The sequence below is a fragment of the Camellia sinensis genome, chromosome 3, assembly GCF_055761805.1.
Source record: "Camellia sinensis isolate YWXY chromosome 3, ASM5576180v1, whole genome shotgun sequence".
NCBI classification, from domain to species: Eukaryota; Viridiplantae; Streptophyta; class Magnoliopsida; order Ericales; family Theaceae; genus Camellia; species Camellia sinensis.
Genome location: NC_138963.1, coordinates 80318931 through 80431853, shown reverse-complemented (window position 1 = coordinate 80431853; position 112923 = coordinate 80318931). Strand labels below are relative to the sequence as shown.

General features: G+C 38.9%; 2 protein-coding genes, 1 long non-coding RNA gene and 1 pseudogene across 3 annotated transcripts; 1 reads left to right on the top strand and 3 right to left on the bottom strand.

The window, feature by feature from the left end:
• The first annotated feature begins 13093 nt into the window (after positions 1–13093).
• Positions 13094–95569, top strand: LOC145822631 (uncharacterized). The gene is made up of 2 exons (XR_014364212.1): positions 13094–13253; positions 95388–95569. It is a non-coding gene; the product is annotated as an uncharacterized LOC145822631 (long non-coding RNA).
• LOC145821048 (uncharacterized) lies at positions 14543–17281 on the bottom strand. The gene is made up of 6 exons (XM_082917657.1): positions 17203–17281; positions 16243–16445; positions 15812–15896; positions 15625–15723; positions 15475–15543; positions 14543–14852 (listed from the first exon to the last, which is right to left on the bottom strand). Exons 1-6 carry the CDS (start codon positions 17254–17256, stop codon positions 14682–14684), a joined length of 681 nt encoding a protein of 226 aa, XP_082773783.1. The 5' UTR covers positions 17257–17281; the 3' UTR covers positions 14543–14681.
• Positions 39677–40845, bottom strand: LOC114276703 (LOB domain-containing protein 36-like; annotated as a pseudogene).
• Positions 88837–90314, bottom strand: LOC145820817 (small COPII coat GTPase SAR1A-like). Its single transcript, XM_082917361.1, has 7 exons — positions 90229–90314; positions 89892–90119; positions 89713–89784; positions 89520–89591; positions 89344–89419; positions 89008–89114; positions 88837–88915 (listed from the first exon to the last, which is right to left on the bottom strand). Exons 2-7 carry the CDS (start codon positions 90023–90025, stop codon positions 88837–88839), a joined length of 540 nt encoding a protein of 179 aa, XP_082773487.1. The 5' UTR covers positions 90026–90119; positions 90229–90314.
• Positions 95570–112923: the final 17354 nt, after the last annotated feature.

Genomic DNA, 112923 nt, shown 5'->3' with positions numbered 1-112923 from the left:
TAAACAAAAAATGCGACGTTTATAAAAACGCCGTTAAATGTTAAAAATAGAGGCATTTTTTTAAACGTCGTTAAATAAACACCGTTAAATCCCAGTATTCTAGAGATAGTGATCTATCAATGTGTAAAAATGGAGCGACAAAGAAAAGGAGGATGGATTCCGGTAGTAAATCAGTGGAAAGGTGGTAGAGGGAAAGGCATGGAAGTATCGCATGGTCTTTTTCTGTTTTTGTGGATCATATACCATCAAAAATGGATGCTAAATCATTGTTCAAGTTCTTCTCAAAATTTGGCATAGTTACGGATGTTTTCATTCCTTCCAAAAGAAGAGTAGTGTCACATTCTAGGTTCGGATTTGTGAGGTTCGATTGTAATGCAGCAGCTGATATAGCCATTCAAAAAGCCAACGGTCTTCTGGTGGATGACAAAGTTCTAGAAGTCAAAGCTGCAACTCTTGATAAACGAAAGAGGGAGGAGCATAACAGGCGAAAATCAGAAGTCGTGAAACCGCAGTTCAACCGGAGATCTTTTGAAGCTACCAGATTCAGAGGTCATGCTCCACTTGCTGGTCAAAGATCCTTTGCTGATGTTCTGCAAAGGGTGAATATGAACACCTCCATCAAAGTCACTGAAGAGGGCAACGGTTGGCTCTATGAAAGTGCCGTTATCCGTCTCAATACAGAACACTCCATTCACAGCGTTCGTGAAGCACTGAAGGAGAAAGGCCTGGAGCATATTTTGGTCAGAAAAGGGGGTGGAAGGGATGTAATATTAACTTTTAACACCCAAGAGGAGTTGACATCAAACATGGACAACCTCAAGGCTTGGTTTAAGGATCTGAGTCAGTTTGTAGCAGAGTTCAATTCTGGAAATAATTTTGTCCAAGAAAGATGTGTGTGGCTCAAATGCTGTGGGATACCCTTACATGTTTGGAACAGAAGCACTCTCACAAAGATTGGTCATTTATGGGGCTCGGTACTCAGCATTGAGGGAGATTTGTGTGAACCAAAATCCTTCTCCCATGCCAGGATCAGAATAGCCACTTCAAATATGGAATTTATTGCTAAATCTTTAACTTTGGACTGCAATGGTGAAGATCATAAGATTTTTGTGTGTGAAGACCTCCAACCAGATTTTTGTGTGTACGAGTCTAATACTCTTGCAACCTGTAGCAGTGTTGAGGAAGTGAATTTTCCAGCGTTAGATGGTAAGAAAAGGGAAGAAGATGATGAGGTGGCAGTAGCTAAGGCCATGTTTGGTGCTGAACTTGCTTGTCCGATGGACACAATGGTTGAGGAGACACCCTGTGATGGAGGCGTACATAGAGGAGGAGTGTGTGCTGAGAGGCCTATGATAGATTTGATAGAAAAGGCTGACCATTTTTCAAATAACAATGATGAGAGGCAAATGTGTATTGGACAAGTTTTTACACCTGGATATATACGTTGTATGAATAACGATAGTGCTGGTGGCGGACCCGACATCAATTTAGAAGTGGACTTGGCCCACTTTGAAAAGCAGCCCGTCACTTCTGGATTTCCTAGCAGGCCCATTCATTCCAATGGTTCTTCTAGTAGGCCCAATGTACCTGCATCAAATAATGGGTTGCTTCCTGGCCCTTTGTCCAACTTAAACCCGTTAATGAGCAGTAATTCTGCTCATACACAGTCAGTCTGAGACTCAATTTCAGCCTCCATCACAGATCACCAGCGTAACCTGAGGAAAAAAGGGAAGATGAAGTCACAGATGGAGGGGTTCACTAGCTTTGCTAGGATTCATGCGTACACAAACAATGCAGCCAAGAAACACTATGCTAAATCTGTTGTTTACAGGCCTGCTGCTACAGCTCTAGCCCAGTCTAATTCCTTTGCAGGTGATTCTTCTCTGAGAAACCAGATTCTTTCTGAAGCTGCAGCTACAATTCAATTGGGGAAGTCTCTTGGAATAAACTACCTTGGGAAGGAAGGCATTGTGCTCAACAAAATTGCTGAATTAGAATTTAAAGACAAAGAGAAAATTGCCAATGAGGGGAAGGCCCAGCAGTAAAGGGAAGAAGTAGGGCCTTTTGAGTGAATTAATGGGTTATCATGAAATTAATATCGTGGAATATCAGGGGTATGAGTAAGGTGGAGAAACAGGGCAGAATCAAAAGGCTCCTAAAAGACAGAAATGTTGATATTGTTTTTTTTAAAGAAACCAAAAGGGCAGTTATATCAGATGGTGATGCTAGAAGGCTATGGGGAAGTAAAAATATGGAGTTTATGTCTGTTGATCCTGAAGGAACATCCGGAGGCCTGCTATGTATCTGGGATCCTGCTGTCTTCACACTTTCTGGCTGCTGCTGTAATAGGAGGTACATCTTACTCTCAGGTTCCTTATACAACACCTTTGACTGTGTCCTGCTCAATATTTATGCACCCAATGATGTTGGTTCCAGATCTTCTTTTTGGGCTAATGCCTTAAAGCTTAAATCCTTCTTCCCTCTTTCTTGGTGCATGGGTGGTGATTTTAATGAAATTAGCCATATTAGTGAAAGAGTTGGTTGCTCTAGGAGAGACAGGGGAATGAAACATCTTAATGACTTTATCGGCAATAGTGAGCTTCATGATTTACCACTTCATAGGAGGAAATACACATGGTGCAATGCCCAGGAATCAGAGAAATGGAGCAGAATTGATAGAATTTTACTAAGTCCTGAATGGATGATTAATTTCTCAATGAAATTGTGGGGTTTGCCCAGTCTAATCTCAGACCATTGCCCTTTATTAATGATGGAGGATACCAGAGATTGGGGGCCAAAGCCTTTCAGGTTCCTAAATGCGTGGACTCTACATCCCAGCTTTGCTCAGTTATTTGTCTCATCATGGTCAGATACCTCTTTTGCTGGCTGGTCTGGGTATATACTCTCCCAAAAGTTAAAGCATCTGAAGCTAGTCTTAAAATCTTGGAACATTCAGGTGTTTGGCAAAATCTTCAGAAGAAGAGATACATGCTCTGGATATCACTGTAGAGGAAAGAGCACTGATTGCTTCAGAAAAGGCCAGAAGAAGGGAGGTTAAAGGTGAGTTGTGGAAGCTATACAGAATGGTAGAATGGATTTGGCATCAAAAATCCAAATTGAATTGGGCTATCAATGGGGACAAAAACAGTAGGTTTTTTCATGTGGTAGCAAGTTCTCGGCAAAATAGAAATCTCATCAACTCTATTTTAGTAAATGGAGTGTCCATTGAGGATCCTACTGGAGTTAGGCAACAAGTTCTCCTTCACTTTAAGGCCCAATTCTCTAAATCATGGGTTAAGAGGCCTTCATTGTCAGGGGTATTTAACAACATTAACTCGGAATATGTCTCCCAACATCTGGTAGCTGAGTTCAGTGCAACTGAGGTACTTGCAGCAATCAAAGACTGCAACAATAACAAAGCTCCAGGCCCTGATGGGTTCAACCTACTGTGTTATCAGAAATTCTGGAAGGTTATGAAGCTGGACATAATGCAATTTTTCAAAAAGTTTCATGCTAATAGCAGGCTTGCATATGGCATCAATAGCTCATTTATCACCCTTATTCCCAAGGTGGACAACCCTATTGGTCTATCTGATTACAGACCTATTAGTTTGGTGGGATCTATTTACAAAATCTTGGCCAAGGTCCTAGCATTCAGATTAAAGTCAGTGCTCCCCTCAATCATTGGCGAAACACAGACAGCATTCTTGAGAGGGAGAAATATTCTGGATGTGGTGTTTATCGCTAATGAAGTAGTAGATGGTTGGAAGAAGGCAAAAAAAAAAAGGGTTGATTCTCAAATTGGATTTCGAGAAAGCTTTTGACTCTGTCAACTGGGAATTCTTATTTTCTTTGATGGCCAGTTTTGGTTTAGGGGATAAATGGATCACTTGGATGAAGACATGTGTCTCTACAGCTAAAATCTCCATTCTAGTGAATGACCAACTGAGGAATTTTCACCCCATAGGGGCCTTAGACAGGGTGACCCGCTCTCTCCTTTTCTATTCAACATTGTGGCGGAAGGTCTTAACATTCTTCTAGTCAGAGCGCTCAATCTTGGTATTCTCAAAGGGGTAGTTGTTGGATCTAACCATGTTCTAATCTCACATTTGCAATTTGCCGATGATTCAATCCTTTTTTGTGAAGCCGATAGTGATCAATTGGTATCCATTAAAAGGGTTCTCAGATGCTTTGAAGTACTATCCGGTCTCAAAATTAACTACCATAAGAGTGTTGTGTGTGGTGTTGGCATAGATGAAGGCTGTTTAAACACTTTTGCTTCCCTTCTCAATTGCAAAGTGCAGAGTCTTCTATTAAAATTTCTGGGGCTACCTCTAGGAGCAAATCCGGGAAGGAAATCTACTTGGAAGCCTGTAATTGAAAAAATCAAGGCTAGACTGTCAGGTTGGAAAAGAAAACTGTTGTCCTTTGCTGGTAGATTAACTTTAATCAAGTCTACTCTATCTAGTTTACCTATTTACTTTCTTTCCATGTTTAAAATGCCTGAAGGAGTGGCTAAGGAAATAGAAAGGATAGAGGCTGCTTTCTTATGGGGTAGTAGTGATCTTAAAAGGAAAGTTCATTTAGTGAAATGGGAGGAGGTTACAAAGAGAATTGATCAAGGGGGACTAGGCATTAGAAGGGTCAGAGATGTTAATGTTTGTCTCCTTCTCAAATGGTGGTGGAAATTTGGAAACCAAACCAATGCTCTCTGGAGGTCAATTGTGTGCAGCAAATATAAAATTAACAACTCTTGTTGGCTTCCTCCTTTGAGTCCCTCATACAAGCATTCTAGAGTCTGGAGGGACATTCTCTCTCTTGGGGCTCTCAATAGGCCTATCTTCAATTTCTTTGTGGGCAAATGTGGCTTCAAGGTTGGGAATGGTATTAGAATCAGATTTTGGTTTGATAGATGGTGTGGTGGCCTTTGTTTGAAATCTTCTTTTCCTCTCCTTTTTAATTTGTCAACTGATAAGGAAGGTTCCCTTAATCATTATTTCACAAGGAGGTCAGGTCCATTTGTTTGGAATCTCCCCCATATAAGAGAGCTTTATTCATGGGAATTGGCTGAAGAGTTGAGATTGAATGCTCTCTTATTCTCTGCTCCATCTCTGTGTTTGGATTGTGAAGACTGCTTACTCTGGTGCACTGATTCTGGTCATAACTTCTCTGTTTCTGCTCTTTATTCTCACCACTCATCTCTCTTTGGCCCTCACCTCAAGGTTACCAAATTTGTTTGGAACTCATTATTGCCCCCCCAGAGTATCTTTTTTTACCTAGCTAGCCTGGAAATCTAGAATCAAATGTTTTGACTTTCTGCTCAAGATTGGTTCTCTTGACAGTAATGCTCTACCCCTCTGCCACTTTTGCAACTCTAAGGTCGAAACTGCTCCCCATGTACTGCTGCATTGCTCTTTCTCTTGGTCAATCTGGTCAGTAGTTATTGAGGAATGGGGCCTACATTGGTGTATTCCTAAGTCTGTAGATGGTCTGCTTCATTGGTGGATGAGTTGGAAATTCTATAATTTTGACAGACTAATCTGGAGAGCAACCCCCTTAATTGTACCATGGTCTATTTGGAACCTCAGAAACGATTGTGTATTTTCTAATGCACAACCCTCCTCTTCAGGACTGCTAGACCTTATAAAATTCAGATCTGCCATTTGGCTCAAAGCTTCCATTAAGGAATTCCCATACTCAGTTGATGATCTTGTCTACAATTGGAGACAGATCAGGGGTGGAGTTTAGTGCTCCGGATTCTGTTTAGAGCTATTTGGGTTGATGTTGTCTGTTGCAATGGTGTTCTGTTCATGTCTGCTGGATTCTGTTTTGTTCATGTGTGCTTATTCTGTTCTGTTCTGGTTTGTTCTGTCGGCTGTGTTCCATCTGCCTTTGCCTGATGTTGGTGTGTGCTGTTCAACCGGGTATGGTGTACCACAAGTCTACTATTTCTGCAGTGTCTTGTTCATGTCTGCTGGTTTGTTCTATCCGTGTACTGGCAGTTCTGTGTTGGGAGCTGGTTTGATCTATCTGTGTACTGGCAGCTTTATTTTGGTCAAAACACATGCCCTGCCTGCTGCTATGTTTTGGTCAATGGGTGCCTCCGAATAGTTCTGTTTTGTGATGTTGGGTGCTGGTTCTACTGGCAGTTCTGTTGGGCCAAAGAACAAGCCCTGTCTGCTGTTTTGTTTTGGTCTGTGGGTGCCTCTGCAGTATTACTGTTCTATTTTTGGAGGTTTGGGAAGGCTACTGATCTGTTGCAATGGTGGAGGTTTACTATTTCTGCAGTGTTGCTGTTCTATTAGTCTGTCTACTTCCAGTTACTTTGTTTGATGCTTTCATTTATTCTTCTGCTTTCTTTTGTTGGTGCCTCACCAAATGGGTGCTTGGAGCTTCTTCTTAGCTCTAAGCTCCTCTCTATTGATATAATATTTCATACTTTGTTTGTTTCATCAATATAGATTTTGTTTAGCCGATCAAAAAAAAAAAAAATCCCAATATTCTTGTAGTGGCAACACAACTCAGACACACATGCACACACGGCAGACCCATGCACACGGGCACACACACAGCATAACCACCACACAGCACCATGCCCACACCACACACACTGTCACTCTCTCCCACACACACACGGCACATACAGCACAAGCAACACAAACCCAGTAAACACGCACACACAGCCCATACACTCAATAATCAACACAGCACACACACCCACTGTGATCTCTCTCTCTCCGATCCCATGCACACACGCACACAGCACACACACTAAAGACACAAGACACCCAGCACACACACACACACACACACACACATAGCAAACACACAAGATACACACACACAGTCACACACACACGGATACACTCTGGACACACACACACAGGGGCTGAGATTTTGGAGTGTTTCAAACAACCAAAAAAAAAGGAAAGGGCTGAGAAGAGGGGAGGGAGAGATTCTCTTTGAAGCAAAACAAAAAGACATGCACGACAGCCAGACGTGGATCTGCCCCATGCGCTCGATCAGCCCCATGCGCTCGATCAGCCAGCTCGCGTGGCCTGTGCGCCTCATGTCTGTCACCTGTTCCAACCGTGACTGATCACTACCAAGCCACCACCGCTGCAACTCCACTCTGGTGAATTATGTATTGAATACCCAACACGGGAAAGCAACAGGGATGAAATATGAGGCTGCTGCAGAAGCTAGGGAAAGGGAAAATTCAGAAGCAATGGAGAATGAAAGGAAAAGGGAAAGGGCCAGACAAGCACCATTCTTGTACTTTGGTCATGGGTTGAAGGAAGTCAAGTGTCAAAAAGTGAAATGGGTTATTTGTTGTCATGTGGTAATATTGATGATTATGGTGCATTTGGCTCAAAGTAGGGCCCTCCATTGAAGTTGCTTAACATGAGTGCATGGGTTGGACGGTAATTTGCTGATGTGGGCCGAGGCCTGCTAGATTGAAGATACATGGATCTTTACTAGTTGTTGAATGACCGAGGTTTAAAGCTTTTATTTTGATTTTGAGCGTTTTATGAGATTTTATTTTATTTTATTATTATTCTCTCCTCTCTCTCTCTCTCATTTGGATTTGTAATATTGAAGTGTTAAAATAATCTCCCATCCCGCTTCTTTCTATCCCATTCTTTAGCGCTTTCTCTAACTGTACATATGTATATATCTGATGCATATTCATGCTTTGCATCCATGTTTCATGTATTAAGATTCGACTACATTTACATGTGTGGATTTAATCAATTCTTTTGTGATTCTATGCACTACCTCATGTTATTGAGATGATTCACATGTCATATTTTAGAAGCCGAATCTTTAGTGCATCTCATAAGTGAATTGCATTAGGATTCTGTATATAAGATCATGCATATTTTATTAACTTTGTTTTGTAGTTGTTCGAGGGACGTTGGTCAATTTATGAGTTTTTATGCTTTAGCATCCCATTTGTGTATGTTTTTCTTACTATGTGTTAGTATTCTACCATGAGGTTACTTGCTTACTTGATATAACTGTATGAATGCCTGTGGATGAAGGCTTGTTGTTTGAATTGAAATAATTCAATAAATATACGTTTTAAGCCCACTTTGCAGTGGCAAATTCATAAACTTTAAGCCCACTTTGTCAAGTGGCAAATTCAAACCCTTTTCGAAAAATAAACATGAAGTTAAATTGTTCCAATTTGAGCAAACATGGATGCTTGGCTCGGAATCTTAGGTATGAGAGGGGAAGTGGGCTTCATTTCCATGGCTCGCAAAGCATGGAAAAATTCACTCATGAGATGAGCTTCATTTCCATGCTTTGCAAAGCATGGAAAAATATATACACCAATTCACTCATGCCTTAAACTGAGTATATATATACACCAATGAAGTGCTCATAACATTGCGTATGCTTTGCAAAGTATGCTTTGCAAATCATGGAAAAATTAACTCATAACATTGCGTATGCTTTGATTCTAGCACTTTTTGGCCATGCCTTAAACTGATTTTTTGCATGTTTTGGACTGTCATAGCTCTATTTTTGGGCCTCATGGTCGAATGATATTTGTTATGCATGGTTGTAGTTCAATACACTTGCCTAGCTTTGAGTTTTGAAGCCTATTGCATGCGTATTTTGAGGTGTTTCTATGTTTTAGCATCATTGTGAGTCATATTTCAGAGCTTATATGTATGTCATATTCCCATGTTTTTCACTCTTTAAATGTGTTTGAGAGTTATGCATGAATACCTCATTTTTGGACCATTGCATGAGCTTCATTTCCATGCTTTGCAAGCCATCATTTTAGTCCATATTTGTTACTGTTTTGGCCTGCATAGGGACTGTTTGGGGCTGGTTTGGCCATTTGAGTATTGCTTTGCATGCCTATAATGTAATCCACTTCACTAGTTTCGGTATTTGGGCCATCTAGCATGCATTGTGTGAGGTGTTTGCATGATTCGGGACTATCTTGCATGTCATTTCAGAGCTGAAAAATATGTGATTGTATGCCATATTTCATGCTTACCATGCTTTGGTGGAGTTGCACTTTGTGCCTTAGGTTTGGTCCCTTGCATTTGTGCATGTGTGTTGTTGCTTCGTTTTCGTCATGTTTGGCCACTGATTTGGGTGTGGCCGAGGCCCATCCATCTTGGTTTAAGTCCATCATGCATTGTGTATGCCATATAATCCATGTTGTTGCATGTTCGATCATTGCATTGAGTACGCCTCGTTCATAACATTGCGTATGTTAGTGCATTGTGTATGCATGCCATATAATCCATGTGCATTGAGTATGCCATTGATTAGTTCATAGTATTGTGTATACCATTTTCATTCTTGCATGTCATCCTTTGTATGTTTACATCACTTAGTCGCATTACATTTAGGATTGCATACTAGAGTTGCATTTCGTACATGCCATGCCATTCTATTTGTTGCATTGTGTTTGGAGTAGGGTTTAGTCCAAACACGGGAAACGAGGAATGTTTCATACTCCAAGTGATCAAACGTGCCTCGATTCCCGACCACCGACACTCTTGACCATCCATGATGGAGTTGTTGGTTTTAGTTGTTTATATGTGCATTTATGTCCCATTGAGTCGTGCAATCCGACTCCTCGGCCATCATGCATCGAGATGCGTGATTGGTGACACGAGGATCGAGGACTCCACTCCCTGGAGCTTGTGCAATGATGGGGAGAGTGGTCATGCACACATATGTTGAAAATACTTTGCCATGCCCCTTTCTCGCTCTCTGTTGCAGCAAACCGGAAACCAGCAGCAAAAACTGGTCAGCAACCTTCTGGAGCTTTGTACAGTGTTCTGGGACCAGTTGCAAACAGAGGCAAATCGGGGCATCGCGATAGATTTCCCGACAAGGCGGCTTGAGCATGCATGCATCCCTATCATTCGGAACAGAGCTGAGACAGTCCATTTTGTTTTATTTGGATGTTAGTTTCCTTACTTAGTTAATTCGTTAATTAATTAATGTTGTGTAATAATTTGTTTAATTAGCTTAGATTAGCTAGTTTATTCTGTACTATTCATTCGGACCCTTCGAGGAGGGCAATGTTGTAATAAGTGTGCGTGCGTGTGTGATGCATGCCTTCCAACCCCACGTCTTTCTCCTTTTTTATTTACCAGCTTATGATGGTTAGTTTAGGGCACGTTTCAATTAGCATACTTATGCTCGCATGTTTGCATCCATTTATCTGTCTTGCATGCACCGGGCTCGGCGCATCATACTAACTGTATTGTATTTCAATTCTGAGTTGAATACGTGTATCAGTTGTTGCATTTCATATGCCATTTTAGAATAGCTGAGCCTATCTTAGTTGCATTTTTGCATGTGTTGCATTAAGCATTTCAGCATAATTAGGATTCATGCATGATTTCTAATTAGTTTCTTTCTTTGGCTTGGAGTACTTGGTAAGTATTTATGCTTTAGCATCCTTGCATGCGTGTGAGTGACTGCCATGATAGCATGCTTACCATGAGGCTATTTGCTTATGTGATATAACGGCCTGAATGCTTGTGGGTGAAGGTTGGGTTATTTGAATTGGAACAATTCACCAATGGCGAGTTTTAAGCCCACTTGAGAGTGGCAAAATCATGTTTTCTTAAGCCCACTTGAGGGTGGCAAATCCACGTCTTAGCCTGTAGCACCATCAAACCATCTTTCAAATAAACAAACATGAAATGTTTTGTTCCAACTCAAACGATCCAGTCTATACTTGTATGTTGTGTGCATCATATAGTAATTCTAGGCTAATAACCGGAATAAGAGCACATAATGTTTTCAAACCTCAATATCATGGTTAGTAGAAGTCGATCTTTGATCGGGCGAGAGGGGGTGCTCACGAAGTGACATTCCCCAATCATACCCAAATTCTCGAGCCGAGGCAACTTTGGTGATGACGGACACGTGGCCTTAGGCACGAGTCAGGGTTTTCTAAATTCTCCCAAAATAAAATATTTAGGTGGCGACTCTGTATCTAGCAAATCAATCCATGTTTGGCACTTCTTTCTAAAAATCAATTTTGCAAAACGATTTTCCGGATTTGGACTCTTTGATGATTCATCGGTCTTGCATTGCACTTCACAAGATTAGATACAGAACTGTGATATTGAGTCCAAACAGTAGTAAGCCCCAATGAACAAAACGGGATTCCCTCCCGGGACGTTCGGGGACGTCTACACTCATCCCCGATTTCGTTTCGATAATCCAAACTGTTTAATGTATAGAGCTCGTCGAATACTTCATGCTTGTAAAAATCACATTAATCATATATCGGTAGCCCCTTGATCAGCGCACATATGTGATCATAATTTATTTTTAAAATCATATTTACCGTTGACAAAAATGTGTTTCCATCAAAAGGCTACCGATATTAGATCAACATGATTTTTTGCAAGTATAAAATACTCGACGAGCTCTACACGTTGCACGGTTTGAATCATTTAAATGGGACCCATAGTGGGTCTCATGAATCGAAAAGCGCCCTCCAGTCCATTGTGTGGAGTGGAGAGAAGCCTTTCCCTTATACAAATTATAAAGGCTCAAAGTTAATAAAACTATATCACTTTATTTGTTAATACACTAATTAGGGTACCAATTAGTGCGTATAATTTTATTAAACAAAATAGAGTCTTATTTAAGGAGCATTCAATAATTTCTCCTTTCTCATAGGTTTAATTTAATGCTTTCAGTCGTCAAATTAAACATGCCTCAATAGTGATTTAGAAAAAAAATATAAAAAGCTTACAGTGTTGGTATAATTATATTATTATATTTTTAGATTTTAATTTGAATAATATTTTCTTTTCTTTTCATTAATAATTTGTTAGTTATGTGAATTGAAAAATGTTATTGTCATATTTTTCACGAAAATATATCATTTATGTTGTTTATTTCTATATTTTCACACCATCTAAATTAGTTTCAATTCATTTAATTTTATTAAAAAGGAAATCATTGTAATTATGTTAACATTGTGAGACCCTATTTGTTGGAGCGAAAAACATTTTCTAATTAAAAACATTTTCTACGAATTTTTTTTTTTTTTTGTAGAAAATATTTTATGGAGAAAATATTTTTCTATGTTTTGTATTGGTGGTAGTGGAACGAAGGTGAAGGTAAAGTTGAAGATGGTGGCATGGTGGTGGGGTGGTAGCAACGGTGATAGCGACTGTGATAGTGGCAGTGGTTGTGGTGATAGTGGTGTGGTGGTGGTAGTGTGGTGACATTGGTAATAATCCATAAAACTTTTTTTGCCTTTTAAAAGTGAAAAATATTTTTCTGCCTATATAAACTTATTTTCTGTTGATTGTGAAAAATGTTTTTCGTTAGACTTTCGTTTTCTATTATACTAAATACTAGAAAATACAAGAAATATTTTTTAGAAAACATTTTCCGCCCAACCAAGAGCGTTATTGTATTTTTTTGTAAAACCTAAGAGGAAGTTAATTTGAATGTATTAATGAATGTGTTACTATATTTATTTTTTTACAATAATATTACAAACACAAACTTAACTATCCAGAAATTACTCAAAATTATCATTTTGTAATTCAGATTTATTCTATATATGAATTTCACAGTACATAAATTTAATCTCCACCACACAATACTCATTCGGGGTAAATTTGAAGTATTAGGGTAGGGTTCATAGCATTTTTCTTTTTCTTTATTTAAAAAAATAAGAAATTACATTATAAGTAAATTGTTTTTTATCTCTCAATTATTAAAAAAAAAACTGACTTACCACATCTCACTTGTAAAAATTTCAACAATGTTACAAGCTCGTAATTTTACTCAAACACACGTAGGGATGACAATTTGAACCCTGGCCAACAGGGACCCGGACCACCCCGCCCCGATAAGTTGGGTTTTTTCCCAAAATTATCCTCCATAGGACCGGGGTTGGTACTAAATAATAGATCCCTGATGATTTTCAAGCCGGGAATAGAGATAGATTCCCCCGCCCCGACCCAACCCAAATTATCCCCGATATCCCTCTATATATATATATTTACACTCACTTCACTTCACAAATTTCAAGACTCAAATCTCTCTCTCTTTCTCTCTCTTCTATATGCCTTCTCTCTCTTCTCTTTGTGATGACGATGACGGCCGTGAGGGCCATAGTGGCTCAAACGAGCTTTTTGACACAGGTATGGAACTTTCTCAGCCCATCACTGCTTCTCTCTTGGAGTTCCACCTCCTCTATTTCCTCCAACACTAATCTAAGGTCTCCAACACAGGTATAGAACTCCCCTCTCTCTCTCTCTCTCTCTCTCTCTCTCTCTTTCCTCCTCTCACAGCTCTTAATTTTTGGTGAGTCTTCCTTACATTTGAGATCTGATAGATGATTGTAGAAATTGTTCTTGAATGTGGGTATGATTTGAGGCTATTTTGATGAAATTCATGTTTGTTTCTGTTGATTTTGGAGGTGAAATAATCGGTTTCGATGATCATGACAAAACTGTTTTTGTTGTTTTTTTTTTTTTGGGGGCGAGTAATTTTCGAGGTCGGGGAAACCCGATCCCCGTTAGGGGGCGGGGGCAGGGGCAGGGATTGTGATAGGTTCCCCGTCGAGAATCGGGGTCAGGGACAGAAGGTGTGATCTTGGCCCCGGCCCCGGCCCGTTGCCATCCCTAAACACACATGTGTAACTCAAATTCTTTTGACTTTATAATATACCAATTAAATCTCAATCACTTATTTAATCTCTAGGTAAATTTCTTGACCCAAATTCTAAATTTGTAGAATTTTTGTACCAACAAATGAAAAATTATATAATTAGTTTCAAACACCGCGTAAACAAAGTGGTGAGTATTAATCATTGTCCTAATTGCTTTTATTTTGCACTTAGTAATATTAAGGATTCAGATATAAAAATGTATAAATTATTCAAAATTTCACATTAATGACTTAAATTTATTTTATAAGTGGATCCATACTCACTACAAGAATTAACACTTTTAGCAACAAAAAAATTGGTCGCTAAAAGTCTATTTTTGGTCGGCAAAAGTTATCCGCGACCAAAATTTTTGGTCGCTAGTTTGGTCGCCAATTGAGGGTCGGCAAAAGTAATTCGCGACCAAAATTTTCGTTGGTCGGCAAAAGTTGGATTTGCTGACTAAATTTTTGGTCGCTAAATATTTAATTACCGCGACTAATTTATTTTGTCGCTAAAACACTTTGGTCGCGAAAAGTGATATTTTCCCGACCAAATTTCTTAGTCGCCAATTGTCACATTTCGCGAACAAAAAGTTTGGTCGCCAATTATCACATTTCACGACCAAAAAATTTAGTCGCCATTTGTTACTTTTCGCGACCAAAACTTTTGGTCGGCAAAAGTGAGTTTCCACGACCAAGAGCTGTTTTGGTCGACAATAGATGTATTTTTTGCGACCAAAACTCTTGGTCGGCAATTATCATTTTTTGCGAAAAAAATTTATTTTGGATGCCGCGACTAATAAATTGGTCGCCAAAGCAGGAAAATAATACACCTGTATATTTAGCGAATTCATAATCAAAACAGGACGAATTCATAATCAAAACAGGTCTTATTATAAAATTTTCTATATCCAAGTTTCAACACATAACTCAGCAGCAGCAACATTGATTCCAAAAACAAGGAACGATTCACAAAACCCTATTCTAAACCCCAAAAACCAAAAAACAATTCATTCCAACAAAAATTTAACATAATCAGCATCAATTTCAAAAAAAATAACATCTGGTGTTAACAAGGTTGAGTATTGTTGTTCTTTTTCATGTAGGGCATTCAGCTCCTTTTTGGCCTCTGCAAATCTCTCTTTGTCGTACGCGTCAACAAGGTAAACTACAGAATCCACCTGCATGATGATCAAAAATTATATACTATTTGTGAACAAAATTCAAGACTCTTTGTCATATAAATGAGCTGTGATTTGTCCTTTTCGTGCCTTGACAGAGAAAAAAACTAACAGCAATAACAATAACAGGATGGAAAAACATTTATTCGGGCAGTAGTTCATTTAGCCAAGATTCAGCCCTCAAAACTAGAAATGCATAGATAACAACTGTATGAATGTGAAAAATAAAATGAAAACTGAATAAGTACATCATATAATAATTGAAACACTCAAAACTACATATGCACAGTAGACAGAAATAGTATAAAAGTAAGTGTTTGACTAAATTAGAATGCCGCTATTAGCATGAAGTTGCTTGGTGGATTTGATCACTTACGTAGCACTTTTTCAATTTAGCATCAGAAGCACGTAGAAATTTACTCATGAATCAGGACACCTAGATACAGAGTTTGGGATGGAGGTCCAGCTCAAGTCAGTAGGCATGACTAGCATTCTCATCGGTAAGTTTTATTTTATGATCTGGTCTAATAATATAACTTTATGCTCAGAAGTAAGTTTTATTTTATGTTCTGGTCCAATAATATAACTTCATGCTCAGAGAGAGAGAGAGAGAGAGACTTACTGTTCCAGCAACAGATTTTGACGATATGAAAGTGTTTACTTTGAATCTGGACAACCCAAAATCACATACCTGAGCATAATGTATAAGACAAAGCTCAAGTTCGTTGTTTGACTAGCAACAAGGAAAAGATTATAACATTCATAGATGTACCTTCACCGTCCAATTTTTATCAACCAACAGATTTGGAGATTTAAGATCCCAGTGAACTACCGGAGGGCTAAGACAATGAAGATAGTTAATACCCTTGGCCTGCATCGAGTGCAATATCATAAATTAATAATACAACAGCAAGTGTTAACAATAGAAAAGGTTCATAACAGTAAAGCCCACTACAAACCACATCCAGAGCCATGCGTAAGCGCCTCCTTTGGTCCAAAACTTCACCAGCATGTGCCCTATGGATGAAGCGGTATAGACTACCCCTGTTCCACAAAATCAGGATTTGTGCAAAGTTAGCCTTCCATTACTTGCTTTAGATAGAAGTAGTTCAAATAATAAAATAATTCAGGAAGCAAATTGCTAAATTCACAACAATTTTGACTGCGTCCAGCAACCCCTCTCTCGTTACAGTATCAACCCATGTGAGAAGGATGGCAGTGGCACAGCCATCAAGACTGTGGGACAATGCATTAGGAACTAAAAAATGTCTTTACGTTCGTAGATATTCTGTCACGATTGACTAATGTGGCCGTTGTGTAACCGCACCCATGAAGAGCACAACATTAGGATATACACAAAAACAAACTCTGGTTATGCTCAGATACATACCCAGAGAATTGAGCAACTTTTGCTTCCTTCCCAAAGTTACGCTTGAAAGAACAGAAAATGATCTTCCTTTGACCTGGTTTTAGGCCATCAACCATTGAAGGAATTGACCATTGAAGATCTGCCATAGAAAACAATATAAGCTCTTTGTTGACAAAATCACTGTACTTGATGAGCTTCTCCTTCTGATCAAGGTAAGTGCCAGGCTGCAAATCACATAGACAAAGAAAGTGTTATTAGAAAAAGAACAATTACAGAACACCTTAGATTTTATGGAAGAAAGAAATTTAACTTCCAACCTCAAACTGTCGGAGCCAATTCTTCCTTGCTTCAATTTTCTTCTTACTGAAGGCAAGCTCAATTGCTTCCCCATCTTGCTCATCTACCCACATGTCTACTGCTCTGCTGAATGAACACAAATATATGTTTGAAAATATAGGCAGAGGGAAGGATTTTGAGTTGCCAGTTCTTTGGAAAAGATACTTTTATAAGATATATATGTTAGTGGTCATTACCAATCATAAAAGATTTATTGCAATATATTTAACAAAGAATGAAGGAACTCACTGCAATCTGCTAATTTTCCATCCCGCCCAAATCGACCAGCTTCTTGGTAATATGCTTCCAAACTCTATAAACAGACTAAATAGTTATGAGAAGCTTGCAACATCAAACAAACGAAAATGAAAAGGAAGGAAATAGATAACGTGGGCACAGTCAACAGGCAAAGTTAAAAGTGGAAAAAACTTGAAACATGAAGTAACACAATTTAAGAGACTTAAAATATGAAGGCAATTTAAAAGTTTTGAAATATATGTATATGCTGCGGAATCAACGAATGACTAAAAAGTATACAAATAATCAGCATGGATGCAAACAGCAATGATAAAATAATTATAAATGGATTCAGATAAGTCCAAAGCACTCAACACATTGCCAAGACATCAAATCTAAGGAATATACCTGTGGCCAACCATAATGAATGATTCTTCGTACATTTAACTTGTCAATCCCCATTCCAAAAGCAATTGTTGCAACAACCACCTAAAGATTTGACATAGGGATCTATATTAATTCTTAAATTATTTCTTTTAATAAGTATATTAACTCTTAAAATATAAATAAAAACACAATGAGTGAAGAAATTGCCTTGCATGCAGTGAAAAACTACGAGCAAAAATGTTTTTTTTTTCCATGAAACAATGTAAAAAGCATAACTTATAAAACTAATGACATCAAGTGCTTGATGAGTTCTTAATAACATCTTACACCTAATCTGGTGGCTCACCTTCTCCAAGTAATTGGTAATAGATTATAGGACCAAAACATGACACTAATAGTGCGTAGTAAGACAATGATAGGCTGTCAAAAACATAGAAGAGATGGGAGAGGAAGTTGACATAGAGTTGACATAGAGGAAGTTGACTTTTCTAGTAGTGCTCCTTTTCTAATTAAGGAACAAAGTCAAGCAATGAAGGTAACCAGAATAAGTGTTCTTGGCATGCCTTCCTAAAAGACAAAATGGGGCCAAAAGTCCCACAAAACTCTATCAATAAATGCCCTCAATAGATAAAGCAGCATTAGCCACAAAAGAAATTGAAGTCCTTGGTTCAGAAAGATTTACGTAGCAACACCTAGTGTTATAACAAGAGCTCAACAATCTACTCGATTATAGTGGATCCCTACAAGGAACTACTTATGTTGTTCACAAAAATCCATATCATTGGACAAATTCCCAGCACCACCCTTCTCATTTGGGGATAGTGGATCCATATAACCTTATGAAGAGGTTTAGTATAGTTGTATAAATGTAGCATGACAACTATTTGACATATCTCCAATTCTTTAATTTAGCAGGACTATTTGAAGTTTTTAAAATACATCCTATGGTATTTTGCTGTATCAACGCAATTTGTTATTGTTTTCCTGTCAGATCATTGCATTTTAACTCAAACATAAGGATATATAGTTTTAAAATTTCCACTGCAGTCTTTTTCTTATTAGCCACCTTGGATCTCACATGAGTCATTCAAAATTGCCTGGCCAGCTCAAAGAAAATTATTGTTTTGATTATATAAACCCTTAGATTTTTTCAGCAAAACAAACAATTTAACTCTATGAATGGCCTACTATAACTCAATTGCCCATAAAAATCAAAAAATTTAAACAACCCAGCTAGAAATTATAACTTTGCCTAATCATATAAACAACAATACATTTCATATTCGGAAAGACTAACACAACCCTATGCATATTGTTGAAATAGTCTCAAGTTTCATGTCAAATAGGTTGAAACAATTTGGCGTAATCAAAAGCTAGAACTACTAAAACAAGCATACATCTATGTGACTAAATCTCACAGAATCTGGAAGAAATTGAGTGTATACAAAAATTAAACGAATCAAATTCGTGCCATAAGTGTCCAATGGCTATTATTTGATCCCTAAGGGAAAAGAAGATGCAACTAATCTGTTTATTAATTCATTTGCCTCAGTGCATGACTGCAGTGATGCACTAAGTCTTTCATTAAGGTCCACCATACCGTGCTTTTGCTCAGCTGACACTCTCTGAGCCTCTACCAACTCCTTCTGTGTGATCTCCAATGGATTTTGCAACTCTTCAAGTTGATTCAGATAAGATTTCGAAACTGATTCTTTCAAATCTTTCATTTCCTGAAGAACAAAGTTGGCAATTCATTAAGGACAATAGTTGGGTTAAGGCCTGTCCAGCAGAGTTAAGACAAAAAATAAACAACTTAAAATCATTATCATTATGATGTAAATAACCCAAATAATTAAAACATGTTGATATATGGTGCAAATCTCTGTTACATAAACACTTCATAGTGTGAAATTCTGTGTCAGATAAAAAAAAACAAAGATGGGTAAGGATATGTTTTATACTAAAATATTATTAGTGATGTTCAAAGTAGAAGTTCCTTATCATACCCTTTCAACATGTTTCTGTGCTACATGGATACATCCAAATGATTAAAAGAAAGCCATATCTAACAAATTATGTTACATATGAAGTTCCTTATATAGTATGGTGGAACCAAACTAGGATTCATGTTCATTAAGAGATCTTACGTGAATTTTTACGTGTTGTCAAGCTTAGATAGTATGGTAGAGTTGAAGAAAAACTGGACAATAAAGCAAATCACTGAATTCACCAATAGACAAAGAATAATTTGTATTGCACTCTTTTTTTTTAATCAGCAACAAAAATTATCATTGCACATATTTGCACAAACTATTCTTTGAATTTTTAGGAAGAATTTTAACTTAAAAAAATATATTTTCCATACATAAATAGATAATAAATCCACTCTCAATTTTTCTTCTTGCGACAGAGCTTTCGCGCTCCTACATACCCAAAGTTTATTCATTACTTAACGTAATAAATTCATAGTATTCAATAATCTATCTATGGTAATAAAATTTGATATCTTTTTCCATCTTTTTTTTACCTTAAAACAAAATGGGATTTCTTATGTTATGTCTATCTGAACCCACACCATCAATAAAACAGGCAACCCTTTAAGAAGTCTTCTTCTTTATGCTATTTTCCTCTAGTAACAACTTCAATTCTTTATGAGAGAGAGAGAGAGAGAGAGAGAGAGAGAGAGAGAGAGCAACTATGTGTATTTGGATGAAGTTGAACTCATCATAAAAGAGAGAAAATATATGCAATCAACAAAGGAAGTTGAAAGATTCGTTCACAATTAACAAAGGCAAACTATATCACGATGATGTTTTCTGCGAAAATATATTCCCTATTATTAAAGCAAGAAACAAAAAAAGATTGCATAGATCAAGGATAGGCAACAAAAAAAGGTATCTCAAATGACTTAAAAATGCAACCAAAGTTCAGCCCGTACAAAATTTCTACTTTATCTGTACATACCAAAAAATGGGGATGATGTTTTACTATGCTTTACCTATACATATCAAAAAATGAATAGGAAAGATTACTGCAGGAATGAATAGATGGATGCACACATGCCCACACATGAGTCACCTTAGTTTCAGAAAATTTATAGATATTTATAAAAGAAAAATGCATATTGGTATTTGGAATCATCTCTGTAGCACACCACCACTTTATTGAAATAGAAAACTAAGATAAAGCATGATAGATCATAGAAAAATGCGATTAAAGGCTTCCCTTTGACAAGTAAATCCTCTTCCCAACAATCCAACAGGCTATTCAAGGCACATAACAAGAAATGGGTCTCTTTCAAAACAATTAACAAACACATGGAGTGCATGAACAAGTCCACATGGTTCTGCCAAAATATCCCTCGAGAAACCCAGTTGGGTAGGCCAAAAATGAAGTTCATATGCTAACAGAAGCGCATGATGACACCCCCATTTGGTACATACCCAAATCCCCTCCATTGTATTGTCAATTACCCATTTCACACCATACCCAAAACATAAAAAAAAACTCATTCAAACTGGGAACAATGGACACAATTGCTTTTTTGTCAATTGAATTCAATAATTGAAACTCCAACAACATAACACAATTAAGAATCTGGGTAAAGATGTGAATGTTACCAGATATATATATAGGGAGAGAGACAGAGAGAGACCGAGGGCAAAGGCTAGAGAGGGAGAGCGAGAAACACAGAGAGAGAGAGAGACAAACAGACCGAGAGTGAGAGAGAACCTGTGAGGATGCGGCGGCGGCGGCGGTGGCGGTGGCGCTAGCAGTGGCGTGCGACGCTGGTCAGCGATGAGATGAGATTGGGTGAGGATCCCCCAGAAATGAGGAGTCCATTAGACAGAGGGCGATGGCGATGGCGATGGTGATGTGCGACGGACGTGAGCAATGGTGGTAAGGCACTTCGGTGAGCTAGAGAGAGTGGGCACTAATTGAGAGAGAGAACACAGAGAGAGGGAGAGGACGGATCAACATACTACACAGAGCGAGTTGGAGACAGAGAGGAGATCAGAGCCTTCTTTTAATATTTTTTTTTCTGTTTTCTAGGTACAAAACGACGTCGTTTTTTGATTGGCAACCAAATTTTTTTTGTCGCCAAAAAATTTCATTTTCCCCCCTCCATGTTTCAAATTTCCCTCCCAAACTTTTGGCGACCAAAACACCATATTAGTCGTAGAAAATGTACCTTCGCCAACAAACTTTTTTAGTCGCCAAATCTCAATCAACGGCGACTAAAATATTAGTCGCTAAAAGTACTAATTTTGCGACTAATTTTTTTTGGTCGCCAATATGTAACCTTCCACAACCAAATTTGTAGTTGGTCGCCAAAAGCATACCGATTTCTGCGACTAACTTATTTTTGGTCGCCAAAATATGACCTTCTGCGACCAACTCATATTTAGTCGCCAAAAATATTGATCATTCGCGACTAATTAATATTTGGTCGCCAAATATCATTTTTTTGCGACCAAAATTTTTTTGGTCGGCAAAAGTGGTCACCAAATGTGTAAATTCTTGTAGTGACTTCATCAATTTAATATCCATCACACTTATTTATTTCTGAATAAATTATGGGTCCCAAATCTTGGAACCCTAAATTTTTTGTTTTACACGAGTGCTCTCTTATTTTGTATTTTTTTTGTTTTGTTTCGTTTTTTTGTTTTTCATTTAAACAGTTAACAGTAATGTCATTGCCCAAAACAAACCACTCTGTTTCAAAACTAATGAATAAATGGGTGCAACATGTACAATTGTGGCACTTTTTTTCTAAATGCAGTAAATCGATGTTTTGTAACAATTTTAATGTTTTAAATTATTGTTAACCTTTTATTATCTTGATAATCTTTTTAACAAAAAAATCTCATTTTTAGTTAACGATTTTGCCAAAGTTTCAACGTTAATCACTTGACTATTTATCTACAAATAATGAGGTTGAAAATTGAACTAATTAATTTAAATGAAACTAATGGTGGGACAAATGTAACTACAAAAATCATCTTATTTTTGTTTCACCTTTTGACCACTCTAAGGAGCTCTTTTACCCGATGTGATACTCGGATTCAAGTTTTATCATTGCTTTATAGTTTTTTAAAAAATAAATCTTATCAATCAATAATCAATATAAATAATAGAAATAAAGGCGTAAAGGTTAGTTTTCAATATAAAGGGACACTTTGAAAAGATGGTCAAAAGTTAACTTTTAATTCATTTTGAATTATACCACTTCTCACATATTTTATTCAAAAAAAGTTAAAAATTAATTTTTAACCAATTTCTCGAAACACCAGAAAAACAATTATTCCTATGTTTAATATGGGGATATAATGAGCCCATGATAGATATCATATTTTCGATGTTATGATAAGCAGAACAAATTAATTAATCATATAGTTTTATAATATGGGATAATATTCAATCCAATGATATCATTTTTCAATTTTATCTACTCTTTTACTTGTTATAGCAACTTTAATCATATTTTACATTTTTTACTAGCTAATATATATAAAAAGAGGTAATTACTTGTTTTGCCTATTTTCTTTTTTATTTATGAATTTCAACGCTAATCTTTATTTCACTTATCTATATATACAAACTATTTAAAGAGTCTTTCAAAACTCTTCAAATATAGCTAGCCTTGAAATTTTTTGTTAAAATAGCTATTATAGTAACTAGTCTATTGGAGTGACTAAAATATGATAATACTTTCATGATATTGTTTTTTCATGATCCTTAGCATTACTTGTACATCAAATGCTCTTTTTGTAAAGCAAGATAGACAAAACAATAAGGAACCATTTGTTTGTTCCAAAAATATGAATTTGACAATTTAAAATTTATTCCCAAATTAGATAAATCAGATTTTTTTGATTCTACAATTAAAATAACTAAAAAAAATTGTACAAAATTTGTTTGCTCGTGATAATTTTAATTTATTAATTTCTTTTAACACATAATTTAAAATTGAGAGACACCAAAAAATATTCATTTATCACTTAGGAAAACTTGAATTAAGTTAGTTTAGGAATTGATAAGTTCTAAATTAGTTAATTAAACCGAAATCATTTCATTTATGCAATCAAAAGGGCACTCTATAGTTAAATTTTTATAAAATTTCATGATATTTTTTTCAAGATCCCTAATATTATTCTTGATGTACATATTGACAGTTAGATAACAAAAACTCAAATCATTAAATAAGCCAAAAGTTTGTCCCCTCCGTTTTAATGTACTAATATTACTATTATTAGGCCACAAGACTTTAATTTAATTTATTAACAACAAAGTAAAGTTAAAAATATGTCAGATAATTAACTAGTTATATGTAATAAGTAAAAGAGTAAATAAATAGCTATGTTTTCCAACCATTTTGAATATTGAAACAATAGTGTATACAAGATTACTTTGGAAACATAGGGCTCATTCGGGAAGTTAATTAAAAGTCAGTTTTTGGCTTTTAATCTATTTTGGGTCATATCATTTCTTATATTTTTTACTCGCTAAAAAATAAAAAAGTCAAAAAGTCAATTTTAACCAACTTTCCAAAACACCTCAAATTCATTGTCAAAGTTTGAAATTATGAAATTGTAATTTAGGCCAAGTTTGGGAAGACTAAATAAGTACACTTTTTGACTTTTTATGAAATATGGGTTGGGTTTGGGTCGGGTTTAAAGTGATGTGTTAGAGAGGTGATGTGACTTAAATAAGATGATGTGATTTAAATAGGATAGTGACTTTTTGACTTTTTGAATTTTTTAAGAGTTGTCAAACTTGGCCTTAGTCAACTATCTTTATGATCTTCCAAATTTGTATTGACATTTGATGAGTTTTATTGTTGTTAAATTCTCTTTTCAGTGTGCATTCATGAGAAGAAAAAAAAAAAAGAAAATTTAGTCAAAATTCCTTCAATCGACTCTTATTTGGTAAAAAAGACTTCTCAATCTATATTGTTTCATAAATCCCATAAGGAGGAGGCGTATAATTGAGTAAAGACAAAATAAAATATTATTTTTATTTTCTTGTACAATGTTGTCAAACTAATGTATTACTGTGAATTAAAATAATATGTTACTGTCAAAGAAAATAATATTACTATTTACGTTAATTTCGAAAGTAATAATTTTTTTTTTAAATTTCATGATCAATATGAATATTATTTGATACAGCTTGATGAGAGAATTATAAGAATACTAATTTTATTAAAAATCGATACATAGATCAAAAGTTATATTATTGTAAAGTTTAATATTTTAGTAATAGTGGTATGTATTGAATTATTCAACAAAAACTTTTTATACTTATTCTTAATTGTTGGCCTTTTGGCTTTCGAAGGTTACTTTTGTAATTATGAGCGTGCCAGCAAGGATCAATCAGTCCTTACAGAATTGTAATTGCCAACCAATTATTCAAACGATTGTGTTATGGTTCTTTTAACCTCAATAAAAAGGACTTTTACTGGTGGCTTACTGGTAATTTGACTTCAGAGAATTTGAGCATAAGAACAGTTAAATAAACTGAAATATTTCATTAGTATGAGAAACTTACAATGATCTTAGTTCCGTAGAGAATTACAGCGGCAATATACTCGAAAACTACTCCTACAAATGAAGTGCAGCGCAGGAACTTAAAGTATAGAAATATAAAGGACAGGAAATAAAACTGGAATATGTAAAGTAATTCTTCAGAGCTTTTCTTCGTCCCTTTCTCTGAAGTCCTTCCTGCTATTTATACTTTCCGAAGATAACCGTCGAATTGCATTTCAAACCGTCGAACTGCTCCTCCATAATCGCTAATCATGCTACCTTATAAGTAGTTCCACTACGCCTTTACTTGCAGTTAGGCTTCCCCCCTATATTTGAATTTGAATGTGAGCAACCGTTGAAGCCACGTCACCGTATGTCTCTTTGTTGATCCGCTACTACTCAGATCTTATAACAACCAATAGTGACTGCCACGTGTATGATCAGGATCGAAGACATACCTGGTCTCCCCATATTACACTTACTTTGCCACGCGTCGAATTGTCATTGGCTAGCACAAAATGTGTAGCCAACATTACCCCCCACACTAATATACCCAAGACTTGGTGATATTAGTGGATCAGAGTTCCTTTTCCCACGTCTTAGAACGTGCATGGGTTTTGCATCTTCCCAGAAATGCAACTGTCACACACCATCTGTATTAATACTCTCGTCTTGATCCTTTAAGTACTGTCTTATTATTCGAACAGACGGATACATTTCATGGCCAAATTAATTCTTTCCTCCAGTGATAAAACATACGAAGAGTCATATGTCGATGCTATTTTTTATCGAACGCATGCATTTACTAGCCACCTTTACCCACCTTTCTATATTCAGGTCCTGGACGCCTTTGCAAATTACCGACCTTTGGATTACGAACACATTGCTCTTAATCCTTCGATTCAGAAGGCTATAGACATAAGAATTTTCCCCTCTAACCTGCCTTTATCGTTCGAACAATCTGCCCTCAAATCTTTGATTTGGAAAATTGCAAATATGGATTTGAGCAACTCTTTTTCGCAAATTTCTGTATGGGATAAAGCTGCAACCTCTTCCTCTTCTGGGGGTTCTGGCTGGACAAACTGGTCAGTACCTGAGACTTATGATTTGAAGGAGCGAATCAACCACCATTTTGTTGAGTTCACTGACCCTTTAGAGTTTCCTTCCTATGCTCGAAGTTCAGTTGTTTATCCCTATGTGCCCATTGACCTTCGGCGTAGTCTGGAGGAGAATCTTCTTGTAGCATGGTATACATCTTCCATGCCTACAAAGATAGTGCACGCTGCCCCACGCCCAGAAGAAGCACAAGGGTATAACCCGTTATTCTTAGCCCAGAAGGCGAAGATCTGTTCTTCTGACTGGCTTGATAATATTAATGCCTTTGTTCCTTCTGCTCCCGTATCATCCTCGGAAACAGAAGCATCCACACCTTCTTCTTCGTCTCCCGAAATTGAAGTATGCATACCTTCTCCCTCGCCAATTCTTTCCTGGACAAAGAAACTGAAGATTGCCCAGCCTTCTCTCACTTGCCTTTTAATGTACTCGAGGACGAAATCCCTCTCACAAACCTTCGATGGGCTTGTGATATTCTGACTAGGGGTCATGTCCTTAATCCCCTTGCTCAGGCAGAACTTCATATGTTTCTGGACCAACTTCCATTGCTCCTTTGCTGGCATCGAAACTCTGTGGCCACTACACAGTCTTTAGACCAACTCTCGTCCCTTCAAATTCAAGCTCAGTATGAAGCAGAGAACTTTATTGAAGAATTCAATGATTTCAAGAATAAAGATTCTGCGTATTGGGATGACTTAGACATTGATGAATTGGAACAAAGATTAAGAGAGGTGGCTTTCGAAATAAAGGCTGAAGAGCTCTACTATGAAGTGAGAGCACATCAACTTATGCAGCCAATGCTAGAAGATTTAGAAGATAGAATAAGGAAAGAACAAAAGTTCATTGATCATTGTTGGACTAAATTTCATGATCTTGTTATTTATTCCATTCCTTATTTTTATGAGCTCGAGTTCATACCGAGATAGGGTCAGCTGATGTAATCATTCTCGATCTTAATATAAACAAAATTCTTCTTCATTTGTCTTTGTTTGACCCTGTCTTCACTTGTATTTTTACTTGTGTTTTAAAAGTCAACTCAGAGCTTCGAACTTCGAACAATTTCATCCTTTGAATCTGGACTTAATTGTTTTAAATAAAACACTAGATGAGCCAATTGTAAACCTTTCCAATTTGTGGAATAAAGTTTTGGCTGATTTTCAATTGAAAACAGTGCTTCGAATCTAGCAATTTTACACTTAAAGCCTATTTCGACCATAGTCAACATCCAGTCATTGTCATTACTGCTTTTGATGTTTCGAACACCAAATCCCATCCTTAAAGAATCTCAAGTTTTGCTTCGAAGGACATTACCTTTGTTAAAAACTCTAAAAACAGGTCTTTAAGCTCTTTTGAGTGAAATAAATACTCGAGTATTTTTATATTTTGGGTATGGCAACCCACTTCGAAGCTGGCTTTTCTGTTTCGAAGCCGTTTGACTTGGCTTCGAGGCAAAATTTCTTATTTCGAAGCTAGCCTTAACAACTGGGCATTGTTTTTCCCTCCAAAAGCATCAATGTTGAAGGAAGCTTTTGTATCCGTACTTTTAATACTTAACAGCTCATGTAATATACTTTCAAATATGAGAGCTTTAAAAACCCTTTTGTTTTGTGTTCTAAAATCACTTGCGCTTCTAATCGCACAAACCCCTCTTATTACCGATCGTCGGCTTCTCTCTACTTCCTTTCCCGAAGAAAAGCACACCGTCAATGGCTTCTCCTTCAGTATCAGTCGTAGAGCGCATGAGCCCATCTGTGGCCCTAAAGAGGATTATTGATGCAGAATGCGAAAAGTACAAAGCTGGGGAGAAGAATGCTATTGATGGACGCATCTTTGTCCCTCGACGCCATGCGCAATCAGACTATGTGCTTGGGCCCATATTCAAAGAGGTCCTCACTGAACTCCCAGCCCTATATCCCCGACTAGAAAACCAATGTCTTCTCTATGAATGTGGTCTTGACTGGAGGAACTGGAGGATAAATTGCCCCCACCGATGCTGGCCCACGGTGAGACCAGAGTGGCAAGAATGGTATGATCAGGTTATTCCTGCTAGGACCCTGGACTTTCAAGAACTCTGCCTTCTCGATGCTCTCAGACTGTCTAGGGTAACTATTTCAGAGGACCCTTTCCTTGTTCCTGCTGCCCTATGTTTTTGGAATCCTGTTTTTAACTTTTTCCAATTTAGATATGGGATGATGGCCCCTACTGTTCTTGATATTTGCCATTTACTGGGACTATCTCCCATTGGCACCCCTTTTGGACCAGATTATCCTGACTTAGCAGTCCCTTTCTCTCTCCCCTCCCTTAACTCATCTTATAGTGATTTCACTAGGGCTGAGAATAAAAGACAGGGCCCTGTGACTGATAGGGAATTTTTTTCTTTCTTATTGTATTAGCTTTGTAAATTCCTTTTTTGCACTTCTTCTCAAAGAATTATGCCTGAATTTGCCCCTCTTGCCAAAGCCTTTGTTTTACAGAAAAATGTGGCCTTAGCCCCACATGTTCTAGGGCACGTATATAGAGTCTGCTCCCTTTTTTGTGAGAAACCCTTGGATGCTAATCAAGGGGGCCCATTCTGGATCCTTCAGTTTTGGCTTTTCGCCTATTTTACTGAATTACAATCCAAATGCCTTAAATTTTCCGAGCCAAACCCTATTACTCATGGCATAAGGATAGCCAATGCTTCACTTTACCCTTCTACCTTTGCCTTTTACTTCTCTTTCTTTCACCAGCTTCCAGCCTCCCTGCCTACTTACCGCTTTCGTCCCTTCGAACCTTCCATTGGTCCATCTTGGTTAAGGAATTTTCTAAGTGACCAGTCCTGTACTTCACTTATTCACAAGGATATATGGGCTTCCATTCTGATTCCCAGAGAGTTATTTATCGGGACTTTGAACCCGAAGGCCTACAAATGCATTGCCGAACCTTACTGTCCAGCTCAGTTTGCTAGACAATTTGGCCTCACACAAGGAGTCCCAATACCTCTCTGTAGCAATACAAATCTCAGCCTTACCAGAAGGGATTTGAAAGTTAGGAAATCCAGGCTAGAAGAGGCAACTTTGAAATTTGTAGATGACTTAGCCACCTTTGAATACACCCCTTTCATTCCTCAAGGTACCGTGTTGAAGAGGTACCAAAACTGGTGGGTGACTAACATGGAGATTTATTTGGCCATTCCACCTTTAAGCCTACTAACAGTGTTAGATGTGACCAAGCCCAAAGAAACTGGGGAGGTCATTTCTTCCACTGTTTCAGAATTAGCACATGCTGCTCCTGCTGCTTCAATTCCTCCCAAAGTCACTCGGGCTGCCTCGAAGAAAGGTATACCCTTATCTCTTCTCCTTTTGTCTTTCATAATGCATTTTGCCTTATCTTCAATTCTTCTTTTGTGGAGGTGGTCAATCACAAAAGAAAAGGAGCCTCTTTGAACTCGAGAAGGGAAAATCCAATATTCAAGGAAAAGAAAAGGAAGAATCAGATGAAGAGGAAGAGTTACTTTTGAAAAGGAAGAAGAAGGCGATCGTCTTTTCATCCGACTTGGTAACTGCCAGAGAGTCAGAAGATGAATTCATCTCTTTGGAATCTAGATTGCAACTTGAAGAACTTGAGGGAAAAGTTGAGAAAGAAATTGAGAAAGAGCAGACCCTGCCAATACAGAGGAAAAGGAAAAGAAAGGTGACTGTCTCTCCTTCCGATATGGTCGAAGACTCTGATTCTGACAATTGCCAAAGCCATAGAGAGGAGAAAAAAGATGTCTGCTTCCGCTCCTATCTCAGTCGAAGATACCATCTATGAAACAGCCGTCAAGACAATAGAGCAAGAACATCCTAAAGCCATGATTGTCTTTGAGAGAGCTGAGAAGAGACGGCAGCAACAGTTTCTGAGAGATGAACCTGCTGCTGCTGACATACTACAAAGGGAACCTGTAAGAAGGCAACAGATTGCCAGAGATTACACCCTTCGTAGTTCCCCCATTATCGCCGATACTTTTGGAGCAGGTAATTTTTATGCTTCTGCGATTTTTCCTCTGTTAACCTTTGGTATCGAGGTTTAACATTGCCTTACATTTCTTCCTCTTGGAGCGGCCACTTCTGAGTGCATCTTTCCGATGAGACCTCTCTCAGTTTCATTCGAGGTAGATCAGATGCAGGATGTAGGGACTACTCAGACCATACTTCCATTTTTAGGGTCTACATTTTCTACACTTTTCCTGAGGCCAAGCATTCCTGCACCTTTTCCTCTTAGTTTGGCTCCCTATCTTTCTTACTTGACTCTTGACTTCCTCAATTTACTTCTTTACCGAGTCTTGCTCCTCTCTCTCCTTCCAAGGAGACTCCAAGTGCTACCTTGTCTTTGATGGGTGCTGACAGCTTTCCAATTCGTGACTTACTACCTTTACCTAGCTCCAGCCCTCCTTCTCTTGATTCATTGGTGACTAGGACCATGGAGACCATCAAAGATGCTCCACCCATTTCTCCTATTGCTATGCAATCTTCTGTGTCTCCTATGGCAACTCTCTCTGCTTCCCTCATGTCTACTGATGAGATTGATATTTTTAAGGCAAGATTAGCTGGTCTTTTTGACATCACTTCTACTTCTCCGACATTTGATGAGGAGGCTGAGCCATTAGTTTTAGCTGATTCTTTGCTGGAAATTTTCGAGAGCTCTCCTTCCTCCAGCAGCCAACCTTCTGTGCCTTCGATAGACTTGGACACCTGTCTAGACCTGCTAATTTCTTTTTCGAGGATTCCCTTCGAGGCCCTACAAAGGCCTATAATTAAAAACGGGTTTCTTCAATGCTGCAAACTTGCTGAGCAGTCTGGTATGGATGTCTCTAACCACCTATCCCAGGCAGCAGCTACCATCGATTTTTACATCAGCATCTGTTATGCTGCCAAGGCCGCAGATGAGAAATTGGTCAGAGATCAAAGTTTTGTTTCTCAAGTGCATACTGAAGTATCGATGCTTAAGGAATAACACTCCTCTGCCTCTCACTTCCGAACTCAACTGCTGGAGAGGAAAGCTCAACTTGAAGAGGAGCTTTCTGCAGTGAATCAAGCCTTACTCCGAACTGACCTCAAACTGCAAATCACCAATCAAGGACTGGCTGATCAAAAGAAAGATATGGCTGCAGCTATTCAACTGTTTTCGTCGTTTACCAATAGGAAATCTGTTGTACAAAAATAGCTAAAACATTGTAATGATTTTTGGGCCAACTTGTGGCACAATGTACTTGACTATTTATAAAACATTTCCTTTGTTTACTATTTTATGTTCTTGTACTCAGTGTTTATTTTATTCCCTGTGTTTCCCAAATAGTTGGAAAATAAGGTTTTAAATATCTGCCATTAATCTTTTTGGAATGCACATAACCACTTAAATCTTTCAAATGGTATGCCCCAAAAGGCAAAACTCTATGAATTTGATATGGTCCTTCCCAGTTAGGTGACCATTTGCCAAATCTATGGCTTCTAATCCCTATTGGGAGTATTGTCTTCCACACCAAATCACCTTCATCGAAGCCAATGTGTTTGACTTTCTTGTTATAATTTTTGGCTGCTTTCTTCTTCTGAAAGAGAATGCTGTTTAATGCCAAGATTCTAGCTTCATCTATATCTTCTAATTCTAAGCACATACTTTGATAGTACTGCTCAGGATCCAACTGGTTCTGGCATTTTACCCTTAAGGATTTAACATTGATCTCCACTGGTAACACTGCATCATGCCCATAAACTAAGGCATAAGGAGTGACTCCTGTGCTTGACCTTGGGGAAGTTCTATAAGCCCACAATACATCTAACAATAAGTTGTGCCAATCTCTCGGATTATCTTCCACAACCTTTTGTATTCCCTTTTTTAAGGACTTGTTAGATGACTCAGTTTGACCATTGGCTTGTGCGTAATATGGAGTGGAATTCACAAGGCTAATCCCGAACTCAGCCACAAAAGACTTTACCATTTTCCCATCAAAAACAGTCCCATTATCGACTGTTATCGTTTGTGGGATGCCAAATCTATGGATCAAATCTTTAATGAACCCAATAACCTCCGTCTGATCTACAGCTTTATATGGTTTGGCTTCGACCCATTTGGTGAAATAATCAGTAGCCACCAAAATAAAACAATGATGCTTCGAAGAGGGAGGGTGTATTTTCCCCATCATATCCATGGCCCATCCTCTAAATGGCCAAGGCTTTACTACTGCATGTAGATCAGTTATGGGCACATGCCTTATTGTACCATGCTTTTGACATGCCTGGCAGCCCTTTGCATATTCTATGCAATCTTTAAGGATAGTTGGCCAATAATAGGAATGTCTTCGAAGCAGCCATCTCATTTTTACACCAGGCTGATGTGCACCACAGATACCTTCGTGAACTTCAGCCATAGCTATTAATGCTTCTTTTGGCCCTAAACATTCTAACAATAGACCATCTCCCCCTCTTTTGTAGAGATCATTGTTGTATATGATATATTGCACAGATTGCAATTTAACTCTTCTGCTGGCTTTCGAGGATGGGCCAACCAAGTATTGCATTATTGGATGTCTCCAATCCTGTTCCTGCAGATCATTATAATTGATTTCCAGGACCATGTTCCTTTTACTTAAAGGAGGTATAGGTTTTTGGTACGTCGTTTGGCTTACATCCCAATGGCTACCATCTTTACTCTTCAAATTCGAAGCTTTCTGCGCCACATCGTTAGCTCTACTATTCAAGAATCTCGGGACATAAATTACATTTACTATTTCAAATTGAGAGAGCAAATGTAATGCGACGACATAATATGGCAGCATACTTATACTTTGACACTTGAAAATCCCTTTTACTTGGTTAACGACCAATTGGGAATCTCCAAATATGTCAACTGCATGTACTTGTAATCCAATAAGAATTTCCAATCCTACTATCAAAGCTTCATATTCAGCTTGATTATTAGAACAAGCAGTTTCATCTATTCTGAAACCATGTGTGGTTTCAATTCCTTGTGGTGACTTGATTACTATACCAATTCCAATTAGGCCATTGGCTTTCGATCCATCGAACCACATTTGCCATGGCTCGACACTAGCCATACTGAGTTCCATTATTTCTTGACTCTCTGTTTGAGATGGATGGTCTGCCAAAAAATTGGCTAAAACTTGTCCTTTCACTGCCCTTTGGGGCACATATTCTAAGTGAAATTCTGACAGGGCTAATACCCATTTGCCAATTCTTTCCTTCAACATAGGTCTAGATAACATGTATTTAACCAAATCTGTGGTTGAAATTACCAAGACAGTTGTAGGCAAAAGGTAATATCTTAATTTCATTACAGCAAAATACAATGCAAGGCAGAGCTTTTCTACAGCTGAATATTTACATTCGCAAGAATTTAAAAACCTACTAAGGTAATAAATAGCTTGCTCCTTGCCTTCCTCATCGTCTTGGGCCAAGAAAGCTCCCAATGAATCTTCTGCTGCGGCTATATACAACTTCAAAGGCTTAACGCCATTTGGTGGCATCAGTACTAGAGGGTTGGCCAAGTAGGCTTTAATTCCATCGAAAGCACTTTGATGCTCCGTTGTCCACACAAATTCCTCTTCATCTTTCAGCCTTAATAATGAAGAAAAAATTTTAGTTTTCCCTGCAGTGTTAGAAATGAATCTTCGAAGAAAATTAACCTAACCAAGGAACTTTTGTAATTATTTCTTACTTGATGGAGGTCTGGCTTCAATGATGGCTTTGGCTTTATTCTGGTCGATCTGTATTCCTTTCTTGTGTACTACATAGCCCAAGAAGTTTCCTGATGATACGCCAAAAGCACACTTAAGAGGATTAAGCTTCAATTTGAACCTTCTCATTCTTTCAAAGGCTGCCTCTAGGTGAAACAAATGTTCCTCCATGGATTGGGATTTAACCACAATGTCGTCAATATAACATTCTAGATACCCACCAATAAGGTCATGAAAGATAGTGTTCATAGCCCTCTGATATGTGGCCCCAGCATTCTTCAGGCCAAATGGCATTTTAACCCATTCGAAGGTCCCAATATTTCCAGGGCATCTAAATGCTGTCTTGTGAACATCTTCCTCCGCAATGCAGATTTGGTTATAGCCTGAGTGTCCATCCATCATTGATAAAATGTGATGTCCTGCTGAGCTATCTACCAACAAATCTACTATAGGCATAGGATATTCATCTTTTGGAGTTGCCAGATTTAAGTTTCTAAAATCAATGCATACTCTCATTTTGCCATTTTTCTTGACTACAGGTAAAATATTAGATAGCCACTCAACATACCTGGCAGTTCTGATAAAGCCTGCCTTGAGTAGTCTAAGAATTTCTTCCTTGACTTTCTGGATCACTTCTGAACCCATTCTTCTTGGTTTTTGTTTGTATGGCTTGAAATTAGGCTTCATGGGAAGCCTATGTTCCACTAATGACCTATCCAATCCTGGTAGTTCATTGTATGACCATGCAAAACAATCTTTATATCTTCTCAGAATAACTAATAACTGGTCCCTATCAAGAGAACTCAACCAAGCACTCATATAAATGGGTTGTTGTACAGATTCTTCCCCTAAATTTATTTCTTCTAAGGGGTCTTGTATCTGAGTACTTACTGGTACTCCTTCTTTGATCTTCTCTGTCTTCGCAGAAATCTCCTTACTGTGTTCTGCTTCCAGGCTCTTTGATTCCTTCTCTTTATTCTCCTCCTCACAGACAAAATCTGTCCACAAGGTTTCTTCTTCCTGTATTTCTTGGACTTTTGTTTCTATGTCCAATGCACAGTATTTATCAAGGGTCAAAACTCTGGCTTGTTGCTGCTCCCACTGATAGCCAATTGTCATGACTTCTTTCTCTTGCTCTTGAACTTTCTGGACTATTGACTTTATATCCAATATTGAAAACTTGATTAAAGCCAAAGACCTGGCTTCTGGTGCTCCATCTTGCTGCCTATAACCAGGCATCATTTTCATCCTTAACCACTAGCTTTTCACCAGCACTCTCCTAGACTAAATGCTTCAGGTGTGCTACTTCCTCATCAGCCGTTACTTCGACTGAGGCATCGAATTCCATCAGTATACTGAGCGGTGCCACGCCATCAATATACAACTTGGCTTCTGCGAAATCTGCACAGGCTATGAAAGGTTGAGGATCTGCATTAATTTCCTCCGTCTTCCCATTGCCTAAAGCCATTATCATCTTCTGATGCAAAGAGGAAGGCACACATTTATTAGTGTGGATCCAATCTCTACCAAGTAAAGCATTGTACTTTGCATTGCTATCGATGACGAAGAACGCCGTCATGCAGTCCTTGGTTCCCACACTCAGGTTGATGGGTAGAATTCCCTGGGCCATCTGCTTGTCTCCAGCAAAACCAACGATGGTTGTACTGGTTGGGATCAACCTGGGATTCCTCTTCCCTAATTTCTTCAAGGAGGATTTCGGTAATAAGTTCACCGCCGCTCCGTTATCCACCAAGACTCGGTTTAACTGAACCCTATCGAAGAAGGCCTTAATGTACAAAGGCTTAACATGCTGCGTCATGGAATTCGAGGGATACTCGAATGGATACGAGAGGTTAATGCTTACCACTTCCTCGCTCTCATATTCAACTTCCATTGGGGTGACCATCTCGAAATTATCTTGTATCATACTCGCTTGTGAATCTTCACTAGAGATCGGAATTGGATCAGCTTCCTGCCCTTCTTGATTCTCATCTCCAGCTTGGAATTCTTGTGGTAGTATGTGTACCATGTTCACTTACTGGGGGAAACGAGCCAAACTAGATGGCTGGCTGTACCTGTTTCCCCTTTTGGTCACCTTGGTCAATTACCTCAGAAACATCCTGCATGATGCATTCTGGTATTTCATTGGTAACGGGTCCCTTCGAATGATTTTCCTCAGTTGGTTTTCCAACCAGAAATGTTTGCTCAGCCATGAAAGTTTCGAACATTTCTTCTTCCACCATTTCTTTCTTCTGGCTTACGCCAATATCTTCTTCTGTTTCGCTACCACTCTCCATCAGAGCTTTCTCCAACCCTGCTAGACTTTCCTTCTCTCTGACCTTCAGTTCAGAATGAACCTTGGCCAACTGTTCTCTGCTGCAGTCCACCTCATTTTGTGAAACTAGCTTTGAATTATGGTCTGACTTTCGATTCTTCTTTTCTCCAGTCTGAATCATCGAAGAACTCTCTCCACTTTCCTTCAGGTCTCTCTGGTATTGGGTATACCTACGCTGAATTTTCCTCCTTTGTGATCTGGAAATAACGGGGACCATATCTGGTTCCCTCGTTCTTGGGTGTTTCAGCAATACCCAGTTGTTGGGGGCCACCAAAGGAGGCTTAACCATCTTACTTTGATTTCCAAAATTCCTTTGGGTAGGCATTTCCCTAGGTTTGTTTTGCATCACAAACCAATCTGGGACTCCAGGTACCCACGAACTTACTGACCCAGACGTTGAACTGCCTCTTTCTTCTTTCGAGGTCACCTTCGAGGCTGGCTGTGAAGACAACTGTTTGGCCCTGTCTCCAAGCTTTGAGCTTGATTCAGGTTCTCGATGATGGTGATCATTTTCTGTCCTTCGTGAAGCTGGCCCAAGGGGCCAATTCCTGGTTTTGATCCCAAAACCTGAACTCTTCTCCAACCTTCTTTCAGAATGACTACTCTCCAACCTGTAATAGTTAGGTGATCTGGACTCATATAAGGGCCTCTTGCCTTTAGCATGCATTCTCTCACCTGCAGGCTCAACCACTAATGGCTGCCGCCTAACACTAGCCGGATACGGCCTTTTATTATAAGCATTGGTTGGTTTGGGACGCCTCTGCACATCCCTGTAATACTGCTTCCCATCGACTGGAAGGCCTTTCAACCACTTATAACTCAGTCTGCACCTGGGACACATTCGTTACATTACGGCTGCCTCCAGGGAATCATCATCCAGTGCTTCTTCATCAGAGTCTTCCCTCTGATGTGAGAAATCTCGTCCCATAGCTGGTGGACTTCTAAGGTCTTTTTTGGTCGCTGTCTGGTTGGCCACATGCATCTGTACATTGACTTCCTCCATTTCTTTCAAAGACAGGTTCTGAAAGTCTGACATAATGACATTGGCTGCCACCTCCCCAATTTCTGGAAATGGATTGCTATCGATCCTCATGGCTTTTTCAGCTTTGGCTGGGAACTTCAAACTCCCTTTCCGAATTTGTTCTTGGATCCTGTCTCGAAAAACAACACAGTTTTTAGTTGAGTGAGACCAAGAATTATGCCATTTACAATATATTTTTCCTTTAAGTTCATCAAGAGATGGAATTTTAACACCTTTTGGTAACTTAAGGAAGTTGGCCGCAAGCAAATGATCAAAAATGTCATCTGCCTTAGTTAAATCGAAAGAATATTTCCTGTGGAGATCTTTCTTTTTAAACTGCTGGTCAATTGTCGTATCTTTATGAATTAACGCTTCACAGATCATAGGCTCTTTTCCCACAATCTCTGCTGCATCAATCTCATAATTAGGATCTTTGTAGTATGTTTTATATGATGCATTATTTCGATCCTGTTCCTCTTCTAGTAATGCTTCATATCTAGATACTTTATAAGTCAGTTCCACTAAATCTCTAAACTCTGTTGAATCAAACTTCTTTCGAAGCCTGAACTCTAGGCCATTTTGGGCCAATCTTACAAATTCAGTTTCTGGCAAGATTACTCTGCATTTATTTTGAGCCCTCTTAAATCTGGAAATAAACTGAGTAGCCTTCTCTTCAGGCCTTTGACTCAATCTGGCCAAGTCTGCCATGGAAACTTCTGGCTCTGATTGGAAGAATTGGGCATGAAATGCCTCTTCCATTTGCTGCCAAGTCTGGATGGAGCCAGGTGGAAGGTTAATATACCATACAAATGCTCCTCCAGTTAGAGAATTTGGGAATAGTCTCAACTTTATATAGTCATGATTGGTAAATTCACCACATTGGGCGGCAAACCTAGCAATATGTTCTACTGTTGATTGGTTTCTGTTCCCATGAAAAAGGACAAAATCTGGTATCCTGAAACCTCTTGGATATTCATGTACCCTATCGACCCATTCTGGGTATGGTTTTCTATACACAGGGGTCTGGACCCCCCGAGCCATTGGTCCACACAATTCCCTAACTATCTCAGTGATCTGGTTCCTAAGGACCATATTTTGCGCCTGCTGAACCACCATTGGGGGACCAAACACAGGATTTGGTGGACAAACTTGTGCTTGTGGTCCTTTTGGTCCATAAGGTGGTACATTTGGGACTGGTTGTCCCTGTGGTAGAGGGTGCGGTTGGGGGTGTAGATAACCTCTTTGAGCTTGTCCTGCGAAAGGACCCACGAAAGGTGCTGGAACAGGTATTGTATCCCTTCCACTTGTAAGAAAACCTTCTAACCCCCCGGGTATAAATTCGAATAAGGGATTATTGTACCCCCTAGCGCCAGGTATGGCTTCGAATATGGGATTTGGAACCATTCTTATGCCATTTTCTTCTATCGGGCCAGATCCACCAATTTGCATGGCTTCACTGTTGATCATTGAGGCATTCTGGCCTGCTACAGGCCTCGAAATGGGTTCGTACCAAGACTGAGGTGGTAATCTTTCATGAATCTGATTACTGGTTTGACCATTAGAATGTCCATTAGCTTGCATAGGCTGTTTGTCTCTAACCAATCTTTGCTGAGGGACATTCACCTCCTCTATGTGTCTTACATTCGTTGGTTGGTGGTTATTCATTCGATCCAAAAAGGATACTGCCCACATTTCCATTGTGTTTATTAATTGCTGTCCCATGGCATCTATCAAGCCGTCCCACGGATTGACTGGCTGAGTAGATGGGACACTGGATGGTCCAATTCCTTGATCTCGTCCACTATTACGAACAAATGGTACTTGCTCTGAAGTATTGGTCTGTTCGACCATGGGTTCCGATAGGATAAGAGTCTCCACAGGATGTGTTATCACATTATCCTCTGGATTGGATGTTTCCACCTCTCCTTCTACGCCTTCTTCCAAACGTTCATTTTCTCCTTGTCTCCTACGTCTAGCCATTTTTTAAAGTGCTCCCACTGGGCGTGCCAAAAATATATGTTGGCCTTTTGGCTTTCGAATGTTACTTTTGTAATTATGAGCGTGCCAGCAAGGATCAATCAGTCCTTACAGAATTGTAATTGCCAACCAATTATTCAAACGATTGTGTTATGGTTCTTTTAACCTCAATAAAGAGGACTTTTACTGGTGGCTTACTGGTAATTTGACTTCAGAGAACTTGAGCATAAGAACAGTTAAATAAACTGAAGTATTTCATTAGTATGAGAAACTTACAATGATCTTAGTTCCGTAGAGAATTACAGCGGCAATATACTCGAAAACTACTCCTACAAATGAAGTGCAGCGCAGGAACTTAAAGTACAGAAATATAAAGGACAGGAAATAAAACTGGAATATGTAAAGTAATTCTTCAGAGCTTTTCTTCGTCCCTTTCTCTGAAGTCCTTCCTGCTATTTATACTTTCCGAAGATAACCGTCGAATTGCATTTCAAACCATCGAACTGCTCCTCCATAATCGCTGATCATGCTACCTTATAAGTAGTTCCACTACGCCTTTACTTGCAGTTAGGCTTCCCCCCTATATTTGAATTTGAATGTGAGCAACCGTTGAAGCCACGTCACCGTATGTCTCTTTGTTGATCCGCTACTACTCAGATCTTATAACAACCAATAGTGACTGCCACGTGTATGATCAGGATCGAAGACCTACCTGGTCTCCCCATATTACCCTTACTTTGCCACGCGTCGAATTGTTATTGGCTAGCACAAAATGTGTAGCCAACATTAATGTATTAAAATTTTATTGCGAGAAAATTTTGAGCAAATCCTAAAAAAATAAAAAAAATTCAAATCTCATTGTCGATCGCTACCAACTGGAGCAGCATGACTTTACCTGGAACGAAAAATTGTAGAAAGAATAAGCTAAAGATGGAAAGTGAGCTTGAAAATACTTGAGCAAGACGGGCCAACGCTTCGACGTTCCTCGCTTCCCGACCTCTATTGTTGCTGCGATGTCTACGGTTGTTGTGAGTGTTGTTGATGAAGCAAAAGCTGTGGCTGAAGCTGAAGCTGGCGGTGGTGATGGTGATGAGTGTGATCTTGTGGGTGTTGTTGAATCTGATAATTAAGGATTATCAAAAGAAACCAAAGCCAAAGACGGTGACATAACACCAGTACTAGTCATCTGATTAAACCCACTTGCTCCGCCACCGCCACCGCCACCACCAACCGGTCCTGGGTCAAACCCACTGTTAAACCTCACCATCTCCCGTTGTTGTTGTTGTTCGTAATTCCTCAACATCTCTTGTTGTTCTCTGGCAGCCACCGCGGCTGCCAATTCCTGAGGCACAGTCATTTGCTGGTGGTGTTGGTGGTGGGGTTGCATCGCGAATCACCAATTGAGCTTTGTGCGATGCCTGCCAGCAGGTAAATTAACCCAACATTGACATAGAATTCATATTGTAAGGTATCATTGAAGATGAGGCCGGATTGTTTTGCATAAAACCAGGGTGTTGGATAATCGGCAACACCGCCGAGGGTCCAATGTATGTGGCTAATTCTTTTTTAGCGGGGTAGATATCGATTTGGACTTGTTTGAGTCTGTGTTGGAGGATTGATATGAGGCCTACGCAACCGTAAACCGGGTCGCGGAGCCTCGCACATCTGCTTCGTACTCGAGGGAATTGACGGCTTCTTCGCGCTGGCCCGCTTTGAGGATTTTTGCGATGTTGCTTGCGCCCAAGACTGCGTCGACATTGGCGAATTTTTTAGGCTGGTCTGGTGGTAAATAGGGCGCGAAAACGCACTCTTGCGTGTATTTTTGACGGCGAAGCTTGCACGCCGCACATGGAGACTTCGTTGATGACATCGCTTAGAAAACTATAAATATAAACCAAACTATAAACAGCTCAACTCTTCAAAATTAACGTCACATTCTATATATGAATATGAGACTGATGATGGTACGCCCACCTTATAATAATAAATAAATAAAAAAAAACGTAACTTTATACTTTTTTTGAATTATAATTCAATTTTTTTTTTCATAACTAAACATAATATGGGATATAATTAAACATTTCATAACTCATAACTAAAATAATATAATAACTGAAAAAGAAAAATTGTTGATAATTAAAAAAATTACATAATTAGAAATACATATAATATATCATTTTTCAAGATGTGTATATTAAAATTTCCCATGAAATATATATCATTTAATGAAATTTTATTTACCGATTTTAGAGAAGGCAATAAATATAATCAAAAGGAAATTGTTTGAGGCTTTAAAAAACGAGTAATGGTCGGAATACTAAATTTTTTATCAAATTAATGATCAAATGTCACATATGGATGTGGGGTTCGCAATTTTGTGGAACCCACACCTATGTGAGACATTCGGTCATTTATTTCGTAGAAAATTTGAGACTATAACATTTTGCTTTAAAAAATCTCATACAATTCAACCCACAATGATGTGATTTGACAAGTATTAGTTTTTTATTGGTCATACACTCAATTATATGGGACTTACCACCTTTGTCATATCATTGTGGATGCATTTGTATGTACAAAATGTAAATCTCTAACATTGTTGTAATCAAAATATCAAATTATATGAAGAATAAATATATACATTTTCCATCTAAATTAACGAAGAGTATAATACACTAGCTAATTTTGTGAGCGGGTCTTCTTTTTCAAAAAATTAATGTGAAATTAAAATTGAAAAAAGTCATTTATACACTCTTCTTCATTACTCTCCCTCTCAAAACTTGAAAACCCAAATTAATTCTTGGAAAAATTAGTCAAAATTCTTCCATTGAATCTTTGTTTGGTAAAAAAAAATAACTAAATTTATTTTGTTTCATAAACACCCTAAAGAGGAGGTGCATAGTTAAGTAAGGACAAAGTAAAATATTCTTTTTTTTCTTTTTTTTTTTTTTTTTATCAGCAAAACAAAAACTTTATTGATGAAGAAAGCGTAATACATGCAAAATTACATCAACAAAGCAGGGAAGTGCAGAAAATATCATAGCTAACCTTAACAATCCCAATTTGGTTGACACTGCAAAAGAAGTACAATCATATGCTAGCACTTAACCCAAGATTTGTGAGAAACCAATCAAAAACACCCAAATAAGAGCAGACCAACTATACAAAGCACCACACCAAAAAGGTTCATCAATCAATAGTAATAAGAGATGAGTGAGTATTGGGCCTGTGCAGACACCAACAGTGCAAACAAATACATCAGAAACCACTCATTAAACCAATAAGCTCAATGTCAACACTTCAACTTGAAAACATACATGAAAAACAAGCATTGAACCTCTGATGCCCTGAACTTCACCTAACAAGCACTGCCAATCAACAAACAACAAACCAACAAGTAAAGAGCCAACTGGTGATGACAAATAATACCTCTAACCAAATATTTGATGCAGACCACCAGATTTGATCTAGATCAATCAACCATCATTACTGATACAATACTTTACATCGCAGACCACTAGATCAGTTTTAGCACAGCAAGCACAAAGCAGATCAGTTTTTGCAACACAAAACCACCACAACATCCATTCCTTAAGAAGCGTAACAACATAACACAAGGTAGCAACGAACCCTCCGCATTAGGATACTACTTGAACTCCTTCCATCCCAGTTGTATCGTTGCCAAAAACTCTTCTTCTTTACCCCTCCCCTAGCCCACCACTGACCTAATACTACTGTAGCTACTACTCCCTAGTCCATAACAGAATACTATTGTTGTTTTTCCTCCTTTACTGAGATAAACAGACTAGAACTAGTTGACCACGGAGTAAACAGTCCACCATAGAGTAATTACTCATTTTATCAAAACTACCACTATATAGCAGCAGCAGCAGCTACGATAGAGTAATTAATCCTTTTAACAGTAGCCCATACCAGTTCATCACTCCACACTATATCAGTGCAGGCCAACATAATAGCCTTCATCCACCCAAACAACATCTGATTAATCTAAGATTAGAAATGGAGTCCTAGGGAAACAGAGCAGAAGCAGGGTCAAGCAGCAGTAGAATAGATCCAATCCACCAGCAAGACCTTAGTAATACCTCAGTAGCAGAATTAGCATAGATAGGAAAGCAATTCAATCAGCAATACCACAGCATTACACATAGCATACACTGCCAGCACACCCAGATCAGTCATTAACCTCAGCAACCAGAGGAGTCCACCCAGATTAGACTCCAACCTCAGCAACCTGATGTTAATGCACAAATCAGTCATTCCATCAATATCATTTGCCACATCACATACTTCTTCCTGAAATGCACCTTCTCACTTGCCTAAGGTTTATCACAAAATCCTGAACTGTAAAACTATGTTCTAACGGTCTCAACCATAGTGCAACTCTGACTTTCATCACTTCACATAACTCAGCCACCTTAGGAAGTGAGACATTGAACACCACATGGAAGCTTAGAGAGGTATGCCCCTCCAAATCTTGCGCTCCTTACTGCTGAGCCTCTCCTCATTCCACCATAAAAGTAACCCTTTAACAGTTCTAGGTAAGGCCCCTTGAACATCCCACCAATTCAGCATTTTAGACCACACAGATGACGCAAATAGGCAGGACACCATGACATGGTTCACAGTTTCAATCTCATCTTTGCAAAATACACATAAACTTGATGCATTGTTTTGAAGCACACCAATTCTTTAGAGAAAAGCTGAGGTCTTTAATCTACTCTGCCATGCAAGCCACCCCAGAATTTGGATTTTGGAAGGCAAGTATTTAACCCACACTAGTTTACAAATACTCAATTGAGGACTTGCAGTAGCAGAAACCCCATTATACATAGATGACACTAAGAATACCTCTGTTGCTCCTGCTAACCACATTGGTCTATCAACCTGGTTAACCTCCAAAGCAGGTGCAGCACCCAGGAAATTTTTAAGCTTTGTGACCTCACAATCTTCCCAACCATAGAGCCTTCTTCTAAAGTTAAACACACAGTCCTCTACATTTCCCTTCATCTCATACATTGTTCTAGCGAAACCTCATTTTCCAAGGTTAAAGAGAATAAGCCAGGGTATTTATCTCTGAAACAGGTGGCATGACCCCATTTATCCAACCAAAACCTTACTCTGCTCCCATTCCCAACCTTTAATTCCCAATTATTTAGGTAAAACTATATGAGTGGGCTATTAGACATAGCAATATTGATTATACCATTCCATACACTAGAGACACTAGGCCTTGTGCAGGAAGTGGGCACCCAATCTCTAAAGTCCACCTTATACTTGCTACGAATAACCTTCCTCTACAGTGCATCTTTTTCATACCCAAACCTGCACCACCATTTCATTAGTAGACAGTCATTCATCACTTTTACTCTTCTCAGCCCCAGTCCCCCTTGATCCACACTTTTTGACAAATCAGCCCATTTGACCAAGTGTATCCTTCTCCTTACCTCAGACCCCCCCAAAGGAATGAAACCTGCAGTCTATCAATCACTTTAGCTACCCTTTGAGGTAATCTAAACAAGGATAGATAATATACCGGCAACAATACAATTACAGATTTGATTAAAGTTAACCTCCCAGCATAAGATAAAAGCTTTCTTTTCCAGCTAGCTAGCCTGCTACAAATCTTGTCCAACACTGGTTTCCAAGTTTGCTTTCTATTGGGATTAGCCCCAAGGGGTAGACCTAAATATTGTTTGGGCAGCTTCTTGATCTTGCAATTCAAAATAGATGCAAATCTAGCTAAAGATTCATCTAAAACACCCACTCCATAGACCTGACTCTTATGATAATTAATCCTCAGGCCCGACATCACTTCAAAACACCTCAAGATCCTCTTCAAACTTCTGACCTCCTCTTCTTCAGCCTCACAAAAAAGAATAAAATCATTCGCAAATTGCAGGTGAGACAGCATCACATCATCTACACCAATTTGCACACCTTTAATAATTCTCATCTGGTATGCTCTTGTTAGTAACATATTGAAACCTTCAGCAACCAAGTTGAATAGAAAGGGGGACAGTGGGTCACCTTGTCGAAGACCCTTTTGAGGACTAAACTCTTCAGTTGGAGACCCATTTACAAGTACTGAAATTCTAGCCATACTAAGGCACTCCATAATCCATTTAACCCATCTTAACCCAAACCCAAACTTCAGGAGCATAGACTATAAAAACCCCCAGTTGTCTGAATCATACGCCTTCTCAAAATCAAGTTTAATGATCACACCCTTCTTCTTGAATTTCTTGTGAGGCCCCTAAAAATTTTAATTTCTTAAAAGTCCCTTACTTTTAAATTATTTCCTTGAAGTTCTTCAGTTTCTTAATTGCAACCCTAGGATCAAAATACATGCGCCAACAAAAAACCGCAAACCCTAATCGATTTCAGAAACTTAGAAATAATTTCTAATACTCTAATTGACTCCCTAAATATGAAATTACCACTTGGAAATCCTAGGCTTTTCCGGTCTTTATCACGTTCGTCGATTGATCGCGTTTTTGTTCGAAACAAGAAATCCAAACCGAATTAGACTCCCTAACCCTAATTTAATTTAATTCTACACTAAAATAAATGTTCCAATTCATAAATTAAACCCAGTGCCCTCATATTTTTCTTAAATCACATTTTGACCCCAAACTTGTACCATTACACACATATATACATATATATATTTGTACCTTTCTTAAATAAATAATTTTATACACAAATATCTTCATATATATATATATACATAAAATCAACAAAATCTCCTCAAATCTTGAGCACATGGCCAACCGTCATACTTCCTAGGCTATAATCATTGTACTTTAGAGACAAATCCCTTGAATCATGGAAATAATTATGACCTTAGTACCAATTCTACATATATATATATATATATATATATGTATATATCTAATGTACTTGTAACTAGAATGGATTAAATTAGGCTTAAGCTTAACTAGATCTTAATTAAATACATAATTAAGGTCCTAATTATCCACTATTCCATTTCATTTGAACTAAATACAACTCAATTCCATTACATTTCAACCAAAGGAAATTTTAGACAATTCACACCATTTTTCCTATAAATACGCCACCATCTTCCATCTATATGAACATCAAACACCACACCCACACACCCACATGTCATAGAGAAAGGGAGAGGAGTGTAGAGTGAGCTTGTGGGAGGGACAAAGAAGAGAAAGAAAGCAAGTCTTGCAAAACTAGTTCCATAAGCATTTAAGTAAGCTACAACACAACTCTCTCTTTTATTTTTCTTTTTCAAATACATACTCTTAGAAGTTTTAAACATTCATTTCAGATGTTTTTTTGATAGCATTCTCATGTTAAAAATGAAAGGAGTTGAGCCTTGATTTTACCCTTATTCTATTTCTCTTAATCGGTATAAGACTACCTTTTTCCATATAAAACTCTCAAAATTTCCAAAGGCACACCTTCACCTTAAATTTTTGAGTTTAATACGTATTATTTAGAAAGTTTTCATCACAAGATAAGTGGAAAATTTCCCCTAGTTGACCTCTTTTCTCACCAACTTTCTTGTTTCAAGAACTGTGCCAGAAAAATCTGTTTTACAGCCAACTTTCAAAAATTCTATAAAAATGTTTTAAAATCTTCTGGACCTTAGTTTTATGTCAACATCTTCCTTAAAGAGTTAGCTTTCAAGGAAAATTAGTTTCATTTAAAAACAGTGAGCGGTTTGAAAGAAAATTCGATTTTTGTAACGGTCGACGAATTTAGACAGTGCTGGAGTGTTTCTTAAATAACTAAAAATCTAGAAAATCTATTCCATTTCCGAAACATGTTCTGAAAACTAGATTAAATTCTATATGAACCATAGGAAGGCTAGGTTCGGGAAAGATCTGAAATAGCCCTTTTGATTTTATTCTTTAAATAGTACTGAATCTGGAAATTTAGTTTTGCATGGGTGCCTTTATGCTCTTGTGTTCATGAATATGCTTAATAGTTTATGATCATGTCTTGGTATGATATTGCATGTGTTATGGTTATGTTCCTTATCTTCTGCATTTTAATGATGCTCATGCTTATGTGGATATTACTATCCTGTTGAGTTTGTTCTAACTTGACTTAAAACATTGATCCAAACGGAAAACTTAATTGGCATGGTATTAGGTTTTCGATCACTTGAATATTGAAGAGATGATAATGTGTTATATATGGATTGATGGGATGTGCTCCCTAATAGAAGGTTAAGTCTTATGCAAACGGTTGTCGCGTAAACCCTAAAATGGAACGGACGTATTCAGACTCTTTGCGATGGTTTGATTGGTGAGATAAGGTTGGGTCCGGATGGGACATTCAGGAGGATAAAACTTTTTTTTAGAAGGATAAGGTTGGATTCAGGAGATAAAACCTTTTTCTTTTCGCCGTCCCTTTTGAGGCCCTGCGGTTGGCGCTACACGGTATATAACCGTTGGTAGGCATCCGAGGTTAGTTCTGCAACAAAGCAACAAAAGGAGGAGTTCCGAATAGTCTGATGTCCAATTCTTGTGGTTGGGAGGATGAACCTCTTTGGGGGATTTCTAGAATACTAACCACTAACATTATAACCTTTGTTATCTATTTGAATGACATGTTCCTTTCCTCTATTATTGAAATTGCTATTATTGACTTGAATATTATGCTTCACTACTTGCTTGCTATAAATATGATGGTGTATTGGATTGGGAAAAAAGGACAGGGTGTGTGTGCGTTTACTGGGCATTTAAAGCTCACGGCGTTTCATTCCAGGTATTGAAGACCATTACACCGATCGAAGGTAAAGCTAAAGTATTTGAGGACGTATGGCTATCCTATGAGAGTTAGGAACTAGTTATGTTAAACGTGTTTTGAGATTGTAAGTGATAGATCCCATGTTGTATTTAAGACATGGTTTTGTAATTTATATATATATATATATATAACATTTATAACCTAGCCTTAGACTCCGTCAACTTATGTGGGCCTTGTGTTAATACCTTATCAAGATCTGTCAAAAAGGTAGCTTTGCTATCTAAGGTGGTTGGACTTAGAAGAGAGGCTATTTTGACTCCTCTGACCTTCTTGGGATCTTGCTTGGTTATTAGCCAAAGGACTCATTAGTGACGTTTCCTACTCTTGTAACCTTAGATAAACCCTGTATTTAATGGTTAATATATTATCTGATGTTCCCGATTTTTTTGGGGCGTCACATTTCTTCCACCCATCCACCACTTCATTGGCAATCAAAACCCCATCTAGTATGTTCCTCCCTCCAATAAAGGTTGATTAGGTCTCAATAATGATGTAGGGTAGCACTTCTTTGAGTCTTCTTGACAAGACCTTAGATGGGACCTTGTATACTGATCCTACTAAGCTTATTGGAATATAGTCTGTTAAGCCCACAGGGTTTTTCTTTTTAGAGACAAGAGTAATAAAGGAGCTAATCAAACCCTTCACTAATCTGCCATTCCTATAGAATTCCTTCATAAAATTGAGAACTTTCCCTTTTATCACCTTCCAGAATTTTTAGAAGTATAACATGTTGAAACCATCTGGGCCAAGTGCCTTGTTTCCTTCACAATCCTTCACTGCTGCCAAAATTTCTGACTTTGAGAACTCAGTTTCTAACACATCAAAATATGGACTGCTACTCATTGATTTAAATATGCCTCCTAACTTAGGTCTTGACACCCACTCCTCAAAATACTGCTTCTTGAAGTGCTCGAACACTGCAGACTTCACTTGACTAGGTTCCTTAAGCACTGAACTACCAAAGGCAATGGATATTATTTCATTTCTACAATGTTTACCCTTGGCCACCACATGGAAAAACCTAGTATTTCAATCCCCTTTCAAATTCCAATTCAGTCTTGATTTTTGTAACCACGTCCATTCCATCATTCTATGAAGTTTCCATACCTCTTCACTAGCTGCTCTTCTTCTAGCTTTCTCATACTGGTCCAGCTCTCTATTCTCTGCTTGCAGGTCAAGGTTATGAACTTCCTTCTCTACTGCTTTCAATTTGTTAGGCACAGACCCATACACCTCCTTATTCCATTGCTGAAGTGCTAGTTTCAAATCTTTCAATTTCTTCTGTAATATGAATCCAGCCCAACCATTAGTCTCCTACTCCTTCCAAACTTTAACCACAAAGGAGAAGAAATTTGTATGTAGACACCAAGCATTTAGAAATCGGAACGGCTTTGGTCCCCAATCCCTTTCATCTTCCATCAAGAGTAGTGGACTGTGATCTGAAATAAGCTTAGGTAATCCCCATAATTTTAGTTGAAAAGCCTCCAACCATCTTGGGTCCACCAACACCTTATCTATCCTACTCCATTTCTCACCTTCCCTGGAATTACACCATGTGAACTTTCTTCTTAATAAAGGTAGGTCTTGTACTTCACTATTCACAATGAACTCATTGAGCTTAGTCATACCCCTCTCTCTTCTGGAGTAGCTTTTCCTCTTACCAATATGTCTAATTTCATTAAAATCCCTACACAGACACCATGGTTTAGGAAACCCTTGTTTCAGATTAAGCAAACTATCCCAAAGCTTTCTTCTTTCACCCACATCATTCGGTGCATAGATATTCAGTAAAACACACTCAAAAGAGTTAAATATTGTACCTGGTAAGAGTATGAACCTTTTATTAATGCAACAAGCACCAAGTTGAAATACCTCGGGTCTCATATGCATAACAATCCTCCAGTTGTACCTTTAGAATCCACTGACATGAACTCCATTCTAGTCTTCACCTATATTTCTCTGACTTCTCTGTCTGTAATAACAACATTTTTTGTTTCTTGAATCAACACTATATCAACATTTTTATCCTTCACCAACTTCCGTATCTTTCCCCTCTTCTCTTGCCTTCTAATTCTTCTAATATTCCAAATCAGTATCTTCATAAGGAAACATTATAAGGCTCTAATGAAATCCCACCTCCATAAACACCCTATGCAGCTGCCCCATTTCCCTCCCCCCCAAGCTTCTCCTTATCTTTCTTTTCCAACTCCACTATTTTGCTACTAACTTCCTCTTCTATTCCGTTATACACCAAACCCAATATTTTGGCCAACTGTATTGTTACTTCAGCTTCATTAAGGATTCTTGTTTCTGCATCATTCCCATTCTCAATAGATGTCAATAATGAGGCTTCTACAGCTACTACTCTCAGCAGGGCATATTTTGGAGTTGGTTTACTTGTTGAAGCACCCTTATGTCCATATCTCCTCACAAGATTAAAAAAAAAAAAAAAACCCCTTTCTCTGAGGTTGTTGCCGACAGTGGGTCTTTTTACTCTATATCTTCTTCCATTTCAGCCTTATATTTACATCACTCTTGCTATTATTTGTTTGGGCTTTTAACCCACTTAGCTCACTAAGCCCATTCTATGAAGAATGAGGCCCACCCAAAGCATTAGGCCCCTGATTCAGATCCAGCTGCACTTCTAGATTCACCCCAGGCTGAAGCAAAGTAGACCCACTTAAGCTTTTCATAAAACCAGGCATGAACACCTGGTCATTACCATTCTGACACTATTCTGCACAACCGTAATTTGGCTCACCCACTGTTGTTTCGAGCTCCTGTCCCACTATTCCACTAGACGTTGCAACTACTGTTTCACTCCTCTCGTGCACATCTTATTCCACCTCAATTCTGTTTAGTGGTCCATTTGTCATGTCCCATGTTGCCATTCTATCATTTCTTTCAACCACCTTAGCTGACTCAGCTGCCCAGTCATCATCATCTTCGCCTTCTCTGTTTCTTTCCTCCATAGACTTACCTACCTGTTCATTTGCACTGTAAACATCATCCAAGTGCATATGCTTCTTATAGACACAGGTCTCTTTAATTGTTTGCACAACTACTCTCTATTCTTCACAAACTCAAACTGGGTAGAGCACTCCTTTACACTCAATATTTATCATCTTATTTATTGGCTCCATGCATTTAGTAGAGATCTTCATCTTTCCACTGTTGAACAATTGTGCCTGGCTTAACTCTTCTTCAATGCAGATAATCTCTCTCCATAAATTCCCAATCCTATGTAGGTTGGTTCTATTCCACAAGTTTAAAGGGATTCCATAGCAACTTATCCACACACACGGTTCTTGTTCTAGCACTTTCCCTACATCTCCTGTGATTACCTCTTTACACCAGTCCCCAAACATCTCCTTTACATCTTTCATTTTTAATTTCATCTCCTCGTTTGAATTGAAAAACAATATCAGGTCCCGTCCTCCACCCTTCCTCACCACAACATCCTTCATTCCTCTAGCTTCAAGCTCCATCTTCATGTTTATAGTTGCATACATCGCCTTCAAACATAGAATCAAACTCTCATATAGCCATCCATTGCCTATTTTCTCAGCCTTTACTATAACAGTCCCCATTTCATTAGTATTCCACCTTTTTACTACTTGCGCATACCATCTCTGACCCACATGCTGATTCATTCCTTTACTTGAGTCATGCGATTGTGGATTTTGTACTCCTTATCTCTTTACCTGGGGCTACGTATAGCCTTTCTCTTACCTCTCCCTACCAAAGTCAGCACTTTTTACCACTAGTATCTTGTCATTCACCCACAAACCATTAGCTTTTTGCACTGTGACATTTGCTGCTACTTGACAACTAAATCTCACAAAACCAAATCTGGAGGCAATTATTCTTCTTCTCTTGTGTGGAATGAATACATCATTCACCACTTCAAACTTCTTAAACAGGGTGAACAGGCCCTTAGGATCCATACTTTGTGGCAGGTTATCCACAAACAGTGTGTACATACCAAAATGATTATCTACTCTTTTTTATCCTTACCCCCCTCTTCGCTTCACAATACGAATCCAACCTCCTCAATCTAGTGGCAGGTTATCCACAAACAGTGTGTACATACCAAAATGATTATCTACTCTTCTTGATCCTTGCCCTCTCTTCACTTCACAATGGGAATCCAACCTCCTCGATCCTTGCCCCTTCCCCCCTTTTTTTTTCTCTTAGATAATATTACTAGAGTAACAAGTTACTGTTTATATCAATTTCGATAATAATAATTTTTTTTTTAAGAATTTCATAGTCAACATTGATCTTATTTGATAGATCTTGATGGGAAGTTGATTGACTTTTTGACTTTTTGGATTTTTTCCTATTTTAGCTTGGGCTAAAAAGTCTCATTTGAGATGAGTTTTTTTTGGCTTTTTTGACTTTTGTAAAAGAAAAAATAAAATAATTATAGTTTAGATGTGACATTTTATCTTATTAACTCTTTAACCTAATTTATCTTTTTGTGGCTAAAATAGCCCTAACCTCACATGCCAAACATAACCTTAATTTTATTAAAAACCAATATCTGAATCAAAAGTGATATTATTTTAAAATTTAATATTTTGGTAATAGTGATATGTATTAAATTTTTCAAGAAAAACTTTTTATAGTTATCCTTAATATATTAAAGTTTTATTATGAAAGAATTTTAATCAAATCCCCCTTAATTCTAACCAGTACCAGTATCCCCTCTTCCCTTTGGATCTTGAACCATTGCAACCATCTTTTTTATCTCTTAAACCATCGTCGTCCTCTGCCCAATCATTTTTTATTCCATTATATTATACACATATATATAAGACGAGCCCTAAAACCCAAATTTTGTCTCTGTGTCCCAATCACCATGACTCAATTGATACTATTTTTTGTGTTTGGACAAAACCCAGATGAACAAACGCAAATCACTTAACAATTGTTAGTAATTTTAAGATTTTCCTACTTAGAAAAGTAGAAATATTCTTACAATAATAAGTTCTAGAATTCTTCAAAGAGGTTGAAAAATTAATATAAGATAATTAGATGTATATGTTTTTGTGTAAAACATAATTAACTGAAATTTAGTTTTCTCCCGTACATAAATGAAAGTTAGAATTTAATGTAAATAATTAGAGAATTAAAGTTAATTTTTTTAATGGGCAATTAATATGTGATTTAATTGAAATTTTGTTATTTTTTATGTTAAATTATTATTGTTAGAAATTATTTGTAGGAGAGGAGACAGAAATGAAATAAGAGCAACAGAAAGATGAAGTAGTACAACATAGGGATAATAAGCTAATTTCATGCCATTATGTCAATAGTGTTAGGGTTGCAATTTAATTCAAAACCGCAATCGAATTCTCTCCCTATTTATAAACCATAGGAGATAAAGTGCTCCGATGTTAAACCAAAGCTAAAATGAATTTTGCTCAAAATTAAAAAAAAATAAAAAATTCAAAGCGAGATACTCAAAAATGAAGAAAAAAACCAAGAAATTACGTTTTGATTAGTACTAATATTTTCTTCTCTCTCTAAATCTCAAAAGGAACTATACAATCTGCTAGAGATAACAACGATGAAATCGATGAGAAACAAATCGTCGTGAATTTAGTGTCGAAAATGGTGTGGGATTCGATGGAACAAAGAGAGCCAAGGGTCTTGGGTTTGAGTGTGAGAGAGAGAGCTCGATCAGATCTTTTGTTTCACAATCCCAAAAAGAAGACGGAGACTTAGGAATACAATATACTATTATATTAAGTGAGTTTCTATCTTGATTTCTTGAAACTTTTGTCATATGATATTTACATAATTATATATATATATATATATTCTACAATAACTTCTTACTCAACCACATTTTCCAAATAAATACTCCATAGTAATAACTTCTTCTCTTCTCCAATAACTTACTTTTATCATTTTTTTTTTTTTTTTTGCCTTCTTTCTCTATTTTTACAATGTTTTTCTCTTTTGAAATAAAGTACAAAAGTGTTTGATGTAATTATGGCAAAGGAAGTATAAACCAATAGAAGACTATCTGTAACAGCGCCGCGGGGGACCTCGCTACAGCTCGGACTCGACTTTTCGTCAGTCACGGTTCTAAGTCTGAACCAAAGAGTCCAAATCCGGCAAATCGTTTTTGAGAAAAAACAGATTTTTGAAAGAAGTGCCAAACATGGACTGCTTTGCCAGATACAGAGTCGCCACCTAAATATTTTGTTTTGGGAAATTTAGGAAACCCTGACTCGGTGCCGAAAGGCCACGTGTCCGTCATCACCAAAGTTGCCTCGGCTCGGGAACTTGGGTACGATTGGGGAAGGTCACTTCGTGAGCACCCCCGCTCGCCCGGTCGTAGACCGGCCTCTACTAACCATGATATCAATTTTTGAAAACATTGTGAGTTCTTGTATCGGTTATTAGCCTAGGTTACTATGTGATGCGCACAGCATATAAATATAGACCAGGTCGCCTGGATTGGAACAAAACACTTCTTGTTTGTTTTTGAAAACGGTTTGCTACCCGCAGGTAGGCTTAAAACATTTGATGATTTATTCCAATTCAGATAACCCGACCTTCACCCACAGGCATTCAGGCAGTTAAATCATATAAGCACATAGCCTCATGGTAAGCATGCTATTCATGGCAACATTCACACACATGCAAGGATGCTAAAGCATAAAACTTACCGGGTACTCCAAGCCAAAACAAAGAATTACATTAGAAATCATGCATGGATCCTAAGTATACAGAAATGCCTAATGCAACACATGCAAAAATGCAACTATGGCAGGCTCGGCTATTCTAAGATAGTATATGAAATGCTACAACTACCATGTATTCAATTTGGAATTGAAAGTACGATGCAGTTAGTATGGTGCGCCGAGCCCGATGCATGCAATACAGATGAATGAATGAAAACATGCTGTCATACTGTATGCTAATTTAAACATGCCCTAATCTAACCATCAAAAGCGGATAAATAAAAGGGAGAAAGACGTGGGGTTGGAAGACATACATCACACTCACCCACACTTATTACAGTTATGCCCTCACTCGGAGGGTCCAAATAAATATACAGTCCGAATGTTACAGTCCCGAATAAAGGAATATTACAGTCCGAAATATTACAAAGTTCTAATTAATTAGTGAATTAACTAAGAAAGCAAATAAAACTGGCGTGCATGCCAGGGACTGCCTTGCTTCTGATGGATGATGCATGTCCGGATTGTCTTGCGCGGAAATCCACCGGAATGCCCCAATTAGCCTCTGTTTACACTTGTTCTTGAAATGCGTGCCAATTCCCAAGAAGTTGCTGATTCCTGATTTTGCTGCAACAGAGAGCAGGAAAGGGACATAGCAATGTATTTGCACAGATGTATGCATGTCTCGATCCTCGTGCCACCAATCACGCAAACCGAGGCATGATGGCCGAGAAATCGAAATGCACAACTCAATATAGGATGAATGCACATGAAACTACAGCTAAAACCTAACTCCATCATGGATAATCCGGAGTGTCGGTGACTGGGGAATTGAGACATATTCCGTCACTCGGAGTACGAAATGTACCTCGTTTCCCGTGCCCGGGCTAACTCCTATTCCGGACATGATGCAATATGCATGATATGCATGAAATGCAACTAAGATATAATCCCAACATACAGAATGCTATGGAAATGAGATGCCTCGAAATGCGTGCACACAGGCACGCAAACCGAGAAAGTGACGGGATGTTGAAAATGAGATGCCTCGAAGTGCGTGCACACGGGCACGCAAACCGAGGCGATGATAAATACAATGAAAATGAGATGCCTCGAAGTGCGTGCACACGGGCACGCAAACCGAGGCGATGACAGATACAATGGAAATGAGATGCCTCGAAGTGCGTGCACACGGGCACGCAAACCGAGGCGATGATAACGCAAACCGAGGCGATGAAAAATACAATGAAAATGAGATGCCTCGAAGTGCGTGCACACGGGCACGCGAACCGAGGCGATGATAAAATGACAATGAGAATGAGATGCCTCGAAGTACGTGCACACGGGCACGCAAACCGAGGCGATGCTAAAATGACATGGAAATGACAAATGGGCTTATACCAACATGAGTGAGCCTCAGCCACACTCACATCGGATGCCGTCGGATAAAAATGGAGTGCCTCGAAATGCGTGCACACGGGCACGCAAACCGAGGCGATGCTAAAATGACATGGAAATGACAAATGGGCTTATACCAACATGAGTGAGCCTCAGCCACACTCACATCGGATGCCGTCGGATAAAAATGGAGTGCCTCGAAATGCGTGCACACGGGCACGCAAACCAAGGCGATGCTAAAATGACATGGAAATGACAAATGGGCTTATACCAACATGAGTGAGCCTCAGCCACACTCACATCGGATGCCGTCGGATAAAAATGGAGTGCCTCGAAATGCGTGCACACGGACACGCAAACCGAGGCGATGCTAAAATGACATGGAAATGACAAATGGGCTTATACCAACATGAGTGAGCCTCAGCCACACTCACATCGGATGCCGTCGGATAAAAATGGAGTGCCTCAAAATACGTGCACACGGGCACGCAAATCGAGGCGATGCTAAAATGACATGGAAATGACAAATGGGCTTATACCAACATGAGTGAGCCTCAGCCACACTCACATCGGATGCCGTCGGATAAAAATGGAGTGCCTCGAAATGCGTGCACACGGGCACGCAAACCGAGGCGATGCTAAAATGACATGGAAATGACAAATAGGCTTATACCAACATGAGTGAGCCTCAGCCACACTCACATCGGATGCCGTCGGATAAAAATGGAGTGCCTCGAAATGCGTGCACACGGGCACGCAAACCGAGGCGATGCTAAAATGCGATGCAACATGGCAAAAATGATACGCAAGCATACTAACAGAATTTCAGCACTAAAATATGGGGGAAAACAGTCCCGAAATGAAGCGAAATGACATGAAATGCAAGGAAATGCCCCGAAATGCAACATTAGGCACCCGAAATGGCCTATAGCTATACCAAACATGCACAATATGGACATGCAATGCAAAGACAGAAGCTAGACAGTCCCAAAATATGCACTTTCATAGTTATAAACATGGCCAAACAGCAAGTATAGGTATGGCAAAAATAGCATGCAAGAATAAGGGCCAAAAGAAAGGTAATGAAGCAAGTGGTATAAGAAAAACTCAAACTGAAAAATTTCCTTCTATAACATTGAAGATGAACCAAAAATATGAATATTTACAGTATATGTCAGACCTCAAATCGGTATACAAACATGCTAAAAATGTGATGCAAAACAAGGCTCAAAAGGTGCTATAACATGAAGTATATAAAATAATCACCAAACAGGAAAAAAGTGTGAATGAAACTTGAAGTATAGGCCAAAATAAGACCACTCTCAGTTCGGACCAAGGTCCAAAAACAGAAGCAAAGAGGGCTAATAATTTATGCAAAAATTGGGCCAAATAGGAGATATAACTACAAGTGACATGTGGGAACACCAAACAATGTTGAGCCCTTCTCCAATGTTGAAGAGGGGCTCAAAATATGCCTCATATCAGTTTACAACATGCTCGAAAATAAATTTCTCATGGGTCAAAAATAGCATGCAAAACTATGACATACAAGATGATCAATGAAGCAAGTGTATTATGGGGGGCTCAAACAGGGTTGAGCCCTTAATGAGAAGTGAAGATGAGCTCAAAATATGGCCCTTTTCAGTTAGGGCCGAAGCTTGAAACCAAAAAGAGATGAGGCTTAGAAATAGATCAAAGGAAAGGGTCAAAAGGATCAAAGTGTAACTTACCCTTGAAGATCCAAGCTTTTGTTGCTTCTTGGGTTGATTTGCAGCTCCTTTAGCCTTCAAGAATCCCTCCTAGCTGCTGGAAATGAGATGGTGGTGGTAGAGCTTGGTGGTGTAGAAGGAATGAAGGTTATGGACTTAGGGTTTTTTGAAGAATTGAAGAAGAAGACAATGGAGTTTAGGGTTTGTGCTTGGAGAGGAAATTTTTCTAACCCTAAAGAAGAAGACCCTCAGCTGGTTATAAGGTCAAGAAAGGGGTGTAAAAGGGGGGTGAAATGGAGAGGAATTCTCTCTCCCAAAATATCCCCCGGATACAGAAAATATCTGGGGGATATTGCCCCACAGCTGGAAGGGGCACAGTGAGGAGAGCACGGCCGGCCGCTCACTTTTGCTGGAGGTGGCCGGCCGGCCACACCCCCTAGCCGGCCGGCTAGGGGTCAAAAGGGTCAACAAGCTTTTCTGGCCGGCCAGGTATTAGGGAGGTAGCCCTATGTGTGTACAACACAACCATGTAATTGAAATTCCAAGAAAGTGGGCCCAAGGGGTTCAACAATGGCTCGGAAAGAGGGGGTCAAAAGGGTCAAGTTGACTTACTGGCCGGCCATGAACTTTTAGGGGCCTCTCAGGTGTGTACATCACAGATATGTGGTTCAAAGTTCAAGAAAAAAGGTCTAAGGGGTTCAACATTAGCCCGGAAGAAAGGGGTCAAAAGGGTCAGGTGACCTTAATGGCCGGCCACCAACTTTTAGGGGCCTCTCAGGTGTGTAGATCACAGATATGTGGTTGAAAGTTGGCAACGCTAGCTCTAAGGTATTCAACATTAGCCCGGAAGTGCGAAAAACGGGCGCCGGGAGGCTCCGGAAGAGAAATAACTGGTTGCTGCAACAATTACTGGCCTCCCACCCTTCAGTGACCTTCCCTGTGATAAAACAGAGGTACCTGCCAAAAATGAGCGAAAACCGTTGCAAAACGAAATGTTCCGGAGCCAAAACACGCAATTCGGGGTCCCGGAAATGGGCTGTTAAGCACCGAAAATTGTATTTGACCTCGAAGTGGGTTTCTGAGCCCCCAGTGTCCCTCAAAATGGATGAAATAGGATGTATGCCAAAAATCAGAGCAATAGGAGATGGTTAAGCGGTCCCGAACCGAGGCACACGGCCTGACGGCTCCGAAAACCGGGAACCGGACTCCGAGATGGGCAAAATGTCCTACAGCCACTAAATGTAGCCTACGGACATTGAGAGATGGTCTACGAGACCTCTCCCTCCCTTCAGGAAAAGAAACAGGGAAAACCGAGTCTGGTTCGCAAACCGAGACAAGGCACAGAAAAGGGTTCGGGAGTCCGGAGGCAGGGCTCACGGCCGCGACTCTGAAACTTCTGAACAAGCACATTATGCAACATCACCAAGCGCTCAATCGGTGACGTCTGAGTCTTAAGGTCGGTCAAAAATGGGGTGTCTACAGTTGCCCCTCTTTGACAGAACTCGGAAGTCACAAGTGACGGGAGTGAATGTCAAAGCCCAGAGACGACCCATTTTTGACAAGGCCGAAGACTTAGACAAACATACAGGATAAACAGAGATGTGCCCGCAGGCATGCCCGCAGGCAGGGGGCAAAATGCAAATGATATGCAAGAAGCCGAAGGTAACCCAATGATTACGCAAATGCAGCAAGCTGTGATGAAGCAAGTATTCGCAAATAGATGCAACAGTTTTAAGCAAGAATGCAAAGCAACAACTACATTTCATGCAGTTAAGAATGTGGAGGATTATTCAATCCCCGCCACGTCTCACACGGAGAAGATACGATACCTGCGCGATTCGTCTGGTCGCACCAGCCTCAATTGAACCGTACATACAATATCGTGCCTGCAAAAGAGAGAAATTGCAACAAGTACAATATGCTAACAACACATATTTGATGTGATTCCGAAAATTCGACACATGCAGTGTTGGTGAGTGAATGCATCGCAATGCAAGAATGGAATATGTGTGACAACGCATGCTCAAACACGGAGGTACGCCAATATCAAGAAATGTACATGACAAGACAAGTATGCTCATGAGAATGCAAGTTATGTGCATGAAAGTACAAAAATGAGCATGAATCAGAGTGTTATTCGTCGTGAAACAACATGTATGGAAACGCGTGTTTCGGCGAGGGTAACTCGATCACGGCCTCCGATCTGCTTCTTTGAAAGGTTACAGCTCATTCAAAAAGGATACACTTTGATTTCGATGAATGATGATGAGACACATGTCAGCACTTGAAACCGAAGTCCCGACGGAGCAATTTTGCGATCGGAAGTGTACGTTTCTTGAACTTTTTCAGGTCCCGGGAACTCCGATCTTCCTCAAAATTTGCAGAGAGCTAGGTGAGCATGTGGGGATGATGGCCGGCCGTTTATCTTCCCAAGGGGAGGTGGCCAACCGTTTTCCACAAAAGCTAATGGCTGGCCGGCCATTTCTGCAAAAAGCAGATGGCTGGCCAGCTAGAAACAGGGGCCGGCCGGCCATGCCCTTTTTCCGAGGGCATTTCGGTCTTTTTGCCTCCTTTTTGCATGCCTTTTCACCCAAGGCTTGAGGCCTATAAATGGCAGCCGAACCTCACTTCATTTCTTGCCTCTTTCAACACTTTTCTCTCCAGTTTTGAGTTTTACGCGCGTTTTCCAACGCCCCGCGCAAATTGTTTTCGTAAAAACACTTAGTTTTAAACACTTTGGAGCGATTAAATTCCGGCTTCGGAGCTTCTTTTTGCATTTTCACCACTTGAGGTAAGCTCATCTTAATATTTAGAATATTTTCTCGGGAGTTGACTTTTGTTGACTTTTTATTTCCCGAGAGTTGACTTTTGTTGACTTTTGCCAATTTTTGCTCATTTTGCTCATTTTTGCTCCCCTTTTGCAGATTCTCGAAAATGGCGGGTACTTCTTCCCATGGTGGAGGTTTTCCGGGTGCTGGAGATGACTTTGATCCCATGACTCTACCTCCGAGGACTCGACCTTTCATGCCCGAGAGGTACCGTCCAGCAGTGCACGTCCTCCCTCGTGCCGTTTTTCGTCATTTTACCAGTTTTGACGAGAGAGCACCCGCGGATCTGCTTCTCAGAGAGCCGGAGCAGCATCTCTCTCACGAGGCGCGAGAGGTATTTACCTCATCTTCTGTATTTTACATTTTGCACCCTTGCCATGCTTAAACATTTAGCTTGTGACATAGTACTTTCCTTACATCTTTGAACATGTAGTTTCAACATTCAAATTTCTGAACACTCGGTTCATTAATTAATTGCGAACACACAGCCCACATTAAAACACATGGCTCAAACACTGATTTGTCGAACACACAGCCCGAATTCGAAAGTGAACACACAGCCCACACTTTAAATGGAGTTTGAACACGCAGCCCAAAATTCAAATTTTCTGAACACACAGCCCAGATAGATAGTGAACACGCAGCCCAAAATTCAAATTTTCTGAACACACAGCCCAGATAGATAGTGAACACGCAGCCCACAATTTAACTGAAAGTTGAACACGCAGCCCAAAAATTCAAATTTTCTGAACACGCAGCCCAGGTAGATAGTGAACACGCAGCCCACAATTAAACTGAAAGTTGAACACGCAGCCCAAAATTCAAATTTTCTAAACACGAAGCCCAGGTAGATAGTGAACACGCAGCCCACAATTAAACTGAAAGTTGAACACGCAGCCCAAAATTCAAATTCTCTGAACACACAGCCTAGGTAGATAGTGAACACGCAGCCCACAAATTAACTGAAAGTTGAACACGCAGCCCAAAATTCAAATTCTCTGAACACGCAGCCCAGGTAGATAGTGAACACGCAGCCCACAAATTAACTGAAAGTTGAACACGCAGCCCAAAATTCAAATTCTCTGAACACGCAGCCCAGGTAGATAGTGAACACGCAGCCCACAATTTAACTGAAAGTTGAACACGAAGCCCAAAATTCAAATTTTCTGAACACGCAGCCCAGGTAGATAGTGAACACGCAGCCCACAATTAAACTGAAAGTTGAACACGCAGCCCAAAATTCAAATTTTCTGAACACGCAGCCCAGGTAGATAGTGAACACGCAGCCCACAATTAAACTGAAAGTTGAACACGCAGCCCAAAATTCAAATTCTCTGAACACGCAGCCCAGGTAGATAGTGAACACGCAGCCCACAAATTAACTGAAAGTTGAACACGCAGCCCAAAATTCAAATTCTCTGAACACGCAGCCCAGGTAGATAGTGAACACGCAGCCCACAAATTAACTGAAAGTTGAACACGCAGCCCAAAATTCAAATTCTCTGAACACGCAGCCCAGGTAGATAGTGAACACGCAGCCCACAAATTAACTGAAAGTTGAACACGCAGCCCAAAATTCAAATTTTCTGAACACGCAGCCCAGGTAGATAGTGAACACGCAGCCCACAATTAACTGAAAGTTGAACACGCAGCCCAAAATTCAAATTCTCTGAACACGCAGCCCAGGTAGATAGTGAACACGCAGCCCACAATTAAACTGAAAGTTGAACACGCAGCCCAAAATTCAAATTTTCTGAACACGCAGCCCAGGTAGATAGTGAACACGCAGCCCACAATTAAACTGAAAGTTGAACACGCAGCCCAAAATTCAAATTCTCTGAACACGCAGCCCAGGTAGATAGTGAACACGCAGCCCACAAATTAACTGAAAGTTGAACACGCAGCCCAAAATTCAAATTCTCTGAACACGCAGCCCAGGTAGATAGTGAACACGCAGCCCACAAATTAACTGAAAGTTGAACACGCAGCCCAAAATTCAAATTCTCTGAACACGCAGCCCAGGTAGATAGTGAACACGCAGCCCACAAATTAACTGAAAGTTGAACACGCAGCCCAAAATTCAAATTTTCTGAACACGCAGCCCAGTTCATTTCATCGGCACACAGCCCATTTCATTTCATCGGCACACAGCCCATTTCATTTCTTCGGCACACAGCCCATTTCATTATCATTGGCATACAGCCCATTTCATCTTATTATTGATACATATATTCATTCTGAATGCAGGGTGGTTCCCGCAGTGTGCGGGGATATGGCTCCACCATGGCGCGGGATTGGTATGCTGAGCTCCCGGAGGGCGTCAGAGACTTAGTAGACTTGGCGGGGTTTGGCCCCTTCTGTGTCGGGTTGTCACGCTGTCCTGCCAGGAGGACCTTGATGGCAGCTCTGGTAGAGAGATGGTGGGACACCACCAATTCCTTTCATTTCTCTGCTACCGGGGACATGACCATGACCCCTTTTGACTTTGCTGTATTGACCGGCCTTGATGTCGGAGGTTGGGCCATCCCCTACGATGAGGATATGGGCGAGTGGGAGGCCGCCTGGATGTATTTGTTGGGGGCTCGCCCACCTGTTGATAGGGTTTCAGGGAGAGTCAGATACACTTGGTTCTCCTCCCATTTCCGGCGGGCGGAGATGGTGCCCGAGACTCCCGAGGAGACGGAGCAGTACGCCCGTGGTTTCCTGATGTTCCTCTTCGGGACTACCCTGTTTGCCGACAGAGGGAACACCATTGGGCTATACCTGCTGAGTGCTCTAGTCGACCTATCACAGGTCCAGAGATATGATTGGGGTGGCGCCGGCTTGGCTACCCTTTATTTTTACATGAGCGCGACCTCCCGCGGGCGGGGCGATTTGCTTGGCGGCTACTGGAGAGCTTGGGAGGTACTTTCTGTCTCCTTGATTTACATTTCTGCTCTTCATTACTTGTACATTGCACATACAGCGCACTTTTACAGTCTGTATTTTGCTCTCAGCATTTCGTACTTACATTCTGCACTGCTTTTCCCAGCTATGGGTGTATGTATACTTCCCATCGTTAGCCCCAGAGCTGGAGGTGGTGGGGATTCCCGTGACCCCATATTCATTGATATTTGAGGGCCCGCACCGGGCGAGGCCTCGAGAGACCCTGGTTCGCCTGCGACAGTACTTCGACACTGTGCGACACTCAGAGGTACTTCAGAACTTACAGTTCTTTTCATTTTCATCTTTGATTTGCTCTGTATATTCTCGACTTCTGATTGGTTTATGCATTCATCATCCGCAGATTACTTGGCAGCCTTGGGCACCCCTGGGTGATGATCTCCTACTCCAGTATACCGGAGCGTCAGGCATCTCCCGGTATAGGGTCCTGCTCGAAGGGCCAGTTGGCAGAGTCTGGTTCCTGGGGGAGCGCTTTCTGCGCCAGGTACGGGGGTATCTTTCTCAGGATGTTCCCGCAGTACCTCCAGCTAGTATGCGGACCGCTGACAGGCTCTCTTACTCAGAGGTAGTCGACGCCATGCTGGGCAGCGATGCTTTGCTATATGTTGCAGAGGGGGACTACGCCACCTATCGTCACATATATTTGATGCCTCCATTGACAGAAGCTCGTATTCCGATGATGAGACCTGCCGGTATGTCATCCTCGGACCAGGCTCGGGCTCGAGCTACAGACATCCCTTCTTCTAGCCGGGCTGGCACATCTAGAGGTGGGAGTAGACCAGCTCCCCCGGCTCCGTCGATTCATCCTCATGTCGGATGGCCAGATATGCCCACTGAGTTGATGGCGTGGCAGTACGGGGCTAGCTCTCCGATTCCGATTCCACTAGAGCCTCTGATGCCCAGTGATCGATACGCCATTGATCCGGACTCACCGCCGGTATGCTCCACTTTTATTCATCATTCAGATGTTTAGACACTCTTCTGTTCACTGATGATTATGAGCTCATTTTTGCAGCCATCGCGAGGGTACATGGAGGAAGTGGTTGGGCTGGTGGCCACGCTCGAGGGCATGGTCCTACGCAGGGAGGCACAGTTGTCTGTTGCAGGCATTCAGGTATCTTTCAGTTTTCCTGGCATTTATCATACTTCTGATGACATGCTGATTTCTACTGCATTGATAGACTATTTGTGTAGAGCACATCTGACACACACCTCACTTGTACACTGTATTTACATGCACCCACTTCATGTAGCCTTTGCTTATATCTGTATCCGATGTACATGTTTGGACTGATGTATTTGATTTGAACTCCTTGTTTCCAGATGCCTACATGGTCCGGTCAGCCGCAGGCCAGGCCACCTGGGCCTCATTGGGGAGCTGGGCCATCTGGTCCTTATCAGGGAGCTGGGCCATCCGGGCCTTATCAGGGGGCTGGGCCATCCGGGCCTTCCCGAGGAGCCGGGCCATCTAGGCCTTATCGAGGAGCTCAAGGAGGGCCTGTCCGCAGACGCAGAGCTCATGTTGTGGAGGTGGAGCCTGATGAGGAGGAGGAGGAGGAGGAGGAGGCTACCGACCGTCAGTTCGAGACATCTGTTGAGGAAGGAGGCTCCGGTTTTGGCTCGGGGAACAGAGGCGAGGCTGAGGAGGATCCTGAGGATGACAGCTCCGACTCTGATGATGGTGTGGAGGTTGTCCCGCAAAAGAGGACTAGGCGTGCTTCTCGTTCCCGCTCCCGAGGATTTTGATGCTGCTATTTCCATGCTTTATTTTTCTTTTACTAGTAGTTTGTAGCACTTTGCATATTGTTAGGCAGTTTTATTTTTGTAAAACTTGTACCTTTATTTGTTGTAAAGCATGATGAAATGAAATAGCTTTTGGAAAGGTGTTTGTATTTTGAACTTTTAGCATCATATCGCATCAATTTGTTTCGCATAAGAATGAATTTGAGTGGTAATGCGTATTGCGTAATCACCAAGTCAGGTAGTGAACCGACGCAACAAACTAAACAACTCAACTTACTAAGATATAACAGAATCTTTAGCAAGTTTACAACTCGATAAGCAAAAAGCAACAACTCGATAAACAAAAACTCAACAACAACAAAGCGTACTCCTGACGATCTGGGCATCGGAACGCATCCGGAATGAAGGCCTTTGACTCCCCCCGTTGCATGGAAATGCTTAGAGTTCTCCTTTGAAGAGCAAAACAGGGCCGAGGAGACACACTGCAGCATTGCCAACCATCCCTGGGTGCTGGCCGGCCATTTTTGCAAAAAGTGAATGGCTGGCCAGCCAGAGATATGCCACGGTATGGAGGACTAGAGAGCTTCTGGCCCCTGCTTCAACCTTCAGTTGCACTTTGTCAGATGAATGCGTGGATTGGCTCAAAGAGGAGGTACAAGTTGGGCCCAGCTTGGCATCAGATGCTCCGTCCAGCTCTGGAAGGGGACACAGAGATACTTGATTCAACTATGTCCCTAATTTATTGCTTATTAGTATTTTCAAGTTTTCTTTATGACTGTACTAAAATAAGCAACCTCGATTGTAATGCAAAAGCAGGAGAACTCTATTTTGAAATCAATGAAATTGAAAGTTATGGTACTGAAAATTTTCCACTTTTGGTCCAAAAATGGTCTAAGTCGTAAAAAGATTGATTTGAACAAAGTCAACTTTTATTAAAACTTTTCAAAACTATTTTCGATGTGGATCAGAACTGGACACGCCGAAAATCTGTCACTGAAATGCACAACCCCAGATCCCTGCAACTGGAAAGTTGCCCCTAGTCTGAAGAACAATGCGGCACTTCATAGCAACGGAAAGTTGCCCCTAGTCTGAGTAACTTTGCACCGTCGCGGCAACGGAAAGTTGCCCCTAGTCTGAACAGCACTGTACCGGAGATCACGGTAAATGCTGATAGATAAAGATGACTGAGATGATCGAAATGGACAAAGTTGATCGGGGAAAAGTTTATGACTGAACTTCAAGACGAAGCTGCCTACGTATCCCAAAGATGGGAATCAAGTCTTACGTAGTTCATGCTCAGGTTCGCTCGAGTATTTTCACTCTCCTTTTGCGCTCTAACTTTTGCCAAGGCCGCCCTTTGCGGGTTTTCAACCTTGCGAGCTCATTTTTTTATATTTTCTAATTTTTTGTGCTCTGAATCTTGCCTAGGTCGCCCTTTCGGGTTTTCGGCCTAGCGAGCCTCTCAAGGATAGTATTTCTTCAACTTGTCCATATTGATCGGTTGTGAAAACTCCAAGCCATCTAGATCCATCAGAACCACAGCCCCACCTGACCAGATAGCTTTGATAATGTAAGGACCAGTCCAATTAGGTTTGAACTTGCCCCTTGGGTCATGGATGGGAGCTCGGTTGTCTTTGAGCACCAAATCTCCCTCTTTCAGATTCCTGGACTTAACCTTCTTGTTGAAAGCCCGGGCGATTCTGCGTTGATAGCCTTGGATGTGGTACAGTGCTTTCAGTCTTCTTTCATCAAAGAGCATGAGTTCTTCGAATCTGCTTTGCTGCCAATCTGCTTCGGCTATCTGGCATTCAGCCAATACTCGTAACGATGGAACCTCAATCTCAATGGGTAGAACAGCCTCCATTCCATAGACCAATGAATATGGAGTTGCTCCAGTAGAAGTTCTGATTGAAGTCCTGTAACCCCACAAAGCAAATGGCAGCTTGTCTGGCCAATCTCGATAGGTTTCCACCATCTTCTGTAGTATATGCTTGATATTCTTGTTGGCGGCCTCAACCGCTCCGTTGGTCTGTGGCCTGTATGTAGATGACTTATGAAAAGCCACATTGTATTTCTCCAATAAGTCTATTACTTCTTTCTTGAAGTGGGAACCATTATCCGAAATTATCTCGTTTGGCACCCCGTAGCGACAGATGATGTTGTTCCTGATGAACTTTGCGACGTGCGACGCCTTCAACACCGCGTATGATTGGGCCTCGACCCACTTTGTAAAATAATCTATCGCTACCAGGATAAACTCATGCCCGTTTGACCCCTTCGGGGTAACAGCTCCGATCACATCAATTCCCCAGACTGAAAAAGGCCACGGCGAAGTCATGTTATATAGTTTTTACGGCGGGATGTTCATGCGATTTGCATGAATTTGACATTTGTGGCATCGCCGAACAAAATTAATGCAATCCTCTTCCATGGTTGACCAATAGTAGCCCTGTCTGAGGATCTTTCTGGCCAGCATCACCCCATTCATATGTGCACCGCACTCTCCCCCATGGATGGCTTCCATCAGGCGTTTTGACTCTTTAGCTTCTACACAGAGCTTATGCATTCCCAGATGGCCCCTTTTGTACAAATTTCCCCCGCAGATAATGAACTGAGCAGCCATTCTTCGGACAGCCCTCTTATCCTTGGCATTTGCCCCTAGTGGGTATGTCTCCTTTTCCAAGAAGTTCCAGATGTCGTAATACCAGGGGTTGCCGTCTTGAATCTCATCTATGGCGGAAATTGACTCGTATGCCGGCACGAACTTCTGATCAATAATAACTGGACGCATCCTGACTCCGGACGAGATGTCTATCATAGAAGATAGAGTTGCTAATGAATCTGCAAACCTGTTGTTCTCTCTTACGAGGTGGGTGAAATTTAGCTTCTCAAACCGAGGAATTAACAAATCCAAGGTTTGGTGGTAGATTATCATCCTTTCCTCTTTGACCTTCCAATCTCCTTTTGCTTGAGACACAACAAGGTTCGAGTCCCCAACGACGTCCACTCGTCTCGCCCCTAGTTCCAGGGCTGCTTCCAGGCCAGCAATACATGCCTCATACTCTGCTTCATTGTTAGAAACTTTGAATCGGAGCTTGAATGCTAAAGGGATACGGGAATCATCAGGCGCTATTAGCAACACCCCTATCCCATACCTATGCTGGTTTGACGCTCCGTCAAAGTACATTGTCCAGGTTTCATTTTCGACGTGCAGAATAGCTTCATCTGGGAATAGATACTCAACCGCTTCATCCCCCTCAACCGGGTGGTTGGCAAGGAACTCCGCTACCGCTCTGCCTTTTACTGACTTGCGCGTTACATACTTCAAATCAAATTCGGAGAGCAACAGTAACCAACGAGCTAGTCTACCCGTAAGTGCTGGTTTCTCAAAAAGATATTTGATAGGATCCAAACGCGAAACCAACATTACTGAGTGGGCTAACAGGTAGTGCCGCAGCTTCCTGGTTGCCCATACCAAGGCCAGACAAGCCTTCTCCAGCGGTGTATAGCGGGTCTCGTAATCCAGCATCTTTTTGCTCAGATAGTATATGGCCCTTTCTACTTTGTTTTCTGATTCCTGCGCAAGCATGCAACCCATGGTGGTCTCAGTTACTGAAAGGTATAGTATCAACGGTCTCCCCGGCTCTGGCGGTGACAACACGGGTGGGTTCTGTAGGTACTCTTTGATCTGCTCAAAAGCTGCTTGACATCGGCCGTCCCATTGGAATTTCTTTCCTTTCTTCAGGAGACCAAAAAGTGGTTCACAAGTTAAGGTTAATTTAGAAATAAACCGTCTTATGAATTGCACTTTACCCAGAAAGCCTCGCACCTCCTTTTCAGTCTTTGGTGGTGGCATTTCTAAGATGGCCTTGATTTTGGAAGGGTCGACCTCGATGCCCCTTTGTGTGATCAGAAACCCTAACATCTTCCCTGCTGTAACACCAAACGTGCATTTCTGGGGGTTCAGTCGCAGCCGAAACTCTTTGATCCTCTGAAAGAATTTTTGTAAGGCGGTGTAGTGGCCCTCTCTATCTTTGGACTTGACAATCATGTCGTCCACGTACACTTCGACCTCCTTATGGATCATATCATGCAATATTGTAGTTGCTGCCCGTTGATACGTAGCTCCAGCATTCTTCAGCCCGAATGGCATCACTCTATAACAATATGTACCCCACGGGGTAGTGAACGTAGTCTTCTCCCGGTCTTCGGGTGCCATTACTATCTGATTATAGCCTGAGAAACCATCCATAAACGAAAGCAAGGCGTGCCCTGCCGTGAAATCTACCAATTCGTCGATGTGCGGCAAGGGGAAGTCGTCCTTCGGACTGGCCTTGTTCAAATCTCTGAAGTCTACACAGACCCGAATTCTGCCGTCTTTCTTCGGCACCGGCACTATGTTAGCCAACCAAGTTGGATATTCAGATACCAGCAGGAACCCTGCGTCAATTTGCTTGGTGACCTCTTCCTTAATCTTGAGGGCCCAGTCCGGGCGAATCCTTCTGAGTTTCTGTTTGACAGGGCGGGCCTCTGGATCAAGAGGGATCCGGTGCTGTACAATCTCAGGATCGATTCCAGGCATGTCTTCATAGGACCACGCGAAAACATCTTTAAAATCTTTTAATAAAGCGACTAAGCGCTCGCGCTCCTTTGAAGACAACGTGGACCCGATCTGGACCAGCCGCGGGTCCTTCTCAGTACCAACATTCACAGTAGTGATTTCATCCATTAAAGGTTTAACAAATCTTTCCTGCTCTTGATCAATTAATCGTTGCAAAACTGGAGGAATTTCTTCCTCACTATTTTCATCAAAATTTTGAAAATCCTGATTTAAGCAATAAATCAAAGGCACAGAAAAATACTCGGAAACCACATCCACATCATTCTCATTAAATACTTCCAAGCCGTCAGATTCCTCTGTTACAACAGACTCAAAAGAAAATGAAAAAGACGACCTAGACAGGACTGTGGTATCCGGGTTATCACCCCCAGGAATACCGGACTCAGACTCAGTCGAGCTGGAATCTGATTCCGACGCAGAAGATTCGGCAGAATCAGATTCCGGCTCACTACCTGACCCGGAACTGCTAGATAAAAAGCCTTCTTCATATTGCCAGATGAGAGAAGGTGCGATAGATGCATCCAAGATCGGCGCTGGAAAGCCCGCAGCTATTTCATCTCCAATCATAGAAACCGAAGAGTTATCCCCCAAGCACTCTTGGCCGATCGGAGGATCTGATAGTAGACTCGCCAGTGCTACCCCCATTTCAAGCTCTGTACTCTCAGGATCCACTGCTCTACACTGCTCAACCTCAGTTGGTGGGTCTGTCTGCGCTTCGGCAACGTCATCCCCAGATAATTGTATGTCGAAGAAGATTTCAAAACCAGGCACGCGCTCCCCCTTTGCGTTTAGCCATGGCTCCGGGAAGCCGCAGAACGGAAAATCTTCCCCCTCCCGGACGAAACGTCCGTTTAGGGTACCCCAGATGGGCCTGTGCATTAAATCAAATGGCTTCCCGGTCTTCTTTGCTCTGGCCCTTCCGGCCATTTCTTTCCCTTTCCTCACCCAATCCTCCTTGGTGGGCAGATAACCCAGTCCAAAGGCGTGGGGGTTGTGTGGCACTTCGGCCAACACTGAGACGCCCTTCCGGCCGCTTCTCCCTAATCCCATCCCAGGGGTATGCTTCAGCTTGTTCATGAGGTATATGGATTGTGCACTAACATACATGCCCTCATTCGCAGCCATGACATTCTGCACCACTTGAGCCTCGGCCAAAGTGAACCCCGACAAAAACACATCCTCCGTGCCGTGCTCGATCTCCAAGACGGGTGTAGACACCTCCGGCGGGGGATGGATCGATGAATTTCCAAAAACGATTGCTACCCCTTTCCCGTGAGGGTATTTCAGCATTTGATGTAGGGTGGAAGAGACTGCTTTGACCTGGTGCAACCACGGTCGCCCCAAAAGTAAGTTAAAGGTTGCGGGAACGTCCAAGATATGAAATTCGATACTGTGTTGTCCTGGACCAACCTTAGTTTGAATTTTAACAGTCCCCATCACTTCTCTGCTGGTATTGTCATATGCCCTGATCACTTGGGTGGTTGGGACGAAATCTACGGGCTTCAACCCGATTGCATATGCCGTTCTGGTCGGGCAGACATTAATCGCAGACCCGGTATCAACAAGTACCACCGGTATCCACTTATCTCTACATTCAACAGAGATATAGAGAGGTTTGTTATGACCTGTGCCCTCAGGCGGTAACTCCTTGTCCGAAAAAGTTAATGCCGGGGAGCCTCCTCCCGGAAAAACTAGCCCGACCAGCTGTTCAGGCGTGGTGTCTATGGAAAGTTTCGACTTGTCCATGGCAGATAGGACAGCTTCTCTGTGCACTCGTGATACCATTAGCAGTCCCCAGATGGAGATGTCTGCTTGTATTTTCTTTAATTGTTTCAACACAGCTTCCTCTTCAATCTGCTTCTCCTTCTGTCTCTCTACTTCTCTGTCTTTCCCGGATGCCTCGGGTTGGTCTATTTGTGGGGGCTTGAAGTACCGCCCACTTCTTGTCATGTGGTCCACTTCATCTAGATACCAAGTATCATCCGGCTGGTTATTCCCCCAGTCTTCATCGGTGTGGGCAAGACACAAATCGTCATCTTCCCACCACATTCCACTGGCAGCCAACAGACACCTGTCTGGCTCCGGTCCACTCGCACTCTCAGTGCTCTCTGTCCATATGCTCGCAGCATTGCTTGTCTTTGTGCGCACAGAACTTTCGGTCCCCTCAGGGCCCTTCGCCTTTCTGGCTCTCTCAGCTTCCTCAAACTTTCCTTGTTCCAACTGCGTCAGTACAGTTGTTTGTTCAACAGTTCCCACATCCGTAATGCCCATGTCCTGAGCGGAATTCTTAACACCGGCGCTCTCCGGCGGTACAACTTGATTTTCGGCCGTTCCGGCCACAACTGATATTTCTGCCCCTGCCGGGCTCCGTTTTGGTTGAGCTTCCCCCACTGCATCCGGTTGATCTTCGAGCCATCCCGTGGCCTCCTCTGATCCCTCATAATCATTCCAGTTAATGGACGCATCCTCCAGCTCTTGATCATCGAGAAATTGCAAGTTAGCAAAGTCCTCTTCTACGGTTGTCGGCTCATCTGCCCATAACTCAGATCCCTCCCCTCGGATCATGCATAGCTCTCCTGTCTCGGGAAATTTTACACTTAGCCCAGTTCGGCTCGTTGATAGGATGTACTTGCTTGGATCATAAGCCCTCTCAGCAAAATTCTGCCCAGTCCCAGATTCAACAGACTCGGTCTCCCCCAAAATCTGCCCTGCCCTGCCTTCGACGGTCACCACCATCGGTCCCGGTTGGGTTTTGGAGATGTCCACCATGCATAAGAAGTCAGTGCAATCGGGGAGGAGCACCTCCGGCTTGGGTAGGTGGGTGGGGGTAATGTAGATGCTAGGATCGTAAGATGCGACCCCAGTCTGGATAAAGTTAATTCTTTTGGGAGGAGGGGCTTGGTTATGTGATGGGAGAGGGTTGGTCGTAACATTGGGTTGGTCGGGAGGTGCGATCACCTGTTTGTCAATAAGATCTTGGATTTCATGACGCAGTCTGTAACAACGGTCGGTGTCATGACCGTGTTGTTGGTGGTATGCACAGTATTTTGACAGGTCATATGAGGGGGGAAGTGGATTTGGTAATGGCTTTGGTTCTAGGGGTTTTAAATGATTCTTTCTGATCAGTATTCCTAGAACTTTGGTCAGAGGCATATATAGTGGAGTAAAGGTTCTTTGGCCTCGGGGTTGGAATCGGCTGTTTTGTGAGTTGCTTCCGGACGCGCCGGAGAATGGTGTGGCAGTCATAGGTCTTGGAGGGGGAGGGGGAGTGGTGGTGACCATACCAACTTCCGAGGCTCTTGTATTAGCAGCGCCGCTCGGGCCTGCATTGTTATTGCGATTGAAGGTCCTCCTCGGTTGTTCTCTGTCCTGGTCAAGCAGTCCTTGCCTCATAGCATCTTCTATTTGGACCCCCATATCATGTAAGTCTGCGAAAGTAGGGAAGGGGACCACAATCATTCTTTGCATTAACTTGGGGTGGAGATTGCGCACAATCATCCGAATTTGATCTCTGTCAGTGGGCCTTAAAGTCATCGTCGACGCCTTTGCCCTCCATCGGATCACAAAGTCTGAGAAAGATTCCTTGGGCTCTTGCCTCGTCGTTTCAAGATCGCGGGTTGTGATCTCGATCTGAGTGTTGTATGAATATTGCGTGACAAAGGCCTCAGCCATCTCGTCCCAATTCTTCTTCACCTCATCCGATAATCTTGCGTACCAATGGGAGGCCACACCTGACAGGGTTCGGCCGAATAGTGAGAGCTTCTGTTGTCGTGTTAGGCCCATTGGCCGCAAGACATCCGCAAACAGTCGGATATGGACCATGGGGTCACCAGTCCCGTCAAAACGGTCTATTTGTGGCATTTTGAACCTATCGGGGAGTGTCACGGCCTCCTCGGTATATCCATCTCCGATATCCGGCATAGCCTTAGCCCCTTGGGATTTCTTAAAGAGTTTCTCCAATTTGTTCAATTTCAGAGCCGTATGATCAACCTCGTCCTCGGATGGAGAGTCCGGGTGATTGGATGTATGAACCTTGGACAGTTGTAATGGAATCGGGGGCGGTGCTGGCCCCGTTGGAAGACTCGTGTCCTCTTGTAAATTTTGGACAGTTGGTACAGTATTTTGGGTGTTCGGAGGAACGTCCTGAATAGCAGGAGCCTTCTCGGGTAATGGGACCCCCGCCGGAGGAGGGATTTGTTGTGAAGCAGACGCTGTGTTCTGTTGTTGCAATCTGGTAATCAACTCAGCCTGTTGGGCCATGACTGTGGCCTGCTGTTTGGAGAATTCCGCTTGACGGACGGCATCATCGTGCATCTGTTTCATGCTCTCTTGCATCTGGCGCATTAGAGCCTCCATCCCCGATGTATTCTGTTGCTCCATCTGTCTAACTGGTATGTCTATTTCTGCAACAGTAATTGAGACCTCAGTCCTATAGTCCTCTGATGGAGTAACCCACTGCCCTGACAACCTCTGTTCTGACACACTGCGCCTTTTCGGCTTCCTTCTGATAACAGGGGGTAGAGAATAGAACACTGGCTGTCCGTCTATTAGATCCTCAGATCGGTGGAGTCGACGACCTCGTGTCCAAGGTGCTTGGGGAATGCCTGTTGGGTCGGAAGCAATCGTGCTAAAACTGACCTAGCAAAAGATAAATAAAGCGAAAAGGAAATAAATAAACAGATAAACGAGCAGCATAACAGCTTAAAATAAAATGCAAGACACATAGTCGGGCATAATCAACACACAGTCAATAAGCTGAAATATACACTGTCCTCAAACACTGATTATCATCCCTGTATCATTGTTCCCTAAAACAGAATCTGATATCCGCAGATAACTAATCCTCAAATACTGGCTGATGCCCGCAGGCTTGATACCCGCAATACCAAACTGATGCCCGTAGGCCTGATGTCGACAATACTGAACTGATGCCCGCAGGCCTGATACTGTCAATACTGAACCGTAGCCCGCAGGCTTGATACTCAAACTCATATACTGATCTGATGCCCGCAGGCCTGATACTGACAATTCTGAACTGAAGCCCGCAGGCTTGATGCCCAAACTCATATACTGATACATGCATTCCTGTAGAGACGCACTCTAAAGCACATAACAGATAAACGAGAGCCAAAACACCCCTATGTTGGGGTAAGGTTTCCCTGTCCTATTTTGTCAGGAGCTAGGGTTTCACTACGCACGCAGCGGTTTCAAACAACCTATAAACGGGTAAGCAACCTGTCCTAATTTGGAATAGTCACTATGGATCCGAATATGCACTAGGCCGAATGGTCAAAGAGGGTGCCCCGGTAAAACCGGGGTTTGTGTTCCCATACTGGCAGAGCCCACAACCGGTCAGCCTTATGGTCATGCCTTGACAAGACAAGCCTCCGGCAAACCGTTCAGGAATAGCAGATGGCAAACACGGTGTCCTAGGCGCACCAATGCAAATGCAATGCAAAGAAACACGCAAGTGTAGTCAAAAACAGATATCATGAGTTCGAGTCAAGTTCTCTAATTCCCCAGCAGAGTCGCCAGAAACTGTAACAGGGCCGCGGGGGACCTCGCTACAGCTCGGACTCGACTTTTCGTCAGTCACGGTTCTAAGTCTGAACCAAAGAGTCCAAATCCGGCAAATCGTTTTTGAGAAAAAACAGATTTTTGAAAGAAGTGCCAAACATGGACTGCTTTGCCAGATACAGAGTCGCCACCTAAATATTTTGTTTTGGGAAATTTAGGAAACCCTGACTCGGTGCCGAAAGGCCACGTGTCCGTCATCACCAAAGTTGCCTCGGCTCGGGAACTTGGGTACGATTGGGGAAGGTCACTTCGTGAGCACCCCCGCTCGCCCGGTCGTAGACCGGCCTCTACTAACCATGATATCAATTTTTGAAAACATTGTGAGTTCTTGTATCGGTTATTAGCCTAGGTTACTATGTGATGCGCACAGCATATAAATATAGACCAGGTCGCCTGGATTGGAACAAAACACTTCTTGTTTGTTTTTGAAAACGGTTTGCTACCTGCAGGTAGGCTTAAAACATTTGATGATTTATTCCAATTCAGATAACCCGACCTTCACCCACAGGCATTCAGGCAGTTAAATCATATAAGCACATAGCCTCATGGTAAGCATGCTATTCATGGCAACATTCACACACATGCAAGGATGCTAAAGCATAAAACTTACCGGGTACTCCAAGCCAAAACAAAGAATTACATTAGAAATCATGCATGGATCCTAAGTATACAGAAAGGCCTAATGCAACACATGCAAAAATGCAACTATGGCAGGCTCGGCTATTCTAAGATAGTATATGAAATGCTACAACTACCATGTATTCAATTTGGAATTGAAAGTACGATGCAGTTAGTATGGTGCGCCGAGCCCGATGCATGCAATACAGATGAATGAATGAAAACATGCTGTCATACTGTATGCTAATTTAAACATGCCCTAATCTAACCATCAAAAGCGGATAAATAAAAGGGAGAAAGACGTGGGGTTGGAAGACATACATCACACTCACCCACACTTATTACAGTTATGCCCTCACTCGGAGGGTCCAAATAAATATACAGTCCGAATGTTACAGTCCCGAATAAAGGAATATTACAGTCCGAAATATTACAAAGTTCTAATTAATTAGTGAATTAACTAAGAAAGCAAATAAAACTGGCGTGCATGCCAGGGACTGCCTTGCTTCTGATGGATGATGCATGTCCGGATTGTCTTGCGCGGAAATCCACCGGAATGCCCCAATTAGCCTCTGTTTACACTTGTTCTTGAAATGCGTGCCAATTCCCAAGAAGTTGCTGATTCCTGATTTTGCTGCAACAGAGAGCAGGAAAGGGGCATAGCAATGTATTTGCACAGATGTATGCATGTCTCGATCCTCGTGCCACCAATCACGCAAACCGAGGCATGATGGCCGAGAAATCGAAATGCACAACTCAATATAGGATGAATGCACATGAAACTACAGCTAAAACCTAACTCCATCATGGATAATCCGGAGTGTCGGTGACTGGGGAATTGAGACATATTCCGTCACTCGGAGTACGAAATGTACCTCGTTTCCCGTGCCCGGGCTAACTCCTATTCCGGACATGATGCAATATGCATGATATGCATGAAATGCAACTAAGATATAATCCTAACATACAGAATGCTATGGAAATGAGATGCCTCGAAATGCGTGCACACAGGCACGCAAACCGAGAAAGTGACGGGATGTTGAAAATGAGATGCCTCGAAGTGGGTGCACACGGGCACGTAAACCGAGGCGATGATAAATACAATGAAAATGAGATGCCTCGAAGTGCGTGCACACGGGCACGCAAACCGAGGCGATGATAACGCAAACCGAGGCGATGAAAAATACAATGAAAATGAGATGCCTCGAAGTGCGTGCACACGGGCACGCGAACCGAGGCGATGATAAAATGACAATGAGAATGAGATGCCTCGAAGTACGTGCACACGGGCACTCAAACCGAGGCGATGCTAAAATGACAATGAGAATGAGATGCCTCGAAGTACGTGCAAACGGGCACGCAAACCGAGGCGATGCTAAAATGACATGGAAATGACAAATGGGCTTATACCAACATGAGTGAGCCTCAGCCACACTCACATCGGATGCCGTCGGATAAAAATAGAGTGCCTCGAAATGCGTGCACACGGGCACGCAAACCGAGGCAATGCTAAAATGACATGGAAATGACAAATGGGCTTATACCAACATGAGTGAGCCTCAGCCACACTCACATCGGATGCCGTCGGATAAAAATGGAGTGCCTCGAAATGCGTGCACACGGGCACGCAAACCGAGGCGATGCTAAAATGACATGGAAATGATAAATGGGCTTATACCAACATGAGTGAGCCTCAGCCACACTCACATCGGATGCCGTCGGATAAAAATGGAGTGCCTCGAAATGCGTGCACACGGGCACGCAAACCGAGGCGATGCTAAAATGACATGGAAATGACAAATGGGCTTATACCAACATGAGTGAGCCTCAGCCACACTCACATCGGATGCCGTCGGATAAAAATGGAGTGCCTCGAAATGCGTGCACACGGGCACGCAAACCGAGGCGATGCTAAAATGACATGGAAATGACAAATGGGCTTATACCAACATGAGTGAGCCTCAGCCACACTCACATCGGATGCCGTCGGATAAAAAAAAGGAGTGCCTCGAAATGCGTGCACACGGGCACGCAAACCGAGGCGATGCTAAAATGACATGAAAATGACAAATGGGTTTATACCAACATGAGTGAGCCTCAGCCACACTCACATCGGATGCCGTCGGATAAAAATGGAGTGCCTCGAAATGCGTGCACACGGGCACGCAAACCGAGGCGATGCTAAAATGACATGGAAATGACAAATGGGCTTATACCAACATGAGTGAGCCTCAGCCACACTCACATCGGATGCCGTCGGATAAAAATGGAGTGCCTCGAAATGCGTGCACACGGGCACGCAAACCGAGGCGATGCTAAAATGACATGGAAATGACAAATGGGCTTATACCAACATGAGTGAGCCTCAGCCACACTCACATCGGATGCCGTCGGATAAAAATGGAGTGCCTCGAAATGCGTGCACACGGGCACGCAAACCGAGGCGATGCTAAAATGCGATGCAACATGGCAAAAATGATACGCAAGCATACTAACAGAATTTCAGCACTAAAATATGGGGGAAAACAGTCCCGAAATGAAGCGAAATGACATAAAATGCAAGGAAATGCCCCGAAATGCAACATTAGGCACCCGAAATGGCCTATAGCTATACCAAACATGCACAATATGGACATGCAATGCAAAGACAGAAGCTAGACAGTCCCAAAATATGCACTTTCATAGTTATAAACATGGCCAAACAGCAAGTATAGGTATGGCAAAAATAGCATGCAAGAATAAGGGCCAAAAGAAAGGTAATGAAGCAAGTGGTATAAGAAAAACTCAAACTGAAAAATTTCCTTCTATAACATTGAAGATGAACCAAAAATATGAATATTTACAGTATATGTCAGACCTCAAATCGGTATACAAACATGCTAAAAATGTGATGCAAAACAAGGCTCAAAAGGTGCTATAACATGAAGTATATAAAATAATCACCAAACAGGAAAAAAGTGTGAATGAAACTTGAAGTATAGGCCAAAATAAGACCACTCTCAGTTCGGACCAAGGTCCAAAAACAGAAGCAAAGAGGGCTAATAATTTATGCAAAAATTGGGCCAAATAGGAGATATAACTACAAGTGACATGTGGGAACACCAAACAATGTTGAGCCCTTCTCCAATGTTGAAGAGGGGCTCAAAATATGCCTCATATCAGTTTACAACATGCTCGAAAATAAATTTCTCATGGGTCAAAAATAGCATGCAAAACTATGACATACAAGATGATCAATGAAGCAAGTGTATTATGGGGGGCTCAAACAGGGTTGAGCCCTTAATGAGAAGTGAAGATGAGCTCAAAATATGGCCCTTTTCAGTTAGGGCCGAAGCTTGAAACCAAAAAGAGATGAGGCTTAGAAATAGATCAAAGGAAAGGGTCAAAAGGATCAAAGTGTAACTTACCCTTGAAGATCCAAGCTTTTGTTGCTTCTTGGGTTGATTTGCAGCTCCTTTAGCCTTCAAGAATCCCTCCTAGCTGCTGGAAATGAGATGGTGGTGGTAGAGCTTGGTGGTGTAGAAGGAATGAAGGTTATGGACTTAGGGTTTTTTGAAGAATTGAAGAAGAAGACAATGGAGTTTAGGGTTTGTGCTTGGAGAGGAAATTTTTCTAACCCTAAAGAAGAAGACCCTCAGCTGGTTATAAGGTCAAGAAAGGGGTGTAAAAGGGGGGTGAAATGGAGAGGAATTCTCTCTCCCAAAATATCCCCCGGATACAGAAAATATCTGGGGGATATTGCCCCACAGCTGGAAGGGGCACAGTGAGGAGAGCACGGCCGGCCGCTCACTTTTGCTGGAGGTGGCCGGCCGGCCACACCCCCTAGCCGGCCGGCTAGGGGTCAAAAGGGTCAACAAGCTTTTCTGGCCGGCCAGGTATTGGGGAGGTAGCCCTATGTGTGTACAACACAACCATGTAATTGAAATTCCAAGAAAGTGGGCCCAAGGGGTTCAACAATGGCTCGGAAAGAGGGGGTCAAAAGGGTCAAGTTGACTTACTGGCCGGCCATGAACTTTTAGGGGCCTCTCAGGTGTGTACATCACAGATATGTGGTTCAAAGTTCAAGAAAAAAGGTCCAAGGGGTTCAACATTAGCCCGGAAGAAAGGGGTCAAAAGGGTCAGGTGACCTTAATGGCCGGCCACCAACTTTTAGGGGCCTCTCAGGTGTGTAGATCACAGATATGTGGTTGAAAGTTGGCAACGCTAGCTCTAAGGTATTCAACATTAGCCCGGAAGTGCGAAAAACGGGCGCCGGGAGGCTCCGGAAGAGAAATAACTGGTTGCTGCAACAATTACTGGCCTCCCACCCTTCAGTGACCTTCCCTGTGATAAAACAGAGGTACCTGCCAAAAATGAGCGAAAACCGTTGCAAAACGAAATGTTCCAGAGCCAAAACACGCAATTCGGGGTCCCGGAAATGGGCTGTTAAGCACCGAAAATTGTATTTGACCTCGAAGTGGGTTTCTCAGCCCCCAGTGTCCCTCAAAATGGATGAAATAGGATGTATGCCAAAAATCAGAGCAATAGGAGATGGTTAAGCGGTCCCGAACCGAGGCACACGGCCTGACGGCTCCGAAAACCGGGAACCGGACTCCGAGATGGGCAAAATGGCCTACAGCCACTAAATGTAGCCTACAGACATTGAGAGATGGTCTACGAGACCTCTCCCTCCCTTTAGGAAAAGAAACAGGGAAAACCGAGTCTGGTTCGCAAACCGAGACAAGGCACAGAAAAGGGTTCGGGAGTCCGGAGGCAGGGCTCACGGCCGCGACTCTGAAACTTCTGAACAAGCACATTATGCAACATCACCAAGCGCTCAATCGGTGACGTCTGAGTCTTAAGGTCGGTCAAAAATGGGGTGTCTACACTATCTTTTTTTTTTTTTTTTACGGTAAGTGATTTAAAAGTTTTCAATTTTTATATTCTCAATTATTGAAACTTTTGTTTATTTGTTTTTTGTTATTTTTTTTTTTTTTTTTGTTATGAATTCCCCTTTTACAATCATTCTATTATGTTAATGTATATATTAGATTTATACTTATCTACTTGTATTGTAGATATAACAGATCTCTCTCTCTCTCTCTCTCTCTCTCTCTCTCTCTCTCTCTCTCTCTCTCTCTCTCTCTCTCTCTCCTTGTATCTCTATCTCTCTCTATCTCTATTTCCTTCTATACTTATGTAGGTTTATATTCAGTCTATAAATACAAGCTTTTCTATTGTATTCAATTGAATTTAATATAATACAAATATACAATTCCCATATTTCTTTCAACCATTTAACATGGTATCAGAGCTTTAGGTTGTACACTTATAGCTTTTTTTTTTTTTCTTTCCCCCTCTTTGTGCTTAGTCTTGTACACAGTGGCACTACAACATTCATTCCATCACCCATACACTTTATTATCTCTGTTCCAACACTGCTTCATTGTTATTTTCACCCAAAATTTTTTTCCTTACCACCAAACTGATTGGAATCTCCTCACGAATCCAACGGCACCAATTACGTCACCAGAAAGTACCCCACGCGTCGTTTTTGTGCTCGCGCGTCTCAGCCTTCCGCCGGTACTCTCCCATATGCCCTCATGTGCCCTTCAGTTGGTTGCTCACGTCAGCGCCTAACGTTAGACCTATGCATGCGTACGCCGTTCCTGCTGCTATGCGCTGCGCATGCGCCGTTTTGCTATTGTGTGCCCGCGTGCGCCAATCTGCTACTGTGCGTCACGCGCCCCTTTCTGATATTGTGTGCCACATCTCTTGTTGACATCATCCAGCCCTTGCTGACGTTATCTCTACACAGCAGACCTCTTTTCTAGCTATTTTTGACCTTCTAGACTCACCGGTACGATCTGTTTTGCTAGTTTTTGCTCCTATAACACTATTTTTCTCCATTTTACTTTACCAAACCACCGTTATGGATCATCATGATACTTTTCATCTAATCTCCGTTATCCTTAACGGCTCCAACTATGTTTTATGGACCCAGGCCATGTTTGGTTTTCTGAAAGGGAAGAAACTCTGGCATGTTATCATTGGGGATATGGTTCAACCAGTGAAAGAGGGTCATGAAACAGCTGCCACATATGCAGACCGTTTAGAGGACTGGGACAGTAAGAACTACCGGATCATCACTTGGCTTCAAAATACTTTTGTTACCTCTATCAGTTGATAATTTGGTCGTTTTCAACTTGACTCCTTGACTGCTCCTGCCAAAGATATTTGGGATTTTTGGACAGAACCTTATCAGACTACTGGCCTTGCTCCTCAGTATCAACTTCAAAGTCAACTTCATCGCCTACGTCAAGAGCCTAGTTAGTCTGTTAATGATTTCCTCTCTCAGATATATTCTGTCTGGGACCAGCTCGCTCTTTTTATACTTGCCTAGCCTCATATTGTAGGTGTTACTTTATTCACTCAGTATCGTAATCACTAACGATTAGTTCAGTTTCTCATGGCTCTCACTACCCAGTTTGAGCCTGTGCGTGCATCTCTGCTTTATCACACTCTATTGCCCACTCTTGAGCAGGTTATTTTTGAGTTATTATCTGAGGAGACTCGTCTTGGCCCTCTGAAGACTCATTAAGTGGACACAGTTCTTGTCACTTCCCAATCACTGAGTTCTTTTGCACCAACCACCCAGCGGCCCACTACTTGCAATAATTGTCAAAATCGGGTCCTTCCTTCTACTCATCTTCTGCTTCATTGCCCAATCAGATCTTGTCTGTACTGTAACAAGATTAGTCTTGGTCATCTACAGCAAGATTGTTTTCGCAATCCAGACCGCTCATCTACTACTCATGGTGCTTCCTCACGAGGTCGTTTACAATGTCCCAGGAATTAATCTAGATCTATGCTTGCTCATCACACTGCTGCTACTGCCTCTGATAGATCCAGTTGCTTTTGTCTTTGCCCAAACTGATGTTGAAGCCATGTTCAAACAGTTTCTCACCACTTCAGGTACATCTCTTTCTATTGCTCTGTCTGTGACTTCATGTACATCTCCCTCATATTTTGATTCAGTACATTGCAATCATATGAATTCTAGTTCTACTATATTTTTTTCTATTTCTTCCTCTTGTCATATTCCCTCCATTCATACTGCTAATATTCTCTTATGTCTGTAAGTCATATTGGTTCTGTTTCCACCTCTCATCTATCCTTATCAAATGTTTATCTTATTCCTGCTCTCACTTTAAATCTTATCTCTATTAGTCAATTATGTGAGCTTGGTCTAATTGTCACATTTTCTACTAATGGTTGTTCGGTATAAGACCCTTAGACGAGACAAACTCTTGGGATCGACCATAAACATGGACGTCTCTATAAGCTCATTTATCTTCATATTCCAGACTCCACCTCGATAGCTGCACCTACATCTGCTTTCAGCATGTCTCCTTTTAATATTTGGCGTTGTCGTTTAGGACATATTTATGTTAGTCGATTGAAATCTTTAGTTTCTATTGGTTAGTTAGGTCATGTCATTCCCGATACTTTGGATTGTTTATCTTGTCAACTTGCAAAACGACCTACTTTATCATTTAATGCAAGTACTTCTGTTTCTCATGCACCATTTGATCTTATACATTCTGATATTTGGAGACCATTACCTACTACCACTATTGGGGGATTATGTTACTTTGTTGTTTTTGTTGATGATTTTTCACGTTTTACATGGTTGTTTCTCATGAAAAGTTGATCAGAACTTAAACAACTTTATTACAATTTTGCTAGCATGGTCCAAACCCAATTTTCTAAAACCATTAAAAAGTTTCGATTTGATAATGCTATGGAATATAGGGATCTTGATTTTCTCTCCTTCCTTCAGCACAGTACTTAGCCTCATCATTCTTATGCTGGCACACTCCAACAAAATGGTCGTGCTGAACGGAAACATAGGCATATTCTTAACACTACTTGAGCCCTTCTTATCTCTTCCTCGTGTCCTGAATATTTTTTTGGGGAAACTGTTCTTACTGCTGTCTACACTATCAATTGTGTTCCCACTCCTACTATCCATAACCAAACTCCTTATGCACGTTTACATGGAACTAGCCCTCCATACACAAATCTTCCGATTTTTAGGTCTACATGTTTTGTTCTCCTCCAACCTCATGAACACACCAAACTTGAATCCCGTTCTCGTTTTTGTTGCATTCTTAGGTATGGAAATGAACATAAAGGCTATCGTTGCTGGGATCCTATCTCTAAACATCTTCGTGTCTCTTGTCATGTTGTTTTCTGGGAGTATAAAATGTTCTTATCCTTATCATCGTTCCATTTATCATCATCTTCTACTTCTATTTGTTTACTAATCCTTCTATCAATCTCTTCTCTAATGACTTTGATGTAGGTTCCTTCTCTCTAGAGACGCCTTTGCCTACACCTGATCCTGTCCCGACTACTCCCTCTGATAGTCCCATTGAGTCTCCTATCACCCTACTAGATCCTCCTCCCACCGATCATCTACATCGGGTAACTCAACCACCTGTTCATCTTCGTGATTATATTGTCAGGTCTACTATCTTTTCTACTTATGAACCTACCTTCTATCGTGAGGCTTGTACTAATCCACTTTGGCAGCAAGCTATGACTGATGAATTATAAGCTTTAGAAAAAACGCATACCTGGGATGTTATTGATCTTCCTCCTGGAAAGACTACGATTGGCTACAAATGGGTATACAAAATCAAGACCCATTCTGATGGCTCTATTGAGCGCTATAAAGCCTATCTGGTTGCAAAGGGATTCACCCAGGAATATGGCATTGATTATGAGGAGACTTTCGCTCTAGTTGCTCGGCTTACCTCTGTGCGTAGCTTACTTGTTTTTACCGCTGCTCGCCACTGGGATCTCTTTCAGATAGATGTCAAAAATGCATTCCTCAATGGTGATCTTCTTAAGAAAGTCTACATACAACCTCCCACTGGGTCTGCTTATCAGGCTCATAAGGTTTTTAAACTACCGCGTGCTCTTTATGGTCTCAAGCAAGCCCCACGAGCTTTGCTAAATTCAGTTCCACCATCCATGACTTTGGCTTCACTTCTAGCTCATTGACTCCGCTCTATTTGTTCGGACCACTTCTAATGTCATTACTCTTCTTCTTCATCACGTGGATGATATGATTATCACTGGTGATGATGTGGCTGGTATTCTTAACCTCAAACAATTTCTTAATCGTTAGTTTGAGATGAAGGACCTTGGAACTCTCAATTATTGCTTAGGGCTTGAAATCTCTCATGATTCCACTGGTTATTATTTGTCCCAAGGCAAATACACATCTGATCTTCTAGTACGTGATGGTCTTACCAATTGCAAGACTACCTCTACTCCCGTTGATCCTCAGACTCGTCTTACTCCTCTAGATGAGGATCTTCTCTTTGATGCTACTCTTTATCGCCAGCTGGTTGGTACTCTTGTCTATCTCACTGTGACTCATCCTGATATTGCCTATGTTGTCCATCTTGTTAGTCAGCCCGCACCCTGCATTACACTACTCTACTTCGCATGCTTTGTTACCATAAAGGCACTATGTTCTATGGACTCCACTACTCTGCTCACTCTTTTCTCGAGCTTCGTGCCTTTTCTGATGCTGATTGGACTGGGGATCCTACTGATTGACACTCTACCACGGGTTTCTGTTTCTTTTTAGGAGATTCTCTTCTTACTTGGTGCAGCAAGAAATAATCACTCACTGCTCGTTCTAGTATTGAAGCTGAATACCGCACTCTTGTTGACACTACTCAGAAACTTTTATGACTTTGTTGGTTCCTTGCTGATATGAGTGTTTCTTTCCCTGGTGCCACCTTTCTATTGTGACAATCAGAGTGCCATTCAGATTGCTCATAATGATGTCTTCCATGATCGCATCAAACATATTGAGATTGATTGTCATTTCATTCGACAGCATGTTACACGTGGCACTGCTTATCTTCTTCCTATTTCTTCTGCTAATCAACTTGCTGATATTTTCACCAAGGCTCATCATCCTAGTCGTTTCAGTGATCTCGTTTCCAAACTTAAGTTGGTTGATGCTTACTCACCTTGAGTTTGAGAGTGGTTGTCAATGTATATATTAGATTTATACTTATCTCCTTGTATTGTAGATGTAGCTTATCTCTATATCTCTCTATCTCTATCTCTATCTCCTTGCATCTCTCTCTCTCTCTCTCTCTCTCTCTCTCCTTTTATATTTATCTAAGTTTCTGTTCAGCCTATAAATACAGACTCTCCTATTGTATTCAATTGAATTTAATATAATACAGATATACAATTCCCATATTTCTTTCAACCATTTTAACATATTTCATGATTTTTTTTTTTTTCTTCAGATAATGCGATTGAGTCTATTGAAGATACCCAAACAAATCGGAAAAAAAAATGAGAAATTAAAGAAGAAAGAGACGTAATTGAAGAAGAACAATTATTAGGTATAAAGATTGAGAGAGAGGTCTTTTGGGGCCAAAATTAGGAGGTTTTGATTGGGTTTGCAGAGAAAGTACAAAAGCAAAATGCAAACTCATACAAGAGTTAGTCATTTGATGAGTTATTATGCAGAATTTACAATTATAGAATTCATATTCCTTTTTTTTTTTCCAAGTTGTTTTACACAAATTTATACAAATTTTTTTTTTCTTTTTTCTTCAAAGGTTGTCTTAGAACTTATATACAAAAAATTTTGTTGTCTTACAACTTATATACATAATTTATTTATTTTTTCTAAATTGTTTTACAACTTTGTGTTGTTCAAAAGAAATAATTTTTTAAGTAATTACTTATCAATCTTTTGTTTCTCTTTGACTATAAGTGATATAAGAGGATTAGATTTTTTATTTATTTTTTAATAAAATTCTCAATGACTAAGGCTTTTGTTTGTTTGTTTGTTTTTATATAAATTATGCAATTCTTTAATAGTTTTTATTTCTTCATTAAGTTCATTGCAAAAAAAAAAAAAAACTCCATTTTTATTTTCATCATTATATTGATTGAAAAAATACAAAAAATAAAAATAACTGTACAGATTTTGTGTATATATTATCTTTGTGAGTATATTTTTATTTTATTTGTTTATAGATTTTGGGCACATATATGTTAGATGCTTTATAGATAGTATAGATAGATGTGGATTTTACAATACAAACTTTTTAAATTATATAGATTATCATTCTAAGTATAATTTATTTATTTATTTATTTATTTTTGGCATATTGATTTAATAGGTTAATAGAGAAGTTAGAAAAAAGAAAACAAAAAAAAAGGGAATGATTTTTTATTTATTTATTAATTGTGTTTTCAATTTTTTACTTTCTATCTTTCTTTAAAACGTAGGCAAACTATTTTTTAATTCCCAAACTGTTTAAAAAAAAGTAGTATTCCAAACTTTTCAAAAAAAAATTTGTACACACAAAAAAAGAATGGGGATGTTCTTAAACATTTTTTGAAACAAAATAATAATAGTAAATATTAAAAAATAAAAAAATTCTCTTAATTCTTGGATAACTGAGAATAGTAAGTTAAAATTATATTTTGAAAATTTACTTATTTTAGAAAAAGGAATGAGGAAGAAATATATATTTAGAAATTTTTTTGAATTTCAATATTTGATAGGATACATATATATGCTCATTTATATTTTGAAAGTTGCATATTTTAGAAACAACAAGAAGAAGAAGAATAAGGAAAAAGAAATAGACATTCAGAAATTTTTTTCAATTTCAAAGTTTGATATAATATATATACACACACATTCATATACTTTTGCATTGTCTTTGAATTTTATAGGATATATATACACTCATACATTTTTGCATTATCTCTTTTTTTGAACAACATTTTTGCATTATCTTTGATCTTCTTTTTTTTTTTTTTTGAGTTTTTAATTAATTATTTTTTTTTTCATGTTTATTAAATCTCTTTGATTGCTAATGTTTAGTCTTTGAATTTGTGTTTAATTATTTATAAAATCAAATTTTAAAAAAAAATTATATTCAGTTAAGAACATTGAGTTTAGCTAAGATTATTTTTATATTCAATTTATTTTTTTAATTTATATATTCAATTTTCTTAATGCACTATTTCAAATTTATATTTATTTTACGAGTTTGCAAACGCATTGCGTGTACCCTGTCGCTAGTTACATATATGCGTTCACATACACATAAGGAAAGAGAAAGGAAAGGAGAGAGAAATGATTTTGAAAATAAAAAACAAAAATGATAGAAGAAATAGAAAATAAAATGGAGAAATTATAAATAACAAAAATTCAAACTTTGATCTTTATTACAAAATAAATCATCAATTTTTAATTTTGTCAATTTAAATATTAAATTTTTGATATACTTTCAGTCTGAACCATTTGTTTATTTCTATTAAATAAAATCGATGGAAAAAAATGAATAGTCACTACAAGAATTAACACTTTTGGCAACAAAAAAATTGGTCGCTAAAAGTCAATTTTTGGTCGGCAAAAGTTATCCGCGACCAATTTTTTTGGTCGCTACTTTGGTCGCCAATTGAGGGTCGGCAAAAGTAATTCGCGACCAAAATTTTGGTTGGTCGGCAAAAGTTGGATTTGCCGACTAAATTTTTAGTCGCTAAATATTTAATTACCGCAACTAATTTATTTTGTCGTTAAAACACTTTGGTCGCGAAAAGTGATATTTTCCCGACCAAATTTCTTAGTCGCCAATTGTCACATTTCGCGACTAAAAAGTTTGGTCGTCAATTATCACATTTCGCGACCAAAAAATTTGGTCGCCATTTGTTACTTTTCACGACCAAAATTTTTGATCGGCAAAAGTGAGTTTCCACGACCAAAACTGTTTTGGTCGGCAATAGATGTATTTTTTGCGACCAAAACTCTTGGTCGGCAATTGTCATTTTTTGCGAAAAACAATTATTTTGGATGTCGCGACTAATAAATTGGTCGCCAAAGCAGGAAAACAATACACCTGTAATATTTAGCGAATTCATAATCAAAATAGGATGAATTCATAATCAAAACAGGTCTTATTATAAAATTTTCTACATCCAAGTTTCAACACATAACTCAGCAGCAGCAACATTGATTCCAAAAACAAGGAACAATTCACAAAACCCTATTCTAAACCCCAAAAAACAAAAAACAACTCATTCTAACAAAAATTTAACATAATCAGTATCAATTTCAAAAAAAAAAGAACATCTGGTGTTAACAAGGTTGAGTATTGTTGTTCTTTTTTATGTAGGGCATCCAGCTCCTTTTTGGCCTCTGCAAATCTCTCTTTGTCGTACGCGTCAACAAGGTAAACTACAGAATCCACCTGCATGATGATCAAAAATTATATACTATTTGTGAACAAAATCCAATAAGCACTGTCATATAAATGAGCTGTGATTTGTCCTTTTCATGCATTGACAGTGAAAAAAACTAACAGCAATAACAATAACAGGATGAAAAATTAAATCGCTTTGGTCGTGTAATCAATTATACATTGATGAAAACACTGAAGGTCAAATAAAAATCATTCACCAAAGCTTAACATGCTTTACTTGCAACATTTGCAGATTCATCATTTTCCAAATATATTTCGGGATTTCACCAGAAATGTTGCAGTTTCTCAAAACCCTAAATACGAAAAAAATGAATAAAATTAAACTCAAGATGAAACTCACCTATAAACACTATAAATATTGAACATTATAAATTATACAATCATCAAACATACAATCTTACTAGCCCTGTAGTGTTGCTCAAGGTAGGAAATTCCTGAGCTATCCCATTTATGTCACTGATTCTCCTGGTCAAAGAGATCACACCATGAGCAATTCCATCAACAGTACACTATCAATCAAATAAATCAGAAAAATAACATTACCTCCTAAAACTACTTTGTTGCTATAAGAATGTTTTGTACTCACAATTCAGTTAATTGATTCAAAAGGGATATGTTTGATGTAATGGGTCCCTCCAATCCACTTCCATGCATTTCTCTTCATCGACACAAATTAGAATTGAATGGTTATATACAAATAACGGAAAAACCATCACTGCTTTTAGCCGATTTGAAAAGGCACTTTTCGGAAGATCAGAATCTTACAATCTCGCAAGTTGTTTCCAGTTCTGTATGAAATCAGGTATTGCTCCACTAAAGTTGTTATCATTTATCCTATTGCATTGTGCAAGAAACTGGTGCTGAACCGACACCATCATTGAAATAATATAGGAAATCATATAAGATATTGTAGTAGCTTACAAATCAGTCAAATTTATTAGCCCAGCAAATGAAGGTGGCAGATTTCCACTCAATCAATTCGAGGACAATACCCTGAAGTTGCAACAACATGTAGCCAAACAAATGAGTTGGATATTCTTTCATCCTTGTCAAATTTGATTCAAGGAGTAAGTGTAAGTAAACAAGGAATGACATGTCTTACAAAGTTTTCAAGTTACTTAGTTTCCCGAGTTCAGGAGGAACACTGCCAGAAAATTGATTCGCCTCAAGACTCTTGGATCAAAATATCCATTGAGATTGGTAAAAGAAAAAAATTTATAATAAATAAATAAAATCACTACTACAGTTTCTTAAAAATGTGTGAGCAAAAATGATGCCACTATTGTTGGGATGTAAATATATACCATGTTGTTGAGATTAAGAAAAATAAAAACACATAAAATGAGATGAAAGGCATGCTTGGTCCAGTTTCAGTTCTCAATGGTTTCAAACTTCAATTATCACATTACTCTTCAGAAAGAAAATTGATAAGCAAAAATTGGAAAACATACAAGTATGTGAGAGTGGAAATATTTTACAGTCCCATAGGAATTTCCCCTGATAAGCGGTTTACAAGAACAGAGCTGCATAAAACTTACTAATCTCTAATTATAGATAATTCTTTGAGAAACCAACTTTAACAGGGTAGATAAAGTTTTAATTGCCTAATATTTAACAAAATCTTCTGGAAAGTCCAGGCCATTCAAGGCAAGGCAACAAGGGACTACAGCCCATTCAAGAAACAATCTAACGAGTGGGTATCAATAAATATTTTTTCCTACATTCCAAACATGTATAGAATGCTTTTGTCTTGTCTAAGTTCTGATATAGCATTATACATCCTCATGGACCAATTGACAATGTGTAAATTGCAGCTACAAACATATGTGAAACCACGCAAACCAAGAATTTATACATGTTAATGATTTTGATTCTCACAGTGCTAGGAACATGAACACACCTATCAAGGTAAGTATAAAGAGGGAAGAAAAAAAATATAAACATAATACATGAATTGCTTTAAACATAATAAAAATATAAACAAATATTTTTTTACAAATATAACCATCCTCAACTCTTTCAAACATTTCATCATATACTCGGCTTGCAATTTCAATTCGACCCTCTTTTACAAGCACATTAAGCAAAGAATTGCAAGCAAGAACACTTGGAACAGAATTAGAAGTACTAAGCACAGTAGTATAAATTTCAAGGGCTTTATCGACTAACCCAGAATCCGAATATGCTCGAATTACAGCATCCAAAGCTTCCCGAGTCGGTAACTTGTCTTCAACTTTCATACTCTCCAACACAGTCTCAATCTCTGAAAACACTCTAGAGCTGGCCAAGAGCTTAAGAAGAGAAGAATAAGCAAACCCATCAAGAGAACAACCGTATGGGCGTTGAGTGACCCAATCAAAGAACTTCAAACCCAATTCGGGGTCGCGAATACGGTCGAGCACCAAATGGGCAATGTCAGATGGGACGATTTCTTCTTCGGAGAGGCGGGTTTCGAGGGTGTCTTGCTATTGATTGTGGTGGTGGGTTTTGAGGATGTCACAGAGTTCGTTGACGAGTCGCTTGATGTGGGGTTTGAAGGAGAAGGAAGGGGAAGAACTGGGTTTGGGGTTGTGACGAGGTTTGATGCGAGAGAGAAGGGTTTTCGACATGAGAGAGAAAATGAGGTTTGGGGAGTCATCTGCTACTTCGAAAGTCTTGTTCCTTTCATTGTTCCACACTTGCAAGTTGCAACAGTAGTACATGGATACAACTAATGAGGAGTGCGACGGTGGTTCAAATTTCATTTCCCCCCTCCATCTTTCAAATTTCCCCCCAAACTTTTGGCGACCAAAAGATCAAATTAGTCACAAAAACAGGTTCTTTCGCCGACAAATTTTTTTGGTCGCCAAATCTCAATCAACGGCGACTAAAATATTAGTCGCTAAAAGTACTAATTTGGCGACTAATTTTTTTTTGGTTGCTGAAAATAAGTTTTTCGCGACCAAATTTTTGGTCGCCAAAAAATATCTGACCTTCCGCGACCAAATTTGTAATTGGTCGGCAAAAGTATACCACTTTCTGCGACCAACATATTTTTTGGTTGCCAAAATATAACCTTCTGCGACCAATAATATTTGGTCGCCAAAAATAATGATCATTCGCGACTAATTAATATTTGGTCGCCAAATGTCATTTTTTTGCGACCAAAATTTTTTTGGTCGGCAAAAGTGGTCGCAAAATGTGTAAATTCTTGTAGTGAGTTTAGGAATTGAACTCAATAGAACTAAATATTTTAGATATTTTATGTAAATGAGGATATGGCTAGAATACTGATGGTTCCTTTCTTAAAATTTTACATTAGAATTTTATGTTTTGAGAGATTATAAATGAGGATATGGTTAGAATTTTACATTAGGATAATTGGGAGCAAATAATAACATCTATTGGCATTAAATATGAAATGGTTCATTTATTATTTTTTTTTATCAGCAACAGAGAAATTTTATAGATGAATAATAAGGTACACCATACATCAATAAAAAAGATGGATGCACAAGTATCATAGCTAAGTAATATGATCCCAACTAGGTTGGCACTATAGAACAAGCCCAATCATCTACAGCATCGCATCAAGCTGGTGAGCAACCAACCAAAACACAACCACAAAAAACAACAAAAATAACAAACACCACTAATCCTTAGCACTAATGCTCCCTGATCACCACACTTCAGGTAAGCCAAGTCCAGAACCCCCAACCCACCAAAGCAGCAATTCTTCAAACTAACCCCATATTGCAACAACTGCTGCTCAGTAGGTCAGTGTAGATAACATGCCAATTCCATGACAGAATAATACTACTGCTCTCTCATCCTGCTAAAGAAATGCAGAACAGAGAATGTACCAGACCCTCCCACAATACTGTTGTTACTCTCTTCGGACATTTGCTCCTACTACCCATGCATCTTCACACCCAATCTGATTTTACAAGCTTTGTTTCACCACCTGAAAATTACTCATAATATCATTTACAGAATAAAGGCACCCAGAATTATGTGATTTCCACCAAAGTGCTAACCTTACCTTAATTGTCTCACATAACTCCACCAAATCTGGATGTTTAGCAAAAAAAATACACTCATTTCTGTATTTCCAAATAGACCAAAGCACTACTGAGGGAATAGATCTCCAAAACATCTTTTCTTTTTTATTAAAATTCTAACTCAACCACCATTGTATTAAACACTCTATTGAATCTGGTGTTACCCATTCCAGCTCCCACCACTCAATTATGCTTACCCATACCTTCCATACAAAAGGGCAGAGCAATAAAATATGATTAAAAGATTCCAAATCAGATTTGTAGAACACACAATGTAAATCCACATTCCCCCTCAACACTCCAATTTGGTGCAGAAAAGCCTTTGTTTTAAGTCTACCCTTCCATGCCAACCAAGTAATGAATTTGGCTTTAGGTGGAGATAAATTGTTCCATATCAGTCCAGCAGAACTGAGTAGAGGTACAGAATCCATATCACACCATTTATATGCACTTCTAACCTTGAAGCCACCTATTGGATCACCCTTCCATTTCACAAAATCCTCAATCTACATTCCTATCTTGGGCCCTGTTCCCAATAAATCAATGAGTTTTACGAACTCATCTTCTTCCCAAGCATGTAGATTTCTTCTAAAACTGAAGCACCACCTGTCTGAACTGTCTTTTATTGAAATCTGCTCATCTAGAGAAGCCTCATTTGCTGTGCATAACTGATAAAGTCTAGGGAATTTAGTACATATACTTGAATCCCCTATCCAATTATCAATCCAAAACATTATTCCTTTCTCGTTCCCTATTGTTATTTCCATGTTCTCCAAAAATAGGGTATACAATTTTGGATTTGATTGTGATACTTCCACTATATCCCTCCATATTTTAGAAGTTATGCCTGTTATATTAGTAGACAGCAACCATCTCCCTCCAGCAAATCCATACTTGCAACAAACTATTGCTTTCCATGATGCATCATCTTCAATTGCATACCACAACCACCATTTGAATAACATACACTGGTTTGTGAGCTTGATATCTTTTATCCCCAGACCTCCTTTTTGCTTTTCCATTATAATCTCCTTCTATTTTACTAAATGAATTGTGACACCCTAAATATTTAATTAATACCACAACCAATAATAATAATAATAATAATAATAATAATAATAATAATAATAATGATTACTAAATAATTAATTTTGTCATGGTATGAGATAAAGTATAATAATAATGAAAATAATAAAATAAATAAGCTATACATGCTATGTAAATTAATTTGTCATTATGGTTATTAATATATAAAATAATACATCTAATTATATAGCTATATGTGCTAAGGATGTAAACTAATTTAGCATTAGTTTTATTAAAAAAAAAATCAAATCAAATGAATGAATTTTCTTGAGCAAGATCACCGTAATTAATTAAGATGATTTTAGGAGGAGACAATTAGGCCACCTATGCTGTCTAGTGGCTTAGGAAAGCTGAGTCATCAAACTAAGGCATCATTATTAGATAAGTCATCACTAGAGCCTTGTGTATATAAGGGAGGGGGGGGGAACCTGTGCGAATCAAGAAGAGAATGAAAAGAAGAAAAGAAAAGAAAAAAGAAATAGAGGGAAAAAAAAAAAGAGCAAAGGAATAGTCTCGGAAAGATAAGAAAAATAGAAAAGAAGTAGTAAGACTTAATCTGAAGGTGAGTTATATTATACATTGAGTTACCATAACATATTTTACGTATGTTTTGACTTACCATAATTTATTTTATACAAGTTGTACTTTATTAGTTATATTAATACAAGTTATGTTTCATAAATATTTCAATTACGTAGATTAATATCTGAACTCTATTTGTTAAAATGAAACCCATGGATATGTTTGTTTAAATTTTAAAAAATATTTGACTATAACCTTATAAACAATTATGTTTTGTAAGTACCACCACGGGAGTCCCATGCCTTGGGGGACTTAAATAATCATTGGCCTCTGTTTGGCCACTTTGTGGTCCTCTGTTTGTCATGGATCCATTGACCTCTGTTCTGACTGTCACTTCTGTGACCTCCATTCTGTTCTATTTTGTACCGTAGTTATGGTTATTTATTTATATAATTTTTGTATTTAAGTTTCTGCCACTTAAATGATTTATTTACCAAATTGAGTTATGTAAATACTTTGGCTTAACTAACTATCCATGGTTATTTTGTATTCCCTATGCTCTTGACATAATATTTCTCACTCTGCTGTGTGCTTATAGCTGTTACCATTTCAGGTGACGAGATGTGAAAGAAACCCATAACCTCACGTAATGGAACTTGCACGAGGATTGATGTTGAACCACTATTTTGTCTTTCTTTTCTTTATATTTTTTTTCTCCGTTTTGTTTTTACTCGAGCCCGGTCACTGAATAATAAAATAATAAAAGCCCTATAAATGGAGTAATTTCCTATTTAATTATTTTTATGTCCACTTGCACAGTTTAATTTGCTACGTATAGAATAAGTTAGTAAGTTTCGATTCCAACCCTAAGCCCCTGGGGTTGGGTCATAACATGAATTTTCTTCCTAACTTCTGAACCTCCCCACAGAAAATTTGCTTGCAACCTATCAAGTTCCTTAGCGACATTTTCAGGAATCTTAAAAAGTGACATGTAACAAATTGGCAAAGAGGACAAAACAGATTTAATAAGAACAACTCTCCCTGCGAATGACAGTACTCTTCTTTTCCAACCTAAGAGCTTCTTTTTAAAGTTGTTAATGACAGGTTTCTAAGAATATTTTCTACCTAGGTTAGCTCCAAGTGGAAGACCAAGGTACTTGAATGGCAATTTTTGACTTAAACAATTAAGTCTTGATGCAAACTCCAGAATTAGATCATCATCCACACCAACCCCACATACCACACTTTTGTGGAAATTTATCCTAAGCCTAGATACCATTTCAAAGCACCTCAAAATTCTTTTAATGAGAACCACTTCAGACCATTCCGCATTGCACATGATTATTGTGTCATCTGCGTACTGAAGATGAGACACACAAAACCCACCACTGCCCCCTTCCACCCCATTGATAATCTCCAATTCCTTTGCTTTCTTCAACAATATATTAAGCCCTTCAGCTACAACATTGAACAAAAGAGGTGAAAGTGGATCACCTTGCCTTAACCCTCTACAAGGACAAAACTCTTCAGATCGAGATCCATTCACTAAAATAGACACTCTAGGTGAGGTAATGCACTCTTTTACCTAATCTAACCATCTTGGTCCAAACCCAAAGTTTGCCAACATCTGAAGAAGGAAATTCCAATTCACCGAATCATAGGCTTTCTTAAAATCTGGTTTAAGGATTAGTCCCCTTTTTTTAGATTTCTTCCACCAATCTACTACCTCATTTGCAATGAGAACCCCATCCAAAATGTTTCTCTCCCTCAAGAATGCTGATTGGACTTTATCAGTTACATTTGGTAATACTTGCTTCAATCTGTTAGCTAGCACTTTAGATAAGATCTTGTACTCAGAATTGATCAAACTAATTGGTCTATACTCCATAATGGATGATGGGATGTCTTTCTTTGGAGTAAGGGTGGCAAAAGAGCAGTTTATACCATAACCTAATTTGCTATTTTTATGGAATTCCTTCATGAAATTCATTATATCTTCTTTCATCACCTTCCAACCCTTCTGAAAGCACATCATATTAAAACCATCGGGCCCTGGAGCTTTATTCCCATCGCTCTTTCTAATTGCCTCCCACACCTCAGCCTCAGTAAAGTCTTTTTCCAAAATTTCAATGGCTTGAATAGGATTCACCTTTTGAAAATTCCCACCAATGTTGGTCCTTTTTCTCCATTGTTCATCAAATTGTTTCTTGAAATAGTTACGCATTGCTTGTTTGACTTCAGCTAGTTCTTCAACAATAACTTCATCAATCTTCATTGAGTTAATCATATTTTTGTTTTGCCTCATAGATGCCATTATATGGAAAAACCTTGTGTTCTTGTCCCCTTTTAATGCCCAATCTACTCTTGACTTTTGTAGCCACAACCATTCCTTTCTTTTTCGAATCTGCTAAACCAATCCCATCACCTCTTTTTTTCTTGTGATTTCCATCTCATTAAGTTTTTTGAATTCTGCTTTTTAAGTCTAAATTGTGCAGCTCATCTTCAGCCTCTTAAAGCTTTGATTCCATATTTCCGAACACCTCACTATTCTATTTTTTCAGAGTCATTTTTAATGATCTCAACTTGCTCATAACAATATACCCTGCCCTCTCACATTCCATGATAGAATCTTCATTTAGCAGTAAATTTCTCTTAATTTCACCCTGGAGTGTTAGTTTAAACACTTTTTTTTTCCATCTCTCCTACTCTTACTTCATCATCTTCTTCTATCTGGATGATCTTGTTAATTGCTTCAGCTTCATTTCCTTCAAAATCCAACCCCAATGCCTTTTCCATTGTAATTGTATCTTGGGCTTCATTCATTAATTTCCTTTGCCTGCCAGAGATGTTATTGACAAACATCAAAGCTGAAATCGCAGCTTTTGCCTCACGAAATAAAGCTCCTCTCTGAAATCCTCCTCTAAAAGTTACACATTTTCTTACTTTCTTTTTCCTTTGATAATATCCTTTTTCTTTCCTTCACTGCTCAACATTCTCACTCACATCAGATTGAACTCTTCTGATAATATTTCCATGGCTTACTAAGTTGAATTCTTTCTCTACTTGGGTCTCCATCTGGTTAATCCTTAAAATCCCAGTGGGCTGTTTACCATCTTTCACCATATGGGCTAAGCTACTTCTCAGCCCAGTCAACAACTCATTGGTCTCATTGACAGAAGTTGGGTTAGCACACAATACAATAGGGCTGGCACTGATTGTATTTAAACCATTTCTACCATTACATATCTGGGCTGCATCCAAGACCACCTCTAAATTAATATCGGACTTCCTTAAATCATTCTCATCTAAACTTCTTATAAGCCCATTAGATCCCACCTTAGATCTATCATTTCATGTTTCCCACTCCACTATATTTTGACCTGCCTCTTCACGCACGCCTTCCTTGAGTCTTGTACAACCTGTTAATGGTGTCTGTCCAACTCTTTAAGCCGCAAACCCTATGTCAGATTCATTTATGATGGATACAGTTATGGAGAGAATAGTGTTCCCATCATCCAATCCCTCATTTCTAACATTGATCCTCTCATTGGTTTTCACATTATCTTGAGCCTCCACCATAGCCACTTTGCATGACACGTCCTCATCTTCTTCCATCTTGCCATGGCCAAACGCAACACTTTGCTCTTCTCCATTGTTGTTCCCCATCGAATCCTTCCAACTTGGCTTTTCATTGTGATTACAATAGTTGAGAAGTGCTCCATTACCACAGCTACAATCTTCAACCACACGAATTGGGTACATACTACCTTTATTTTCCAAAATAATCATTTTATCCACTCGCTCTAGACGAGAGGAACAGATTCTAACTCTACCACATTTCAGAGAGTTCATGTTTAAGGTGGTTTCATCAATCGCCACAATTTCTATCACAGCCCAAACCCGCCCCTATGGGTTTAGCACCATAACCGGCCAGTAATCCGTGATTACCGAAGGCCTACTTAACAGTAATAACATTAATACAGAGTACAGGGACTAGCGGAAGCCAAAACAGTAAATGGAAGATGTCCAATGAGCTGTGACAGTTTGTATACAAAAAGACTTTTCATAACACATTCACATTCGGAACAAAAGCAGTATGTACATACATCATATACAGGCATTCAGGTTAGGGACCAAATCCCTACCATAACAGTACAGTACAAGTTTATACAGTATTACAAAACAGAGATAGAAGGGTGAACTGAGACACCCCAAAAAGCCTAAGCTTGAACACACATGGAACCTCGCAGTGAGGCACGTTGGTTGGCTTGACAAAAAGGGAGTTTAACCCAACGCTCCTAGCTCCGATCCAGTGCCTGGACACCTACATATATATATAAACAGTGGGCGAAAGCCTAGTGAATAACATATGCGTAGAGAGGTTAGGAATGAATATCCTTCCAGTATTTAAAACAGTCATTTGAATAGTATATCAGTTATTCGATCATAGCAGTCATAAGTGGTACATCCAATAGCAAACAGTACAGTAGGTCTTAACAGACCAAACAATCAGTTGATGGCCATCATATCAGTAAACAGTAGTGGTTCCAAACATGGGAACCGACAGAGATCTCTGTGACAGTAGCAGTACAGTACAATAACAGTAAATTGCTATGGATGCCACGAATATAGTTCGCAAATAGGACAAGCATTCATTCAGTAAGAAATATCATTTCAGAAAGCAGTACAGTTGATCATTCAGAAAATATTCATGATTGAATATATGTTTACAACATTGTTACTCATAGAGCACTGGGCTACAGATAGGCTAGAGCGTCCTCGGATGCCAACCCTACACAGTTACAGAATGAACACACACTAAGTTACACACTTGGGAATCAACGACTTAGTCCCTAACTTGACTCGGTGTGGTTCTACATCAATATCCTCATTAAGATGCCTTAAACTAGGCCTAGAAATGCCTAGGATGAAATGAGGATGCATAGATGTACTTAAAAACACTTTTCAAAACTTTCAGAAAATAGGGGTCTCGCTCGAGCGTGGCTTTCTACGCTCGAGCGGACATGCAGATAAAGGAGCTCCGCTCGAGCGTGACTTTCTTCGCTCGAGCGGACTGCAAACTCAGGCAAAAGTACTGGATGCGTGCAATTCACGCTCGACGGGCACTCGACCTCCGCTCGAGCGTGAGACACAAGTCCTCGCTCGAGCATGCATTCCCTCGCTCGAGCGGACTGTAAACACATGCAAAGTACTGGATTCATGCATTTCACGCTCGAGCATTACTTTACCCGCTCGAGCGGACTGTATGAACTCAGAGTGTACGTTCGAGCGTGAAGTTCCTCGCTCAAGCGTGGATCCAAAATCTAGAATTTCCAGATTTGTCTCCAAGCACAAAACTCAATCTTTAAAGCTTCAAATTCGATCCTTTTGGGCCAATTTTCTGGAAAACACTTTAAAACTCATAATATGACATGTTTCAAAGATCAATTTGCAAAATCAAAGCCCAAAGGTAGTTCAATTGAATCAATTTCCAAACAAAACTTCAAGAACATGATGTATATGCAACATGCATGAATTTAATCAACTTCAAAGCTTCTAATACAAGAACAAATGAGTCAATCCTTCCAAAAACATGATGGATTCATGGACCAAAGCTAGAATATGGACATGCATGTGAGGATTTCTATGAAATCAACCTCAAAACTCAACAATGTATACATGCATGCATGAATTCCTACTCAATTCAACATATTAAGCTAATTCATGCCTTAAATCACTAACCTTACCAAGAATCATGCAAGAACAACTCAAACTCACAATTAAAAGGGTGAGTCTCCTACCTCAAGTCTCCAATTTCAAGTCTAGGAGCTCAAATATGCAATGAACTCTTCAAATCTTCTAGGTCTCCAAGCCAAATTAAGTGAACTCAATTCTTCTTCCAACTCTCAAGCTCTCTCTCACGTTTTAGTCTCTAGAAGTGGTTGAAGAAATGTCATATCAAATGTGTATGAAATGAAAAGGAGTGTTGGTCTAGAACTAGGCCACTAAGTGGCAATCTTGTAATAAATCCAAACTATTGTAATTTAACATTATTTAATCTAATTTAATCATTCCAAATCAATTTCAAATTAAATGTACCATAAAATCACATAAATTCTAATTAACATAAAACACCAATCAATTTCGTATTCGGCCGCCGATAAGGCCTTCAATTTACAGTTCGAAACTTAAAACATGAACAGATCAATTAATGAAAAACAGATAGAAATGCATTTAAACCAATACACTCAGGCAATCAGTTCAGAATTTCAGAGTTACTTATCATGTTTAGTCATAGTTTAGCAATAATCAGTGGTGAGGGTTGTCACAATTTCCCCCCACATTTTTCCTATTTTCTAGAAGTTTTGGCCATTTCACAGATTGAGAGGTACACCACAGCAGTTAAGCGATAGTAATCGTTCATTTTCCACTCTCAACTCTTTTTTCCAACTAACACACACCTCATACTAGTCATGAATCCATTCTCCCATGTCTAGCATTTTAGTCTTCATATCCTCACTTAACCTGAAAGTCATGTATACAATTCTCCTTCTACATTCTCTTACTTTCACATCCACCAAACCTCTATTCTGAAATTCCTTTTTTTAATTCTGCGAAACTGTATTTCACTCGCATCTTGGCTATTGCACTACCATATAGCCAACCAATTCCATATTCTCCTGCTTTAACTCGCACATCGCTTCCACCTCTACCACTTGGCCCTTTGACTACCTCAACATAGATGTCTCTTTTTGTGTTTCCATTAGGTATAAACCTTCCTACACCTTTTTGTTTGTTGCTTGTTTGGCCCCTTTTTTACTTGAACCTTTTCTTTACCAACCTGCTTCTTTCTGTGATCTGCCTTTTTGGCCTTTAATGTCTTATCTTCACACCATACTCCATTAGCTTTTTTCACAGCAACCCCGCAGCTATAGGACAGTCATATCGAACAAAACCAAACCTGGACTGTGTTGCTTTTCTCCTCTTGTGTGGTATAAAGACATCCTTCACTACCACAAAATTAGTGAACAAAGTATAGAGTCCTTTAGGACTCATTGAATCAGGTATATCATCAACAAACACTGTATAGATGTTTGGTGATGCTCCGGTCTTCCTATTCTTCTCCTAAACATCGGCTTACATCCTCCTTCCATCCTCCATTGTCCTTGTTCTATTCTAATTTATATATGAAACAGTATGTTGACAAGAGAAATTAACATTGAAACAAACATGTCCAACTGGTAGCTGAAAGGGAACATCATTAGCATGATCATCAACATGAAATGGTTCATTTATGTTTTAATGAACTATTTTATGCTCAGTTTCTATTCAATTTTTTAACAAATATTGAAGTTGTTTGGTCAATTTATGGAGTTGTTCATAGTTTTTTTTTTTTTTTTTCCAAATATTGTTAGAGTATTTGATACAATCTCTACTAACAAATCATATATATATTATTAAAAGTAGCATTTTTTTCATGCTTAGGTGGCACATCATAAGAGCTTACTTTTTTCTAAGTGAGTCACATCAGCATGTATTTTCTTTCTTAAGTACATATAGAGTTCTATACAAATTTAAACTTAATTTAAATTATACTAACTTTACCTATTTTATATGGATTCTATTTGACAAATATTTATTTTTCATGTATTTTTCATCATAAATTGAGATAATCCACAAACCCAATACTAATTTTATGTTTCAGTTTTTCTTTCTTAATTCTTTCAAGGGTATTAAGATTTTTTTTAATGTTAAATTGTCTTATTTTTCTTTTTCCTTCTTATTTTTTCGTGCATTATTCTATACCCAATTACAATTCTATATTATGGATTTATCGTTTAAATTTTGTAGTGATTAGATATATGAAATTGTACTTCATTCCCTACATTATTTTATATAATCACAATTCACAAGTTCTTTTATGTTTTGACATCATATTACAAATGATTAATTACTTCACACACTGAGATGTATCTATTGTTTGAATATTTTCATTATTTTTTCTTTTTAAATTTAGATGTTGTTATGTGATTTTTTATTGATTAGTCATTATTGAATTTCTTTTATATAATTGATATTTTAATTTAATTAAGAGTGTTTATTTTTCAATCTTATAATTTAATATATATATATATATATAATTATTATTATATGATAATCCAAAATAATTTCAACAAATAGATTTTTGAATAAGATAATTTGAACAGATAGAGAGAGAAATCCACATATTTTAAATAAATAGAGAGAAACCCATAGATTTTGAACAGATAGAGTAACAAAATTGAACAGATAGGAAATTTTTTTAACAGATAGTCAACAAAAGTTAGTAGATAAATTAAGGAGTAAAATTAAAAATAAAATGTCATTCAAAATAAACAAAATGACTCATCACCAAACTATTTCACAAATGGTGAACTTCTCACAACAAAAAAATATGCACTGGACCTAATACACTATACCTTCCTTAGTTTGGATTTATCACTAATTTACTCTCTTTTTTTTGAGGTAAAAATAGTCTCCCTTTTTAAAATTTAAAAAAAAATAAAAAATATTGTAAGAATTATAATTTTACTATAATTAAGTCAAATACTCTTTTAATAAGTTAAATGATCAAAACTAATTTAAATTGTGTAAAAATATAAAAATAAACGAAGAAGAATATATATTTTGGTATAAATAAATATGATAATATTATTTTTTTTTTATTTATATGACTAACAATTCATTGTAATTTTTTTTTTTTTTTGGTGGATAAATTACAAATACGCTCCTTAAGTTTACTTAAAATACTAATATTGCATAGCAAATGAACTATTTTGTTAATAAATCATTAAAATAATTAGCAATTTTAATGATGTAAAAAATTTATTTCAATTAAAAATTTTAGTAATTTTATTGTTATATATGAGAATAGTTATTAGTTTTATTTTTTATTAATTTTGTTAAATAAAAAGTTATAATAAAAAGATATTTATAATTCTCAAAATTACAATAGATAATTCGTATTTTAAATAAATTTCAATAGTATATTTATATATATGTATTTATTGAAAAGTTTTGGAGACAGGGCTAACCTGCAATTCTCATAAACGGCCTGTAAGAAGGAAAAATTTTTAGATATCTAGAATATCATGTAATTATATCTTTTACCAATTATAATTTATTATATTTTTTTATATTTTTTACTCCCTCAATATAAATATATACATTCAGAGAAATGCGTGGTAGCTCGAAAGTTGAGCAGCCCGAGTTCCCCGAGTATCAAAACGACGTCGTTTTGACACTAATTTTTTTTTCTTTCTTTTTCTTCTTTTTCCTTCTTTCTTGAACTGGTTTGAGTGAAAGAGATAGGCGAGAGAGAATAGAGAGGTGAGAGAAAGAGAGGAGGAGGAAGAGAGAGGCGAGAGAGAAACAGATAGGCGAGAGAAACAGAGAAGGAGGAAGAGAGGAGAAGCCGATGCTTGATCTTCGAGAGGCTGAAGCTTGATCCGCCATGGATGGAGAGGGCAAAGCTTGATCTTCGGCTATGGGTCTTCGGTTCGACTATGATTGTTTTGATTTTGTTTTGATTTTTTCTTTTTTTTTTTGTGATTTTTTGGGTTATTTTGCAAACTGTGATGATTTTGTTATTTATTTATTTTTTCATTTTGATTTTGATTTTGATTTTGATTTTGATTTTGATTTTGATTTTGCAAACTGTGTTGATTTTGTGTGTGCTGGTTTTGGCTATTTTTTGATCTCTGGTTTTGGCAATCTGTGATGATTTTGTTTATTTTTTTGATCTCTTCTTCTTCTTCCTTGGGTTTGATTAGCAGAAGAGAAAATTTTGTTGATTAGCAGAAGTGAATCAACAAACCCAGAAGGAACAAACCCTTATTATGCTATGCTACACTTTTATAGATTAGCATAAGTGAATCAACAAACCCAGAAGGAAAAAGAGAGGAAAAGAAGAAGAGAAAGAATGAAGGAGAAGGAAAAAGAATAACAAAAAATTTCAAGCCATTCAGACTCTTCGTTTTCGAGCTACGTAGCACGGTTAAGTTCCGCTATCAATCACAACATTATTAAAACACAACATGACAATATCGAGACCAACCAATTGTTGCTGACTGGTGCAACTGCAAAAGTGTTTTATAGAGAAGGATTGGATTGTCTGGCTTTGTTGTGGGATGGGACTGTTTCCAAACAGCGTTGATAGACCCCATTATTGCCTATGTCATTCATATCGAAGTGACTTAACCTTAAGCTTCCGCCATTGGACTGATGGGTCAAGTGCCCCACGCTCGCGTCAAGATCCTCTAGAGTGAGAAGTCTAGAGTCATCTCCTAGAGTTATCAATCCAACGGTTGACATCCATGTATTTGAGATTTTACTTAAACAATCACATGGGTGTGGGTTCTACCTAAATCTACATCCATGTAAGTGTTTCATAATTTTTTTTAATAAAATATTTGAGACTTTTAGTATTTTTTTTAAAAAAAAAATTAAAATGAATGAGATAATAGAAAAATAATTACATTATAGATAGAATATTTTATGATGCAATTTTGACACATAAGAATGACTTGTATTTGTTCAAATATTTAAGTGAGAAAGACAGAGCAATCTATATTGTATTGAATATTGTATTGAATAATTATGCAACAATATATATATATATATATATATATGACTCCTTTATATAGGAGAAGAAAAACTTAAGTATGGTAATTCTAAGTACGATAATGAATATAATATGATATGTATGATAGATAGATATATAGTTACTATATTTAACACCTCCTAAAACTCAAGTAGAGATACCAACTTGAGTTTGGAAAGAGAAACTAAAACATGCAATAACACTAAAAATAAAATAAAAGGCAAATAGATTGTAAAGTCCTAACGGGAGCGTAAAGGCACTTGAGATAGATCAAAGGCTAAAACTAATGCTGAGAGACAATTTATGGTTGTGTCAGACTGTGCTAGAACTGGCTGGAACTAATGCCGAAACAGTTTAAGATCATACCATACCGTTGTAGGAAGTGACCGGAATCAATGTATTAACTGCTTACGGGATCATACTGGACTGTTGTAGGAACTGATCGGAACCAATGTTGGAACAGTTTAAGCAATCATGTCAGGCTGTTGTAGAGACTAACCAGAATCAATGTCAGAATAGTTTAAAAAGGTCATGCCAGATTGATGTAGAGAATAGAATGTTGAACCAGCAAACGTGACACACATATAACTTATGACGTGGTACTGAACGATGATGACAATAGATGACTGAGTGTGCTAGGGGACGGCTTATTAAAAGGGACACTAGGGAGCGGCTTAGATGGTACGCTAGGGGGCAACTTTGGTACACCAGGGGGCGACTTATGAGAAAATGCGCTAGAGGGTGGCTTAGATAGTGCGCCAAAGGATCAACTTGGGTCGTTCACATAGTGTATAACCATGCTTACAATGATATAGGTATTAAACCCCCTCAAACTCAAATAGGTTTGGAAATAGAAACCTATTTAAGGTTGAAACAGAGGGAAAGACAGAGTTTAGCAGAAGCGCATACAAAAAAAAAAAGAAGAGAGATTGGGAGTAAAAAAAATATAATAGAATTATTTGTGATAGGAATAAATCAATGGTCAAAGGAAGAGATAACCATGAAGTGATACTGAAAGAAAAATATGACAGCAGAATAGGTTGAGGTCCGCGCGGGCGGCCAAGACAAGATTGCTGCCTGCCAGTAAGGCGAAGAACACCAATAACTTAACCTACAGTTCTGATACTATGTTAGAATATTTAAGAGAGAGAGAGAGAGAGAGAGATAAATATGTATTATATTGAATATTATGTTCAATAATTATGTAATAATATATACAAGCAGGGGCAGAGCTAACAAGGGTCTAGGGGGGTCACATTCTCTCCTTGGGTTTTGATTTTTTTTTTTTTATAAACATAAAGAAAATATTTTAAATAAAAAAATTATAAAATTATTATTTAGAGTAAAATGTCGATGACATTTTTAAAATTATGAGAATAATAATGGTTGTTTTGATTAAAAATAAAGAGACTACGATATTATTATCTATGAAAATTCCAATATAATTGTGATGTCTATCATTATTGACAAACAAACATAATTAATCTCAATGAAAATATAGAATTTACTGAATTGTTAATTACATTTGATATGTAAGGTCCATCTTCCATGTGTTTATTTACTATTGATTGGTGATATCACATATTAATGATGACGTGATATGACTATTATATTGAATTTTTACGCATATTTTGTATAAAAAATTACTTTATCATTATATAATTTATTTTAAAACTTTATATCCATGACTTTTTTTAATATTATCCATGATACACTAATTACAAATAACATTATTTTTTTTTTATCTTTCTTGAAGTCAATGGTAAAAATTATGTGAAATATTTTTGTAAAATTTTTTAATATTGTAATTAATAAGTGCCCATTCTGATTTAATTTCTTGGCTCCGCCACTGTACACAAGACTCCTTCATATAGAATGAGAGAAATCAAAGTATGGTAATCCTAAGTAGGGTAATGAATATAATATAATACATATGATAGATAGAATATATAATTATTATATTTAACAGTACCAAAATGGCTTATACCATGTACACAAAAAAAAAAAATTACAATTTTTTCTTATTTTTTCAACCTAGATAGTGAAATGGACCGTTACAGAATTTTCCATCGAAAGATGTTTTGCTGCTGGTCGCGACGTTGGACGAATTCCTTGATGAGAGTTGGGATTGCTTCAGCATTAGGGTTATTTATATTTAGATTCTTTAAATTATTAAAAATTATTATTTGACTTCTTAAATTATAAAAGTATATAAATGTATTGAGACATATTAGTTTGTCTCATAAACTATAAAAGTGTATAAATGAACCTCTAAATTATTGGCATGTTTCACTTTGACTTCTTTTATATAAGGGGTCTAATTGGTACACTTTCATAATTTAGGGGGATCTATTTGTACACTTTTATAATTTATGAAGTTAAAGTGATGCTTCTTAGTAATTTAGGAGATCTCTCTGTAAACAACCCTACTTTTTAAAACTAAAGGTAAAAGTGTCACAAAAAAATATATTATAATTAGAAATAGGACAATGACAATTAAAATTGAGTGATTCTACTTACACTATTACTTAATCTCTTTACACTTTTTATTTCATTAGGCCATTAAAAAAAATGTGATTCCCATTATACCTATTATATTACCAAAACTAACCCTAAAGTAAAACTCTTCAAAACTCTTTTATCTCTTTACACCAATAGTTTTTAGAGGAAAAACAAGAGAACAGAAGGGGAAAGAGAAAGACGAAGGAAAGATAGTGAGTGGAGCCTACAATGAAGTGCTTGTTCAGTCACACAATGCTAAGTAATTTACATTCCTCCATTATTATGTTGCCAAAAAAAATAGATTTCTCCAGCGTTTTGTTACTATAAATTTACAGTCACTTTCTTTCAAACAATGATTTTTAAGTTTGTGTCGGGCTTATTCGGTAATACAATGTCATGTTACAAACAAACTTTTTTTTTCTAGCAATATGTTGTCGTTCGTAAAAAATCGTATTCATAAAAAAACTTAACAAATCTTGTCTGTAACGAATTCATGATTCAAGTCCACTAATAATCTAGTACTTACATTGTTGTAATGAGTACAAGCATAATCTTTTTAAGAAAAAATAGAAAAATATAAAAAAAAATAAAACTGGAAATACACGGTAATGAGTAATCGAACAAATTAAAAAAATTCGACCTTGGGTTACTGGAAATGTATCTTTTATTCAGCAATTGGTTATTACACATATATTTTTTGTTCAACAATGTGATGTCGGACTATTTTATTTTGTTCGATTTTAAAACACCGAACAAAAATCAAAGAATAGTTTAGAAAAATAAAACAAAAACCTACCAAACAAATAAAAAAAATTCACCATTTCACTTTTTTGATGGCTTTTTACCACCGTTTCTTCATCTATTGCTTTCTTCTATGATCAAAATACTATGATTCTCACTTTTTGAAAAGAGATGTGTAAGAACGAAGAAAAATTGATAAAGGAATAAGAGGAGTTAGGGATTGAAGACTATGAGGTGTAAAGAGATAATAAAATATATTTAATTTTAGTGTTTTTTTTTTAAAGGTAATTTCACACATGTAAAATTGAAAAAAAAAAAGAAAAAAGAAAAAAAAAGAACATCTCATATGAAGGGTATAAAGAAGTATAGTAGTTGTGTAAGTAGAATCACTCTTAAAACTTTTAAGGTAAATTACACTTTGCCTAATTTATGTTTGACCATTTTCTCAATTTAAACCTTAAAGTTTTTTTTCTCCACTTTGGCTTTTTGTGTTTCTAGTTTTTGTCAAAATTATTCTTAAAATTAACTTCTGTCTAAAATTTCTAATTTCATAATAAATAATCATTTTTATTAATAAATTATCAAGTCAATTAACAGTTTTTAATGATATAAGAAATTTTTTCAATTAATAATTTAGATAATTTTATCATTGTATAAGAGAATAGTTAGAAAAATTTTTTTTTGAATTAATTCTATTAAATAAAAAATCTTACAAAGAAATATTTATAATTTTTTAAACTATAAAAAATAATGGAGCACTTTTTCATAAATCCTTTTTTACATACTTATGTTTTATTTAGTATACATTATTTTCTTATATTTCAATAAGTCTTATGAGTGACATAGTTACCAAAATATCTCTAATAATATTCACATTTACAATGTGAATGTTCCGCGATATAAATGCTAACATGTCAATGTGAATGTTCACACTATAAAATATGACTGTTCACATCACTAAATTGCTAACCATTCAAAAAAATATTTATAAGGATAGAAATATCCATAAAAATACATTAAATATGATAATTAGAATTTGATAGATTAAATGTTCAAATAATAGAACTTATTGGAATAAAAGAATATCTTATGGACTAATTGGAATACAAATACTTGAAAAATGATTTTCTCATAAACCTCCCTAAAATAATTCATATTTTAAATAAATCTTAAAGGGATGTCTTTGGCTTATTTTAGGAACATGATTAAAGGTAATTTTTTTTTGACTTTTTTTAGTTCTTTTAAGTCACATCTCCTATTTATTAATTTATTTTATATATTTAAAAAAAATGAAAAATCCAACTTTTAACATCTAAAACAAGCGGTAATTTATGGTAAAATTGTTTTGAGGTACCACTAATGTAGAAGTAGGACCTTGATGGTGGAGTAGCCGTTAGGGGACAAAAAGGAGGGAGAATGGGGGAGGAGGGAGGTGCGGGTGCGACGACACCAACCAGAGGGAGAGGGGCACACGACGACTGTGTCTCCGTGTTGTTGTGTTGGTGACCAAATAGCAATTGCATCCTCAGAGATTCACTCCATTTAAGTGTCTTTTTGGGATGAATATTTTTTGATTAAAAAGTTAAAATTTTATTAAAATAATATAAAAAATTAAAAATTCTTTTAAATTTTTTTATTTTTTAAAAATTTTTAATAAAAATTTATTTTAAAATATTTTCACTTTTTTATCTCATATTTTAATTTTAATTAAAATGTAATAAAAAAATTACTCCCCAAACCAATCTTTAATGTATGAGCCCCATTACAGAACCTGAAAGGGTTTCGAGCCGAATTTGGCTCGAATTTGAGAAGGAAGAAGGAGGAAGAAGAAGAAGAAGAAGGGAAGGAGGAAGAAGAGAAAGAAGGAGAAACAAAACTGGAGGGGCCATCAAAATCGGACTTGAGGCGGAAGCAGAAGTAGAGGCGGGGCTGCGATGCAACGATCAGCCGAGGAGCTGCGACCATCGGCCGACGAGCGCTGAGCTACGACGACAACGAGCTGCGACGACAAGCTCTCGCCTCTCGCCTCTGTTTCTCTCTCTCGCCTCTGCTTCTCCTGTGTTCAAAACGAAGAAGAAGATGAAAAGAAAGAAGAGGAAGAAAAAAAAAATTTGAAATCTAAAACGACATCATTTTAAATTTCAAACCGAATTCGAACCACTAATTTCGGACTCTCAAACAATTTTTTTTTAATGTATAGTGCTCGGTGCTGCTGCCCAGACGTAGCCACTGCATAATGACAAATTGGGATATGTAGCTTCCTCTCTTTCCCTACCTTTTTACTTTTTGTCTTTACTTGTCAAAAGTTGCTACTTTTTCTTCGTGCTTGCTAACAAAAATCATTGTAATGGGGTATTTTTTTTAAGATCCCTGATATTATGATTTTACAGTATAAAGGACATCAAATATTTTCATGATGTCTAAGGTCCCTCAACATCAATCCAGAGAAAATTGGTCCAGAGAAAATTCAAGTCAGAGAAAATTGAATCCAGAGAAAATTGGTTCAGAAAAAACTGGTCCAGAGAAAATTAATCCAGAGAAATTTTAAATTTCTCAGGCCTCTTTAGCCTTTCTGAAAATTAGTTTCCAGGTGAAGAAAAAGCAATTCTTCAAGAACTTCTCAATAATGTTGATGTTCGGAATATGTGGCACAAAAATATCATTCTGTCTCATATCAGTAGGTAAGATTTGTAATTGCTTGAGGTTGTTTGTGTGTGTGTGTGTGTTTCTATCTAACTTTGTTAAGCACAGTTTCTTCTATTCCCAAATTACATGACTTCTTTTCGATCTCCAATATCAAATCATGACGCATTCTAATCCATATCTTTACTCTGGACTGTTTCCATCATCAACCCAACCACAAGAAAAACCCAGTACAGAGAAACAATTTGGATTCGTTTTAACCAATTTTCTCTGGATTATAAAGACATAACATTATTTTATGAAATCATTTTGTCCAATTTTCTCTGGGTTTAAATTCAAATTCAAATTCAAATTTCTCCGAGTTGTTTTATAAACCAGAGAAAATTCAAATTTCTCTGGGTTTATTTTAATAGATTGTAAAGACACTATTATTTTATGAAATCCAGAGAAATTCCCAAATATTTGTGGATAGAGTCAGAGAAAATTTCAAACCTCAATTGAGTGTCGTGGTTCTTCTTCTAAATCTAACTGCTTTTTAATTGTCAAACTTTCCTCCCCTGAATCAAGAATTCGGAATGCGAAATTCTCTCCACCTCTCAGGCCTGATTCTGATTGCTTCGTTCCATCAAACACAACTGGATTCACAGACCGAAGGGATTCTTTTTTCAGCCCTTTCCTATGAGCCTCACTGACGTGAATTGACTTTTTATCCAAACACGGTCCATTGCAGCCAAAAAAACCAGCAAAAATTCTCTTTCCAACAGATTTCTTTTGCTTGTTTCGTCTGCACGGAAGCCTTAGGATCTATATTCGTGTCTGATGAGCTCAAACCTAGGGTTTCCAAAATGGTGCATCATGTTCTCTTTCCGACCTGTGAAGAAATTATCAACGACGATACACACACACACACACACATATATATATATATATATATTTTGGGGGTGTATCGACTTGAATTGGAATTGGATTGGACTGTGAGTGAGTAGCTTGTACGCAAGAAAAAGTGAACTAGGTGATGGAATGTTAGAAGAAGGGCAGAAATCGTGGGTAAAGAGTCAAATTTCTCTGATATATGTTTAGGGACCTTAGACATTAAAAAATAATTTTGTGGATCTCTTCCATTATGAAAAGTGGAAGAGGGACCCTAGACTAATTTTCCCATTAAATATTTTTATTTATTTTTTACACATTTTAATATATTTATACATATTTTTTTTAGCACTAATAATAATTTTTTTTTTAGCATTTTCTTTTTCTTTTTTAGGCCATTTCTTTTTTTTGATTGGCATCTATGAGTGTAGTTGGTAAAAAAATTAATAATTTAGTAAGGATAAGCCTTTGTTAATTTTTTTTTTTTAATGCTGATCGCTTGTTCAAACTATTAAAAATAAAAATAAAATAAAATAAGAATAAATAAAGGGAAACATTTTTTCTTAAAAAAGTGAGTTCTTCGTCAATTCAAAAAGTAGAGAAATTGGAAAGAAAATAAATTAACATAAAGCTCACGTTTTATAATAATAAAGTTGAATCAACTTGGCTGCCACAATTAGTTACACATGTACAGTTTTATTAAGAATTCAGAAGGTCAATTATTGTTAAATGCATGATTAATTGTGTCCAT

What these genes read in the sequence shown, in the direction of transcription:
- LOC145821048 (XM_082917657.1), bottom strand. Translation starts at nt 17,256, where the DNA reads ATGGGGATTGACAAGTTAAATGTACGAAGAATCATTCATTATGGTTGG. An exon ending in TACGCATGGCTCTGGATGTG is followed by an intron (nt 15,724 to 15,811) that starts GTTTGTAGTGGG and finishes CACTCGATGCAG; the next exon opens with GCCAAGGGTATTAACTATCT. An exon ending in ATAAAAATTGGACGGTGAAG is followed by an intron (nt 15,544 to 15,624) that starts GTACATCTATGA and finishes CATTATGCTCAG; the next exon opens with GTATGTGATTTTGGGTTGTC.
- LOC145820817 (XM_082917361.1), bottom strand. Translation starts at nt 90,025, where the DNA reads ATGATTTCCTATATTATTTCAATGATGGTGTCGGTTCAGCACCAGTTT. An exon ending in TGGAAACAACTTGCGAGATT is followed by an intron (nt 89,785 to 89,891) that starts GTAAGATTCTGA and finishes GTGTCGATGAAG; the next exon opens with AGAAATGCATGGAAGTGGAT. An exon ending in TGAATCTGCAAATGTTGCAA is followed by an intron (nt 89,115 to 89,343) that starts GTAAAGCATGTT and finishes ATCATCATGCAG; the next exon opens with GTGGATTCTGTAGTTTACCT.